At 41.7% G+C, this 144,179-nt stretch overlaps 3 protein-coding genes across 8 annotated transcripts; 2 read left to right on the top strand and 1 right to left on the bottom strand.

Moving 5' to 3' along the window:
- Nucleotides 1–12,545: 12,545 nt before the first annotated feature.
- Nucleotides 12,546–14,070, top strand: LOC147898802 (uncharacterized). The gene is made up of 5 exons (XM_087379234.1): nucleotides 12,546–12,623; nucleotides 12,709–12,844; nucleotides 12,970–13,273; nucleotides 13,593–13,753; nucleotides 13,967–14,070. Exons 1-5 carry the CDS (start codon nucleotides 12,546–12,548, stop codon nucleotides 14,068–14,070), a joined length of 783 nt encoding a protein of 260 aa, XP_087235360.1.
- A 31,256-nt stretch (nucleotides 14,071–45,326) lies between these two features.
- On the bottom strand, nucleotides 45,327–88,394 carry LOC147898801 (uncharacterized). Of its 4 annotated transcripts, none has more exons than XM_087379052.1 (6): nucleotides 88,321–88,394; nucleotides 88,007–88,209; nucleotides 79,405–79,650; nucleotides 50,594–50,708; nucleotides 50,146–50,223; nucleotides 45,327–45,803 (listed from the first exon to the last, which is right to left on the bottom strand). In XM_087379052.1, the coding sequence occupies exons 3-6, from the start codon at nucleotides 79,615–79,617 to the stop codon at nucleotides 45,694–45,696; spliced, it is 516 nt and encodes a 171-aa protein (XP_087235178.1). In that variant the 5' UTR covers nucleotides 79,618–79,650; nucleotides 88,007–88,209; nucleotides 88,321–88,394; the 3' UTR covers nucleotides 45,327–45,693. The 4 variants fall into 4 exon arrangements, with proteins under 4 accessions (XP_087235178.1, XP_087235179.1, XP_087235177.1 ...); XM_087379053.1 differs by lacking the exon at nucleotides 88,321–88,394 and adding an exon at nucleotides 87,594–87,693 and having other exon boundaries at nucleotides 88,007–88,236; XM_087379051.1 differs by lacking the exon at nucleotides 88,321–88,394 and having other exon boundaries at nucleotides 88,007–88,236.
- A 21,732-nt stretch (nucleotides 88,395–110,126) lies between these two features.
- Nucleotides 110,127–113,651, top strand: LOC147898800 (pentatricopeptide repeat-containing protein At1g11290, chloroplastic-like). 3 transcript variants are annotated; one of them, XM_087378944.1, is made up of 2 exons: nucleotides 110,127–110,645; nucleotides 110,779–113,651. In XM_087378944.1, exons 1-2 carry the CDS (start codon nucleotides 110,319–110,321, stop codon nucleotides 113,161–113,163), a joined length of 2,712 nt encoding a protein of 903 aa, XP_087235070.1. In that variant the 5' UTR covers nucleotides 110,127–110,318; the 3' UTR covers nucleotides 113,164–113,651. The 3 variants fall into 3 exon arrangements, with proteins under 3 accessions (XP_087235070.1, XP_087235072.1, XP_087235071.1); XM_087378946.1 differs by having other exon boundaries at nucleotides 110,525–110,645; nucleotides 110,753–113,651; XM_087378945.1 differs by having other exon boundaries at nucleotides 110,530–110,645; nucleotides 110,739–113,651.
- Nucleotides 113,652–144,179: the final 30,528 nt, after the last annotated feature.

Genomic DNA, 144,179 nt, shown 5'->3' with positions numbered 1-144,179 from the left:
GATGAACATGTGCCACTAGGTATTCTAAGATGTTTCTAGAGTACTTTAGCCCATCCCATGGAGGGGGGTTTGTAAGCCATCTTTTGGTGGTTCTAGTGATGCCCTATAGGCCATGGTATGTGCCTTGTAGGCATAAATATAGGAACTTGTAGCACTGTTAGTGCCTTTTAGGCCACATAGGACACTTAGTCCTATGTGACACCTAGGACACTTAGTCCTAGGTCTAGGTACAAGTACCTTGTACACTCTTTTTCTATTATCCAAGTTTGATGTGACGGCTAAGACTTGTGCGACACTTTGCTACCTGCACTCTCTCTCTCTCTCAACCAATCCTACAATAATGGCAAAAGTAGGGCCTATATATAGGCAAAGTGGGAATAATAATCAGCTATCTACAGATTAAGAAACATCCAATCTATTTTTAATGGACTAAGGAATAGCCACTTTGTTCTTTGGTTGTTGATAGATTGATCCTTACTTTATCTAGGTTGGCCAATGCTAAACTGTGGCAAGTTAGGACACATTTGACATTGCCAAGGATTTCCAAAGCAAGACTAAGAATGGAGTCCAGCCAAATTTGAAGGAGGCCTATGACTCCATTTTACAATATCAACTACCAATACCACTTTAGCTTCCATCAGCAACTTGCCAGTCTTCAATAGAACTTACTCTAATTAGTATTTAGGATTGGGAGTTAGATCATTACCTATTAACATTGAAGTAATTTATTAACCATTGAGTACTATTTTCATCCTTTTTTTATTTTTGAATTTTCTTAGTGTCAAGTTTCTTGGATTAGGCCTCGGTTTTAGTTTTCATGGTCATGTTTGTTAAAAAAACCTTATCTCTATGCAGATAGTGGAAATAGCAAATGGTTAAATTTTCACAGATGTTTTGCAATGAGAATATATAAGTATAGTATGTGCCTTGCTATATGATTTATGTGCATAAGTTACTCATTTATTGTACCTAGCATGGTGTGGTTTTTAGTCATTATAGCTAGCTCAATCACCCATGAATCCAAGACACCCCATGATATGCTCATGATTGAGCATGTACATCCATTTGGAAGACTGTACTAGACTCTTCTTTCCTCCAAAAACTTGTGTTTGAAATTGGATAGCTCTAACTAACTTTAAGAGTAGACACATCTATAGAATCTTATGTAATAATATGTATCTATGGCCACTACTACACAGGGGTCCTATTCCAATGCTTAAGGATCGACGATTAGCATGTGCGGGGCGCTAATCATCATTAATCAAAGTAGGATTCATTAAGGGTCACTATATAGTGACTTTAGGCAAATGTCGCTTTATAGCGATGTATAAAGAGCGTCGCCATATAGCGACCTTTATTAGACTTGTAAATAGTTGCTATATAGTGACACTTATTAGACTTGTGAATGGTTGCTATATAGCGACACTGAGACAGTTTCCTATAGCGACATTTTATAGAGAAAGTTTTTTCTCATACCGACCTTAAAAGATAGTTTTTCCAATGATATTTTTTTTTTCTTTTCATACATGTTTGATCCTTTGAGAGAATAAAAGTACAAGAGCATGTACATCAAGCCTTTGAAGCTCATATATTCATGTCCAAGTTTGAGATGAAAAAAATCAATGAAGAGCATTTACATCAATGGCATCATCTTGAGCCAAGTCTAACGGCCCAAATAAGTCTATCTCTAACTCTATACTGAGTTGATCTCCTATATCATCATCGTACTCTAGCATCATACGTTCATCTAAGAGTACTTGATCATCTTCTTCAATAAAGTGTGGTGATTCTTGATGATCGTCATCTTCTTCCTCAATATCATGATCTCCATCTTCCTACCATACGATGTCATTATGCGCATCTTCCTCTTGGCTCATATTGTGATTTTCATCTTCTTTGCTAGATCCATCTGGATCAATTGGATCCGGCATTGGTAGTGGCATCTCCATATCCACATCTCTATCTTCAAAAATTTGCTTACTTCGTGGTGCAACTTGGATCATGTACCACCATCTTGGATCAGAACGATCCGGATTAGAAACCACCTATATTGAAGATGGGTGCCAAATGCCATCAATTACATATACGAAATTATGCTTAAGTACATGTATCAATGGATCTTAAAAAATGAAAGCTTCGATTAATTAAATCATTAGTATGCACCTGCCACAGTGCTCGAGAAGAACAAAAGTATCACTTTCATCGGTCCAAACTTTGGTGGAGTCTATTGCAAAGAAACTGCTACTGTTTTTTCTCACTATCGCATGGGGACCATTGTAAATAGTTCTAAACCATTTTACATCAGGAATAAAAATACTAAATCATCTGAAATCAATTTCATAGATTTCGTGTATGGTTCCACATGTATGGTTCCACAATAATCCAACTGTGAGGAGAGAAGATTGGTATCCAAAGCACTTGCTCGGCTATCTTGTGTGAAGTCAGCCATGACTCCACAATCATACGTGACTCTCTTTGAATCGATGCGTTCCATGCAAAAATGTCATCCACATGACCATAATGCACTCTAGTTTTTGTACTGCAAAAGAACATCATTAAAACAATGAAGATGCATCTATTTTATAGCATATATTGCCATGAATAATTACTTAATTACATTAAGAGGTAAGAAACTTACATGCATCATACATCCAGATGATAACTCTCGTTCGCGCTTGTTTATTGTCTCTCCATCACATTCGGCTTTACATAGAGCCAGTTGTAGCCAATCAAGTGACATGTGAGTGGGGAGAAGGGTGAGATCCTGTGGATATGGTTGCGATCGCCTGTACATTACTCTGAATCTTGTCCTTGCATTTATTTTTTTTGCTTTGGCCACTTCATATCTTGAGCTCAATCCACTTTTGCATCTCCTTGCTATTGAGGATACAAAACTTATTGAATTTCTCCATTTGCTCTTCGCTCATCTTTCTTTCAATCCCTTTTTCTTGGGGAACCTCGCCAACGATGCGATCATCACCTTGTTATGCCAAGCTTCCAGCATATCAGGATCCGTGGATACAAGAAACTCTGTGATATATACTAATGACTCTTGCACAAGCTATGCCTCTGCCATGCTTGCTTCTGGCCTTTCAAAGTTTTCATAAATCACTCAAGAAAAAATATCCACCGACTATGAACGATACTTGCAATGGCCACCTCATCAACTATGTGCACAAGCAAGTGCACTTGAGTTGTCATAATGCTCGAGGAAAAGTGCTTCTCAAGCAAGCATATGAATTCAATGGATTCCACCCTAGCCTTCTCGATGCTCGATATGGAGATCTCTTTTTGAGATATCCACCTATTTCACATGCCCATGTAAGATATATTCATAATTAGTCTACAGATTATTCAGATTAAATTGAAGAAAATGCAATCAATGCGATTTGATAGTAAGCATATCTCACAATACCACTGATCTTGAATATAGCATTTCTAACATCTTCTTGTGTAAGCACCCTTTTATTATAATTGGGAGGATGAACTATCCAAGCAACAAAGAAGGCATGTCAATAATATAACATAATCATAATTACACTAACGCATCACGATTATCGATACACTAATCCTACAGCTTAGAATACCTGTAAGACCTTGTGCCAATCATGGGACTTGAGCCCACTAAGCTTATTGTCCTTTGAAAATGCTTCTTTCAAGCAATGCATGTACCTTGTGGGTGTTTGAAAAGAGGCAATGCCCGCCTTGACCGCTGCCTCCTCTCTCGTGGAGAGGATCCATGTTGCTTTCGAGAGGATAACTTTTCCCGAAGCATGCACTTGGGGCCACAAACGAGATATCCTATTTATAGCACGCAAGTCATCTCGCACTCCTCTCGAGTCTTTGGAACCAACCAAGTGTGCCCAAAGCCCCCACATTCTTGAAGTGCATGGGATCCAAGAGATGATTGATTTGTAACTGACCCCAATAAGGAAGCTCATGAAAGATTGATAGACCTGCACTTCTCTCCATAAGATCTGTAACTCCTCTATCAAAGGTGCCATGTACACGTCCATATTTTTGGCCTTGTACTTCCCTAGCACAAGTAGTGCAAGCATAAGGTGTCCCTTCTTTATTGTTAGCCATGGTGGGATATTGTAATTCACCAAGACTATGGGCCATGTTGACCAAGATGTCGAGCGTAACACGAAAGGATTCACACCGTCCATGGTGAGCCCAAGATGTAAGTTGCATGGCTCCCTTGCAAAGTCCGGACATTGATTGTCTATGCGCTTCCAAGCTGCACAATCTACGAGAATCCTCAATCTGTCATCAGTGGACCAATGAAGATGCATGCCAAGTCATCATCTCCGCTATGGATTTGCATCGAAACATGTGCTGTATTCTTGCAATGATGGAAAAGTGTCTCAAGACCTTTACTGATATCTTCTCACCCTGCAAGTCATCTCGATATCGTTGTTTCCCACACTTCAGACAACTAGCCAAATCTCCATGCTCATGACGAAAGAGAATACAGTCATTATGCAGCAAGCATGGATGGTATCATAATCCATACCCACCGTTATTAGCATCTTCTTTGCTTTATCTCGTGATGCAGGCATGGTATTTGGTATAGGCAACATCTTCTGGAGCAACCTATCACAATTCAAACATACATAGGCTTTGAATAATGATGATCCTCAAAGCAACAAAGAAGTCATGTCACTAATCCTATAGCTTAGAATACCTTTAAGACATTGAGCAAGCTTAGAATCCTACAGCTTGACATTGAGCAAACATTTACAGACTCCTGCATTCTTTGAATTAGAGTGATAGAAGTCTGTATTTGTTTGCTCAATGGTAGGCTATTGAAGCTTCATGTGGGAAAAAAGAGAAGGAAAGAGAGAGGAAAAGAGAGGAAAAGAGAGGAGAAAAAAGAGAGAAAAAGAGAGGAGAAAAAGGAGAAAAGAGAGGAGAGAAAAATAGAAAAAGAGAGGAGATAAGAAAGAAAAAGAGAGAGTGAAAAGAGAAAAAGTGGGGATAAAAGAGAAAAAAAGAGAAGGAAAGAGAGGAGAAAAGAGAGGAAAAGAGACGAAAAGAGGTGATAAGAGAGAAAAAGAGAGAAGAAAAGAGACGAAAAGAGAGGATAAAAGAGAGAATGATAAAAGAGTGTCACAATTTAAACATACATAGGCTTCAAATAATGATGATTCTCAAAACAAACAATGTCCAAATAATGAGTCAAATTAATGCGGATGTAACCTCATTAAGGCCGAGACACTTGTATCCGATCACCCATAAATTGCTTGCAGATTCAAGATTGAGAGACAAGCCCATAGTTTAGACATCCTAGCACCCTCATACAACTGTGTTGATTGCAACTCTCGCATATTGACCTCAGACTCTGACATCACGTGTACATGTGATGTAGTGCCCTTGAAAATAGAATCCATCATGTCCACCATACCCTCGTCATCTGGGAGACTATAGTCTTGCTCAAAGTGTGAAGGTATATGCGCACACTCGCCACCCCCATCCTCCTCATCTTGTCTCAAGATTTCGTATAAATATAAGATCTTGTCTCAATGTTTCATGTCATAATGGTATCCAATATTGATCATGAACTCAAATAGCATTGACTTACTGATGATCCATCACCACGTGCAACACCAACGGTGGATACTGGTTCCGGTTCCTCCCCATACATCCACAAGTGGCACATGACAATACGACGTTGATGTCGTACTTCTTGCTTGCAATGAGTGCAATGACAATACAACCTCTCCGTAAGCCGCTTTGTGCTCTCGGGCATTGGCGCATCATGTGATGAGCTTCCACTCGTCCCTTCCATCTGCACACTTCCACAACATGAGCTGCAAGGAATTCTATTAAGATCCAAAAAATAGCCACCCATGAGCTCCTTTTCTCTCTTTTGACAATAAGTGCCCTGAACCGTTGCTATATAGTGACGCTTTGCCCTGTTTCGTCGTCGCTATATAGCGACGCTTTTTGGATATAAATGTTGCTATGTAGTGACTGACTAGCGTCGCTATATAGCAACACTGGGCGCTTATACCTGAAACCCCGCATGATGCTTTCTTTCACATGTCTATTGTGGGAAAAGTAAAAATCTCTCCTCCCATCTTATATTCAATGACCTCGCTTTCCTCCTCTCTATTCCCCACTCTTCACCCCTACCCAACCCCTCTCCCAATACTTGTGCTCCCTCTCCACCCTTCTCCCTCTCTACTTGTGTGAAAGGAAGTTTTTCTAGAAAGTGAGTCTCTTTAAGCAATGTAGGTTCATTTTTTGTGAGATTCCATTTTGTGAGTGTTGAAGCATGTTTCTCCTTGTATTGCTAAGGCTATGTGCTAATTTTCATGCTTGATTTTTAGAGGTTAAGGACAAAAAACGAGATTTGGTGAAAGAAAGAAGACTCACCTCTTCTCTTTTTAGTATTTCTCTTTCTCCTTGTTTGTAGGCTTATGCTTTCTCCTTGTTTGTAGGCTTATTCTTGTCTCCTCAATCCAATCCCTTTGAGAAGTTGCTTCTCTAAACTCCTCCTTCCTCTAACTAGTTATCTGAAAAATGGTATGTTTTCTCTCTTTTGTAGGGCCAGTCCACGAAACACCTTTTCCAGGCAAGAAAGTGCTTCCTCTTTTTTCCTTTTGTTATTTTCGTTATTTGCATTGGCCTATAGCTAGCACCTTATGTAGCTGTAGTGATGGGCGTAGGAACCCTCTTTTCCCCTCTCTTTCTTTATTCCCTCTTCTTTCCCTCTTTTCCTCTTTTCTTCTCTCTTTCCCCCCCTCTTTCCCTCATATGCTCATGCATAAGCATAAGCATAATATTTCTCTCTTTTTCTCTTATGCATATCTTTTTTCTTCTCTTATGCTTATGCTCTTTTTCCCTCTTTCAATCTCTTTTTCCCTCCTTTCCTTCTCTTATGCTTATGCTCTTTTCCCCTCTTATTTTTCCCCTCTTTCAATCTCTTTTCCCCTCTTCCTTCTCTTCTTTTTCCCTCTTCTTTTTTCTCTTTTCCTTCTCTTCTTTTTCACCTCTTTCAATATCTTTTTCCCTCCTTTCCTTCTCTTCTTTTTCCCCTCTTTCAATCTCTTTTCCCCTCTTCCTTCTCTTCTTTTCCCCTCTTCTTTTTTCCCTCTTCCTTCTCTTCTTTTCCCCTCTTCTTTTTCCCCTCTTTCATGAGCATATGTTTTTTCTTCTCTTATACTTATGCTTATGCATGAGCATATGTCTCCTTCTCCTTTTCCTTCTCCTTCTCCTTCTCCTTCTCTTTCTCCTTTCCTTCTCTTCTTTTTCCCTCTCTTTTTCTCTTCTTTTCATAAGCATATGCCTATGCTTATGCTTATGCATGAGCATATGCTCATATGTTTATGCATATGCTTTCTCTCTTTTTCTCTTATGCATATGCTTTCTCTCTTTTTTCTCTTATGCATATTTGGTTCTTTTCCCCTCTTTCAATCTCTTTTCCTCTTTTCTTTCTCTTCTTTTTCCCTCTCCTTCTCTTTTGCTTCTTATGCTTTCCCTCATATGCTTTTCGCTTCTTGCCTGCTCTTGTTTTTTGTTTTTTGTTTTCGTGTTTGTTTCTACAATTGTCCAACCCCCCCAAATTAGACATGGGATCACGTCGCACGTCCGATGAGTATGAAAACCCTCGTAGGAGGAGACATCATGATCTCTATTTTCCAGAGGACTTTGATTCCACTTAGGCGACACCTCAGGGGCCTACCCCTGGCCCAACTCCTCTTGGGCGTAGCACTATGACTACCCCTCGGGAAACTCCTTTGCTAATAGCCCATGGCTTTGTCAGGAGTCCTGACCAGTTTGTTGCACAGATGAGTGATGAGGAGGCAGCAAGATTCTTCTCTCTGCTATCCCTAAGGACCTCAGTAAATCTCTCTCCTACATCAATGGCTAGACCTACTGTCCAACCATCCCCTCTAGCCCCTTTGATTGAGGGATCATCACCTGGGCATACCCATTGTAAGGGAAGGAAGAGTAGGAGGGGTCGCTTATGTTGTGCTAACTCGGGAGATGTAGACGAGTCAGCACACTCACATCCCTACAGGTCTCCACTTGGTCCTGAGACCTAGTACCAGTCAAGTCCCTTGCCGTCTCCTACTCCCACTGCTAGTCCTCGCTCCGAAAGCGCTTGCACAAACACCGCTCGCTCTGACTCTACCACTACCATGAGTCCTCCTTACTCGGTTGAGGACCTGTCCTATCAAATCATGGCTACTGGGGAGAGATAATAGAAGATAAAAAGAGCATAGTAGTGATGGCCACCATGAGGCAGTTGATGAGCCACCACTTCAGGAGTGGCATAACTACTAACTGGAGGTACCAAGATGACCAAAAGAAGCAGGTAGTCATCGATGAATTGAAAAGAAAATACCCTAACCCCCCATATTGGGAGTTCAATGAGAATTACATGCGAGAGCACATGGGTTTCGTCTTGAAGCATCGTAGGTCAACCTTGCATACTTCCATTGCAAAGGGAAAAGATAAATACACCTGGGTAGACAAAGCTGATTGGAAGTTTTTCAAGAAGCAGAACAAGGACCATTCCGAAATGTTTGAGGTCAAAGGAGGGCTACGAGGAGACGGCTGGACTCCGTAGAGGTACTTCGCACTTTGGTGCAGGCAGACGGTTGGCATTTTAGGCAACCGTGGTAAGTCTACTTCTTCTCATTTAATGTATTGTTCTATTTATTTTACTACATATTGCATGCACTTTATCTAACTCTCATAAATTGGGCCCATTTCAAGCTGCGATGGGTCGCCTTCCTACAGACACAGAGACGAGATGCGCATTTCGCATAAGAATAAAGGCATGGTTTATTGAGCAGGAGGCACTGGGAGTGACAATCAATTGGGTTGAGGTGGCCGCTTGCATGGTATAAGTCTACTCCTACTTGTAATCTCACTTTTTAAACTGTTTTATTCTTTAAGTTCCAATCTAATTTCCAATTAATATGGTTTCACTCTTAGAATTAAAGCTCGAACGTCCCATCAGTGGAGGTGAGCAGTGATGATGAGGGATTAGGCTTACACGGCTTCAACGAGGGCCAGGAATCTCAGGCACAGCTCATGAGGGCCAGGGAGTAGATGCAACTCATGAGGGCCAAGGATCAGGCTAGCAAGATAAGGACGAGGATGATGACGATGATTCAGATGAGCAACAGCAGTAGTAGTAGTAGTTTGCATATACTTTGCCATATATATGCTTTTGTATATCGGCTCATTTGAGTGATTTTGTATGAGCGATTTTGTATCACCCTTTCCACAAGGAAAATTTTGTAATAAAAAACATCCTTTTATAATTACTAAATAAAAAACATTAATGGGGCAAAACAGGGCTTGCTGTGGCCCTGTTTAGCCCCACTAATGTTTTTTTAAAGCTTCTGTTAATCATCGTTATATAGTGACATTTACTAGTGTTGCTATATAGCGACATTTACTAGCATTGCTATATAGCGACGTTTATTAGTGTCACTATATAACGACGCTTATATAGCAACCGTTCTTTTCTAATGCTTATCGCGACGTAAATAACGACCTTTACGCCCGTCAAAAAAAAACTTTTTAGTGTAAAAAAGGTCAGTATTTTCATCAGAAAAGGACCTATGCCTTGTAGTGGGCCTTTCTTCAATCTTGAATCTTTTTTGGTATTGAATAACTACTATACTTCTCATATAACTATCCTAAAAAGCTTTCTCATCCTTTTGTTTTGTTTTGGTATATTACAACACAAAGTATGGCTCATCTTCCTTATTCTCTTTAGTGATGATGAGAATTGTAAATTCATCCTTTTGATTTGTTTTAGTATATTATAACACAAAGTATGGCTCATCTTTCTTATTCTCTTCAGTGATGAGAATTATAAATTCATCCCTTGTTCTAGTCCATCATTGAAGTAATTCAAGCTTTTCCCAAATCACATTCCATTTTTTGTTCCTTTGCTATAGTCTCCATGTTGATAGAGAAGAGACAAAAAATGTTCCCATTGTTTCACAATTGCAATGTCTTCACACTTATGATCTTTTATGATGCATGTTGCTGAATCTTTATTTACCATAATTGATAATGCCCTAAAAGAGAGATTAGATGCAAGTCATCTACTACATCATGGGCATTCTATATCATATCTTGATGGCAAGTTAATTGATGTCAATAAAGATCTTGCTTAATTACAAGGCCACATGCACATCCATCATGTTCTCCCTTTCAATGGTTGGACCCACTAAAATCTCACAACATGTTTAGACTAGTCAGGGGCTTAAACCTTGAGATAAATTAGAATGCATGGGTTGATTTAATTTGAGAAGAAGCAATCTATCCACACTCATGACCCAATGTTCTTTTATAGTTTTCTATACTTAGTGATCATCTTTGGTTAACCAATCCTAGTGTAATGGAAAAGCATGCTAGACATCTCAAATATAGAAATGGTATGTGCAGTACACTTTCTTGAATTCCTTGGAGTCAATAAGCATATTGGTATCAATCATAGAATTAGGCAAATGGTTGTAAATTATATGTATGAAATTGTTATCTACTTGTTGTACTAGTGTGCACTTTGTATTTCATTTTATTCTTGAAAAAAGTAATTTTGGGCAAAATCTATCTAATAGAGATAACTCATGTGTCCTTGTGAAGATTGACAAAGCACAAGTACATATTTTGACAAGGCACATCCTAAATTGCTTGTCTTACTAGTGAGTTGTGAAATTATAAAGTACACATTTTGGCATGGATTGAACTAAGTGATCCATATGCTCCTGTAATCGAGTGCTCTTATATGATAATATCTATCTCTTGTTCTCAAATCCGTCAAAATCAACCATTTCAAATGTCTTTCATTTTACAATGACAAGGTTGTCTATGCTGAAAATTATTTAGGAAAACAAATTGCTTCCCTTTCATTCCACATTGTGGACATTTGCCATGTATTCTTTCAATACAGTGCCATATAGGTCCCCTCAGAGTCTCACTCTGAACAAATTATTTGGATGCCCTTGCAGTAAACAATGGCGATCCAAGTGGTTGATAGATATCACAATCACTTGGGAAATATGAGAACCTATCTCCATTTAACAATGCTCCAAGATGACCACATCTTAAGTCCTTAAAAGTTTGCTAGGTTAGGTTAAAGTTTATGTGCATTTTGTAGCAACATTCATGTCTTTAAGTTGCATGAAATACAAGGGCTTGCAATGATTAAATCTCTTTTTCCCAATCATTATGTTAGAGTTTTTAGCCAAAAATCTCAAGTACAGCTTTGTTTGCTCATCCTTGACCTAAAATACATCCAAAATTATAGAATCATTAATCTAACAAACCTATTGTTTCAACCATTGGGTTGGATCACCAAGTGCCAACAATAGGCAATGTTTTGGATTATGAAATATATACTTCTTTCACATATTCTATGCACCCCATTGGAAGGAAGTGTGTGGAAAAAGAAGCAATATATAATGATTAGTAATATTAGATTTATTCAAAGATCAATGCATATATATTAATGGAATATTTTCTATTACATCCATTCTAGGGTGAATCAAGCTAGGAATATCTCTAAAGATCACTATTTTAAGACCACAATGCAATCGCTCCATACTTGTGGAGTCCATTTCTTCAATCTTTTAGCTACAAACAACTAGAAAAAGTTATGGAGCATGCCCTCAAATATATACACATTGTAATTGTAGCGCAACACACTATGTAAATTGTATCAAATGTTGTTAATTGGCTATCTACTAAAATTGTGAGGAAGCTCAAGTGATGCACTTTTGCATGAACACTTGCTTTTGATACATACTTCACATATAAAGTAGCATTTGTCATGGTTTAATGATCTCATTCAAGAAGGCAATTTTACAATATTTTAGAATGTTTAGATTAGTTTAGAGAGTGAGTTTGTCAAGTTCCATTGAGAAACACATAAGTGATGAATAGCAATTTATCCATATGCACTATGTTCGTGGAACCTCATAAAAAATGGCTAGAGTCGTTATGATTTGGCCTTTAAAAAAGCCTCTTGAATAGAGTACGAATGACTAGATATCTAGTGGCCTTGAAGCATTTTACAAAACAATGACGGTACAAAAATCAAGCTTCTTGGTGATGTTAGTCTTGAAAATAGGAACAGCTCCGGATAATCGAAAGACACGTCGAGCTAATGACACCTGAAATGTACGACTAATTAAAAGTCGTCCAATTGTTAATTAACACTAGTGAAGCTCTTAATTATCCAGCACTAGTGATCTTTGACAGTTACGGCAATGGCGGAGCGCTTTTCCTTAATCATGATTCTGCTGCTGCTGCTACTTCTTTGTTATTTTCATCATCATCTTCTTCCTACGTTCGTCGGTTTACCTTCAGTTTGTAGAGAATTGGGTGCCCATCAATTCCGTCAACCCTTCCTTCTGCCCATCAACCGCCAATTAGTTACATGGCCTCATTGCTTTCCCTGCCGTTTGATCTGCAATTCATCACACAAGCCGCAGCACAACTGATGTGCTGCATCACAAAATCTTTCGCCCATCTCCGAATATAGCACAGGCTCGCACGTTGATCTTAGAATGAGATCGGCCCGCGAGTTCGCATGGCAGACTTCCAATATGGAATATGGCAGATTCTATCCCCTTAATGCAGATCAGGTACCAACATAACTTCCCTTCTTTTCATAACGGCCCCGTCGTGACTGAACTTTAGTGTCTTAATTCATGCTTGCTTGGGTTGTAGCGTGACGATCGAAGCAAAGCAGTGGGAGAAAGGGAGGGACGGTGTGAGATTTTGACGAAAACACTGATCAACTGCCGGAACCAACTTGGAGTCATGCGCCTTCGTGACGCGAGCCCTCCTTCCCACATAGAGGATGGTTAGCTCCAACCCAGGCTACCCTCAACATTTTTTCTCCGCATCTGCTCATTTTTACTGCCGGGCCTCGGCAATCTAAACGACGTGTTTTCTTTATAATCTTTGTATTTTGTCCTCTGCTTTAAGGATTCGATCCTCCCACATCTTCCTACTTCGACGCCCACCTCCAAAGGGTCAAAATGGCACATGAACATCCTCGAATCAAGAAGAACTCTATGAAGCCGTACTCAGAGCCTGAAGAGCCAAAAGTAAGCCACGATTTTGCAGGAGGAATACTTCCTATGGATCCACTAATTTCAGGTTCACCAGAAAGGCCTGGGAGGATAGACACAACAGGGATCGAAGAGGATACCAAGAAACTGGAATGGATTTTGAACCGGCTCGCAGACAAGCTTCAACCGTTGACTAATGGAGCGCTTCCAATCTTGAAGTAGTCTCTCACCACTCAGGATATATATGCTATGAATTTGAATAACATTTGCCAGCTATATAACAACCTTTGTCTTGCAGTACCAAAGTATAACATTGTCTTCCAGTAAATATTCAAGTATATGTTACCTACATTTGTATTCCAGTGTTCAAGTACAAGTACTCTGAATGTTAGGATACAAAGTTAGCCGCAACTTTGTTTGATTCAGGAAGATCTTGACTTGCGTCCGAACTGTAAATGCGGGTGATTCCAATGTATAGATTTTTGCACTGATGCTTAGATCATCTACAAACTGCCCATGTTGCGACGTTTATTCCAGGTTCACACCAACACAGCCTGATCATAATGAGTCCAAACCCAAGCGCAATCAAAGACCGAAGCTGGTTGCGCCCCAAGTTAACCAATCAAAGTCTGATTGCCCAGCAGAATATTACGAAAGACTCCCTCTGTATTGCAGATACGGTTTCTACAAGAACTACGGTATGTAGGTTGTCTCGTACGCTCTTTATCTGAACTAGACTGTTTCTCAGTAAAGAGATTTTCAGTGGACTTAGGTATTAGGGAAAATCTTCCAGCATTTTTCAATCATAAAGATCGTAACACCTAGGCAGCACAGTTCTGTCTATCAATCGCCATTTATTCCGATCATCTTAGAGATGAAAGATGTGCAAATTGTCCCTGTAACTAGCGCAGGGTACGCAGGTCAAGGAGCGAAGACAAGTTGGGGGCACAATCTACCGCTGGGCAAAAAGCCGCCTTACGGGAGAAGGACCGTGACCAGGGCCTTGGTCAAGTAAATGGAGCAGAGGCAGCAGCAGGGCTGTGTGTAATTGTTGAGCGAACTACGGCCGGCAGCAAGCAAAGGGATCACTAAGACGGAGCTGATCTCCGAGCTTTGTGTGAATCCTTATAGATTATGCATGATTGATTGATTTTGGTTGCATGGCTGAATTCGCTCGCGCTTGTATAATTCTTGGTTACCTGTGCTTAGTTCTCTCTTAATTCTTGAAATTGTGCTTAATTCTCTCTCTCACACACACACACACACACACACACACACACTTACACTTGACAAGTGGCATTAACATTAGATAATATATAACCCTACGCATTTGCAATGGTTTGATTAAACTAGCCTAGCTTTGCTCGATCAAACATATCCACATGGGATCATGCTAGTTAGTCACTTAGTTATTGTGTCATGTGTTACAAGCTTCATTCAATCTTCTCCTTCATTGTATGTATGCATATGTCTTCTCTCTTCTTTCTTTTTTTCCATGGTAAATTCATGCCTCACAAGTAGGGTTCCCTCTCTCATGGTCTTCTTTCATCATATGCCATGACAAGGCCCTCCACCTTCTTCCCTTGCACATTTTCCAATTGACGCCTACTTCTTCATTCCATACTTTGAAGAATCTTTCATACAATCAAGCTACACTAGATAGCACTACCGTGTCACCTTACTCCTAAGTCCTAAAAAAGTGTTGCTTTATCGTCTGTATAGCTTCTTGTGAATCCATGGCTTGGCATTCACGAGTTGCAAAACCAATCGTACTTGCCAAAATGAAAAAGCTTACAAATACAAGTTATCGAATTTTGTCCATTCAAGATGCTCTTGATTCATTTTGAGTTCTAGGAAATGGCAAGTATAACCTTTGTCGATCTAGGCATGACCCTTGCTGATGCCTACATGGCTTGGATGCTTGCTAACTCCAAAGCAGATTATGATCATATCATTCTTCATCGTGTTGACACCCAAATTCAATTAGTGTATAATCTACGGGCTTCCAAAGGCATTTGGGATAAAGTCGAAGTAGACATGCAATCACATCAATGCAAGCAGATGCCAAATAACTCCCATTAACATCTCATCAACTTATAACTAATAAACTTTGAGTCTGTTCCAAACTTTTTGGATCATTGGGAAGCTATGGTGCATGATAGTTAGTGCTAATATATATATCCCTCCCCTTCAACAAGTAATGATGCTAATGTATACCCTCCTAGCATCTTGGTTTGTTAGCATACAAAGTGGCGCACGGGTAATACAAATGTTTTGCATGGTCACTTCTAACTATGACATTAGTAGCTTGATACTTTGCACCCTAACATGCGCACATGCACACACATGCATGCATGCACACACATGCGTGTGTGTGTGTGCGTGCAAACACACACACACACACACACACCACGTGCACACATGCAGATGCACATATACATGCATGCATGGATGCACTCACACACAACGACCATGCACACGTTTAGATGAGCTCCAAATTGTTGAGATTGTAAATTCAATTCGCACTTTATATGCAAGTCTAGAAGTCATACTAGACTTATGTAGTCTCGAAGCCTTAACATCCTTATTTGCTCATGTGCACACATCTACATGAGCTCCAAAATTGTTGCAATTGAAAGTTAAATTTCAACTATATGTAACCTGTCACATTTTTGTGCTCGTAAGCATTGACAAGACAAAATGAGTTGAAAGCACACACACATTTCAATCAACCTGGAAGTTTCATTTCCTAGGTCCCTCAAGATTTCACTTCTCTACTCATCAAGAGCTGTTTCTTTCTCTTGTTCTACAGGTTTTGTGCTACTTGGTCTTTTGAGTCTTATTTTAATGCTCTTTCTAATTAGGGTCGGATCCTTCTGACTCCCTACTAAGATGGATAGCACATGTTCCTCATTCTATACTTCTCTTTCAGCATAGCTAAAGTAATAGCTTCCTTTGATTAGCCACACTTCTTTAGTGCATTCATGGTGTCTTGATGACTGTAATTAATTTGTATGTCTTCTTCTATATCTTCAAGAGTTTGCTCACTCCAAAACAACAAACTCCCCTGTGGTGCTTCGTGACAAGTTTAGCAAAATTAAATAAAGCTTTTTAGAAAACTACAGAATTTAGAATAACGTGTAACTCTCCTCTGATTTTTCCCCAGAATCTTACCCATTATTCTCTCATGTAGCACACCAACCTAGTTGATTTTTTCTCCTTCTCTACAATCATGTTTTGTAAGAAGTACTCTCTTCAAGAACCATATTAGCTGAATCTCCTTTATATATTTTTTGCAGTGCTTAACCATACAATACACTTTAGTGTATACCAGCCTATCAACTTCCTTGACCATTACCTCATCAAAACATCTAACCCCCACTTTTGTTGGTACTTTTGATCCAACAACAATTTAAATGCTTTTGAAATTAATTCTAGTGTGACTGGCATATTGGGCAACAAATGACCTTTGTTCTTTTGTGAGTTGAACTACTCTATGGCATGCAAATTCAATGCATACTACCATCATGGTAGCATGTGATGCTCATACAATTCAATCTTATGGTTCTAGACCATGTTTTATGGAATTTGATTATCTAAGTAATATTTGAAATCTTGAAACTGAGTAAAAGTCTTGTAAAAGTATGTGCTACCAACCTTTTCGACGAGCGCTTAATGGACTCCACAATGTTCATTTCCTCATTGTGGACCTAATCATTTTGACTTTGCAGACTCTTTCTTGACAAAAATGTGGCCTTTTGCTTCCCCATCATGATCGATGGTGCTCTGGTTTCAGATACCAACTAAATTCTTAATGATATGCTTCCTATGGAACCTTTCCCAGATAGTTCTTCGATAGCACAAAGTCAAATGATGCCTCACATTTTCAATTGATAATAGTCGAGGCTGAAATATTGCACACAGAGCTTAGAAAACATGGCAAGCAATGCTTGCAAAATGTGACGACTTCTAGGGCCATTATTGACTTGAATGCCCACATGTGTTAAATGCCAACCCTACTCGAATTTTATTCCAAAACAAATCCCAACGATTGCCAACTATGTCGGATCTCAACAAATGGCTTTAGGTAAATTCCATTTATTGGTTTATTTATTACATTTCCATGTAAATATGCAATGCAAAAAGTTTCGTGCCCCACCACTTGGACAATCTAGAACGGTTTGTCATAATCAAGCTTTATGGGGGTGTCTAAGCTAGCAGTGGAGACACTTGATTGGCTAGCATACATAAGTGGGCGTAACTTAATTGGGCCATCCAAAACCATGAATCTTGATTGGCTAGAACACAAGTCTTAACTAGCTAGCTCATGCATGGGTGGCATGTGGCAATGCTTGATGATACCCAGCATGGCGTTAAGAATTAGTAGCAACAATTTGTGAAGTCGTGGCCTCTATATACATGGAAGAGGTGGCATAACATTCTTCTCTTTACAACACAATCCACCTGTGAGGATTTTGCTTCAATGAAAGTTGACTAAGAGTCTTTATCTAGTCTATTGTAGGTTGTAAGAGCATCTTCTCTCCATGAACCTATGCGGATGTTTTTTCAATGAAGTCCAGACAAGAGTCTTTCTCTACTCTTTTGTAGGTTACTGCTCTCCATGTTATTGCTAGAGCATGACAAAGAAGACAACTCGTTAGAAGCAAGAAGCTGAAGACTGCAAACAAATATGCAAGGGATGCCAAAATAATGCACTGCCCATATGGTAGAGTCAACTTGTATATATAACCTTACGAATATAAGCCAAGAAAAGGCGAACAGTGGGCAAGCCTAGTGGACTTGCCCATTACTAACCAACTAACACCATACAAGATCTCATGGGATCTCTTCTACATCGATCCCTTCCTCAATCCCTCCCTCAATGCAGATTGTTGGGAGTTGGATTAAGCCCAATACCAGTTCGCAGGAATTCAAAACGATCCTTGGAAAAAGCCTTTGTGAACAAATTAGCTAACATGTCACCTATGGGAAAGTACTGAAGATTTAGATCTTTTTGGACTAAGTAGCATACTTAATGATATTGCATTCCACATGTTTTGCTTCGTTTGTGGTGACATCCATTTTTGCTAAGGCATATACAACCATTGTTGTCATTGTAGAGGATGGTGTGGTCGAATTTAATCCCAAGCTCTTTGGCTAATGTGGTAAGCCTAAAACCACAATATATTCTACTTCAGTGGATGAGAGCATGATGGAGCACTATTTGTTGCATGCATAAGAAATCAGACCTCAACTAGGAGGTATACATAACTATTGGTAGAGTGACGATCATCGAGATCCCCTACCCAATTTGCATTGGCAAATCTAATTATATATGGCTTTTGAGAGGAATTTGAATACCAAGGTTGGAGGCCATCCCTTTGAGATAGCATAAAATTAGCTCACCAGTGTGCCAATGACCCATGCCAAGGTTAGTCATGAATTGCACAAGGACATGGATAGTAGGGCTCATGCTGGTAGTGAGTTTTACATTCAGGTCCAGTGGTGTACTGATGGAGGAACAATCCGCCATGTTGAATGAGTTTAGCATAAACTCAATGTATCGTTGTTGATGAAGCCATATGAGCCCGTGCTTATGGTCCCAGGATACTTGAATGATGAGAAAATAGTGGAGCTCACCAAAGTTTGTCATAGCACTGAAGGTCGGGTTTGAAGAGCTCCAAACGAAAGTCATTACAAATCATTATCAATTCATCAATATAAAGAGCAACAACCAAAACAAGGTTGGTGGAGGTGCAGACGTAGAGCCTTGGGTCACTGTAGCAATGGGATAAACCATGATGAAGAAAATAACAGTCGACCTTTGTGTACCAAGAGTGTGATGCTTGATTTAATCCATATAGATCTTTATTGAGCTTACAAATGAGGCCATCAAGATGATGCAGTCCTAGAGGGGGTTGAAAGGAGATCTCCTCTTGAAGGTCACCATGTAAAAATGCAGTTTGGACATCTAGCTGGTGGATATGTGCATATTGTTGATGGTCACCCAAGTGAGTAGGGTGCATGCAATGCAAAAGATAGGAGAGAACGTGTCTAAATAGTCAACTTCTTTTTGCATGAAGCTTTTGGCAGAAAGACAAGGTTTGTATTAGGAAATTCCGCCATGGATGTCAAATTTGAGTTTGAAGATCCACTTACATCTAATGGGTTTTCACCCGAGAGCGAGGGGGGATAAGGTCCCATGTATGATTCTTTTGTATGGAAATGAGCTCTAATGCCATGGTAGCCTCCCAAAGGTGCCATTTTGGTGAGGCTTGGGCATCGCAAAGCTTGGTCAGCTCAGATGGGGGCAAAGTGGAAGGGAGGAAGGTATTATCATCAAAACTAAGAGGGGGATGTTTGAGTCAGTTGGAATGGCGAAGCAGAAGAGGCAGCTCAGATAGCAACATTGTGGGCAGGGATGTGGTTGTGTGGGATGGAGGGGTGGTAGGAGGAGGGACACATGGGTGTCAGGGAGCTCATGAACTAGAGGGTTGGGAGGGTGATTGCCTGCACTAAGGTCAACAATGCATGGTGATGCCGGAGGGGGGGGAGATCAAGCACGTGTTCTTTTTCAGAGCGGTGGGGGATGGGAACATCAGGAGATGGGGGGGTGTTGGAGGTGCTAGGGAGTGTAGGTGGTGATATGTGAACAGAAGGCAGGGTGTTAGGTAGTCACGATAGGGGTACTGAAGGGCAGAAGAGGCATCATAGTAGGGAGTGATCAAGGGGGCCGAAGGCAGAAGGGGATCTGTATCTATGAACAAGACATTATGGAAATAGTGCATCTACTACATGGAATTGTTGAATATCTTGTAGCCAATGGATATTAGGGGCATAACCCACAAAGATACCATGCCCTCCATGAGGGTCAATTTGCCAGGACGGTTGGTGGGTGCATGGACGAAGACTGGGCACCCAAAAACCCACATGTAATCGACATGTGGTGGATGGCCATGCCACATAGTATAGAGTGTCGTCATGCAAATGGAAGAGGTGGGCACATTGTTGAGAATGTAAAAAGGAGTGGCCACTATTTTAGCCTAGAGAAATGGAGGAAGAGTTGCGTGTGAGTTCCATGATGGGATGGTTCTTTTGCTCTGCAAGATTGTTTTGATTCGGGAGTGCGGGAGTCCGTGTGCATCCCTACAAAAGCATATGCCTACACATGCTTCGGGTATAGTGTCATCGGCATCTTGAACCCAAGCCATGAGGGCTATGGGAGGTTGTTGGGGACTTGAGCAAGATGAGCCCTCATCTCCTCATGAAGTTTGATACCCTCAACCCTCCTTAGACAATATTGGTCATAATGCCCATGGTCATTGCTGTAATAGCAGATGCATTCTACTTTAAGTATGACATCTTTGGTGCTATGCTCGATGTGGTGTTGGTAGTCATTTGATTTTCTCTTTGCTAGAGTGTAGCCTTTCTTGAGAGGTGTGATGAGGAGAGCATGATCTTCCATTCCACAAGCGCTAGCCTTTCGTGTTGGGCTTCTTCTTGAAGGAAGTGGTTGCTGACAAATGGGACTATCAATGTGTCTCCTTTGCCTTCTTAAGTCATGATTAAGGGGTCAAAAGAAGGAGGCATGCCAGCCAAAATCGTGAATGTGAGCTACTTCTTGGGCACGGGTGTCCTAGCTACATCAAGTTGACAGCACGCTAGAGTCTTGAGACATTCGAAATGAAGTGCAACAATGTCACCTTATTTGAGTTTCATGGAGGCTAGGAGTCATTGCAAGGTTACGATGTTGTCGACATTTGCTAGGAGTCATTGCAAGGTTAGGATGTTGTCGAAATTTGCTCCTCATACACTACCCGAAGAGTATCCCACGCTTCATGGGCAGTTGTGTAGTCTTAAACTTGGCTGGCTAGAACATCGCCTATGTTAGGTAGATTATGATCTTTGCTTGCTTCTCCTTTGCCAAGTATGTTGCATAGGTGGTTAGGCGACTTTCATTGTTGTTGGGAGTTCTTGCAGTAGGGATAATGAAAGGAGTGGATGGCTGAATGCCACCCTCTTATCTCGCCGAGGGAAGGGAAGGGAAGGGATGGGGAAGGGAAAGGAAAGGAAAAGGGAAGGAGAGGGAAAGGGAAAGGGAAAGGGAAGTGGAAGAGATGGGGAAGGGAAAGGAAAGGGGAAAGGGATGGAAAGGGAAAGTGAAGGAAAACAAAAGAAAAGGAAAAGGGAAGGAAGGGATGGGGAAGGCAAAGGGGAAGGGGAAGGGAAAGGGAAGGGGAAGGAAAGGAAAAGGGAAGGAAAGGGAAAGTGAAAGGGAAGGGAAAGGGAAAGGGATTGAAAGGCAAAGTGAAGGAAATGGAAGAGGAAAGGGAAGGAAAGAAAAACAAGAAAATCAACATACTTGGTGGAAAGGGATGGGGTGTGGTGGTTGTCCTTAGTGGTGAAGAGGTGCTTCCAAGATGTGGAGGGCCAAAAAAGCTGTAGAGGATCAAGAGAAGAATGAAAGCAACATGATTCAGGGGTTTTACTTTCCACAGCATCGATAACAACATTGATAATACCATCGATAAAAGTGTCAAAAATACATAGGAATCATTTTTTGGGGTTTAGGGTATTTAGTCACAAAATTTAAATGCAAATCCCTATTCTAGTTCTTCACAATGTTGGTAAGGTGAGAGCATGAAATGGGATGTGAAGTTTTAAAACCTATGGGCATTGTTTTAGGGTCCGTTACCATTTTAATTGAACCAGGATGTTGTCGACCAAAGATGTCAATTTTCCATGGCCATGTTTGGCATCCATTCACCAAACAAGATGAAAGTTGACAATCCTCTAACTCATGCTAGTGCAAAGGCCAAACAATTCAAAAAGCTATCATGATTCATCCATTACTAGGAAAGCCTGCATCGGCCTTTTATCTAATAAATTTATCCCCTCTGAAAGTTAGGAGTTGGTGCATGTATTAGCTCTAGACTTACTATGGTTATTCGAGTAACAAGGTACCATCAAAGAAACTATAACTGATTTAAGGTCCAATCATAGTTTCATGGTACAAGAGAGTTTATAAGTCTTACACATGCATGGCTTAATATTTGACACAGGCATATGACTACTAGTAGGATCAAACAGATAGTTATCCTTGAATACAAGAATGGCGCAAGCCATGTATTCTCACTCTGTATGCTACAAGGCATTTGGCCATGGTAAGAGACCTAACCCGGGAAGGCAGAGCATGCACCCCTTTGTCCAATGGTGTGTTTCACCTACCCACAAAATGTGACACCCATGCATGCCCAAGCACCATAGAACATGGATGCATTGGCACATGAGGGTCACGAGCGGCACCCAAGGCACCTTTGACGTTGCCTAACATGCACTCCGAGGCTGATGAGCCGAGGCTAGAAATGACCCGATCATGTTTTGATCGTATCGCCTGTGGGGGTTAAAGATCACTGTGCCTTTACCCCGGTTATGTACAATACTCAAACACATATATAAATGAATGAAAAAGAAGATTAGGGTGGTTCTGCACCCACCAAAACTTGTGTGGCTCTCTGTTTCTCTCTCTCCCTCTTCCGTTCTTGCTTCCGTTGAGAGTACTCTCAACTAGTATCAGAGCCCGGGTGATCTAGCTGAGCGTGCGTGAATGCTTGAAGCTCAGCAGCTCTGTGGGAGGAAGGAGAAGCTCTGTGGGAAGCTTTGTGGGTGACTTTACTTGCATCCGAGTCTATAGAAACCTTGGAGGAACCTTTGGAAAAGTCACTTTGGCTTTGGGAAGTGGTTTTGAGAGCCTGTTAAGTGTTTTCAAAGAAAAAGTCGTTTTTTGAGCTTTTCCCTGTTTCGTTCGATGATAGAGACTGCGTATTGACTTGTAGAGGCAATTATTGCTTGCTTTTGGTGTCCACTTCACTTAAGGAGCTTGGAAACACCTTCATTCTTGAATCTGGGATCATTTTATTGGATTTCTGACTCACTGTGTCAGTTCCTTCGTTTTTTGCCCAGGTGTTGAAACTCAAGTTTGAAGCAACCATTTGCAGATCTGACAGTTCCGGTGGACTCAGGAGGTCCTAAAACTTCTATGTTGCTCATCATTCGCACTTCGATGGAGTTTACAAACAGCTCTGTTTCCAAAAACGTTTTTCAGTCCGTGTGTTGGACCCACTGATTGAGACCACTGTTTCCAAAACCGTCTATCCCATTGCGTTTCGAACGCCTAAAGACACCTACCTGTCAGTTCTTGCACGATTCGGTGGAGGATTTTCAGAGTTATAGATCTCTGTGTATTCGATTTCGTCTCTCTATTATGCATTTTTCATTCTAAGGTTTTGAAACCTTAGATTTATGCCACATGGCAGTGGATAAGTATTGACTCCCATTTCTCACTCATCGGTTGGGATTTTGGAGTTCTGGTAGGAGAGAGATATTTGCAGATTTTCTTGCTGAGTCCGATTATGCAATCGCGCCCATGTTTTGAGGCATCTCAGGTTCTATTTTCAGTAGCGGTCATTACTATAGGACTATGATTTCTTGAGCATACCTTATGCAGATCACTCTGGTTACAGTTTGAGCAGTGTGTGCTCATTCGTGGTGTGCATTGGGTTGCAATGGATGATTTATAGGCCATTTGGATGCATTGCGGTCCTTATTGGATGTGCTGATAGGCCTAAATTACCTTGTGGGATGCTATTTTTTATGGACGCTTTGCACATGGATGCTATTTTATGCTAAGAGACAGCTTTGACACATTGCAGGTGATGCAAGTCTAATAGTGCTATGCTCTCTTGGATCAGATATTATTGATGCATATGCCAGTGGATGGTGTTTATGCTTGAGTCATTTGGCACTTATTGGCATTTTCTTTTTGGCTAGATTTTCTCATATGGATGCATAGTATATGCACATGAGTCAGATGCATCTTTTGATGCTTTAAGCTTTGAGTTTTGGTGATATTTCACTCTATTATGGCATACACATTTGGGTGCACCTGGTATTTGGTGTGATTCTCTCTTGTAGGCACTAGCATTTGGGATTTTGTTTCATTTGCATCATGGCATCCTCTTCCATGTCTGAAAAGGAGTTTTTCAACATTAAAAAGTTTGATGGGACAAACTTTTCTTTGTGGAAAGAACAGATAAGGGATGTGCTTATTCAAAAGAAGCAGATTAAACCCTTGGTAGGGATTGAAGCTAAGCCTGCAAATATGTCTGAGGATGATTGGAATGAGTTGGATGCATTAGCAAAGTCTACTATTAGACTTCATCTTGCAGAGTCAGTTTATTTCACAGTAGTAAATGAGCAGACTATGGAAGATTTGTGGAAGAAACTGTGTGCCACTTATGAAAAGGAAACTGCCTCTAATAAAGTTTACCTCATGAAGAGGTTGTTTGAGCTGCAGATGAAGGAAGGGGTCTCCATTGCTTCTCACTTGAATGAATTCAATATTATTTTCAGCCAGCTTCAGGCTTAGAAGATGAATTTTGATATGGAGACTAAGGCAATATTTCTCTTATGTTCATTGCCATCCTCATGGGATACCTTCCGTACAGCTGTTAGTAACTCTGCACCTGGTGGAATACTGAAATTTGATGATGTTGTGGGTAGCTTGTTGGCCGAGGAGATTAGACGGAAGTCTATGGATGGCAACAAGCAGGATGCATCCTTAAATGTACAAAGGGGCAGATCACAGTTTAGGGGGAAGTCCCAAGAAAGAGGGAAGTCTCGTAGCAAATCCAAGGCACGGAACATTGAGTGTTACCATTGTGGCAAGAAGGGCCATATGAAAAAGGATTGCTACAAGCTGAAAGAGAGCAAAAGGATAAGAAAAGAATGCAAATTGGGGTGCAAATCAAAAGGAAGAGAGTCCAAGGGAGGACAAAGGAAAAGTGAAGATCGAGGAGATCAATGCAATCACACATGATAGTGACAATGATGTACTCTTCATGTCTAGTTTATTTGCAGAGTTGCTTACCACTTCAGATGATGCATATTCCCAGGATTGGATTTTGGATTTTGGTGCTTCATTCCATGTTACTCCCCATAGGGAATGGTTCTCCACTTATGACAGTGGAAAGACAGGTTGTGTGCATCTTGGAAATAACTATGCATGTGACATAGTGGGAGTAGGTGACATAAAGTTTTCTTTTGCAAATGGGTCTGCATTTGTTTTGAAACATGTGAGACATGTGCCTAAGCTGACCAAGAGTCTTATTTCAGTGGGTCAGCTAGATGATGCTGGTTTTCACACCACTTTTGGCTTTCAGAGTTGGAAAATTCAGAAGGGTTCTATGCTTTTGGCTAGGGGTGCCAAGTGTGGGACTTTGTATCCCTTACGTGTATCAAGGGTATTTGATCATGTTGTTGTAATAACCGAGGAGCCAAGCACTTCTTTGTGGCATTGCAGGTTGGGGCACATGAGCCAGAATGGAATGAAACTCTTATGCCGTTTGGGTTATGTACCGCATTTGAGTTTCTCTGATTTTGAATTTTGTGAGCACTGTCTCTATGGGAAGCAGACTAAATCAGCCCATAAAAGAAGGGGAAAGAAAGAGTTTGAAAAGCTTGATTTGGTGCATTCAGACGTATGTGGTCCCATGCCTACACGGTCATTAGGCGAGGCTGAATACTATGTGACATTCATTGATGATGCAACTAGGAAAGTGTCGGCTTATGCTATATCTCAGAAGAGTGATGTGTTCCAGGTATTTCAGAAATGGCTTGCCTTGGTTGAGAATCAGTCAGGTAGAACACTTAAATGCCTACGGACTGACAATGGTGGAGAGTATCTCTCTCATGACTTTTAGCATTTCTGTGATACACGTGGGATTAAGAGGGAGCTCACATCCCCTCGTACTCCAGAGCAAAATCCAGTTGCAGAAAAGATGAACCGTACCATTCAAGAAAGGTTGCAATGCATGCTTTCCAATGCAAGTCTTTTTGGTGGTTTTTGGGCTGAGGCAATGAAGACTGCAGTACATGTGATCAATAGATCACCTAGTAAGAGTTTGGATGGTGGTATTCCTGAAGAGGCATGGAGTGGCAAGAAGCCCTCTTACTCTCATTTGTGTATATTTGGGTGTGAGGCATATGCACATGTGCCAAAAGAGCTTTGAAAGAAGCTAGATCCTAAGTCTAGGAAATGCATCTTTCTGGGTTATGGTGAAAGTGGAGAGATGGGCTATCGTCTCTGGGATCCAGAAGCAAAGAAGATCATATGCAACCATGATGTAGTGTTCAATGAGAAGAAGATGCATAAGGCACCCATGAGGGATGTGGAAATGAGGAGAATCACTTTCCAAGATGTGAATCCACCTGCATATGTTGATAGACAACAAGCTGTCCATGCAACAAATTGGCAAGAAATGGTATCACCAAGTACTCCCACAGGTATACAATTAAGGGTAGATGATGGATCATTTATTGGTGGAAATGATGAGCCAAATGTGGCTGATATGCAGGTGGGACAACAAGCTGAAATGCCCTTGAGAAGATCATCTAGAGTGTCTAGACCACCTGATAGGTTTGTTCCAGTGGTAGACTATGTGATGCTTACTGATTGCGGGGAGCCTTCTTGCTACAGAGAGGCTATGATGTGCAAAAATCAATGCAAGTGGGAGTATGCTATGCAATCAGAGATGAGTTTACTTATGAAGAATGAGACTTGGGACTTGGTTTCTTTGCCACATGGAAAGAAAGCGTTGCCATGTAAATGGGTCTACAAAATGAAGGTCACAGATGATGATGTGCCTAGGTACAAGGCCCGTTTGGTTGCTAAAGGGTTCAAGCAAGAGAAGGGTGTGGACTTTGATGAGATATTCTCTCCGGTTGTGAAGATGACCACACCTAGATGCATGCTTGGACTAGTGGCATCAGAGGATATGGAGCTTATGCAGATGGATGTCAAGACAACTTTCTTGCATGGGGATTTGCATGAGGAAATTTACATGGTGCAGCCGGAAGGCTTTGAAGAAAAGGGCAAAGAGCATTTAGTTTGCAAGCTGAAGAAGAGTCTCTATGGTCTTAAGCAAGTGCCTAGAGAAATGGTATCAGAAGTTTGATGCTTTCATTCGGTCCCAGGGTTTTAGAAGGAGTGAAATCGCTCACTGCCTCTACACTGAAAGGGCTAAGGATAATAGCCTGATAATCTTGGCACTATACGTGGATGATATGCTATTGGCTAGCAAGAATACTTATGAGCTAGATGCATTAAAGGCCAAGTTGCATGAGGCATTTGTTGATATGAAGGATTTGGGACTTGCAGGTCATATTCTTGGTATGCGCATCACGCATGATCGGAGTAGGAAACTCCTTTGGCTTTCACAAAAAGAGTATGTTACAAAAGTATTACAACGTTTCAATATGGAGGGGGGGAAGGCAGTGAGTACTCCATTGCCTCCATATGTGAAATTGAGTCATACAGATAGTCCCAAACTAGATGAGGAAAGGGCCATGATGGCCAAGGTTCCTTATGCATTAGCAGTTGGGAGTCTTATGTATGCTATGATAGCTACTAGACCAAACATTGCATTTGCAGTGGGAGTTGTTAGCCGGTATATGGCTAATCCAGGAAAGAGGCATTGGGAGGCAGTTAAGTGCATCATGAGGTACATGAAGGGTACCAAGGAGATGTGCATCTGCTTTGGTAAAGGAGACATGCGTGTACTTGGGTACATAGATTCAGACTATGCAGGGCATGTGGATAGTAGGAGATCCACTTCTGGTTATGTGTTCACCTTTGCAGGTGGTGCAGTGTGGTGGATGTCTGGCGCACAGAAGTGCATTGCTTTGTCTACCACAAAGGCTGAGTATGTTGCAGCCACAGAGGGTTGCAAGGAGGCTATATGGCTTGATCGGCTAGTGGGAGATTTGGGGATTCATACAGGTGCACCGACATTGCATAGTGATTCCATGAGTGCTATTCAGCTAGCATGGAATCCGGTCTTTCATGCAAAGACCAAACACATTGAGGTTAGGTACCATTTCATCAGGGAGGTACTTGAGGACAAGCGCATAGAGCTTGTCAAGGTTCATACAGATGATAACCCTGCAGATATGCTGACGAAGAGTCTACCTAGTCAGCGGTTTGAGTATTGTCGTGTATTATTGGGCATTGGATAGTATGCTCACTGGTTGTTCTCCCTTAAAGGCACATTGTCCTTTAAGTGGGAGGTTGTGCGGGTTAAAGGTCACTGTGCCTTTACCCCGGTTATGTACAATACTCAAACACATATATAAATGAATGAAAAAGAAGATTAGGGTGGTTTTGCACCCACCAAAACTTGTGTGGCTCTCTGTTTCTCTCTCTCCCTCTTTCGTTCTTGCTTCCGTTAAGAGCACTCTCATCGCCCGCTTCAAAATGCAACCATCTAGAGTGTCTCACAACACCCACAATCAAGTCCTCATGATGTCGGAATTGCTTGATGGTCTATGACACAAGGTTCACCACCCTTTGCAGGTATACAAGCCACAATCTCTATTCACCAATCGGAAGCACCAATGCAATCCTTGATCATGCAACACCTAAACAATGACAAGCTACTAGCGGCACCCCATCCAATATGCTATTCTCAATCCCTCATTACCTACTTGATAAGTGATAGTGCCGACTGCACCCCATCTAGCAAGAAGAGCATGCATGGAAATGGCCAAAATGTTTGGTGGTGAGAACGATTCACCCACCCATGGAGCCTTCGGTAGTCGCAAGAGGAGTTGGGGACCAAGCAAACTCCCTCACCACGCCCTCGCTTAACGGTCGGCCTTTGACCACAAGCAGGAGAATTAAGTTGCTTCTAACTCTTTATTTATCCTCTTCTCACATGCAAAAAATTTATTCATGAAGATCCCAAATTGGACTAGATATAAATTCAAGTTGTAAAAATTGGTTGTAGCTCCCCGTGGCTTCTAAACTCTTTGTCTTATATCTATACTATTATCATTTGAGGCATTATGGTCTATCAATAAATGTTGGTATATATTACACACTAGTGCAATATCTAGCTATTCCTTCATGGTAATTTATAATATCTAATGATTATTACACCTAAATTGTTTTATGCTAGTCTATTTGCTAACAATAAGAAAACTATGTTATGCATATTTAGATAAGAGTATATAGAGGTTTTGTTAAACCCACAAAGGGACTAAAATGGATCCAAATAAAGTGGCAGCTATACTAGTGTGGCTAGTTCCTAACTGTATGATGACAATGGTACGACCATTCTTAGGATCTATTCACTTAATTAGAAACATATCAAAGGATATTATGATATTATGTCACAATTGGCTAAGTTAACATCAGAAAAAGTACCTTTGTTTTGGGAAAGAATCAATAAGGAAGCTTTTATGGAGTAAATAAAGGCATTGTTGAATGGCCTGATAAGGTGCAGCTTGTGTTTCATGTTTCTCATTTAAAGCAATTTTGACAACCAAGTAACTCACTGATCGAGGGTTTGTGATGTTACATGCTCTTATAACTACCATCATGGCTACAGAAGAGCCAGTGTACTTTGAAGATGCAGTAGACAAGCTTGAATGGCAAACTGCTATGAATGAAGAAATGGATTCTTTGTATAAAAATAACACTTGGGAATTATGCAACCTTCCACCAGGAAAGAAGGCCATAGCAAACAAATGGGTATACAAAGTGAAGTACAATCCAGATGGCAATATTCATAGATACAAAGCCAGACTAGTTGCAAAAGGATTTGCACAACAAAATGGTCAAGACTATGATGAGACTTATGCTCCAGTAGCAAAGATGGATTCCATATGGTTCTTGATATCACTAGCGACACTCAGTAGATGGAATGTGTATCAGCTCGATGTCAAGAATGCATTTCTCACTGATTATCTAGACGAGGAAGTCTACATGCAACAATCAGTAGGTTATGTTGAACCGGGAAAGGAGAATAAGGTTTGCCATCTCAAGAAAAGCCTCTATGGCTTAAAACAAGCACCCAAAGTTGGTACAGTAGAATCGACAAGTATTTTGCTAATCTGGGATACATGAAGTCCAATGCAGATCATACTCTCTACTACAAAGTTCAAGGGGAAGACATTACCATTGCACTTTTGTACGTAGATGATCTGATTGTGACAGGAAGCAAGGATAGCTTCATTAAAAGACTGAAACAAGACTTATCTACAGAGTTCGACATGAAAGATCTTGGACTTATGCACTATTGTCTTGGAACTGAGTTTTGGAGAGATTCCGATAGCACATTCATGAGTCAGCTCAAGTATGTTGACAGTCTCTTGAAGAAGTTTCATATGGCAGATTGCAAGATTGCAGCCACTCCCATGGAACAAAGTTTGAAACTTACTAAAGATTTAGAAAAGCCTATAATCAATGATAGATACTACAGGCAGCTCATCGGATCTCTTATATATCTGACAATCACACGGCTAGATATTTGTTATGCAGTAAGCTCACTAGCACAGTTTATGGCAAATCCAAAACAGTCTCACTAGAATGCAGCCAAAAGATTCTTGAGATACATCAGAGGTTCAAGATAGTTTGGAATAGAATACAGAGGAAGTCATCCAAGGTTGCATGGATACTGTGATAGTGACTATGCTGGAGATCATGAGACTAGGTTGGTCAAGGTGCTATATCATGGTTGTCAAGCAAACAGCCAACTATTTCTTTGTCTTCGATTGAAGCAGAATATAGAGCATCACTACAGGTGCATGTGAGGCTATATGGCTCAGAAGACTATTGTCAGAAACAGATTACTTTGATGAGTCTAAGCCAACAACAATATACTGTGATAATCAATCAGCTCAAGCATTGGCCAAAAATCAAGTATATCACTCCAGGACAAAGCACGTTGATGTCAGAGAGCACTTCATCAGAGACATCACACTGTAGCATTGTGATAGCAAAGAAAATGTTGCAGACATCTTTACTAAACCACTCAGTAAAGAGCTATTCGAGAAACACCGACTAGCTCTTGGTTTGACACAGAGGAAGGACATTCCCATTAAAGGGGTGTGATGGAATGTAATGCTCGGTCCTTCTTCAATTCCCCAGAATCATCATCTTGAGGGAAGGCTTACTTCATGATGTTGATCTTGAGGGAAGGTGTTGCGAGTTCACGCTCAACATCATGTGATCATGTGTGCATAGCACCATCACGTGATCATATGTGCATAGCACTAACCTTATAGAGTGCTATAAAGGAAAGGGTTAGATCCCCTAGCCCTAACCCTAAATGGGTTTGTGTATATTCTATTTTTTCAACTAAATCTAGTGTACAGTTAGTCATTTGTGGTGTGCTCTCTAGCTGTGCCCTCTCTCCTTATCTCCACTCTTCTCCTCTCCCTTCTTCATATTTTGTCAAACTTGTGCTGCATGATTATCCAAATTATCTTCCATGGCACATGCCCAACTATGATTTTTTAACCTTTTTAGTTTCGGAATGGTAGTTTCAAACATTGATATTTTCTATGTTAAATAAAACATGTTTTGGTTTTCATATCTGTATCCATCATCATATGAAGAATGGAAGCCGATGGAATGCATTATAGGATTCTTGGATGTCTTGCATGGAGCAACAACCAATAGGTCTTGGAATCAGTACAATACCAATTTGAAAGAGCTTGTAGAGGTAAAAAGAAAGTGGTTAGGGAAGTTGAGCAATTGAGGGACAGGAGGCTGCAAAAGAGGGTGGAGCTCGTAGAGGTTTGGTGTCATGCATGTGAGGGAGGGGAGGCCATGGAAGAGGGTGGATCTCACAATGGTCAGAGGGAAGAGTGCAGAGTTCAAATGGAAGAATTGTGGTCGTATCATTGTTTGCATGCTTATTAATGAATGATTACTTGGTATGCCTGCAATCAATCATGAATTTGCATGCAATGTGTGTCCTCATTTTTTATAGCAATCAATCATGAATTTTCATATAGTGTACCATCATTATATATGCCTCTTGTTTTTTAAAGCGATAATGTATTTTCATGCAATATTAATCGATGTACTCTCCTACTATCCCATCGCTACAACATGGTATTTTGTTTGTTGTTCAAATCAGTACAACATGATTGGAGCTCCTTTGTGCGACTTTGAGCTCCCTTCTTGCAAATTTATGTTGATTCTGAGACATGTTGGATTTTTTAACTCAGTTTTCTCTCCTGCCATCCCATCATGCAAGCCAGGTCACTATAGTTACTCACATATTTTGAATTATCAGATCAAGTCGATAGATATCTAATCACATGCTCTACAATCTAACCCAGTAAAATCTTTGCAACCTTTGGAAGCTCCAAGGACAAAGAAATTCCCCACACATTAAATTGACATATATGATAGGTTGCATGATAGTTGAATCTATAGTTCCAACAAGGAGGTGGGCATAGCTATTTAAGAAATCATCGCCCTCCTGCTCAACCCTCTTCCATTCTCAACTCCACCCTCAATCTATTGTCATCCTCCTATTGCAGTTAACAATGTTAGCACCACTTAGGACTTAGCACCTAGAAATGTTAGCACTTAGCACTAAGTAATCGATGACCATCACGCCACTGATACATGACCTAGAGATACCAATGAGCCCCATAGGGTACCCATTCTTCAGCACTATTGATGACCACCATCACAATCTACAAGGCTAAGGGATTACCATGAGCCTATAACTGAGCTCCAGATCTCGAGGAGGGAAAATTGATCCCAAACGCTTTGGCGATCATAGTTGACAAATACATCATTCTACTTGCGACACTGCTTGCCATTTTTGGTTTAGGACTAGAAAGCAAACATGACACCTCATCTAGAGTCATGCAAGGAATGATGTCACCATCCCCTTGTCTCTCCTCATTTCTTGTATCTTTTGAGATATCTCTACAAAGACTTGGAGAGGCTCTTGTTTGACCATTGCTAAGCCTACAGGTGAGCCTGAGAGCTTGAGGGAGGAAAATCGATCCCGTACAGTTCGATGATCATAGTTGACAAATGTATCATGCTACTTGTAGTAGTGCCTACCATTTTTGGTTTAGGACTGGAAATCAAGCAGGACACTTCATCTAGAGTGGTGTAGGGAATGGTGTTATCATCTCCTTGAGTCTCCCCATTACTTATGTCTTCTGAGATATCTCTGTAAAGCCTCAAGAGGCTATTCTTTTTACTATTTATAGAGGGGTTTCAATCACTTTCATGCAACTCGTTGGGCTACGACAATCGGCGACCTTCATTGTTGCACAATTGGTGATGTTCATGGCTATGCAAGCAACTAGGACACCTCATCTAGAGTGGTGCAAGGAGTGGCATCACCATCCCCTTGTGTCTCCCCATTCCTTATATCTACTAATATATCTCTACAAAGCTTTCGAGAGGCTCTTGCTTTGACTATTGACCAAGGGGTTTCCACAACTTTCATGCAACCTATCATGGCTATGGCAATTGGTGACCTTCATGGCTATGCAATAGATGAACTTCATGATAAGGGTAGTCTCTGAAGGGAAAACTGATTCTAAAAGAAGAGTCTCAGTTTGATGCTCTGAGAATAGTCTTTCAAATTCAATCCAACCTTTTAGAAACCACAAGAATGCCATGGATGATTGCTTCAGTGAGATGAAAATTTGGAGGGATGGTTGCTTCACTCTTATGCGCTTTTTGTTTAGATCATTGCTATGCTATTAGGGCCCCTCTATTGATCCTAAAACTCTCTTATCACATTGTGATGATTGTGAGACCTATCGGGTTTTTCTTATTTTCTTTTTCATTTGGATTGGAACAATGCAATTAGGGGCCCTCCGTCGATCATGAAACTCTCTCATTGTGTTGTGATGATTCTAGGACCTATCGGGTTTTTCTTATTTGTATTTTTGTTCAACTCACTACAACATGAGTATGGCCCCTCTATTGATTCGGATTCTCTCATCACATTGTGTTGATTGGGTCTCTCTTGTTGCATTTCTCCTCTAGTCATGATGGTCCTAAAGTCCATGATTCCTTTGTTTTATGGTTGTACTTAAAAATTGATCCATTATAAATTGTTGGTATGCTGGATTCTTTAGAAGAAAATCTATTCGAATCTCTTGAGAAATTAAAATGGCATCATCATCATCTAGAGATATCGTGGATGTGTGATTGTGACTTCCCTCTTGAAAATTTTCTTTTAGCATTATCTTATCTTGAAGAGAAAGAGTAGGAGTTCTAAGCAGTCACTTCAAATGGTGTTGTGGTGTCTGGCGGTGACAAATTGGTGCACATCAATGATATGATGCAATTTGATGTTATGAGGCAAAAATCAAACAAAAATTAAATAGGACTCTTGTCTTTGTCACATAAAAAATAAAGACGACAAAAAAAATTGCCCAATCCACAACATCAAATGCCAACTTGCCAATTATTATTATGCCTTCATGTGTTACTTGCATGTTCTTTTGGACGGTGATGATGAAGGAAAAGAGACAGCAAAGGTAGCAAATGAACCCCTTGAAGTGGAAGAAAAAGTCAGAGATGGAGAAGAAATCAATCTGGTTGAAGGAAGACATCTTAGTGAGCAATTTAATATTGATGCTCTACAAAGAGACTCCCTAGTCCTTACTAATAAAAGGAGGTCACCACCACAAATGAAAGAGAGGATGCGAACCCCAAACCTCCCTCCTTTCACATTTCGTGATATGAAATATGTGATGGATATTCAAGCTCTTTTTTCTTTAGCGGAGGACTATTGCCTTGCATATATTGCTCGACGGGGTAATGTTCACAGCACATTTGGGCGAGATCATTCTTTGGTCCATTACCTTGGCAAAGTGGCAGAGCATATCATGGTCTTTCATGGCAAATTTTCTCCTCAAGGTCCTTCGGAGTTGCTGAAGTGCAAGGCATTGTCGCGCGTTATCGGATACTCCAACATTACTCAGAACGCCGACAAAGTCATTTTGGTACACCGCCTAGATGCTATCAATGCCTTTGGATCGAACATTCATGGCAGGGCATTGACATCAATGGCTATGTCTTTGGTAGTAGGAGAGGAGGATGTTAGTGCTGTTGCAGCTAGATTTATATCTAGGAGTCCACTAGGGGATTCAAAGACCCCTATTCTCGATGTACTCGAACTAGCCAAGAAGAAAGATAGCCTGTGAGGCCTTTTGTATATATAAACATATATTTAAATGGATACATGACTACATGTCTTTATTATTTGTTTTAAGTTATCACTGCTCGTCATGAATTCCATTGTATTTTGTTTAAGTCGATGATATATTTTCTCCATCATTTTAATTATGTTAATTTAATAAATTTCTAGCTAATTTAGTATCATTTTCACCAATTCTGGGTATCAAGAGTTCATTTCTATCAAATCCTGAAGGAATTTCACCATCGCACAGAAGGGAAAAGTGTCCGGCACGTCGCCAGGACCCTAGAAAGCCCAAAACCTGCCACGGCACAAATTTGGGCATTCTGGACACGTGAATTTGGGCATTCTATCCATAATGCCCAAATTCATGCCGTGGTGGGTTTTGGGCTTTCTGGGGTCCTGGCGACGTGCCGGACACTTTTCCCTTCTACATGACGGTGAAATTCCTTCAAGATTTGACATAATTCAAAACTTAACTTAAAATGATCATTTACTGCAAGCATTGAAATGGAAAATATACAACAATGTGATAGTGTGTAGAGAATGTAAATATATTTTATTTAAAAAAATTGACCCTTGGGCCTTAGATACAAGATAGTGCCTTCAAGGGCAAGGGGTGGTCTAAGTCCTAAGAGTGGGCTGCAAGAGAATCTAGGGCTTCAAACTTGGGTCACTCCATAGCCGCTTCGCTAGAGCCATGTTCTTGTTTATGACCATGACGCGCTTTCCATGGATAGCACACAAGTTGGCGTCCTCGAACAAAGCAGTGTTCACTTGCTCTGCAACCTTCTGGAGCACCCCCATAGATCCTATGCTGAAGCGCACATCATCCTTGTATCCCTGTGTGATCTCCCATACCACAAGTTAGAAGGGAGCATGCGGTATCAAGCTGTCAGTGGTCTTCTACATTTGCCTTATCTCCCTCAGGGCCTGCATTCCCGGTTTTGCTCAGTACGGCTTCCTGACTCTTAGTGGGGGCCTTATAGGTACTCGAACACCTTCCCATGGCCTCCTGTCCACCTTGAACTTCTTCTGCTGCTCCTGTCTGCATTGGTCCTCCTCTGAGTCCTCTCGCTGACGTCTAGAGCTTTGGCCTTCTTTGGGATGGGGCTTCCTCGGAGTTCGCCTTACCCTCCTCATGGGCATAGGGGCCATCTCTGCCATGTGCTGTATCTCTGGGAGAGGGAAGATGGTGCTCTTCTTGGTAGTCTGTTGACCCTCAGGAAGCCTCTCTATATCCAGGAGGTTATCGAACACATTTTGTTCGATCGGGAGAGGGATCTCATGGGGAGGGAAAGGCCAAGGGGAAGGCTAAGGGGAAGGTTGAGGGAAAGGCTGAGGGTCAGACGCTGAGGGGAAGGCTGAGGCTGAGGGGAAGGTTGAGGGTCATGTTGAGGCTGAGGCTGAGGGGATGGCTGAGGGGAAGCCTGGGGGGAAGGCTGAGGGGAAGGCTCATGCTCTTGGGGCTAGGGAGTGGGCTCACAGGACTTGGGAGGAGAAGAAGGCTCAGGAGACTAGGGAGTGGGCTCACGAGACTTGGGGGAGTTGGGGGAGGGCTCACGAGAGTCAAAGGAGGTGCCATCGGACCCAGATAGGTTCATGTGCACAGATGCCATGGAGGTGGTGGAGCTAGAGGAGGAATGGTGGAGGTGGCATCCAATGGGTCTAGCAGTGTTCTTCACTCTTGCCATTGAATAATGAGAGTTAGGGCTTTTTTTAACTTTTCATAAGGGCCCATCATGTTTTGACATCCCTTTTAATTACATTTAGGGTTTTATCGTGCCTCCTACCCCTGTCTTAACCCCCACCACCCTCGTCACCCTCCCCCCCTCTTGCCCTCCCCCTACTTGCCCCGCCCACACCTGTCGCCCTCCCCCATACCCCCCACCCTTGCTACCACTCCACCCCTCCCCTTGCCCCGCCCCATGCCCCTCCCTTCTCTCCCCCCTCCTTCACCATGTCCCCACTTTCCCCAACGTCATGTGAGTACAAAAATTGTGGTCAAAATAAGCAAGATATTAAAGAGAGTACACAAATTGTGGTCAAAATAAGCAATATATTTATTTTATATTTGTATACAATTACACCATAGCTTTTGTTGGTGGTTGGACCCATCTGCTCCCTTCTCTCACTCTAGCTTGCAACCAACGTGTGACTCCTTAACTCCGTATGGATGCTTTCCAAGCACTATGCCTTCTATTCTTTAATACAATTTGAACTACTTTTGTAAGTTTTGATGCCTTTGCCTTTTTAGACTTCAAAGTCCTTCCTAGTAGACATCTAAAAAGCCACGAACATCTCATGCAATGCATTGTTGCGAGTGACACCACCACCATGCCTTGAGTTCTTGAAGTAGGCTGCCTTGGCTCTATAGTGCGACTTCTCCATGCCTTGTGTATTCCGAATTGACAAAGGACCCCAATTTTGTACAAACCATGGTCCGTGTGCATAGAGAATATGTTGCAAACAGGATGAGAATCAAATCAGCAACAAAAACTGTTTATAAAGCAAGTGCTAAATATTACGATGGTGCCAAGATTACCATGTAATGCGTAATGTGCGACTCTCCCCATGCTTTCACCATTAATTGCATAATCTCTTTCACAACCATCCTAAACCTTTCATAATACATCTCATCGATTTGAACCTGGTGAAGCAATTTTATCAATGCATCTACCTTTGTCCATACTTGAGCTCTCAAAGTTGCTACTTGAGGATGAGAAGCCTTATTGGTTGTGCATTCACACAATGCTTTCTAGTATTCCCAACCCAAACTACTTTGAGACAATGTATGTTTGTCTTTGTCGAGATTGTGGTTCGATAGGAATCTTCTTGCCTTCCCTCTACCCATGGACACTTTTGCAGGAAGATTCTATGTTGCCCTAGACATTTTCTTATCCTCCTTAAGTTTGACATGTCCTCCATGGAATCCCATCTCTGACGACAACTTCTCAGCTTTTGCAATGCACCGTGCGGATACTTCTTGCGGAATTAAATTCCAAGCACAAACAAGATGCAAATACAACAACTTATCAAGTACGTGCAGTTCTTCGTGTAAAGTACATATGTGTACTCTCTCAAGTGGGATGGGCAAGATGGGATCCCACTTTGGATCCTTCTTGTCGCAATTTGGAGCTTGCGTTTGGCTGCAAGATAGAATGCCACTCTCCCATTGTAAGCCAACCTTTTGCTTACATTGCGAATACATGCAATAAAGGCATGTGTTCATTACATTTGCCCCTGTATCACAACCATGCAAGCACTTGAGGATTTTCAAATTACCAACAAGATGCCATTCAACTTGAAAGGTTTCATGGCCATCGACTGTCAATGTTTGCCCTTCCTCTTGTCTTCGGATGGTAGATGGGATTCATGTTTTATCTAGAACCCACTTCAATGTCTCATCGCATTCTTTCGGAGTCTCAAATGCTACAAGCCACCATATATCTTTCTCTGATTGCACTGAGAAATCTTGCTCTACTTCTTCATCCCCTTGAACAAAGGCTAAGGCTTTATTCAGAATGCAAATGCTGACTCTCTCTAACTTGTGTTCTTTTACCAATTGAGCTTCATCCATTTTGATGACAAATATGAGCTTTCCATTGCAATCTCTACAACAAAAGAGAAAAATCGTTAGGATAAACATGATATAGGAAATGAACTAAGTAAAGTGCAATGCTATAATGGATTTCCTTTTACCATCTTCTCTCATGCCATAGAATTTGACCATTGCTTGTTGCAGTTTCTCAACATCTAAGTAGACATTGTTGAAAGCATTCATCTCAAAGGTTTGCATGCCAAATTTATTTTTACTCTTCCAAGTCATTGTGCCCCTTACGCAATGGTACCCTCCAAGCATTTCTCTTGCACATTGGTTTGTTTCTCGTCGTGCACATCTCACAGACCAAGGTGTGGGTAGGGGCACTATAGAGTTCTTATACTTTCCCAAAATAGTAGACTTAAAAATTTTGAAAATAGATGTGTAAGCTTCACGACTTACACTGGCAGTATCACAAGCTGCAAGCATCTCCTTTGCATCCACAATATCCTTGAAGTCCTTCATCACCTCCTCAGCAACTTGCACATGTAGGTGCTTGTGTCTTGGGTCCCTTAGTATCCCAATGACATCACTTAACTTCAATAAACTAGCTAGAGCATATGAATAGTCAATATCATCCCCGTCCGTTCTTCCCATCACATCTTCCATGAAGTTCCTAAAGAAGAACACAATAAAAACTTAGTCACAAACAGTGTAGCACAAAAGACTGTAATCTCATTGGAATATTTAATAACCAACCTTGTAGCCCGGACTCTCCTCTTTCTAGCACCACTTGTGGGTGCATCCATGTTATGTAAGTACCTTCTTTTCCTCTCCTTCAATCCCAAAGGTGTTTCTTTCATCTTTTGCACTTGTTCTTCTGCCTTCTCTCGTTCCTTCTCTACGGCTTGTCATACTTGATTGTATATAGATCTTTCCAAGTCTTTTTTGGACTCAACTAGCTTACAGAGTGACTCTTCTAAACTATGTCGCTCCAAGTCCAATGCTTTGGCTTTATCATAAAGATCCTGGTTCTCCCTTTGAAGATCCTGCATAGAGTTATGCATTGCAACAATGGTGCTGTTTCCTAAATGTGCTAGCATCTCTGCTTGGGCTCTGCACATCTCGCTTGCTTGCATAGCCATTGACTGAGCATTGTTTAACCGATTGCAATAACCAAGCAACCCCGCATGTCCATTTCCAACAAACCGAACTAGCTCATGCATTGTATGGAAAGGAGGGCTCTTTTGGTCAGTAGGATCTAATGGATACAAGGATCCTTCTATCCAAAGGTCGAGATGCTTCTTTCCTTGCGAACGAAGACTGTGGATTTTGGAAGCTCCACTCAATCCTAGACTACGTGTGCTTGCATATTCAGCCTCCAAATCTAAGTGAACCTGGTACTTGTTGGAGACGTCCTCGAATGGTGCCATGAGTAAAGGAGTGTAGAGAAGGAGAAGGTGTGGAGATGCAGGCTTGAAGGAGCAGCACACAGCAAGAGGGAGGGCGAGGAGGAGGAGGGATGGGGGAGGGAGGACCATTAGTTGAAGAGGAGGATGGGGGCATAGACCAGTAGGTGTGGAGGGTGAGGAGGAGTAGGCGTGGAGGAGGAAGGAGGGAGGAGGGAGGAGCAGGAGGGAGGAGGAGCAGCAGTGGGGAGGAGGGAGGGGGAGGGCAGGAGGAGCAGGCATGGGGGAGGGAGGGAGGGGGAGGGTAGAAGGAGCAGGCGTGGAGGAGGGAGGGAGGGAGGGGGAGGAGGAGGAAGGGGGAGGAGGGAGTGAGGAGGGGGAGGGGAGGAGAGGGGAGGGGGAGGAGGGAGGGAGGGAGGGGGAGGAGGAGGGAGGGGGAGGAGGGAGTGAGGAGGGGGAGGGAGGGAGGAGGGGGAGGGAGGGAGGGAGGAGAGAGAAGGAGGGAGGGAATTCAAAATTCAAATTTTTGAATTTTGAATTTTTGAATTTTGAATTTTTCGGTTCCCACCTAGGAGTAAGAGTTGTGTAAGAGGTGTAAGAGGTGAGGTCACTTGTGGGCTTAACCCACCTAGGTGGGGGGGGTTAGGACTTTTTGGGACCTACCTTGGCCCTTTTATAAGGACTAATCCATTTCTTAATCCATTCCTTATGAGGCCCTTTTGAGACCCCAATTCTCCCCTAATGATTGGATGATAAAGCTGTCAAGTGCATTTTTCTAGGGTATAGTTCAGAGAGCAAGGGCTATAAGCTATATTAGCCCCGCATGGGCAAGTGTTTTGTCAATTAGGATGTTGTGTTTGATGAATCTTCCACTATGCCTTTGCTGGATTGTCAAAAAGAGCCCGTTGTTGATGCCCCTAACATATTTGACAGCTTGATGCCTTTGTTTCCATCCGATGCTCGGGATGATGCTCCATTTGAGGTAGTACCTCCTCCATCTGTTAGTCATTTGCAACCGCATGTGCAGCCAGCAATTCAGCCTGATATGCCTCTCATTGATCAGGATCATTTGCACAGGGCTCTTGACCAGGAAAGAGCTAAAATTCAGGTCCCAAAAAGGTTCCCTGTCGACTCCTTGACACATTAAAAGACAGCACAAACAAGACACTCCTCTGCAAGGTATGCTGCTTGAAAAAGGCCCTCTATGGATTGAAGCAGGCACCTCGAGCTTGGTATTTGAGGATTCATACTCATTTTCTCACACTTGGCTTTCAGAATAGCCCTACAGAGACTACCCTTTACATGCACAAGCATGGGACAAATTTGCTGATTTTAGTCCTTTATGTGGATGACATGCTTGTAACTAGGACACATGCTTAGCAAATTGTAGATTTTAAACTCGATTTGTAGCATACATTTGCTATGTCTGATCTTAGTCTTCTGCACTACTATCTTGGCATTCAATTTGCTAGCAGTGAGGGGGGCATTTTGATGTCACAATCCAAGTACATTGGACAACTTTTGCAGTGTTTTCAGTTTGAGAATTGTAAGCTAGTATCCACACCATTAGAGCCTAGTTTTCACTTCTCTTCTAAGGATGGCAGTAGTACATGTGATGTCACTCTCTATCAGCAAGCAGTTGGTTGTTTGATTTACCTATGCCATACGAGACCTGATCTACAATATGTTGTCTCACAATTGAGCAGATATATGCACAGTCCATCTATGCATCATTGGCATGCCGTGAAGCGTGTTTTCAGATATCTTAAAGGCACTCAGCATTTAGGCCTTCTTTATGGGGCTGATACTTCACTTGTCATGCATGGATTTACTAATAGTTATTGGGCTAGTTGTTCGGACACTCGTGTGTCACATAGTGGCAACTGTTTTATGCTTGGTACTTCATGTGTTTCTTGGTTCAGTAAGAAGCATAGTACAGTTGCTACTTCTAGCTTGTGAAGTTGAGTACAGAGCAACTTTTACAGCTACTACAATGGAGTGTGTTTGGCTTCGGAAGCTACTTGCAGATCTTTATGCATGTCACCGTCATCTTCACTGATAGTCAAAGTGCTTTGGCTGTTGCACAGAATCCTATCTTCCATGCTCGCACAAAGCATATTGAGGTTCACTATCACTATGTCAGAGAGCAATTATCAACAGGTGATATTGAGTTATCTTATGTTCCCATTGAAGACAACTTGGTAGATCTTTTTACGAAGGCTCTACCTCGACCTAAGTTTGGGGCTTTTTGGCAAGCTTTAATCTTAGTACCTTTTGTAACTTGATCTGTTATACTCTGTACATTCATAGGTTGCTATATCCCTACAAGACGAACATGTGCAACCATGACATTAGATATCTAGGTATCCTGAGCCATGTCCAAGATACTTCAGCCCATACCATGGAGGGGGCTTTGTAGGCCATTCTATGGGCTATCCATAGATGCCACTTATTCCTTGGTATGTGCCTTGTAGGCCTAGTTATAATCAGTTAGGATTTTTAGTACAGTTAGTTCATGTACCATCTAGGTCAGCTAGGACCAGTTAGGGAAGTTAGCCCTAGGGTTTTGTTATGCTAGCTCTCCCTTGAGCCTCCTCACTTGTACTTGCAACATTTTCAATACATCAGCTCGTTTTTTGACCTCTTGCACTCATTTCTGAGCTTCCATTGCTTTCTACACCCAACATTCTCCACTCAAGTCTCTTGCCCTATCTACACTGATTAGCAAACCATGCTGGGATAGTTGAGGATTTTGTGTCCAAAAAACCCTTCCATGTGCCGCCCATGGAAGAATAAACAGAATTTAATGCTACTTTGAAATGTCAGTAAAAGTATTATTGTTTGAGACTCGAAGTACTAAAATTATTGTTTAAAAGTGGAAGCATGGACTTATGTCCAGTGCTTGCATGTGATTTCTTCACCTGCATTCGTGAAATAAAGAAATGTATTCTCAACAAGCAGCACATACATGTGTCGGGGAGAGAGAGAGAGAGAGAGAGAGATTACATTGTGCAAATAGACAAAGAGAAACATGTGCTCGGGTTTAATAATCATCTGTTGCATCCAACTAAGGAGAGAGAGAGAGAGAGAGAGAGAGAGAGAGAGAGATTACATTGTGCAAATAGACAAGAAGAGAAACATGTGCTCACGTTTAACAATCACGAATTCATGTCTGTTGCATTCAACTAAGGTGAGAGAGAGAGAGAGAGAGAGAGAGAGACGTCATAGAGAGAAGGGCTATGCACACACACACAGAGGTGTCACAAGTGGAAATGCTACTACCATACTTGTATTTAGTAATGTTTGTACTTAGTAGCATCATACTAGTTCTACTACTACTTAGCAGTGCTATACTTGTCATGTTAGCATAGCACTGCTATCATAGCTAGTAGTATTAGCACATGTACTAAGCATTATCATACTGTGCTAGCAATTCTAGTAGTTAGAAATGTTGTACACTGCTAGCATAGGTAGTCTTATTAGACGTGTATGCTATTGCTATCTTGTACTTAGTAATGTTTGCACCTAGCAATACCATACTAGTGCTAGATTAGTAGCTAGCAATGTGAGTACCAATGTTAGCAGCACTTAAGCAATGTTACCACACAGTGCTGACATAGTAGTAACCAATATTGTCTGAGCAAGATTCTATAATGCTATTGTATAAGTGTCATGGTAATAGCTAGCAATGCCTAGTATTGGATATATGCCAATCTAGAAGTGCTATGATACATTTGTAAGGATTACACATCCTCGCCTCCTGACTCCCACCCTAAGGTCTCCACTACACCATAGGTGACTCACTAGCTAATCAAGGTTTTTATTTTGATGGCATGCTTATGTGCATTTTTCATCTTGCTATATGGTTGGATCCTAGCATTGAGGAAACATTTCTTTCTCCATTCTCCATCTTGCTCTTGATACCGAAGGCCTACAAGGCTTACTATAGATATATGCTTCATATTTCATCTTTTCCCTCACAATACATATGTAAGCATAGGAGAGAAAAATGGATAATCAATTCTTTTTTTACTTTGATGGCATGGTCATCTATATTTTTTTAGAATGTTTTTTTACTTGATAGTCACCTAGTGGAGATAATTCTTTTGCTTGTTAGTTACCCAATGGAGACATCCAATTTTCCTTGCTTCATTGTAACCAGATGGAGACAATTATAGAGAAAACAATTAAGCTTAACAATGTCAACATCATCAACAATGCTATGGAAGTGAATCTCGCCTCCATTTCTATGTTGCCCAACTCTCTCTTTTATAGCAACCCCTATGCTTTTTCAACATCGATGATGTTTTTAATGGTGTCACCTATCCATCTACGGTTAAAGAAGCATTGAATGGCAGCTTGCTCTATTTATTTTGGTGCCCATCTCTCTTTATAATGGTGGAATGATGTTTCAGCTTTCATCCCATAATTATCCTATAGGGTTTGTGTATTTCTTCAAGCTTCAAGTTGGGAGTGGAGAGCTCCTCCACAATCGTATGCTCAAAATTTATTGATTTGAATGTGTGGAGGAATCATCTTGCAAGGTTCCCACGAGACAAAATTAAAATGATAAGCTAGCAACTTGCTCAAATAGCCCAGTGCACCCTCTAACAAACAGGGAATACATGATGGAGGTTCCTTGGCCCAAAAACTTCATGATGTGAGCTTCAACATGCTCACAACCCAACCCTTGAGCCTTTTATGTTTTCAGATGTACCACTCAGCCGCAATAAAAACAAAATTTACCCGGTACCATGCAAGCTTTGCTCAACTGAACTCATGTCCATACTACTAGTTCATTTGGGGTACTCTTTTGTAGTACCTCAATCGAGCTAGCCACTTACAATAGCTTGCACGTGTGGGTGTGCCTTGACTCCCTCCAAATTCAACAAGCCCTTCGAAATGCATGATAATCGTAAATTTATATTTCGCTGGGGAAGATGATTGGTGACTCCCAACTAGTGAGTATATACTCGGTGTGGGGGTTAGGGTTTTTTGTTTGGGAGATATTACTCGTGATCACTGATTCCAAATAAAGCCAAGCATATGCACACAAAATCTCAACCGTACATACATAAAAGGGGACAAGTGGTTTGTTCCTAAATATATATAGGATGTACTGAAGTAAAACCTTACTTATTCTACACTTTGTTCTCCTACTTATTGACGCTTATCAAGCCTAGTAATGTGTTTTATCAAGCCTCTTCAAGAAAGGGAGACCAGTTGTCCGTGGCTTGGGTGGAAAAAGAAAATGTTTCGCCTTAGTATTCCCATTTTTACAAGTATTTCCATTTTTGTAAAAATTCAATACAACTCCAAATAATCTCATATTTACACTTCTCTGTGATTCATAGTTGATAGCCAAGCTAAAATGATTGTCATGTCCTTTGGCAGAATATAGGATAAAAAGGGCATACACTTGGAGTTTCCCAAACAGGCAGTCAAAGATTAGGCCCATAATTTGGTACTCCCAAAGGTGTAGAAAACGTGATCAAAACCAAATAAAACTACACATTAAGAAATTACAGTGATACTCTTGCAATAGGCATCATCTCAAATTATGGGCCTCTGACAGATCTTCAATGTGCTTTGGTCATTCCATGGCTGTCACATAATCAACCCAACCATCCAAGCTTGATAATGGATAGATTGTGCTATGGGTTTCTGGCTTCTGCCAAGGTGCCACAGTCAGCAATAGTGACAGTCTTTCTAGTTTTTCCCTCTGGTGTGCCCAATTCATTAAGGGTTTCCAGAACTTCTTTTCCTGCATGCACATACACGGATCAAACTTTCCTTACAAAACTTCTAGACTGTGTATCACAAGAAACAGAAGATTTGCTTATGATCGAACAAAAACTCCTGAGAATTCTTTCTTTGTATTTAACACTCCTATACCATTAATGTTAGTGTATTGTGGTAATACATACCATTGCTTGACATTCAAAAGAGCATCTTGTATCAAGTGCCACACCATGTGTGTTGGCTTGAATATTTGCCACACTTGAACATGATTGCCCTTGGAAAATATGTCACACTTCAACCTGACCTGTGGCAGTCAAACATGAATATTTGCCACACTTCAAAATGACCTGCCCTTGGAAAATATGTTACACTTGAACCTGGGTCACTTGCTTCAGTTCTCTCTTTCTCCCCCACCTCACCCCCCCTCTCCCCTCCCCCCGCTCTATCACTGATGGCCTTGCTCCCCTGGCTCGTCCCCCACCTAAAATTCCTGTGTGCGTGCCAAATATATTTGCATTCTGAAAAGCAAATAGCCTGTCATAGTCTGTTGGTGGGAGTTCTCAGAGCCTGCAAAGCAGCTCGCCAAATGTTACTTGCCCTTTGCATTGCTAAAAAAGTGCTTGCCTGAGCAATACATGACTTAAAATACTCTTCGTGCTACTTTGATCTTTGTATGCACCTACTAAACAGATGTAGATTTCTAGAGCCTATACCCTAGTCATACCTTTCTCCTATAAGCAAATGGTACCCTCACTTTTGATCCGTTTAGTTGAATCTGCTTACCTCAACCCACCACATGGGTATCTTTTAACCAGGTTCACCTCTTAATCAGTTACATTGAAAAGCAGAGGATCAGGTTTCATCCTCAAAACTTCCCTAAGCTTTGCCATCTCTGATTGTTTTCTGACTATCTCAAACTGATGCATGATCCCGCCTTATCTTGCCTCAGCCATGGGCCATATCCTAGACGAAATCCCAAGTACACATACATGTCCTTAGCCTAGGACTCCCCATACAATTTCGATTAGTACACCACATGCTTGCACCATTTTGACTCCCACCACATGTCGTACAGACCTGTTGCATGGCCTTTAAGATCCAGATTCTAGCGATGGCTTAATCCTTCTGCCCAGGATAAGAGTAGGAAATGGAGGCTAAACTGTTCTTGACCCAATCCATCCTTTAATACCAGCTTGTTTGCTGAACAAGGGCTCCAATAAAGCCATATCTGCTTGAGACCCATATATTCATGCAAATAGACAGCGGTGGTCACTCCACTTGAGATGTGAGACAGGACACTGGTACTTACTGGTTACCTTGGGAGGAGTGGCTCTGTCTACTTTTCAATCAAGCAGTGGTGGCAACAGAGCAACACGGCTTCTTGGATTGTGCAACATGCTCCCCTTGGGACATGTTCCCCTAGATCATAGAAGCTGAAAAACAATTCCTCGGGCAATCTCTTGGACTACAGACACCACCAGCAACAACCACTAGGGCCGCTCTTTACACCTTACATTTTGCTATCCTTCTAATGCTGTTTTGGTCCCAAAATCCATATTAAGCTTCCCATGTACATTAACACAATCGTCATCATCGATGTGGTCGTCTTCCTGAGTTCTTTTAGTGGGTGCACCAGGCATCTCCAGTTCCCCTGCTCATGGGGGGCTGTTGTACTGGAGGGGAAGTAATATGCCCATGTGTGGACCCAACCTCGTGATCCATCATGTGGTGACTCATTTGTACAACACCACCCGTCTCGATCTCAACAAAGCTGGGAGGCGGAGGACAGCACCAGCACGGATAGTCTAGGATTATTTAAGATATGTGATGGTCTAAAAGTCTGCATCCAACTGCACAGGCGATCCTCCAAACTCTGAACGATTTGATGTGGAATTAAGGGATTACTAGGAATGATGCCAGAAAGCAGGTATCATCTATAGTCAACCTGATGGAAAAGGGCAGATGCCAATGTAAATAGTCTTTTGTTGTCCATCCCCAAGACTTTTTGTAGCTACGTATGCGATGGTCTGAAAATCCGCATCCAACTGTAGATGTGATGCTGCAAACTCTACTCACAGCATTTGATGAAAAAGAAAGATCTTAGAACTAAGGATGCAAGAGACTACTATGACCTCTCATGTCCTCATCAGGGGGCTCACAAGTGGGGCAGTGACTCTTCTATTCCAATACTCCCTATCAATGACCCATTGTGGGCCCACACTATTTTCTCTTGACAACAAAGGCATCCTCAAACACAGGTCCAAACCCACACCAACCTGATTAAAGGGATTTTCCATCCACTCCCATAAAAGACTTATCCGGCACAATGCAAAGGTGTCCTTGAACTCAAACTCCTGCACCCCTAGATACCACTATGCATTGTACTCGAACAACAAGAAGAAACACAGCATCACCCACCTATGGCACTACCAATCATGTCATGAACCCACAAGAATCCTCCAGACACCCCCAAGTACAGCATTCACGTCCATCCAAAGAGTCACCATTTCATGCACTCCACAGGGCAACTGACAGGGGACCATCCAGCTGCCAACAGACACCAAGCATGTTGTATCATGGACAACCCATAACCTTCCAAAGACCGTTGGCTCCTGCAGTGTACCTCTCAAAAACCAAGCTCTTGCATGCAACTGAAATATTCTCACAATTAAAGTATAGAGAGAAAGCATACCCTGGTTCATCTCCATCGTCAACCATTGCACCAAGCCAGGTACCACCTTGAAGGACCCACCAGGTCAACATCAATATGTAATTTTGAGCTTATGCTGCAGGCAGTGTACTACCTCAAACTCCACCTCAAGTGGCCAACCTCATCTTCATTTCTCCTGTTGCAGACGGGACGTCATCCTCAGCAATACAATCTATCCCTACCTTTTCAAGAAAATTTCGATCCATGGACCATTACTCAACATCGAACACAAACTTGTCATACTCTGCTATTGTGTGTAGTTGTCTCTGGTTCCACGTAAACTGATGCTGCTCCTTATCATGATCTGCCTTCTTCTTCTTCTCGCAATTCCGCACAAAGCGTCCAAAATTATCACCCTAATAGCACTTTTTTTTTCTTCTTACTCTCACTGTCAGAAATGCCCTGAGGATGCCGCCTTCTTTGACTTATTCTGTTTAGGCTTTGCCTTGCCATTATCCTTCCGTTTACTCAAAGCGGTAAAGACCTTGACCCCAGCTGCTTCAAACAAGTTCTGCTAAGCTTCTTCTGGAGCAATAATGGCCCAAGCTCCTCAAACGTGAGTGGCTTTGATCTCTCTCCAGCTGCATGGTCATCACCAACTCGTTATAGCTGCTCTGAAGTTTGTTGACCATGACCAGAAACCACTAGTTACTCTCCACTTTCTGACCAACCGCTGCTAGCTGATCTCTCAGACCCTTCACCTTAACCAGATGGCTCTTGAAAGGTCCCCTCATTCAGCATTAGTGTGGGGAGCCCTCCCACTCTAATGGTCAAATTGGCATACATCCAGGAGGTGAAGGAGGCTTACAGGAAGCTGCAGACTTAGCTCAAGAGAGGCTGCCCACCTAGGCTGACTACCTGGGCAGTAAGGTGGAAGGATCACTGGACAGAGAGTCTACATAAGCTCAGAGAAGCACACAGGCTTAGAGATCTAGGAGTGCCATGCAGATAGTAGGGGAGCTCTGGTAAGATCAGAGGACCACGGTTTGGTGGACTCTGCATCTCTTTTATATTGCATCTGGTGTTGAGCAGAAATTTATCATTGTGGATTCTATATTTGTCTTGGATGCACTGTCTATTTACTGGCTTGCACACACATATATGGTTGTGAAGTACACACAAGTAAAGAAGGTTGATTCCATAGTTAAACACTTCTGCGTGCATTCCTAGGACGCTCTTAAGTCTTCTGCTGCCGGATACCCTCTGGCTGGATTACATTTCTAACACTGAGGCCGAGCCACAATCTGGAGGGGCCCCTGCCAGATCCTCTATGCTATAGGGCAGCTCCACAAGCAGTGCAAAATCATCTTGAGGTCCCTATCTACACACAGGCACCTCTAGAGTAGGGCACTCGGAGAGGATTACAGAAGTTTCCTTCTTTTCATGCACTAAATGCATCAGTCGTTGTCTACAGCTACAGGTCTTTGTGGCACTATAGCTGACTCCCTAGGGTACGCCAAGAGGGAGCACCCAGCCAGGGGAAAGCTGACAAAACTAGCTAGAGAGAAATGAAGCTGAGAGACAGAAAGAAAGAGAGAGGGGGGGGGGAGGGGCCTATTAAAAACTCTTTTCCATCCCATCTAGAGCAGATTACCAAATGAAAGAAAAAGCTGAGAGATGAAAACAGAAACAACCAATGTCATCGATTCAATACCTTCAATCACTTTCCCGAACACCACATGTTTGCCATCTAATTGAGAGCAATCACCGAGGGAAAGGAAAAACTGAGACCCTGCATGCAAAACAACAGTGTCAAGACTAGATAATATTTATGACAAAGAAAACTTCATATTGATTTTTCACTTAAGATGATACCATCTAATATCCCATAACAGCACTAAAAAGTCCATAACAATTGTCTTTAGAAATATTTTAATGCCATGATAGATTTTTTATTTTCTACATGCATTTTCCAAGTATCTCCATCAAATCCATGCCATTTGAATGTATAGAATTTTCCTTATCTTGGAATGCAAACAAAAAAGCAACCTTGCATCTTTTGATAGAGAAAAAATATTTTCTATAAATCGTTCGAATTACCAATTTATATATTCAAATGTCAATGATTCTTTTGTTAGGTGACAAAGAAAAACTACCATTACCATTCGTGTGTGGTCCACTATTTGCCATGGAGAGAATGCCTTTTCCTTTGTGTAAAAGCTTGAAGTTCTCATCGTCAAACTTCTTTCCATATACGGACTTACCACAGTCACCTCCCTACAGTTGCCAAAAGCTTTAATTTCAGAAGATACCTCCAAATAAATAACAAACTTGATTATTAAAAAAACATTCCTGCTTAAAGAAGTTCCTCAAATCATGTATATCAGTTAATCATTTATTTTGGAAAAGATAGATGCTATGATTTAATAAGTTTATTTTTTCTTATTCAGAGCTTTGATTTGATGTGCAAACCAACTGTTCACTACATTTGTAAGACATTGTATCATATACTCTCATAATGCAGTAATAAGTAGAGGTATTTTTTCTCCTAGCAAGAATAAAGAATAGGCCATCTTCCAACATTGGCCATTGCCACGCGGTTAAGGGCACTTTTCCCTCATAAGAGATTTTCCCCCCTAACCGTAGTTAGGATACCCAACTACAGTTAGTAGTCAATGGTTGGGTTAGTTAGGGTTTTGTCACTTTGACAAAACCCCAAGTTTTGTATGTTGTTTCTATCTCTTGCAATACAACTAACGTTGCTCTCCTTCCGGTTCACACTCTTGCTCACCTTGCTCACACCCTAGCCCGTCGTCATCTACATCAGCCCGTACGGTGACCTCTGTGCAAATCGTTCGTAAGCCATACATCCTCGTCGTCCGTACAACTGCCGCTGATTCCCGTACATCGTCCGCATAATCTTGCCTGCTTCGCCACGAAGCTGCCGTACAGTTGTCCGTACGCCAGCCGTACATTGCTCAATCAATCACCCTGCCGTACGGTACTTGCATGCAAACCTCCTTGTTGTACACCTACGTCATCCGTACACATGACATTTGGTTTCAGTCCTTGCATAGGTGAAATTTGCAACAGAGGCATTTTGCAAAATTTGGGGCTTTTGCTGGAGATTTGTAGTTTAGCCAAGATTTGGGACTTTCAGTCAATTTGCCCTCTTTCAATTGCAATCTTTTTGTAGAAATTGGGGCTTTTGGATTTGAACTTCAATTTCAGAGTGTACAAGGTGATTTGACACTTTGCATGCATTTTTGGACTTAGATTGAGTCACATTGCAGACAGTTGCCATTTTTGCAGTGTTTTTTGGCAGTTTTTGGGCATTTGCATGACATTTGGGTGCATTTTGAGCCTTTGATAGGCTGAGACAGTAAGCTTTCCTTTTCGTTTTGGACACCCATTTTCCTATAGTTGGGGCTTTTGGATTTCTTGCACGTGTTTTGCAAAGAGATCTAGCAGAGATTCAAGTGAATTTATGCTTGTGGGCTATTGCATTTTGAGCCATTGATTGGCTGTTTTTTCAGAAGTGGGCAGTTTGCATCAATATCCCAGCAGGGATTTGTGTTGTGCACCTTCATTCCTAGAAAGGAATGTTGGTATTTGTTGCATTTTCTTTGGCAATTATGGCCCAGAGCAATCCCAATGAAGTGTTTGGAGTCCTCACACAAGAGGATAAGTTGGATGGTACCAACTACTCCCTATGGAGTTTTATGGTTCGCAATATCCTAGTTTGCAAACACTTATGAGACTATGTCAATGGGGATGAGCCACGGCTAGAGAATGTGGTTGCATCTGCCACTCCTCCTTAACACGGTGGAGGAAGGGGTAGAGGACAAGCTCAAGGTGTAGGACAAGTGCTAGGTGCGGCAGCTGTTGCAGCAGTGGCTCTTACACAGGATCAGAAAAGGTGGGATTCACGTGATGCACTAGCACTCTCAGCTATCTCCCTTTCTATCAAAAGGTTTATCATTTTGCACATTCGGTCATGCAAGACCTCGAAGGCAGCTTGGGATATTTTGGAGAGTGTTTTCAGCTTGCAATGATGCTAGGGTCTCTTTCTTGAAGAGAGATTTGACTCATACTTATATGGATGAGGGTGACTCTATGTCTGAGCACCTCACTAAACTTCACGATTTGTGAGAGCGATTGTTGAATATTGATGAGATCATTCCAGATTCAGAGATGGTCACTACCACCCTGAATTATCTTTCTGAGAGAGTTGACTCATACTTATATGGATGAGGGTGACTCTATGTCTGAGCACCTCACTAAACTTCAGGATTTGTGAGAGCAATTGTTGAATATTAATGTGATCATTCCAGATTCAGAGATGGTCGCTACCACTCTGAATTATCTTCCTGAGTCTTATACTCTGAATTATCTTCCTGAGTCTTATCTTGGCTTTCACACCTCATTACATTTCAATTTTTAAATAGGCTTCACAAATAGCCTACTAAGCACAATTGTTCCTCACAATCGTCTATCCATTGAAACACGTCTTTTTTGAAGCCATTGCAAATGGCACCTATTTTACTAACAATTAGATGTAAGGTTGTTTTATAGCCTACTAACCTCAGAACCGCCTGTCCACCAATCGAATCACGCCTTTTTTGAAGCCGTTGCAAATGTTACCTATTTTACTAGCAATTAGATGCAAGGTTGCTAAAAAACCACCACGAGAATGTAAAAACTACATCACTTACACCCTTAGATCCATTTTCAAATTCTGTGAAGCTTTTAATTGGTGACAAGTGTCCTCCCCTCCCCATCATTGAGGGGGGGTGGCAACCCTCTCACTTTTCATGAGATGATAGGACTTTTGTTTCAAGAAGAACAAACCAGGAAGAACATGGCTTCACGAGCTGATGAACATGCAATGCTTTCGAAATTCAAGCCCAAAGGGAAGGGGCAGCATAAGCAGCATGCAAATCAGCCTTCACATCAGCATAAATCTGATTTTGGACAACCTTCTTACAAGGCTAAGAATGATGCAAAGAAGCACAAGAGAAAGGGTGTTTGTCATTATTGCAAGAAGCCGGGTCACTACGCTGGGGAATGCAAGAAAAGAATTGCCAAGGAAAAGAAAAAGGATTCTGGTATGGCTATCACAGATTCAACTCCTCATGCACATGATGGTGGTGATGCTTCAGCCAACTTAGTGGAAGAAGAGTATGCCTTTCTGACTTGCAGTCCTGATTTTCAAGTGGTTGCTCTAAATATTATAGCCACCTCTGAGGATGACTCTTATGCTTTTCTGACTTGCAGTTATGATCCTTCTAAGGATTCATGTGCTTTCAATGTCAATGAGACATTGAATAATTGGTACTTTGATAGTGGTGCCACCAAACATATCACTTCCAGGAAGTGTTTATTTGATTCTCTGCATCCATCACCTACTGGAAAAAGGGTACCTTGTGCCAATGATTCTTCTTATTCCCTTTGTGGCATTGGTGAGATTATATTTACAACCATAGATGGCACAAATTTCAGAATTCATGATGTGCTTTATGTACCTGGAATCAAGAAGAATTTGCTTTAAGTGTCCTCTCTCAATAAAAGAGGATTTCACCTTGTCTTTGAAGATGACAAGCGCGCAGTCGGAGATAGGGAAGATGACTATGCCTTGAGACTATCTGACACACTGTTTCGCGGTCTTTTTCAGCTTGATGTTTTTGAGAAAAGACCAGATGATGCACTTGCAGTTTCTTCTCCCATTGGTGCTATGCAGAATGCGGAGTTATGGCAGCTTGATGACACTTCAAAAACATTCTATAGTTGATGCTTTGCCTCCTCCCCCTCATGCCTGTGAAGGGTGCATACTTCGGAAGATGCACAGGTTTCCCTTTAAGAAGGATGGTGCAGTACGAGCTGTTCGTAAATTACAACTCATTCATAGTGATGTCTGTGGTCCCATGAGAACTCCTGCATTGGGTGGTTATCTCTATTATGTCACCTTTATTGATGACTACTCAAATTACACTTGGGTCTATGGTTTAAAGAAAAAATCAGATGTGTTTAAGCATTTTCGACACTTTGTTGCCAAGGTTGAGAATGAAACAGGCCTCATGGTTCAAATTCTATGCACAGATAGAGGGGGGGAGTATATGTCTCATGAATTTGAGGCTTATTTGAAAGAGAAGGGCATCACACATCAGATTGCAATGAGGCTTACCTCTCAACAAATGGCAAAGCTGAGCGGAAAAATCGAACTCTTATGGAGATGGATAGATGCATGCTTACAAGCAAAAAGCTTCTTCACCGGTTTTGGCTTGAAGGTCTCATGTATGCCAACTATGCATCATTGTCATGTCTTTGGATGTGTTGCATATGCCCTGTGCCTGTTGAGTTTCGACATAAGCTGTCCGACAAGGCAATCAAGTGCATATTTGTTGGGTATAGTGCAGAGAGCAAAGGTTAGCAGATTTTGTTAGTAGAGATGTAATCTTTTCAGAAAATTCAGAACATACACAAGCTGAATTTAATATGCCCATTTTTTCTACATTAGATGATGTTTTTGAAGGTATATTACCTCTTGCTTTGGGTTCTCTTGCTGATATGCCTTCTGAAATTCAGGATATACAGCCAGCCCCTCCAGTTCGATATGCCCCGATTCAGCCCCAGGCTGATCCCGTTCCTCCACAGGCAATGGATGATGCGGTTAGACAGGAAAGAACAGAAATTTAGGCTTCCAAATCAGTTCCTCATTGGCTACTCCAAACTCTCAAGGAGAGTAAGCTTGATGCTCCTTTGCCTGGCAGAACTCATAGTGCATCCAGACATGAAGAGGGGTCACATTTGGTGGATTCAGTTTTTATCGGTGCACTTCTAATGAAGAAGAGCCTGACTCTTTTGAGGAGGCTCAGGATAATGTGCATTGGATGAAAGGATGAGTTGCAGTCCGTTGATAAGAATTAGACTTGGAATCTTGTGGATTTTCCACTAGGGAAGAATGCCATAGGTACCAAATGGGTTTTCAATGTCAAGCGAAAGCCAGATGGGTCTATTGACAAGTACAAGGCAAGGTTGGTTGCCAAAGGTTATGCTCAGAAAAAGGGCATTGATTATGAGGAGACTTTTGCTCCTACTTCCAGGATGACTACTATCAGGTCAGTGATTGCCATGGCTGCACATTTTCATTGGCATGCATGTACATCAGTTGGATATAAAAACAGCTTTCCTTAATGGAGACTTGTTGGAAGAGGTTTATGTGAAGCAACCTCCCGATTTTGAGGTGTCAGGTGCAGCCCATAAAGTATGCAAGCTGAATAAGGCTTTTCACAAGAAGTAGTGCTAGTTATATTGCTTGAAAACGAGAGTACAAGAGGGAATAAGGCTTTGTATGGGCTAAAACAAGCTCCACGACCTTGCACCTTTGCCCAGATGGTCCAGTGTGTGCCATGTGATAGTCCAGTTAACCATTGATATCCTCGATTGCAAATGGGTGATGCCTTCCTGATCAGCAAGGGTCTCATTAATAGTCCAACTGAAAGTACCCTCTACATCAAGAAGGATGGGGGGGATATTTTGGTCATCATTCTTTATGTAGATGACATGCTGCTCACACGTTCGAATGAAAGAATAATTGCAGATTTCAAGGCTGAGTTGAGAGCCACATTTGACATGTCAAATTTGGGCATGCTTCATTTCTATTTGGGGATCTAGTTCATACAAGAGAGACGTGGCATCATTATGTCTCAATCCAAGTATGTGCGGAAGCTTTTGGATCCGTTCCGGATGCATGATTGCAAGCCCATAGCCACTCCCATGGAGCCAGGGCTGAAACGTACTATGTATGATGGAGGTGAACCGGCTGATGTCACACTTTACAGCTCATTTATCTGTGCAATACTTGGCCTGATATTTAGTTTGCATCTTCACAAGTGAGCACATAATGCACATCCCAAAGGCTATGCATTGGTAGGCTGTAAAACGCATTTTCCGTTACTTGCAAGGCACTAAGTCTTATGGCTTGATGTTTCGCAATGGGGGGTGACTTGCAGATGCATGCTTACAGTGACTCAAATTGGGCTGGAGATTATGACACAAGGCAGTCCACTAGTGGTAATTGTTTCTTTTGAGGAAGAAACAATCCACAGTGGCTACCTCCTCATGTGAAGCTGAGTACAGGGCAGCTTTCACAACAACAGTTAAGTGTGTTTGGCTGCATCATTTAGGAGCTGATCTTCATCTAGCATCGGAGGGTCCTTCTCCTATTCTCACTGATAGTCAGAGTGCTATTGTAGTTGCCAAGAATCCTATGTTTCATGCTCGCATGAAGCACATTGAGGTTCTTGATCCTACCAGGCACCAAGCATAATGGTTCTATTTCAACTCATCCATCATCCAACTCCATACATATAACTGTTATAAACTCGTATAGAGAGATCCCTATGGTTGCTCCACATAGAATCCCTCCACCAAGAACTCCACCAAAAACTATTCTACCATCTCTTCCCCATCATAGTGACTTTGTTATTTGCAGACTTCACCTCAGGGATGCTCCGACAAACTATTACGGATAGTTCAGCATTCACCAATTTGGATGTCACTCTTCTTCCTTGGACTGGTTCTCTTGCTCCCTTGTTTTGTGTTTGCATCACATACAAGATGTCCAGGCTTATCACAATGGAAGCTATTCTTCTTGTTCTTCTTGCTTTTCCTGTCATAAGAGTTTCCATCATCTTGACAAGTGTAAAGGAGGGATATTAGTCCCATATACAAAGAATCAAATATGTGGTCCTTGGATATATGAAGAAGTTGTAGCTACTCCTCAAAGTCTCGCTAGCTTTTTGGGACTTGGGGCGGGGATTTGGTACCTCGCACCAACAATAGTACACACTCCACAGGTACCAATGTTGGGTGTCCACGCAGGGCACCATGTGTCAATAGGGTAGTACTACTACCTTGCCATTCCTTTTAAGCATACCATCATCTATGGTATATATTGCATATGTATGGCCTTCCCTAGATGCCAGGTCATCTATAACCCTGAGTTTGATCACAACAGCCGTAGGCCAAAAGCTCTGAATATACTCATCCGCTTTCTCAATTTCTCTAACCTCAGTCATTAGATCCCTTTCTACTATTGTGAAACTCATATTATGCAGAGAGCATGACAACGCATCAGCAACTTTATTCGCTCTTCGGTACCAAATCTCTAATATGGAATTCTTGCATGAGTTTTTCCCACCTCCCTTGGCGGCCACTCAAATCAGGTTTGCACCATATAATACGTCTCTTGGTTTCAAAGCATGGATCATGACATATATCTTTTGCTCATGAGTTGGCCAATTCTTCTGAGGAGGTGAACTATTCTTGCTTTCACAAGCAATTGGCCTCCTGTCTTGCAATAGAACCACTCCTACCACAATGATGCTTGCATCTATCTCTAGAAGGAACGATTTCTAGGGATCAACAACCCTCAATAAAGGTCCTTGAGTTACTAATCTCTTTATTACGTCAAAGCCTTCTTCTTGATTCTTTTCCCAAACATAAGGTACCTAGTCAATGGAGAGACAAACCTTGTTTGATATTCTAGCTTAACCATGCACAGCACAATTGTCTTCTTATTTACATAGAGACTGACTTGTCTCAAAATACTGAACACTTTTCTCCAATGTTCTCTATGTTCAACAAGAGTTTGTTGTTAACCAATACATCATCGATAAACTGTACTACAAACTTTCCGATGTACGGGCGTAGTTGATCATTCATTAGCGTGACGAATGTAGCTAGAGCATTATGAAATGGCATTACTATAAAACTCGTAGTGACCTAATTTGCTTCTAAAAGCAGTCTTCAACACATCCTAAGCACGAACTATGATCTAATGGTAGCTGTATTTTAGATATCTTACTAAAAATACAACACCATGCTATGCATCCGATAGATCAGCATTGCCATCGGATATCTGCGCTTAACATAATATTGTTCAACCTTCAATAGTCAATACACAACCAAAAGGCACTGTCTTTCTTTCTCTTCTATATTATTAGTGAGGCAGAAGGCAAGAAATTGGGTTGAACCTTGAGATATTGTTCCACACGTCAGCTTCTTTTGTAAAGCTCAGCCTATGCGGTCTATTCACACGTTCTACCCCTTGGAAACCATTCAATCTTATGTTGAACATTTCTTTTCGGAGGTAACTCATCTTTGAAACAATCAAAAAACTCAATGAGAATCCAATCAGTTAATGATCCCATCTCCCATCTTGGGTAGCCGAGGAATCTATTGGTGCATCCACACACAACTCGACAGATGCACAACAAAAAAACAAAAACTCACAGAAGTCTTTCGAACATCCATAGTTGAGATCAAAGGACCCTGAGAAAGATCTTTCACCTCAAAGAATATTACATTTGTATATGTGCTTCTTTCAATCCACCTCAAGATTTTTCTTAGAGTGCCATGCCATCCCAATGTTACATCTACGTGAGCAAGCTTGGTAATTTTAAAATCCAGTCTCTCCACATAGCCTTGGATACGGAGCTCTAACTATGTGAGTCTTTGGTCCCACATCTCGGTTGGACTTCCATTTGCCATCAAAAGTATATAGGCATAGTCAATGGGGTGGTTTTCAACTTCAATTGTTTTACTAGTTTGGAATGAATAACATTGTGCGTCGACGCTAAGTAAAACAACACAACAACATTATGCTCGGCAACGTGCCCCTTCATTTTTATTAGTTCATTCCAATAAATCCAAATACCACGTTGCAGCCGGTTTTCATAGGGTATCATCAGATGCATTCTTAAGTTTTTTAAGCTTAAAAGCAAGAAGTGATGTATTCCATTCAAAACAAATTAAACCACATGACAAAGACCAAAACAATTTCTGAACACAAATAAAAAATCATGGGCGGTATGCAGGATTTTTCTCCCAACCACGCTCTATAGCATATTCTCACGATACAAATTCGTCTAACGTTACATTTCACACGGTTTTCCTTCTATACAGCCCACAATCTCCCTAGATGGGCCTAGATTGCCACATGTCCATTTTGTAAGGCCATACTTAGATATTCTTTTTTATCCCTTCTTGGGATTCCTTTAAACCATTTGCCCTAGGCACAATTCATAACTAGTAACACTTAGACCTAGGCCTTTAGAACAACCTAGTCATCCAAATCACCCTCACCAATGACCTTGACATTGAATACCTTTGACCATATACAAAGCGCAATGCAGATCATTTAAAATCATCGGTCCTCTAAAGGGTTTTAAACGTCAACTCACCCTTCCAAGGTCCTACCATCTCAACTTGAGCGTAACATTCCTTCCCTCTTCACGCATCAACGTCCTCGATGAAAAAACCTAGGAATGCTCTCCGCATTAGTATACGGATTTCCAAGTCGTCTCAAATAGAGGTAAACCATTCGGTCCAAGATTCTTGTTGGTTTGCGCCTTGCATTACCCTCATGCACTGAGGATCGCCATTGGGTAGATGCGGGTTTCATTCCATCAGCTGAGGATTGAGATAGGGAGAGCAGCACGTATACCCATAGAGCAACGGACCTATACGCTATGCACACTGGGAGTGGTTGAGATAGAGGAACACTTTTTATGCGCCTGCCCAGCCTACTACGAGATCTGGTGATGATACTACTGTCTCTATCCGGATGGGAGTGGCTTCGTCCCACTATCACGATTGATCCACTTCCATGACCAAGTCTGCATTGGGCTCTATCTGCTTGAGATGCGTCGACACAGGGAGACCCTGCTACGACAAATCGAAGAGTAGCAGGAGGTGATCACACCACACAATACAGAGGCTAACCACACATAGCGTCACGTCACAAATTTTTATGCATTTGAGTCAGCTCTAGGACACAATGGGGTGGAGGAGGAGGAGCTAGCTGCTATGCGGGTAGTCTGGATTACTGAGAGAGGATTGTAAAGGCCATCCACGACACGGAGAGCGACCAAAGCACACTAGATTGAAGTTCGTCCTATCACAACTTTCCTCAGAGGGGACCGCCCAAGATGAGGGGTCACTCTGAACATAGCTCAGCGGGTTTAGAGATCGAGGAGACCACGCCCCCATCGGACACCGCACCACGAGATAGCCAAACAAAATCAGATTTGAGACATTTACACCACTCATAACGAGCCACCACAGTGCCAAGTTTCGGTTTCTAAGTTTCCAATTCCAGTTCTCATCTTGCTTCAAATAGCAAACAACACATGATATGATATGATATGATATGTTTTGTACTTGACTTTGCTTGAGCCACTGAGTTTGCTGATTAATAATAGTTATTTGGAGCATGTTGACTTTAAAGCCTTGGTCTCTGATGCTATTCAGCCTCTCTCTCGTCAGATACGCATTGGTTTGGATTATGCCTGGCAGGCTTTTGTTGCTCGGATGCAAGCAGTTATTCGAGATTATGGCAAATCCTATATGCAAGCCACAAGGGAGACTGTAGCATATGCCAAATTTACTTGTCAAAGTTCGACTGAGCTTGCTCATCTTCGCCCTTTGTCTTCAAAGGAAAGCATGCTCTTATGTCAGGCTCAATTCTCTATTCAATCCAATGATCGTAGAAAGCTTGCTAAATGGGAAACTCGATCCAGACAACGGGCATTTTTGGATAAAGGCTGCTCTTCCAAGCAATTTTTTTAGAGTTTACACTACAAAAGATAGGCTGCCAATATCTATCGGATCCGGATGCCTGATGGTTCTTGGTCAACATCTCGTTCAGAGCTTGTTGATTTATGTGTGCACCACTTCTCCACTCATTTTGGGCATCTGGATACTCTTTCTCCTCGGGTCGTGTCTGCACGTCAGCTTCTTTTGTAGCATATTCATCCAAAACTGTCTGATGCTCAAGCTTTGGAACTTGAACATCCCTTCACTGAAAGGGAATTGTCTCTGATGCACTGAGATCCTGTGGCAAATGGAAATCTCCAGGATGGGATGGTCTCGTTGTTGAATTTTTTCTTCCATTCTAGGATCTTCTTAAATTCACCTTGCTGCAAATGGTAAATACAGCATGGCAAAATCAGCAGATGCCTGTGTCATGGAAAAAGGGTCTTCTCAAGCTGATTCCAAAAAAGCAGCTATGTGATTCACTTGGTGATTGGAGACCAATCACGCTCATGCCAATCATTTACAAGATCATTGCCAAAATGGTGGTTGATCGGATTAAAGGTTATTTACATGATGGGTTGCATCCCTCCCAATATGGCTTTGTTCCACGTTGCCATATCATAGATAACATTGCCAATGCTTATATTGGGATTGAATATGCCAAATAAACGCAGCAGGATGTTCTACTGTTGCAAGTAGCTATTGCAAAAGCCTTTGACACAGTTCATCTCGCAAACAGCAAGTTATTTACTGGCTTTACAGAGATAGCAATGCGGCTTGCATTATTTCTGGGGATATCTCTGATGAGTGGACTCTTTGTTATTCGGTTCGCCAGGGATGCCGTCTCAGTGCTTTACTGTATGCCATTGCTACTCATCCTATGCTGCAATATATTGATCATCTTGTGGCTAAAGGATCACTTCATGGCTTGGAATTGGATGCTAATCGCAACATGGTTGCTCAAGCTTATGCTGATGATTCTTTCTTTACCCCGAAGAATACACCCCATGATCTTGGTGCCTTGATGTAGGTCCTCTCTGTTTATGGTTTGGCAGCTGGTCTTCATGTTAATTTTCATAAGTCTAAGCTGCTCCCTTTGCATTCCAAAGACTGGCAGTCTATTATGGCCTGGGGATATCATTCCACCCACTCAGTTTGTTCATCATCTTGGTTACCCTTTGGGGTGGGAACTCACTCACCGACAACAAACTGATTGGGTTTTGGCTAAGCTTCGGAAAAAGCTTGAGTATTGAAAACTGGCAACCTGGCCTTTGCATGTTAGTGCAGTCCATCCTTGTGGCATATATTCAATTTTACTTGCCATTGATCATGTTCACTAAGACAGATCTTACATCTTTCATGTCTGTCTTTATGGAAATCTTCTGGCGATCCAAACATGGCAGAAAAAGTCTCACGCTGCTTTCGATGCATCACATTTGTTCTCCCAAGATGCATGGTGGATTGAACATCACGGATATTCATGTGCATATTCTTGCCCACATGGGGAAAATGTTGCTGCAATTTCAGCAAGGTGATCAGCCTTGGGCTCTTATGATTAGGACTCTAGTCACTCATATCAGTATTTCTGCATTTGGTCATTGGCAACTCGATCACTGGGATTTCTTTTTTGGCTGCACTGATGGCACTTTGCCTAGCTGCCCTTTTGTCTCCCGCTTGCTTCTTGACTGGAAGCATGTTCTTTCTCATCTGGAATGGAATGGACGGCAATCTTTGCTTGGGAATTCTTTGAGAGCTGAAAGCATTCATTGGTCGAAAGTCTTTCAGCCTCCCTTGGCTTTACAGAAACCTCGACATTCCTACTTCGTCTCATTTAAAGGCATCACCTCGGTTGCTGATGTTATAGATGATGCTGATACTGTGCTCCCCTTTTCTCTAGCTGCCACTACATATGGATTGGGCTCTCATTATCGTCCTTTGTGGTGACAAATTACTTCTATGCTTTCGCCTTTTGTTCCGATTCCTCCTTTGGAACTCCAGGACCGGCTAGAAGATTGGACTTTGACTTCTCCAAGGTCCTCTTCTCGTCCTTTGAGGCTATCTCAGATTACTGTACTTGCATTGTATAAAATCCTTTTGCCTCAACCTTGGGTTTCACATAGAGGTGATTTTGTTTGGCAAATGCATCGCCCAGCCAAGTGGTGGAGGAAAAGATTACAGCAACTTTGGGCCTATAAAGTACTGCTTCGGCAACAGCTTTTCTTTTGGCAAGTTCTTTTAGGAGTGTTTCCATCTGGACAGCTATTAGCTCATTGACACATTGCTCCTGCACTTTGCCACAGATGTTCTGCTTCTTCAAAGACTGTGCCTCACTTGTTTTGGCATTGTCTGTGCTCTCGTGAGTTTTTTGATCTGCTTCAATAGCGCCTGCGAGCGAGATTCCCATCTGTTCCGTTTGGGAAGTTCTTCTGGCTATTTGGGTTTCATCCATCCAGACAGGAGTTTCATCTTTTCTTCGTTTGGGTTCGCTACTGGGCACTATGGACTTTATGGACATATAGGAATTATAAAGTCTTTGGTGATCCTACTTTCTCTCTGTTTGGCTTTTTTAGGCGTTCTCTGCAGCAATCTTTCTTTGATTGCTTGCAGACCCGCTACATAGATCATGAGGTCTTTTTAGCATATACTGAAATTTTCAGTTGATGTAATTGTAGCACCTTATTTTGAGGTTGCTACTCATATAATATAATCAATCAAAGATTTCACCCAAAAAAAAAGTGTGTGTGTGTGTGTGTTGAGTGTGTGTGTGTGTGGTGAGTTTTTGGTGAGAGGAGGAGACCAGCTTGCAGCCAGCATCTTGCGCGCCCCTTCCTGCTCCTTTTCTTGGTTCCCACACCGGCCCTCCTGCTCCCACGCTACAGATGCTTGTCCGTACGTTTTCGCACCATCCCTTCCGTACTGTCAGAAATATTTTACTTTTTTTTTCAAGCGTCTGTACATCCGTCTTTTTTCTGGTCAGCCGTTTGTACATCCGTACATCCATCCGTACTGTCAGGGGGAAAAATGTTTGGTCAGCTGTCCATACATCCGTACTGTCAGAAATTTCATACAAATTCCGTACTATTGGAAAAATTCATACTGTCAAAAATTTTCCGTGCAGATTTCTGTACAAGTTCCATACTATCAGGGAAAAATCCGTACTGTCAGATTTTTCCGTACAGTCAGTTCTTGTCAGTCCGTGCTGTTTGTAGAAAGAGTTCTCAGTCTCTCTTCTCAGTTTCTCTCTCTATTTTCCTTTTGTCTTTCCCTTTCAACTTCTTCTTGTTACTCCTTTCTTTTTCCCATGGAAACTATCAAGACCTACATGCACAAGAAGCAGAAATAGGACTCGGGTCAGTATCACTCGATGCATGCTCCTTTTGAGGCGATGTTATGCATGAGGGCTTTGAAGACACGCGTCGGGATTGGAAGGACTCTGCTCCCACTGTTGGGCTCATGGTGGAGGTGGATGACATCGTTGATCCCATGCGTGAATACGCCAAGCATGCTTTTTTTTTCCCCCTCGGGACGCATGCCTGTTTGCAGCAGATGTGGGAAATTGGCCCACCAGGACTTTGGGTGGTTGTTTTGTTCGGAAAGTGCATTATGCTGCTCGGGGGTTTTTTGAGGTTATTGTGACAGATGAACTGCACAAACAGATGCTCCTTGAACACTCCCCTTTGTTTTATGGGCAGCAGATGGTGCATGTTTTGCCTTGGTCACCCACCAAGGATTATCAGCCTTTAATTCGCCATCGCTGTCTAATATGGGTGGAAGTGGTTGACTTACCTCTGGTGGATTATCAGGCTTTAATTCGCCATCGCTGTCCGGTATGGGTGGAAGTGGTTGACTTACCTCAGTGCTTGGCTTCTCTCTTACCCAAAATTGCAGCATCGTTGGGTAAGGTGGTGTGCCCTCGGCGGCCAAATGGGAACTCCAACCGATTTTGCATTTTGTGGTATACTGATCATCTCACTCCTGATTCCTATTCTATTACGGTGAATCAGGTGGATATCGGCAGTGCTTTTTACAAGCTCAAGTGGGGCCTATTTGTAGGTGCATGTTTTGAATGTAAGAAGTTTGGCCACATGGCTTCTCAGTGCCCTCTTGTCATGCACAAAAGGCCTTTGGAAAATATGCCTTCTTGGATGCCTACTAAAGAAATGATGGGTCAGCCTGTTTTCAAATAGAAGAGTGTCAAGCCTCTTACTCCAGCTCAGGAAAAAGGCAAGACATTTGTTGTGTCCAATGGGAAACTTTTACTACTACCTTGTCAGTTGATTATGCATTTGTGCATTTTGATCATGCACCTCTATGTTTAAGGATTTCTTTGCATGACATGCCAGATGATAGGCTTCCACACAGAAAGCTCCTCATGGTTAAAAATAGCTATTTGGATCATGATCATTTTAAGGCCATGGTGTATGATGTGTGTCAACCTCTTTCACCTCAGAGTTTTATTGATACTGATTATGCCTGGGATGCATTTGTTGCTCGTATGCAATCAGTTATTCGCGATTATGGCAAAAATTATCTCAAAAGATTGAGGGATATGGTTGCTCGGGCAAAATCTACCTGTCAAGTCTTTGACTGAACTCAATCATTTTTTGTCTTTGTCTCTTGAAGAAAGCACATCTTTATGCCAAGCTAGACATTGTTTGCAAAGTAATGATCATAGAAAAATTGCCAAATGGGAGACAAGAGCTCGTGAGCGAGCTTTCTTGGATAAAGGTTGCTCGTCGAAGGATTTTTTTAAGAGCTTACATCATAAGCGACAAGCTACCAATATTTGTCGTACTCTACTTTCTGATGGACATTGGATTTCCTCTTGAGCTCAACTTGCTGCAGCTTGTGTTCATCATTTTTCAGGCAGTTTGGACAGGCTGATCCTCTTTCTCCAGCAGTATTGGCGGCTCAGACTCAATTACTGCAGCATGTTTTCCCATTGTTTCGAATGCACAAGCTCTTGAGCTTGAATGCCCTTTCACTGAAACAGAATTGACCACTACTGTCCGATCATGTGGTAAATGGAAATCTCCGGGATGGGATGGGATGGCCTTATAGTGGAATTTTTTCTTGAATACTGGGATCTTCTCAAGCCCATTTTGCTGCGTATGATCAACCATGCCTGGGAACAACAACATATGCCAGATTCTTGGAAAAATGAGCTAGTGAAGCTCCTTCCCAAAAAGCAGATTTGTGAATCATTGGCTGATTGGAGACCCATTACTCTTATGCCTGTCATTTATAAAATCATCACCAAAATGGTGGTTGATCGTATTAAAGGATACTTGCATGATGGTTTACATCTTGCACAATATGGTTTTGTTCCTCACAGGCATAGCACTGATAATATCACAAATGCTCATGTTGGAATTGAGTATGCCAAATACACAGAGCAGGATGTTCGTTTACTGCAAGTTGATATTGCCAAGGCTTTTGATACTGTTCAATGGGACTTCATCTCTCAGACACTGCATGCTTTGGGATTTGGGCAGAAATTGCAGCATATCATATACTGGCTTTATAGTGACAGTCAAGCTGCTTGCATTCTTTCTAGGGATATCTCTGAAGCATGGACTCTTCGTTGTTCGGTGCGTCAAGGCTGTCCACTTAGTGCGCTCCTGTATGCTATAGCCACGCACCCCATGCTTCAATATATGGATCATCTCGTAGCTACGAATAAGCTACATGGTTTGGAAATTCATGACAGTAAACCATTGCTTGCTCAAGCTTATGCAGATGATTCTTTTTTCACTCCACGCAATATAGAGCAGAAGCTTTCTGAGCTAATGCAAGCTCTTTCTTTATATGGTTTAGCTGCTGGGCTTCATGTAAATTTTCAAAAATCAAAATTGTTGCCTTTGCATTCCAAGGAATGGCACTCTCTTTTATGGCCTGGAGAAATCATCCCACCAACTCAATTGGTTCGTCATCTTGGCTATCCTTTGAGTTGGACACTTTCTCCTTGTCAACAATCTGATTAGATTCTTGCAACTCTCAAGAAAAAGCTGGAGTACTGAAAATTGGCAACTTGGCCTCTGCATGTTCGTCTTCGAATTGTGCAATCTATTCTGATGGCATATATTCAATTCTACTTGCCTCTTATTATGTTCAGCAAGGCTGATCTTGCCTCTTTTATGTCTCAGGTTCTGGAAATCTTCTGGTGTTCTCGCCATGGAAAAAAAAGCTTGCGTTTGCTTCAGGTACAGCAGTTTTGTTCTCCAAAGATGCATAGAGGTCTTAATATTCTCAATATCCATCTGCACATTCTTGCCCACAAGGGGAACTCATGCTGCAATTTTTGCAAGATTCTCAACCATGGGCTACCATGATTCGTCATTTACTATTGCATGTTGAATCTCAAGCTTTTGGTCATTGGCAGCTTTCCCAATGGGAGTTTCTTTTTGGTTCTGTGATAGGCAAAATCCCTCACTGTCCTTTGGTTTCCCATTTGTTATGGATTGGAAACATATCCTTTCCCGCTTGGATTGGCATGGTAGTGATTCCTTGTAGGGCAACTCTTTCAAAGCTGAAAGTATACATTGGTCTAGAGTGTTCGCCCTTCCTTTGGCTTTGCAGGAGCCTTGACGTTCGTATTTTCTGAGTCTCAAGGGGATTTGTTTGGTTCAGGATGTTGTTGATGATGCTGGATTTCCCCTTACTTTTCCTTTGGTCGCTACCAAATTTGGTCTTGGAATGCATTATCATCCACTTTGGCATAAGATTACTTTGATGCTCCAACCATTTCAGCCGGTTCCTCCATTGCATCTACAGGATCGTCTTCAAACTAAACACTTTCTTCTGTGGGCTTGTCATGCCGTCCTCTACAGTTTGCACATATTACTGTCTCTTCTCTTTATAAAGTTCTACTTCCTCCACCATTTATCTCGCAAAAGGCAAATGAGCTTTGGCATCTTAATCGTCCTATGAAATGGTGGGGAAACGTTTGAGACAGATTTGGCATTGTAAGACTCCTCTCCGTCAGTAAGTTTTCTTGTGGAGAGTTTTGTTCGGTGTTCTTTCTCATGGACAGCTCTTGGCACGACGACATATTGCTTCCTCTATTTGTCGCAGATCTCTGGCTCCGAGAGAGACTGTGCCTCATCTCTTTTGGCATTGTCCTTCCTCTTGTGCTTCCTTGGACTTCCTTGGGCAGATTTTGAGAGCTCGATTTCCTCAGATTGCTTTTGGCAAGTTCTTCTGGCTTTTTGGTGTACATCCACCCAGACAGGAGTTTGATTTCTTTTTTGTTTGGGTTCGGTACTGGGCACTCTGGACTCTCTGGAAGGATCGCAATCATAGGGTCTTTGGTGATCCTGTTTTTTCCAATTTCTCTTTCTTCAAACACTCTTTGCAGTAATCGCTTTTTGATTGCTTGCAATCTCGTGTCTTTGATCATGATGTAAATTTGTCCTACACTGAGATTTTCTCTTGATGTATTATAGCTCTCCCTTCTGGGATAGCTTTTTTTGTAATATAATGACTCAAAGATTCCACAAAAAAGTGTGTGTGTGTGTGTGTGTTGGGACATTGTGGGGCCGTTCCAGTTCTGCCTTTTCCTAGAATGGTGTTCCAGACGTTTCGGATGTCAAAATGCCATTCCCTAGAAGCTATGTTCTATGCTCACACAAAAGTTACTTTATCTAGGATCAGCTCAATCAAAGACGATACTATTTTGAAATATTCTTTGATAAAACTGGACAAATTCTAAAAATGATCACAACGCGGTCGAACTCTGAGGAATGGGCAATACTAATATTGCAGCCACGTTCTTCGGATCCATTTCCACCCCATCAAGTGTAATCATAAGTCCCAAATACTCAAGCTTCACCATGCATAGCACGGTTTTCTTTTATTTATATAAAGACTGGCTTTCCTCAAAGTATCGAACACTTTTCTTAAGTGTCTACGATGCTTAGCAATACTTTTGTTGTAAACGAGAATATTGCCAATAAAATGTACTGCGAACTTCCCTATATATGGGCATAGACGGTCAATCAACTCTACCGATGTTGTACAAAGAAACGAGAAACTCTTCTTAAGTTTTTCGAACTTCCATCTCGGAAACTAACAGTCCTTGAGGAAAATCCTTTTCACTTTGCAGGACGTATTGCACACTATTCGTCATAAATTGATAAATGTTTTTTTTTCAATCAATGGCTAGATTCTTCTTAAAATGCCATGCCTTTCCCAGGGCTATATCTGCGTGAGCAAGCCTGGTCATTTCAAAATCTAGCTTCTCCACATAGTCCTGAATCCGAAGCTCTAACTCGGCAACCCTTTGGTCCCATACTTCAGTAGAACTTTCATCCTCCATTATGATTGTATACGCATAGTCAGATGGACTAGTTTTTAGTTCCAAACTCTTTACGAGCTTGGAGTGTTATGCTCTAGTTGAGGTAACATGACCTTGGAAGGGTCAATCAACGTTTTCCTTTAGAGGACCGGACTTATATTATATTTTATTGTGCTTTATTTATCTGGTCAAAGGAGTCAATGGCAAGGTCCTTGGTGTGGGTGATTGGCACTGACTAGGTGGTTACAACCCTAGGAGTCTAAGTGCACCAACTTATGGAAAGTGCCTAGGGGCAATTGCATTCAAAGTATCCCAAGAGAGGGATAAATGGTCCATTTAGTGTGGTCTTAGGATTGTGACATTTGGCAGCAACCATCTAGGGAATTGAGGGCTCTACAAAAGCATGTAAAAGGCAAATTGAACATAAGATCTTTTAGGCCTGCTTACCAGAGGTTGGCAAGGTGGATATACAACATGCCATCGCCCATGAGTCGGATGGTTTTTTCACATTTCATATACCTAGATGAATCCAGGAACAGTCCCAAACTCATCCTCTAAAAACACAACATAGTGCAATTTCAATCTCATTATAGTCACTCATAAGGTTGAAAACCATAAACTCCATCTCGCATAGCAGGGACTAGCTACTATGACATCCCCACTGACGTCATCAACGCCCAACAGTGGGGGTAGACCATAGTATAAAAATATGCTCACACACATACAAATCCACACACCCACACATACTTGAGCATCCATTTATACAAAGTCTTCGTACTGAGTTTCTGTCGGCACTCTGGAGGTGAAGGGCATATGGTATCAGAGCGCAAGGTAGCGCATGTGATGCATAGCTTGACAGAGGTGGCGTTGGGATGTATGCATTTTTTACGAGCCATCTGCTACCGGCTTGACAATAGCGCTCATTCGCCCTAGGCTTTCTCTATCATAGATGATTTTAAGAAAGAATTAGGCTTCACAAGGTTCTCTATTCCAAGGGGTTGCGACCTAGACCAAAGTTTTGAGAGCAGCGACCAGATCACACAGCATGTGCTTTCCATAGGGATTCTGAAAAGGATGAACTCCTTAGGGCAAGACAATGAGGTCAAATGCGCTTCTACGTCTACGGAGAACACACTGTATTTGAGCGAAATTCCATAAAGTTGTCATCATCGCTCAAGGTCTAGCACAGATAGGAGCCGCAAACGATGATGAAGGCAATTATAGTAGCGAAGACTGTGAAGGCCGGTACTTCGGAGAGAAGAAGGTTGACAGCGGGTTAAATGTTGCACGAGGTGCTTCGTGAGTACTTTGCAAGAACTACATATGACTATGCAGTGGAGGAGGAAGAATAAATGATCAACTTTTCGGAGTTATTTCTAGGACACAAGTTTGCGTCAGGGGCCTATAGTTGGCTATATCTTGGCAAGTAGAAGGAATCTACAGTTATTGAGAAAATCTTGAGACAGCCAGATGACCACGAAGAAGTGGTCAAACAGCTTAAGTTGCAGTTTATAAGTGAAGTCAGCGTACTCTCTCGAGTTTAGCACCAGAACATTGTAAAGTGAGAGATTTAGCAGAGGAACAAAAGATGTGTGTGAAATCATTGAGGAAAAAGGGGCTAGTTATTCGATGATCGGAATGGGAGCTTCCTTTCTTAGATGTGGCTACCATCAGATCTGGATTAGAGCCGAGGATGTGCATAAAACCACTTTTAGAACAGGTTTGGACATTACAAGTTTTTTGTAATGCCATTTGAACTTACCAATGCCCCAGCTACATTCGTCTTGCTTATGAACGATTTACTACGCCCGTATGTCGAAAAGTCTGTAGTACATTTTATTGATGATATCCGAAAACTGTGTTGTGCATGGTAAGACTTGAATATTTAGGGTTCATTATTACTCCTGATGAGGTGGAAATGGATCCGAAGAACAAAGAAAGTGACTGCAATGCTGACATGGTCTATTTCCTCAAAGTCTAACCGCTTTGCGACCATTCTTAGGATTTGTCTAGTTTTATTGAAGACATATCAAAGGATAGTATCGCCTTTGACTGACTTGACCTAAGATAAAGTACCTTTAATATGGGGATATAATCAACAAGAGAGTTTTAATGCTATAAAGAAAGTTGTGGTCTCTAGTCCAGTGTTAAAAATTGTTGATCCCCAGAAACCGTTTTTCCTAGAAACCAATGCAAGTGGCATTGCAAAAGAGACAGTTCTTCTCCAAGAGAAATGACCAATAGCCTTTGAAAACAAGATGCTTTCTCCCTCTTAGCAAAATTAGCCAACTCATGAATTAGAGTTGTACACTGTTATCCATGCTTTAAAAACATGAAAGCATTATATGTATGATTCAGAGTTCTACGTAGATGTAGATCATGATAGTCTAAAGCATTTTTGTAAGCAACCTGACAGAGGCCACCAAGCTAGGTGGGTGGAACTTATGCAACAGTTTAACATGACAATTCGGTACCGAGAGGGAAGGAGAAATAAAGTTGTTGATACGTTGTCGCACGTTATGCATAATATGAGTTCCACAGTATTAAAGAGTGTTCTAATGACCGAGATTAGAAAGAAAAGAAAGAAATTTTATTAGAGTCTTCGGAAGACCAATGGGTCTATGAGACTGAAAGAAAGCCTGATACAAATCACAGTAAGGGTGGAGCTACTAAACCAAGCATCATCACGTGTGCTGAATCCTAAGTCTGATCATTCATAATCAAATACATCTGGATGTAACAATGAAAAGAAAAAGATTGGAGCGGAGCGGAATCCTCCGTATGTCATGTCCCCCTGGCTGGTGCATAGCCGATGATGGGACGCTGGTGCCCGTCAAGGGGTGCCGTGCATCTCAGCCTCCTGGACGAGGCTCGACGCAAGACCAGAGCCACCTGACTCCCGTGGGACGTATCCCAGGTCTAAACAATGACGGGAGGTCCCCTAGAGTGATCTGTGTGTCCCCTCGATGTCTCGTGTGTCGTGTTGCGATCTTCGGGTCGGGGTCTCTGTCACGTCGACGGCTAGAGACTGGACGATCAATGTCACTCAATGGGAAGAACTCTGTGATCCTGCTTTGAGAGGTGTCTGATGTGGCCAAGCCTCGTCGCCTGAGTAAGTACTCTCTATATCATCCGTGAGAGCATGAGGATCTGCAAGCGCTCCACCCGTGTCCACTCTATCTCTGACATGTCAGGCCCTCAACAAGGGCTGCCATACATACCGACTGGTCGGACCAAGGAGTCGAAGAGAAGAGCCTTGGTCCGAGGGTCCTGGAAGTGGGAGTGAAAGCACTGTCTCTCTAGCCGAGCCAATGAGGCGTATCCCCTGCTCAGTCTGGCCTGCATCGCTGGTCTCATCGTGAAGATCGGGCCGGAGAAGATGACCCCCAAGTAAGTGTATGAGGATACGATCTCAACTGGTGACCCACCCAAAGTAAAAGTACACTGTTTCCGTTGCATGTTTGCTCGAGAAGTGTTAAAGATCATGACCTTGGTCTTGCCAAGGTTGACCTCCAAATCATGGGATAAACAAAAAGCTTGTTGTGCATCCAGGTGTCGCTGGAGCCCCTCCGGTGTGGACGACAAGAGTGCCACGTCATCTGCATAAAGAAGAATCCTAATGATGATCCCGGCAAGTGAGCAACCAGTCCCTCCGAACGTCCCCATGAAAGTCTCAAGCTCATCGATGTAGAGGCCAAACAGGGTCGGTGATAAGGGACAACCCTGTTTAACCCCTATGGTACTCAGGATATCTGGCCTCCTCAATGACACTCTTGAGTGTGAGTATGTGATCCATAGTCCCATGGTCTCGCCTGAAACCGGCCTGACCCTCTGCTCTGAGCCCTCTCATCTCTGCGAATAGGCTGACCGATGCATCCAATACAGTTGCATAGATCTTGGACATCACATGTCCAATCATGATAGTCCTATAGTTACTCGGGTCCATGGGATCCCCTACCTTGTGGATGGGGGTGATGGTGTTGAGTGTCCATGTGCAGGGGAAGCCAAGGCAAACAGCGTTATTGAATAGCTTTGCTAGGATCGCGGCTAACGTGTCGATCCCATATGCGATAAACTCAATGCATAGCCCCTTGTGATCCTTAGGTCGGCCATTGTGCAGTTTCAATGTCGCGTCCTTGACTCCCCCTCTGGTGAACAATGTGCAAGTGGTGGGACGAGGTGTGTGTATGAGGTCTGGAGTGGGCTGGAGTGGGACATCATATAGATGGTGTGCATACATGTGCCAGACTCTTGTGTCGGTGAGGGGTGATGGGGACCTACGCTCAAGGAATCTCCGCAAACAATCCTTAGAGTTGTTGCTATACAAGATGTGCAGCTGCTCCTCCTCATTTTGACGAAGAAAAGCCTGCTTCTTCCAACGTACGAGACGTCGGTACTTACGTACCGTGTCTGGTGTGTTCAGGAGGTGACATCTGGTTTCAAGTCGGAGCTGTCGGCGATAAGCCTTGCACTCCGCATCGTACCATTGTTGCAGGGTACAGAGAAACTTAGAAAGTGGACGGCTTTGTCCAAAGCATTTGGCCTAAGGCTTATGTGATTAAACCTAGAGCAAAGGATGACCTGACATCCCAAAAAGGCCAAACCTATGCAAGATATACCATAGCAGATGGTATGCTGAAACGAAAATGGCAATGTAATAGTACCTAGTAACTAGAATGATCTCAGGCAGAGGGTCATTCAACAGTGCCATGATAGCCCATGTGCAGGACATCCAGGTGTCGAGAAGACATATAATCTCGTGAAGCGAGATTTCTTTTGGCCAAAAATAAAAAATCATATTCATGAATATGTGACACGGTGTTTCTTGTGTCAAGTGAGTAAGGCAGAGCGGGTAAAGCCATAGAAATACCCATCAGGTAGATGGGAGAGCAATTCCATGGACTTTATAATTGGTCTGCCTACAACACAAGGTGGATATGATTCTATCCTTTGATCGTCTTACCAAGATGTCTCACTTCATTCCAACTAGGGAGCCTGTTAGTGCTCCGCAAGTAGTGGATTTGTTTATTATATATATATTTCGTCTACAGGGACTACCCAGATCCATAGAGTCAAACAGGAATGTTAAAATTATTAGTCATTTTTGGACTGTGGTATTTGAGGCACTAAGGATTGAGATGGGAATGAGTAGTAGGGACCATCCGAAAACGGATGGTCAGGCGGAGTTAGTCAACCAAACTTTAGAAGATATGCTTAGAGCATATGTTTCATTGAGGCAACATATGTGGTACCGCTATTGGAATTTGCCTACAATGATAGAAAACATTCCTCTACGGGAATGAGTCCGTTCGAGTTGAACTATGGTTATAGACCAACAAATCCAACTAAGATTGAGATATATCAGAAAGTGCCTAGTGCAGTGAACTATGTTGTTCAGACGCGGGAGATGCTAGCACTTGCGAGAGCTAACATCCACCAAGCTATGGATAGAGCTAAGGCGTATGCGAATGAAAATGGATTTAAGAAAGGAGAAAAAGTTTTTCTCAAAATTCCTTCACCCCCTAAGTCTTTGATTGCAAGAGAGTGCCAAATTATCACCCCGATATTGTGGGCTTTGGTTAATTCTCAAAAGAATAGGCAAGGTGGCCTATAAATTGGAATTACCACAAGGTTGTAAGGTGCACCCAGTGTTTCATGTTTCTCGCTTAAAGAAGTTTTTGCACCCAGGTGACTCAGTAATCAAGGGTGTTGTTTTGTTTCAGGAGATAGATAATAATGCAAGGCGCAAACCAACAAGAATCCTGGACCCAAGAACAATGCAAGTACGCAATCGGAAAAGACCCACAATGTTGGTTGCATGGCATGGTTTACCTCTATCTGAGGCTGCCTGGGAATTCATATACCAGATGTGGAGAGCATTCCTAGATTTCATCATCGAAAACGATGATGCCTAAAGAGAGAACATGACCTTGGAAGGGTCAGTCAACATTTTGCTTTAGAGGACCAGACTTATATCATATTTTATTGTGCTTTATTTATATAGTCAAAGGAGTCAATGTCAAGGTCCTTGGTGAGGGTGATTTGGCACTAACTAGGTGGTTCCAAGGCTAGGAGTCTAAGTGCACCAACTTATGGAACACGCTTGATGATGCAATAGCTATAGCCTTGAACTATGAAGATGCCAAAAGCAAGCAGGTTTGTGTAGGCAGTATGAGTACTTGAAAAAGAGTGGGTCTAAAAAGAGGTCAATTAGAAAGTCTGGTGCTGTTGAAAATGGGGAGAGGGTGAGAGACACTCAATCACAGGCTAGAGACAAGAGCTAAGGCACGAACTGATGTTGATAGATTGTGTGATCATAGCAAGTACATAGCCTCATTTATAGGCTGGGCAAGCCTTATCTTCCCACACAGACACCTCATAGATGAGGTCACACACAAGAGAATCTAGATCCTATAATCTAGGGGAGGAATCACACCTACCACATGAGGTGGCACAAGTGGCCTCAAGACTCTTCACACTCACACAACTGTAGGACACTCCTAGGACTCTAGGACCACACACACTAGGACTCCGATAGTTCCAACAAACCCCCCTTCGGAGCTAGGGTGAGAAACTATGACATCATCCAGACTGTGCATCCCAGGCAATCTCAGAGGCTAACAGCTGAGCATAATTCAGAGGTTGAACCAAGCACTCTCATGGCTTAGGTGTCAACGTGATCAGAGACTCAAATCTGAGCATGGATGCATGACCAACTCATAGGTCTAGGGAGTACACCAGCATCCTGGAACTCGGCCAGGCCTGATAAAGGAAAGACATAACAACCCCCCTGTCTCCTAACTGGGTACATGGAAATAAGTGCAGCCTTTTATAGGACAAGGCACACAAAATGACAAATTATTACATCATTTTAGGGGGACTACCCAAGGCAGAGCACCTAACACACATGACTCTAGAAAGCCCACTCTTCATCTATCACCTCATGGAGGGATAGACCAAAAGCAGCAGCAGTGCAGGCTTGTTCCTCAGGTCCAGAAGGTGTAGCTTCATCGTCTTCATCCTCGCTCTGCTCCGCAACCAGATTGGCATGTTCTTTGGCTTGTACCTTTGCCATCTTCTTGAAGCAACGATCCTCTGGTTGGCCAAGCTTCTGACAGTAATTACATTTAAGAGGTTTTCCTTTCTTCTTGGGCTTATTCTTGAGAAAGAATGCTTTGCCAGACTCAAAGGAAGATTTTGCTTTCTCTGTAAGCCTACGGTCCTCATCAATGAGATGAGCTACCATATCCTTAAAGCTCATATTGCGGCTGACTCTTAGGACAGCAAGGATCTCATTGTACTTGGAAATGTCTTCAATACTTGAGAGAAGTACAGCAACTTGATCATCATCTTCAACAATGGCTCGGATGGCAGATAATTGTTGGAGAATTGACCCAAGATTGCTCAAGTGTTCATTGAGGGTTTCAGTTTCCTTCATCTTGAGCTTGAAGAGTTTTTGTTTGAGAAAGACTTTGGAATTATTGATCTTATTTCCAAACAAATTCTCTAATTTTTCCCAAACGTCATTTGCAGTCTTATCAAAATCCACATGGTGGATAAGGTTGTCAGCTAAAGCTAGGCCAATGATAGCCATTGCTTTATCATTTTGGTTCTCCCACCAACTGATTCTAGCATCATCACTTTGGGGTTTTGGCTCCTTGCCATTGGTGATATTCCATACGCCTTCTCACATAAGAAGAAGCCGGAGTTTCGTCTGCCAAGTTGGGAAATTGCTCCCTGAGAATTTCTCGATGAACGAGGAGTTTTTTATGCTATCCATTGGTGGGAAGGTCTTAGCTGTTATTACAGCCAGTGTCTAAATCCCTTACAATGTTTACTCAAATTTTGCAAAAAAAGCCCCAAATTTTACATAGTAGAAGCTTCAATTATGCCAAAGGAAGACACAGAACAGAAAAGCCCTAAATTTTAGGGTTAGAGTTGCTGCAAAAATTAGGGTTTGCAGAAATTGGGGCTTTTCAAAATTTCCTAGAGCATAGTGTTCTAGCAATACTAGGGAAGCTTCAGATCATAAAAGCCCCAACAAATTCACCAAAAATGAGGCAAAATTCTTGAAAACCGCAATTTAGGATTTTGGGCTTAGAAATGGGCTGGAACAAGCCGCTCTTCAGGTCGTCATGGAGCAGAAATGCTGGGCTTCAAGGTCGGTCTGAATCCCCTCCAAATGTGGCGGCATTTTTGGAGCTGGTGACAGCTTGAACAGTAAGAAAAACGAGCTGGAATTAGTTCATTTCAGATGCAGGTCGTCTAGGAAAAGGGCGCATTCAGCAGCAATAACGACCATGCTTTCCTGCAGCATTTTGTCAATCTTCAGCTTCGAAAAATCAGCTTCATACGCAACAATGAATCAGCAACAAACAGTCGGCTGTTTGGTGCAGATCTGGTCAAAATGGAGTTGAAGATGGCGGTGAAGCTCTTTCTTCAAGATCTTCAACGGTGAGGCTATGACGTGCGAGTCGATGGCCACGGCCCTCACAAGGTCGTCAGTCGCCGGTACATGCGAGACACTGCCAAATCATCGCACCTATTACAAGACACGGATCTCAACGCCTTCGCAGGAGCTGTCGCAGGTCATTGGGGCAGAATGCTGCTGCTGGAGATTGCGCAGATCAGGGGCGAAAGGAGGAGAGCTGAGAGGCGGCAGCAGCAATGGGAGGAACTGAAGCGGCCAGCTGGACAGCAACGTGGATATGGCGGAAGAGTGGCCCAGCGGAGGAGAGAGGTAGCGGGTAGAGGAGTTAGCAGGAAAGAGGTAGCATCAACGTGGGTAGGATTACTGCCGCGACTTCGGCATTCTTGAGGCTGATGGCGCAACAAACAACATCAACTCGATGAACAACATAGAGCTGCTCAATCGAAGAGGAATGCCATCAAGTAGGAGCTTCAAGGTGGCTCTGATACCAACTGTTGAAAATGGGGAGAGGGTGAGAGACACTCAATCTCAAGTTCAAGAGCTGAGGCACGAATTGATGTTGATAGATTGTGTAATCATAGCAAGTACATAGCCTCATTTATAGGCTGGGCAAGCCTTATCTTCCCACACAGACACCTCATAGATGAGGTCACACACAAGAGAATCTAGATCCTATAATCTAGGGGAGGAATCACACCTACCACATGAGGTGGCACAAGTGGCCTCAAGACTCTTCACACTCACACAACTGTAGGACACTCCTAGGACTCTAGGACCACACACACTAGGACTCCGATAGTTCCAACAGGTGCCTCACATGTAAGTGGACAAGCCAAGCAGCCAAAGCCGACTGGGGATCCTTCAAAACCAAGTACCACTGTTGGAGTGAAGAGAAAAGTAACTCCAATGGCAGCCCAAGCTTGGTCGAAATCCTCTTTAACCCTGAAACAAAAAGAGAAAGTGAGGAGAGACGGCTTATGCTTTGGATGCCTTCAGCCTCATCACTGGAAAGGCTGTCCATGAAACAAGGATTGTCGGATGGCTCAGATGGTCGTCTCAGAATGCCACATGGAAATGGAGGGAAGCCGCAGAGCCGACCATTGCAGATTCAGATAGTGGGATCTTCTCAGAGGTTAGCACCTGTATTATTGTGTGTGTCTGTTGCTAAGTTAGTGAATAATGCACCTAATAACATTATATAGCTTTTAGCGATACTGAGTAGGTTGGCAGCCACATCACTCCTAGGTTCACCCCCATGTTCTCCTCATATGGAGGCTTACAGATGGGGAGGTGACCATACCATTTCCAAAAAGGCAATGGACCTTTTCTAGAACTTGAAATCGACATATTTCTGCAAGGCGACTAAATATTTGGACCTGTTTGTAGAAAATTTAAGAGCAGCATCTTCCTTAGCTATGTGTGTTTCAGATTTGTATGTTACTGACACTTCACAAATGAAGTTTAGTGGTGTTTGATTTTTTGAGACCATGGTCTCGCTAGTATTCACGTTGAATATTTCACAAAATTAATTTTTTTGTTTTTCAAGGATAAAACAAATGGTAATTCGTCAATTCAATGAATCAAAGAGCATAGAGTACCTTAAAGAGATCATTGAAGTGGGCCTAATAAGGTATAAGAAAAATTACCTGAGCAATAAACCCAGGAACAATGCGATGGATGGACGTTCCTTTATAAGAGTTCCCATACTTCCCAGTGCATAGACCGCAAAAATTTTCTGCTGTAATAGGGACAATATCTTTGCGCACCTCTATGATTAAACGGCCTATAATCCTCCCCTCCACTGCAACATCTAAATAGCACTTTGGATTCACCCGCTGACTTCCTAAAGCACATCCCATGAGTTCAGATTGAGATCCTCTTACCAAACCGACCTATCACGAAAACAGTCCGATGCAACAAAGATGTTCAGAACTTCAGTAATGCAAGACCACATACATAAAAGATGTCAAAAGCACTGCAGCTTCTACTAAAAATATATTGGAAATGTAAACAATAGCTGCATGACCAATCAATAGAAAGAGCAAAGGATACTCATCTATAAAGGGATGTTCAAGCATATTTTTTCGTGTGTACATGTATGTGTATATGAGAGAGCATACAGTAATATGTTGATATACAGCCAACATTGGGTACCAATGATATCATCGTAGCTATTCTCATTCTGCGTAATGAGGTGATCATTTTACATTCTAGGTGATATCATGAGCAAAACTGCAGTGTCTATTTTGTTTTTATAAAATATGCTTGGGTGTGCTCCATGCATATATTTATTTACTTACTTATTTATGTTTACTGTTACATTTCTATTATATATAGACATATGCATGCATGTGTGTACATGTGTATATGTACATACATATATAAATATGTGCATCCATGCGTGTACCTACATGCATGCATACAAACATACAAACATATCTATGCATTTATGTGTGCTTCAAGTGTGCGTGCTTGAGAGAGAGAGACAGAGACAGAGACTGCTTGCCACACCACTCACTAGGTTGTGAGAAGTGCAGCAGAAATAAACGGAAGAGAGAGAAAGAGAGAGAAAGCACACCTCACACTAACACACACACACTGAGACGGAGAGAAAGGAGAGAGTCACAGAAGAACTGCAAGTGATCTCTGAAGAAAACCCCGCTACAACGGGGGGGAAACCTCGGAAACAACGGGCTGCTCGAGAGCTCGGAACACACAGCTCAACAACCAAAGGAAGAGAGCACAAGGGAGTGGATGAACTGCTCCACTACCCTGCTCCACAGGTGCAAGACTGGGCTGGCTCTGCTCCTCTGCCGATCTGCTCCTCCACATGATGCTGCAAAGAGGGCTGAGGGGGGGCCTATATATACCCCCCCAGCCCCTCCCTAGTCAGGTGGGGCAGACTGGCCAACCAGCCTGCAAGGTGGCCAACCCCACAGACCAGCATGCCGACTCAAAGGGGGATGGGCCAACCCACCTCTGCCCTATAAAAGGGCCTGGTAGCAGCCCTGCAGGGGGGTGCTCAGGGCCGACCGCTCCACTACAGGTGCAAGATTGGGTTGGCTCTGCTCCTCTGCCAGGCCCTAGCCCCCCAGCCCCTCCCTAGTCGGGTAGGGCAGACTGACCGACCAGCCTGCAAGGTGGCCAACCCCACAGACCAGCATGCGGACTCAAAGGGGGGTGGGCCGACCCACCTCTGTCCTATAAAAGGGCCTGGTAGCAGCCCTGCAGGGGGCTGCTCAGGGCTGAGCCCCTAGGCGCCTCCATAGCCGACAGCCCTGCCTCCTAGGCGCCTCCATAGCCAACAGCCCTAACGGAAAGCCTCTCCTCCTGCCCCTCAACACTGATCAGGATGCAGCCCTACAGCACACATGTAGGGACCAGCATACCTTAGACTATCCTCACGAGGGAGGCGGGCACACCACAACACAGGCCCTCACTCTCTACGCTACCCTCACTCACTGGGCAGGCACACCCACAAACATTGGCCCTCTCTTACGGTCAGAACCGGGGAACTTCTCGGAATCCTATACAGGCCACGACAGTCTTCTATACAGAGACACATCAGAGTCCAGAGTGCCCTCTTCCAATAGTCAGCGGATATACATGGGAGTCTGCCTACAGAGATGAGACGAGGGGTATAGGAGGAGTTCGAGGTTCAGGTGGAGTTGCAGTCCTTTTCAGATCCACACTCCAGGGGATCATTTCAGTAGAGCAGAGAGATACACATTCCTGATTTCTTTGGATCCAGATACGACACATGGACAGCCGGGATCTGTTTGTCGCAATTTGCTAATCGAGGTGATGATGAGACATCCTCATTTGCTGCCCTTTATCAGTCCATCGTTGACTTTTCTAGCCGCGGAGAAGTCCTTCTAGTAGGGGACTTCAACGCGAGGACAAGGGCCCATCAGGTACCACTTCTTGACTTCAGAGATGATTCCACTCTACTGCCAGATGTTAACCTTGAGGAGGCAGGTATGCTATGGGTTTCGGCTAACAGGCGAGGTCCATTCTCATCTTATGGGCAGGCCCTATTAGACCTCGGTAGGATACATGATCTCATTATCTATAATGGTCTTGACAGGTGGCCCGCTTCAGGTGGTTTCACATGCTTTCCACATGGGGGGGGGCTCCGGTGTTGTTGATTACATCATGGAATCCCCTGTCTTCACATCTCACATTACTGACTTCACTGTAGCACCTCTCCCCCCAGGGGCTGATCATACATATCTTTTCTTTCGCATCTCCACCTCCCTTCGCACAGCACCTTCCACCCCACTAAGTGCTTACTCCACCTACCACGATATACGCTTTGATCAGGATCACTAACCTTCTCGCTTATATTGACTTCATACCCCTTTTAGAGGATCGTGCTGCCCTTGTCACCCGCTCACCACACGAGGCTACCATTCACGCTTTTTCCCACACCACCCACTCCACCTGCCCACCACCCCCTGGAACCGTACCCTGTAATAGTTGGTACGATGATGAGTGTAAGGCCTTACGCCATCAACTTAGATTTGAAACCAAAAACAGTCTTCCAAGCGCACCACATACGTTACATGAATACCGTAGACTAGTACGGAGGAAGAAACTAGACTTCGTTCGTCGAAACGAGGAGAAGCTACTAAACATTTTGTTTAGTAACAACTCTAAGGACTTTTGGCGGAGATTTCTAGAAGAACGGTCCCCTCCGCCACTCACTGATACCTAGATCTGGTTTGATTATGCACGCACACTTTATGACATTCCAAATCAGCCAGTCCCTAACCTCTCACACATGCCTTGTCCCACATCCTGCACCCTCTTCACTAGAGGAGGGGTAAAGGATGCTATAATGAAACTTCATAATGGCCGAGCGAAGGATCATGAGGGGCTATGCACTGAGTTCATTGCATATGGGATTAACCTCCTAGCTCCGATCTTAGCAAAGCTTTTTAATGAAGCGGTTTGTTTGGGATTTCCACACACTTGGACCATTAACACTATCTCACCCATCCACAAGGCAGGGGATCCCATGAGCCCAGAGAACTACAGGACCATTATGATTGGACATGTCATGTCCAAGATTTATGCATCAATACTCGACTCCGAGGTTAGCAGACTTGCAGAGTGTCGAGGACTTAGAGCAGCAAGACAGGCTGGATTCCGGCATGATCATGGAACCATGGACCACATTCTCACGCTCAGATGTATCATCGAGGAGGCGAGGTCACGAAAGCAGAGGGTTTATTGTTGCTTTGTGGATTTCCACAAGGCATTTGACACGGTCCCAAGAGTTTCTGGCAAAGTTCGAGCAAGATCCGAGTGGACAGACGAGATCATGAGTACCATCGGGATCAAACAAGGGTGTCCTTTGTCGCCTACCTTGTTTGGCCTCTACATTGACGAGCTTGAGACAGTGATGCAGACACAGGGGAGTGTAGGTTGCTCTCTTGCGGACACGCTGATCCAAATTTTGCTCTATGCAAATGACGTGGCCCTCTTGTCTTCCTCAACAGAGGGGCTTCAGAGACACCTAGACACACTACAGTCCTTTTGTGAGTCTCATGATTTGAAGGTCAACCTGGGTAAAATCAAGGTCATGATCTTCAATACATCTCGAGCCATCATGCGTTAGGAGCAGTTCACATTTGCCGGATCATCTATTGAGATAGTTTCATCATACACTTATCTTGGGGTTATCTTCTCCGGACCGAGCTTCACTATGAGACCCACGATGCACGCATGCTTGAGTAGAGGGTATGCCTCATTGGCCAAACTAGAGAGACATGCTTCCGCTTGCACTTTCAGGATCCACGCACTAAGGGGTTATTAGGCCTCATGTTGCTGTAGCTCTAGTCTCCTCAAGCCTCTTCCATGAGCCTTCTCTCCCTCTTGTAGATATTCTCTTATGTAGAGCCAAATCATCAATTGCATTTCTAAAATTCTAATTGTATTTTTCTAGATATATCTCCATGCAACCACCGCGGTGTAAAGCATGTAGAGAAGCATAGTGCAACTGACATGAGCAGACATCTAAAATGAATCTAAAACAGAAGGATTAGCCTTACCTTCTACCTACTCACAATTTCATTGAATAGATATTACTTGTACTTAGGAGTAGACTATTTAGCTGTCAGAATTGGATACGTAAGTGGGGGATTAACTGACTCAGATTATGTAAACACCAATAATAGCTCCTTTTTTATTATTGCGTTTAGCTAACTGATTACCATGCTCATCTTCCTTGGACCCTTCCTCCTCCTTTTTCTTCTAAGCAACGTTTTTCTTGTGCCAGATCTGAGTGTTTGTGAGTTTATTCTTGTGCACACTTGGTTAATGAAGTTGGATCTACATCAGTGACTCCCTTGGTTCAAGATTCTTCAGTTTGTTCTCCATCCTTCCACTTTGTGAGAGGTCTAGCAAGGTATCAAGCCCAACGAGGTACAAGCTTAGATTCTACAACAATCAGGCAGGTCACCCAGAAGTTTTCCAGCGCTGTGCCAAGGTTCACAGCATTTGAAGCAAGTTTGTTAGCATTTTCATCAGCAGAAAGATCATGGCTGCCAGGGCAACGTGGACCACATTTGTGAACTTGAGAGACTCCAACATCAGGTTATCCAGGTGTGGTGTGGCTCCTAAGATGCAAAATATCTTCATTTGGAAGCCAGGGTCTTCCTTGAATCTTCTGAGAGCTTCTATTCTCAGGTAGTGCAACTCCAAGAGCGCTTATGTCAGAAAATTCCAACTCTGGTATAATGCCATCACCTAGTCCTGAGAAACACGCATATGTCATCAGATTTGGACAAGCATTGAGGAGTTAAAGAGCCAAATGATTGCAATTACACTTTCGACAGTCAAACTAAGAATCCTCTGGCACAAGGTCTTCTACAGATTTCAATAGTATTTCTTCAAGACAATCCTTTCATTTGTTGCAACTATTTTCTGTAGTGTTGCAAAGGAGATATATAGCTCCCCATTGCACCAACAAAGATCACAGCGAGCGGTAGAGAAATGATGGACTCTTATTGTTGTTACCCAAACTTGATTTTGTAAATTCTTTTCATTTGACATGTCTCTAGACATTCAACCAACGTTTTTTAATTTCTTTTTGCAATTAGATTTTATGGAAATGTTTCTACACACACGTCTTCTTCTTACATGATTTGGAAAACTTCATGAATTTTGTACACATGCTCCTCTCGTCTATCTAATTTGTGTTTGGACAAGGACCCCTATTTTTCCTTCCATGCCAACAAGGTTGACACATGACTTTACCAAAACACATGATGTATCCCATACACCATCAAGTACCTATGCAACTTCTTCAAACTTTGAAAATTAATATGCCCAAGTCTGTTGTGCCTAGGTCAAGATTTCTCTATCTTGCCTATTTGCTTTCAACCATGACCTGAGATTCTTCGAATCCATTAAAGACTTTTGATAAAGTAGACCCAATAGTATCTGTTATATCCATCAATAAAAGTCAAGTAGCATAATACTCCATTAACAGTTTTTGACTATGCATAATCCCATAATTGGAGTATATCAAGTCAAAAGCACCTTTTACTCTACTTGTGTCTCTTCCAAAGCTAGTTCTAGGTTGTTTAACAAAGCAACGTGCTTCACATATGGAATTGAGAGGGATGATGAGGCAGACACTAGTGCAAATGCTACCCGACCAAATGAGCAACTGGAGAATTCCCCAAATGTATAGCTAGATAGAGACATGGATTACCTAAACAATTCTTGTCTGGCTGGCACACACATCAGCCTCCAGCCTTGTTTGTAAAGGTTTTTCTCCTACTAGCTTTATCAGTCTCACAGTAAAACGATTTGCGTACTATCAGGCTCTTGTCTCACTTTATGTGCTAGCTATCCAACCACTCGAATATCTGATGACCATATGCAAAAGAGAATTATGAAATTCAGTGGAGTTAGCAGAGTGTACCTTAAAAAGGGGTCTTCAAGCTTCAGTACATCTACTGGAGAAGAAATGTCATCATGAGTCCAATGAGGATGGCTTTCAGATTTCAGATGATCATGGATTTAGGACATGAGGTCACTCAGATGAGAACCCAATTTCATTATAAACTGAAAAGCTCGTCCAAGTCTTCAGGCCCGTTTTTGTTGGAGCACAGGGTAGGAGCAAAGGAAAGGCTACCTTTGATGAGAGCAAGGCAACCAGCAAGAGTGACTGTGGACATGATTGGAAAATTTTACTGCAAGCTCTCCCAAAGCAAGTCTTGCACACCACATTGGAGAGCCATCTGCAATCAATAGGCTTAAGGAGCCTATTTCAGCAAGCCTAATCTGTCTCAGGCTTCTGTGTCATTTGGTTGCAAAAGAAGCCATTCTCAAGCCGGTCTGATCCTCACATTAGGAGTTTTCTCCAAATCCATGGCCTAGGTGCAAGAAGGCTTTAGACATTCCATTGCTACCTGGTTGGAGTTCAAAGTTCAAATCCACAATTGTCTCTTCTCTTATCTCTTATTAGTATACATGTCAGTACTATGAATTAACCCTACAGGATTGGTTATAAATTACATTTTGCAGTTCTAGAGGCTATCTCTATTTGTGAAAGGCATTGACACTTAAAGGGTGTTCAACTTTATCTTAAGTTTTACATATACCTAGATGAGTCCAGGAACATGCCCAAACTCATCCTCTAAAAACACAACAGTGTGCAGTTTCAATCTCATGATAGTCACTCATAAGGTTGAAAACCATAAACTCCATGACGCATAGCAGGGACTAGCTACTATGACATCCCCACTGATGTCATCAGCGCCCAACAGTGAGTGTAGACCATAGTATAAACATATGTTCTCACACATACAAATCCACACACGGTACACCCACACATACTTGAGCATCCATTTATACAAAGTCTTTGTACCGAGTTTCTGTCGGCACTCCGGAGGTGAAGGGCAGACTCAGCCATGACGAAGGCTAGCACTAAAGGAAAAGGCTAATCAAAAGGTAGTCCAAAATCTCTTCATTCAAGTTACAACTGCTTGTGAAGACTAAATGATTTCATTTTAGTCTCTCCTAGACGAGCATTTAAATCTAGCTGATAGGGCAACGCACCACTTAAGATAGAAAGAATTATTGCAAAACCAGCAGGCCACAACATGGACGAAAACAACACAAGGTGAAATTTGCATGTCCGCTAATACAGCAGAAGCATATACCAAGATGAGTCCAGGAACATGCCCAAACTCATCCTCTAAAAACACAACATAGTGCAGTTTCAATCTCATGATAATTTTACTGCTGATATTGCATCTTGTACATTCCAAGTTCATTGTCCTATCAGTCTACAACGTTGCCTCCGAGTCATCACCCCCACTAGTCGAGTCTCTCTTAATAATGTACCTTCTTTCCATTGTCCTGTCGGTCTACAACGTTGCCTCCAAGTCATCACCCCCACTAGTCGAGTCTTGCACGATATCTCTTAATAATGTACCTTCTTCAGATTCTCTATAATACAATTCTATCTTTCCTGGCATCAATGGTATTCACTGTGCATTGTACAGTACTGTTTTTGCTTCCACTATTCAGTCATTTCATGCCTGTTTTAAAGCACGATCCCCAGTACGACCTCCCTTTCCAATTCCGAAAAAATGGTTCACTTAAACATTGCTAAAATGTACTTAACAGTAAATCCCTTTAAAACAAAGACACGACTTGGGCTGCCATGAACAGTCAATCACCCCTATGCTCATAATCATTCAAGCTTTCTCGTGACCATGCCACGAGGCTGTACGTTCAGTGTATGTTACTTACAGCCATCTCTTCAATTGAAAAAGCAATCTGATCTAGAATGCCAATCTGTCGTTTTGCTCACCCCGATTTGCCTTGTGTATCAGGTCCATTAATATACACCGGCAAACAAAGTTGTAAGATACACTTGGCATTCTAGCTCGTTGAGATCGCCCCTGCAGTAGCTGCAGGATTGCTAAGTGTAAGCCAGCCTCAACACGAGTACGTGGTCTCAACACGAGTAAGATACACTTGGCATTCTAGCTCGTTGAGATCGCCCCTGCAGTAGCTGCAGGATTGCTAAGTGTAAGCCAGCCTCAACACGCATTGTTATTCGTATGTTATGCATACACCAGATCTTGACACAGGATGAAAACGATGCCATACAACTACCAAAATATAAAGGCAGTAACTCCTTCGCTCTGCCGATCGACCAAAAGGAGTAAGTAATATTTAGTTAAGGAAATTCTAAATTCAGGGCTCTAGCTTAGTCGATACCTCGAGTTTACTTGTCGATGTTGGTCAAAAGTGGCACTTCCTTAGACTTTAAAGCCGACCCAAGAAACTCCTTTGCAAAGAATAGTTTTACGATGCATCAAATGCGTATGTCAAGAGGTGCGAACACTCTGAAGATTTTGTAAGAATTGGGCATGTCGGGGTGAGCTTTAAGAACAGCTACAGCTGGATTCCGTCTGCAAAGACTGTTGAGTACACAACTGGCAGTGAACAAGCAGAGCTTGTATGACGTGGAAACGAAGTATTTTTTATTTTTTATTTTTATTTTTGTTGATTGATGTGAGAATGGAACTAACCGATTTTTACTTTTTCCCATCCTCCCTTAGGTTACTAAGGGTACGTTCATACTGGGCAGCAGCAAAGGACCAAGGATTCCCGTTGGGCTTAATGGTGTTCACGAGCATTTATTGCATGAATCTCGACCGTCTAGTTATTCGCCGATGAAGAACCCTCCCTTCCACTCGACAATTCCATGGCCCAATAATTTTGTGCAACATCAATGAACATCCCTTTTGCAAGTCCAGCATTTGCCTTGTCTAAACGTAGCCTAAGGTTGGGTACACACCACCCTCCCCCTCCCCATCTGCTTGAGGGATGGGCAGGGGTGCTTTGGTACAGACAGAACGAATGGGTGAGCAAGTTTACTAATGCGTATTGGTTGAACTTATGCTCGTGGGGTCCATGGTTCTAGACTTGGGCAGGGGATGGACGGAGGACTTTGGCAGCCCAAGATTTTTTCCACCCTGCTTTTGCAAATCTAATGATATTTTATTACATGGCATCCACCTCCTCCTACACCCCTACTATCCAACTTTGGTCAACCGGGGTGTACCCATCCTAAAGTTACATTAAAGTTGACAAACCATCTTAGTTTCAAGTATCTCCTCCTCCTCAACCGGGGTGTACCCATCCTAAAGTTACATTAAAGTTGACAAACCATCTCAGTTTCTAGTATCTCCTCCTACTCAACACAAAGATTACTTGAAGTTAACATGAATCATGGTGTCATGTTCTTTTCCTTAAAATAGATCCTGGTTCATGTTTTGAAGGCAATGGTTCAATAAGAGTTCTCCACGTACTAGGTTGTTATCATCACTTGAAATATGGGACTTACTGTACATCATTCTAATAGAGCTAGTTTGTGAGCAATCTTGAATCCTCCTATGTAGTAGGAATTATCCCAATGACCTAGGAGATTAAGGCTCATTTTAAGGATTTTTGAGATACAAGGTGTGGATTTGCATAGCTTGTTACTCTATCCTAACTTTTCATGCTATCTTTAGTTATCTTGAGCATTTGATCCACATCTTAAAGAAAATTTTTAGCTTCCTAAAATGTCCCTAATTTTAACCCTCGCTCTAATAGGAGCTCTAGTTTGAAATATGTACATTACCATAAATGACTAAAAAATATTGCAATATGTTCAATTTCACTATATGAAGATTTTATTATGGGTAGATACATTTTCCCATTATCTTGTTGTTTAATTGCACATGCTAATAGCATATCCTCTAACACATGCATATCCATTCGCCTTATCACCTAGTGGTGAAGTGCATATCTATTTGCATGGGATAGTTCTATCTTCCATTAAAGAATGACAATAGCTTTTGAAAGGACTAATGTATACCCCATCTCCACACATGAGAACAAATTAATGTGAATTTTATATTCAAAAGTAAACAATTGTTAGCCATTCGTTAAAACTCTTCCTTTCAGGTTCATTTAGAAGAAAGAAGATACTTCCCTTCCATTTTAGTTGATCTGCCACTATCAAAACAACTTTCCCCTCCCCCCCCAAAGAAAAGACTTCTATTAAAAGTATGAAAGAAACTCCTAGAGTGAAGATCAATAGAAAAGTACATCATGCAAGCATGAGCAAACAAAACCCAAATGGGGCAAAATGACAATCCTGTAAGAGAGAGAGAAAATCCAAGGTTGAGGTTGAATGTGCCACCTCAACTCTATAGGGGACTCTGAGAAAAATGGTGAGATGTTTTACTCTCTAAAGAAAATAGTCCTTCTAGTAGAGGCTACTCATGAAGACCCTTCCATATTCCCCCAAATGGCCATAAGGTGTGTATTGTATCTATCCAAATATTGGCCAAATGTATGTGCATGATGGACCTCGGAACCATCTTAAGCCTTTGTGCATTTGGATCTCCAAATATGCCATGTTGCTATGCTTGCCAAAATCTCCCAAGAAGTATCTATAGAGGCATGTGTAGGTCTATATAGATAGCCAATAAGTCATCCAGTGAATATGACAACCAAATGTCATCGAGCCAAAAGAGCCCAAGAAGATTCATGACTCTCATAAAACACTTCAGGAATAGACAAAGAGAGCCAAGCTACTGAACCCTATGTCATACAGAAAGGAGAATGTATAAAGGTGCTCAATAATCTAGTGATCCCTGTCCATATGGTCCTTGCTTGAAACGACCCCATAAGCTATGCTAAATGGACTCTTCAATAGAAAGGCAACAAATACATGTGGAATCTACCTCAAATTTGAAGCTCCACTAGTTCATCTGCAATCCCTTCATAATGGAAAGCCAAAAGAAAAGAGTGATTTTGTTATTCCTGAGGGATTCCTAAGAGTCTCTTCCAGAAAGACTTTTGCAAATTAGTAGAAATCTAAAAATTTAGCCAATGAGGAGCTCTAATAACCTTCAAACTCTAAGGCTAACCTAAAACTTTTTGGCATCACTTACCATGTATCAAAAGAAAGGGAGGCTTTCTATTGGTGCCTCGCATCAATCCATTCTTGCTCCCCGAGATCCCATTGGAAGTATTGTATGGGGACATCTCCATAGAGCCAAATCCTCCCATGAACCCAAGGAGATGTGATCTGGAATAGGGTCTGGATACCATCCTAGATCTAAGAAAAATTGCTCCACATGATCTACAACCTTGCCAAGCTGAAATGGAAAATGCATAAAAATGCCTTTTGTTAGCTGCACAACTTGTCATAGAATGGACATCAAAGAGAAGACCAAGGCATCCCTCTCTGATCCTCGTTGTTGTAAACCTAAAGTGGGTTCCTTGATCTCATTAAAGCAATACATTTTGGTACGTTATGATTTGTACTTGGTAATATCTTGATCTTAAATCAATAATTTTAGTAGAATATTTAGTGCCCCTTGAAATTGATTAAAGAGCTCAACAATGCAATGCATAGGATATTTATTCTTTATTGTGATTGTATTCAAAGATCAATAATCTATTTATAAGTGCATAGTACCATCTATTTTCATTACCAACAAAACTAGTGAAGACCATGAAGATCCACTTTATTGGATTTGACCTTTTCAAGATGTTCAACTAGCTATCTTTCTACACATGCTATTTTTTTGAATAAGTCTATAAGGGGGTAGATCAAAGAAATATATATATTGTATGATTACTTCTCTCTAAAGCATCGATGTCCACCTCAACAACGTGTGTGATGGTATCCCAAACCTTTTTATCACTAGCATTACATATTTGTGGGCACTTGGACTCTTAGGCAACTTCAATTTCTTAACTAAATAGTTTAAGAAATTATGTGTCGCACAATCATTGGCCATTATTCTTACACTTTACCCCTTAATATTTTTGTGCATCCTCATAAGATTATGAGCATCACAAGTGCGCTGCCACATTGGTGCATAAGCAACACATATGGGTACTATCCTCGTGATAAGCAACACACATGGGTGTTATCCTTGTGATAAGACTCTGCCTTGTGATTAGCAATACATATGGGTGCTATCCTTGTGATAAGCCTCTACCTCTTTATACTTTTCAATGTCTTTAAGAAGGAAAACCTATAGGCATGTGTTGCTTTTTGTTGAGGTTTACTTGGGATTGAGCTCTCATCTTTTGACCTTTTGGGCAGTTGATCTTTGCTTAGGAAATTAATACAAAGGTTTTCTTGCGTACTTTTTCTTGACCAAGGCTATTACTTGAGTGGGTGCCTTTCTATGCTCATCACCAATGACCTTACCATCATCGGGTCATGCAAATGTGGCCTAGTAACACATGTCATATATTGATACCTTTCATTTCTATATGGTATCAAATTCGTATTTGGCCTTACATAGAGGACAAGCAAAGCAATCCTTGCCAACGAGGATAGAGTGAAGACTACCAAGTGTGAATAAGAGCCAAAATTGAGCTGGAAAATGAGCCACATGAGAAAAATAAATCCAAGCGATGACGTACCTCAAAGCTCTATGACAAGTACGATTCAAACCTAAAAATTTAATTGTAGATCATTTGACAACTCTGAGGCTTGTAATGAAAAGCGTGAGGGTTGCTATGCTGTAAATGGTTCCACTGAATGTGGGACACTCCAGTGTTGGAAGGTGCAGATCATGCCATGTGTCCACTGGGAGGTGTGCTGGGTGTGGGATACCCACTCCCCGCCCCATAGCATGCACATGTCCTCCTCACACTCCAAAAAGTCCTAGGAAGGATGTGAGTAGGAGGATTCACTTAGGCTTTAGGGCTAAACTGTTTTACGTACACCCTCGCAAATGCCGCAGTGACCTCCATATTAGTAGGGCGTTGTTTTTGGTACAAACTAAGGAGAGTGCAAATATAATACAAAGTTGGATGCATCAAGATATGGTTAAGAGGAGCTCCTAATCAGGACATCCGAGCTTCATTATTATCACCCTATGGAGGTTGCAAATATAATGCAAAGTTGGATGCATCGAGATAAGGTTAGGAGGACCTCCTAAGGACATCCGAGCTTGATTCTTGTCACCATAGTACATGGGTTATCTTCTTATCCACTTCTTTGAGCTAACACAAGGTGCCATAGAGTTAATTAACACTATGCAAACGAATTCACATAAGTGGGTATCTTCTTGCGAATAGCTGACATAGACCAAATCAACAAGGTTTGATATGGCCTTAATTTAAATATATGGTGGCATGTTTGAAGATTTAGGCGGATGATGTATGACACCACATGTGAGCTCGCTTAGCCCAAGGTGCAATAGTAAAAGGGAGACCCTCCAAGGGAACCACTCAAAGGTCCTTTTTAGTGATCCTTCACATTGGGAAGTTGATGAGACAAATCGGGTGGAGGCAAAGTATTTTCCTCCATAAATTCATTCAAAATTGCTTTTGCACTTAAAATTGTGCTGCTTGTTTTGGACTTCCCCATGTTTCCATGAATGCTAAAATTCAATTTCTCTTATAATAACTTGATATGCACAATTGAAGATCCTCTTTCCATTCAAAAGAGGATTGACCTGTTTTTGGTGTGCTTCTGGCATGCATATTACTGTTGCGTTAGCAAGTATGAACATTGCTTGATGTCATCTCTATGGCTTTTGAATGCCCTCATGTTAAGGCTGACCAGGTACTCCCTTGTGATTGCCTTCTCGGAGAGCGTAGTGTCCTCTTATTTTGACCTACGTTTTGTCTGGAGGCGTTTGATTTCTTTCATGACTCGTGTGTTTACTTTTATATTCTCTTATTGTATAGATACAATTTTTTTGGGTCCCATACTCTTCACAGCACTATGTAAACTAGCCCACGTGTTCTAATGCTCTTTGGGTCGAAAGCCAAGCTATTCATTATCAACCCTTCGGAGTGATGCATTGTCCTTGCAAATGCTGCCTGTAGTGGGAACTACCTCCTAGTTATGCTATTTAGTTGGTTGTTTCCTATTTGGAACTCCTATGTTATTTGCACTATAGGTGTCCATGCTGACAGTGGTTGGTTCAATTGATTATCTCTATACATCGCACGTGCCTTTGCTCCTGCTTTTTATCGAAAAGTTTAATCCAAGCTGTTGGTGGCTTGCCTAACTCATCATACCCCTTGAAAACCCCTTCTGCTCCATTCACTATCCCGTCCTAAAAAACGTGTGCTTGTGTTTTATTCCGGCATGCGCATGTCTGTTGCCATGAAAGTGTTAATCCCCACCATACATACCTCATCGATCACAAGTAGCTCAACGTTTTGATATAGTGAAGTAAGTGTTTGGAGCTTCTCAAAGGCTAGTGTTGTGTAATTGCTTGCAAGTAGTGGTGCCAGTAAAAGTGCCCTTGGCAAGTCAGTGTCTGATGTTTCTTTGTGCGAATATAGTCAAAGGAGCGCCTGCACAAGAAGCATTACAGCAAATGTTTTCTCGGACCCTGCGTTGCCTGATAGTTTGTTTATTGGTACATTTCATAGTAAGCCTTGTTTTGTAGCAGGTTGATTGGTTGTGTTGCAGGTGAGTATGTGTTCTACTTTTGTCGAGGATGTGCATGTCCTGGTTGAGGTTGTCACTATCATGGACTATGGTGGACATGCTAGATGACGTGGTGCTACTGCTTCTCGTGGAACCTGCACCAAAGTGTTGGAATTTTTCAATTTGTTAAACATTCCCTTGTTTTCCTTAATTGTTTCAAGGCACGCAACATGCATGTCATGCCAAGTTAGATGTATGATGTGTAGCGCATGCTCTCTCTCATAAAATGGCAAGTATAGAAGGCATTTCTCCCTATAGTGATCCTCTGGTTTTAGGCTTTTGCTGTAGTTGTTGAAATGTATGATTTTGTTGCGCTTTTGGCGTCTCTCTTGCCCTTTCTTCAAATTGTATTCGCTCGCGAACTGTGCCAGGCTCAAGTCGTTCAAGGTGCTTGACCTCTTTATGTACTTACTGATGATGTCATCAAAGAACACATCCATGCTCTCAGCCTTGCATCTTTCCAGCTATGCCTGTCTCTTCAGGAGGAGCGTACGTTTTCCTGCTTCACTCGTGTTTATGTAGATGAACTTCCTTGTGGCGCTTATTAGTGGTAAAAATGGGCATATATAGATGGTTTGTTGCGAGCTAATATGTTGCGTGTTGAGGATCACATTTCCAACCTTTTGTATGCGCTCGTTTTCCTGGGCTTTGTTTTCAATGCTTAGCCTGATAGCTTCCTTCACCGCATTGTTTATTTCCTTGTTAATCTTTGTTATGTCGGATATGCAGTAAGATGCTGCACCGTGTGGGTTCATCATGAATTGTATATCAGTGTTTGCCTCCCACAATGTTGATATTGTCGGATTGAAGTTGTGTTTATTTGTCTTTCGGATGCCTTTGCAAGAACGACGTCGGCTCAAAAATGCTGCTTCATAGAGCTAGGATGTAGTCGTCGTCTCCCAATCATAGCTCCATCAAGAATTCCTCAAAGTTGAGTGCCTTTGTGTCAGGCCCGTTTTCTAGCAATGCATAAACCCTCTTCATCTCCATCTTGTGTTGTTGCCATAGTGTATCGCTTTGGAGTGATAGCAACACGTGTGTTTCCTTGAGAGGCAGGCGGGGGAAACCAAATCGACATTTTTTGTTTGATTTTGTGCATGTCTTCCTATGCCTATGTGTCTAAATATCTTTCATATGCAACGGCAACTACTGTGATGCATTTGTAGAAATGTGGTTGTCCACAAATTGTACGATGAGCGTAGCATTGTTTCCGTCAAACGTTGGTGCACTGTGAGTCCATATTAGGACGTGGTCGTGCTAGCTCCCTCTGTTTTGGAACTCGGTGACAAAAAAGAAATCATCCATGCCCCCCAGCATGTTGTCGTCTTGGCGTAGCAAAGTCTTCATGGCCTGAAATTTATGTGCATAGTATTGTGCTGTCGTGATTGGGTCCGGGACCTCTGACCAAGTCTTGGCCATTGATTTGTTCACTTGTCCCTCCTTCGTTGTGGTCTTTTTGGGAAAGATTTTCAAGGCATACCACCAACGCGCCCACCTTTTCTCTACAATTGAGAAAGTCACGAAGCAAGTTGGTGGGCCCAATTGCCTTAGCATCGCAAACACGTTTTGCTTTAGGTGCCGCTTGTAGTTAGACGATGTCCGGAGGCATATAAAATCTCGATAGCCAATGCTTGATTGCAACAACTACTCTATGTTTGTGTCCACCAGCGTTGCCTGTGCTTTCAAAGAATTTCCTTGGAGTTAGCCCTTTCGCATTCTAACCCAGCTTGAGGAAACTATATGCTGGATGAGGACTTTCATGGTCTTGAAGAAGAGGTGCTCAATCCACATTGCAAATTTCCTGTCCTTATGACATAGCTCCCACCTAATTATGTCATGGTATGTTCTTGGAGTTGTTGTCCTGTAATCTCTTTTTTGCCCATAGAAGAGTGTCAAAAATCCCATTTCCTCACAGTGTATGTCGTGTAGAATGCCTAGTGGCGAAAAGCCTTCCGAGGGAGCTACGTGTATGGCTTTGTCCTCGTAGTCCACCACTTGTTGGCGGTGTGTAAATCCCATGCACCGATGTGTCTGTCCCCTCAGCGTGTGACCCCTCTTCATTCTCTTGGTCATTGTCATGCACCCCAACACTTCCACTCTCGCTTTGTAGTTTTTCGATATGCCGTATCCATGAAGTGTTTACCTTGACTTTGCTCTCTTTATACAATGGGGTGCCTAGCAATTCAAGCAGTGCGTGGTGACGTTTGATGGAACTAGGCCACATGCGTAGTTGTGTTTATACTGCATTCGCCTCTTTATCACAACCATGACAGTTGTGCTGTCGTCGATGAACCGAGGAAGCACCCTTTGGGCCCGCTCAACATCGGCAAATACATTTACCATGTTTCCATGTAGCCCTAGCTGGCCTTTGTAAGGCAACTGCCTTATTTGGGCAAAAGGTATCCAGATGGAGATGAGGCGTTCTTCGACCTCAATTAAAGTAGTTGTGACCTTGGTTTTGGTGGGAAGTCTGGTTGTGAGGTAGGTAAATTTGGGAGTTGCATTGTTCTTGATTTGGCTATGCAAAGGGAGCACAGGAAAGCCTCCTCGGCAAGCATGCGCTGCTCCCAGAGGTAGTTAGTGTTCAAGAATTCTTTATGGGCATCGTTTGCATGTTTCAACTTCTTCTAGAATGTGAGGCAACCGTAGCTATCGCACTCAAAACCTGGGCTGCCTTTGATCGTCTCCAGGTATCTTGCTTGCTCTTTTGTTTCTTTCTTCCCCGAGCCCTCTTCTTGGTGTTGTCAAAGCGTTGGGCCACTGACCTTGTTTGGCCAATAGTGTGTTCCTGTGTTTTTTGAGTCTCAGCCACTGGCTTGCTGGCCATGCTTGACCATGTTCTATAAATTTTGTTGCATACACCCTTGTGGTTGTAGTTCTCGTTTCCAACTTGCTCTTTAAAAACATCAACAATTTTCTTTGCTGTGAGCCCTTCATGTGTCTGCATCAATTGAAGCAGTAGTGCCTCATGCTCTGCAATCCATGTTTTGTAGGCACGTTTTTTCCTGAGGGGCAAGAGCGGGAGAATACTCATTGGTGGTGTTGTTGTGTCTAGTAGCACCGAGTGTATTGTTTGGGTGTTATCTGGCCCAATATTGACTCGCTCAAGGGTTTCACCACTATCTTGTACAAACACTGCGAAGGTGCAAGAAAGGCTTTCCTATCTATAGGTCTGTCAACCACTCGATAACCGAATTGCAAAATGATGTACCCTTGACAACACCCACGCAGCACATGCCACATAAAAAATAGGGTTGTAGCAATGCATCAAAGTTTTGTGGTAGCAAAGTTTGCATGCAAAGACCAATGTTGTTGTTGGTAGGTTTTGAGCAGTGAAGTCATCATTGGTTCGAACATTGTATAGTGCCAGGGTTGCCTCGATGTCCATCCTCCCTATAGGTTTAGAGAATCACGTTTTTTTTGTTGGGTTGGGGAGGTGTTATGTTTGCAAATTACAAGCAACGAATAAACAAAATATAGTTGACATAGGATGAGAAATAAGATTTACACCATGTGTGAATCGTTTCTTTTATCACGATGGGCATGCACAATGGGAATTCTTGAATGCAGTGCGAGATTTACAATGGGTTTTTTCATTGCCAAGGGGAGGTGGGAGTCCACCCCGACGGTTATTTGAAAACTTGGACAAACTTGGAGTGTGTGGAGTAGAGGTAGAAACTATTTACAATGGCATGGGTTGGGCCTTTTAAGCCAGGCGCTCATGAATGGGCGAACTTGGGCTGCAACAAACAAAACTGGAACCTACTTACAATGGGATAGGCTCGGGCTTCTGTGTCAAGCACCCAATGTGAAGTCTATCACAAAACCGGCATTGTTCATGGTGAATTCACCAGAAGGCTTCTTATCGAATAGCATGCTCTTGGTCACCACAACGATGCTACGGCTGTGAAACTCTATGAAAGGGCAATTGAGCTTCAACACCTCATCGACATGGTTTCCATGGAGTTGTATGGCCACCTGTGACCCATCACGATCAACGACACATCCTTTCAGGGAGGGAACATGCAAGATTATTTAGGTGCAATCGCATGAAATATAGCAAAATGGGTGTGCAGGGTCCCTGTTGACGTGAGGCCCACCGCAAGCCTTGCACTAGAATTCGACTAGTGGTCTATTAAGGCCGACAAAGTGTAGGACTCCTATGACCTAAACAACAAAGGGAAAAGTAGTTAGCAAGGTGAGTCACTACAAACACCGAATTCAAAATCCGAACGTCATCTTTTTCCCGTAGCTCAGCTGAGACACTTGGTGCATAAAAGTTTCCAAGGACGTGTGGAGATTTCCCTCAGGGACAGCGGCTAGAATAGTAGGTAAAAAATGGCCAAAGTGTGTCATGCGTGCATGAACAATATATTCTTCGCAATGTACATCACGACACCCTCGTCAATGAACTCTTGCACAAGCCGTGTGAGCGTATGTCTCCTTTTCGCAATGAACATTAGCCGTAGCGATTCAAATCACATGTAAGAAACTCTCTTTTTAATGACAATCGTTGCTTGCTTGAATGCAAAGGCTTACTCGTACCGTGGCACATTTGGTCCGTCAGCCAATAATGATTTGGTTTGAGGGGGGTCCATCTAGGTCCACTTTGACGTTGCCAAAAGCTAGGGTCACCATCAGTGTCACAAAGAGGCCTTGGTTATCTCTACTTGGCTAGGTGCGTACGTCCTTATAGGCTTCTCGGGTATGAACGATATAATCCCTTCGAAGGGCTCTCCTTTGATGATGGCGGTTGTTGCGTCAACATGCAGTGACAAAAAAGAAGTCCTTCCTTCACCCTGCGGACGCTTGGCGATGGCGGGTCCCTCAATCATGAAGAAGCCATCTACTTACAAAACATCTTTTAGCTGAAGGACGTACGCGTGCGAACATGAAGGGTGATGGTTTTATAGCATTCCGCATCGGTCAAGTCCACACGCATGAAGATTGGGTAGGAAACGTCTCGTGCTTTGAAGGTCCCATACTTCGACAACACCTTGCCTTCAAAGGCGGTTCGAACCGGTAAGGCATATACTCCGAAAGGAAAGTAATCAGTAGAGTTGGAAGATTGGTTGAGTTTTGCGGAGTGAGGACGTGTAGCGGCACAATCGGGCCAAGATGGCATGCCTCATTGTTTGCATCGGTTGTGACATGCGGGTCCTGCTTGTTTATGATGGCCTTGTGTAGATTTGTGGAGCTTGTTGAGAAACGGTCAAAACGTGTAAAGTATTCTTACATAGGGCTGTGCAAGTTTGAGGTGAATGTCTTACATAGGGCTTTGCAAGTTTGAGGTGAATGCTTTACAGTGTGCAGATGGCCACGTGGTGGTGGGTGATGTTACCATGCGCTCATTGCCTTAGCGAGAAATTCCATAACACGTGTTTTTTTTTTCTATTTATCAAATTTATTTGCCAAAATCTATCAGTAGAAATAAAGCCTTTTGATTGTGGCTTGTTCTGAAACACAAAAGACAATTTCAGTTTTTGCATGGTTTGCGATGCCGCAAACATTAACTTAGGTACTTAAATCTTTAGGCTTCGACTGTTGAGCTTGCATAGCTCGTTGTGTCTTTCGAAACCGTGTTGTCCTCCTCAAAGAGTGTCTAGCTCGATCCTGCAGCGCATCCTCAGAAGACAACCTTGCCTGCGAACTTCTTTCTTGACTGAACGGAGAAACTAGCAAGACTTAGACCTCGAGGGACAGGCATGGCATAAACAAAGCGAGTGAGTGCATAGGTTGTTCACCTTCTGCGTAGGCCTATTCGGTAGCAATGTGGAATGCTGTCTTCAGCATTTTTTGTTGCTCTTCTTGATAATCGAATGTTTCAAAAGGCTCGCGTCCTTGGTGAATTCTTTCGCGCCCATGAAAACGATAGGTATGCCGAGGGTAGGCGAGGGTCTGGGTGCTGTGGTTTTCAACAAACAACCACCGGATATTGATACAAACCCTTGGCTCGCAAAGCGCCCGGACGTTTGATTCGGTGACCACTACTGTGGAAGATGAAATTGGTTCGCCACAAATTAGGAAAAGCAAAAAAGCAAGCGTAGGGACGTTGAGAATGGCGACAAGAGATGGTAACAACGGAGGTGACCTTCGTTATTGGCTGGCCGCGCCGCCACTAATTCCTCGGTCGCCTTCTGCTTTCCATGCGAAGAAGAAATGGGCTTCTCAATGTTGTAAGAGTTCTGGGCGAGGTCTGCAGAGGGAAACTGATGATCGACAATTGGCAGCAAAGTACGTGTGGGATTTTAAACGAGTTACACAAATATGCCAAAACAAGCTAAAGCAATGAACTTTGGCAAACGCAATCGAAACGGCGAACTTGTTGCAGAGGAGCCAATCGAACAATCGACAAAGGATGTTAAAGGATTGGTGTGAGCAGGAGGAATCAAACGAACAATCAAATCTAGGCTTAGCAGAACGCAACGACGCACTTGAGCTGCTGCTAGACCGACTTACGGAAGAGCATGCCATCGAGGAAATGGGGAAAATTGACGGTGCTGACCGATTGGAAAGCCATGACAGAGGCACAACTCTGCAACAGGAGGCTGTGGAATCGATGGGTCTCCTTGAAGGAGATGGTAAACATTTTGTTCTGGGCGAGCTTGCGGAAACGAAATACGAAGATGTAGAAAGGGGGAGATTGACTCAACATCAGCAGGAGGAGTTCGACGGAATCAGTCGAGCCAGCAGGCGGATTAGTTGATGGAGGAGGAAAGCAGATACTAGATGAAACAGCAGAAGGAGAGGAAGCAGCTGAGAGTTGTATGTTTTGGGAGAGCACATCAATCGAATTTAGCATGGAAGAGCAACGCCAAACGAAAACGTGATTAAAAAGGAGGTTATGCGTGTATCTTCACGTTGGCGATGGGAGGTGGATTCGTCTGCGCATCTCGGGTGGAGCTCCGCGATACTTAGATTGAATGAAGGAATTGCAAACAAATTAAAAAATCAGAATAAAAGGACGGAAATTAGACAGACGAAATGGAAAGACGGGCGACACAGTTACCCTTCTCAAATTCACCGCTGCTGGTGTCCACCATCAAATGCTCAGATCCTGGATGTGCATTATTGAAGCTACCCATGGGAACATCGAAACATTTTTGCAAAGACAGTGTAGCAAGAGTGCATCGAGACATGCAATACAGGCTCTTTTATAATGCAACACCAGGATAGGAAGAAACCGTGTGGGCGTGGGCGCGGGCGCGGGGCAAAATAGAAGTTAACAAAGCTGCTGCCATCCTTGTGGTATGCATCGGAAAAATTCAACGCTAATGCCCACACGATAGTGGAGCGATACTTCTGGGCATGGCAAAGTACACGTTCTGCCAAATATTAAGGGATTCAAAGATCTTCATATCAGTTCGACAGTATATTCATAACAGGTTGTAGAGACTTTGTCATAATCTGGACGCCACTGCATTACCTCAGAACAATGCAAAACGATTAGCAGCGCAAATTATTTCCATGACAGCCGCATTAACTGCAAATACTATCTGCTACAAGAAAATCTACGTACTTTGCGTCACTCTGATCCACTGCTACTATAAGGTCTTTAATATGCACTTCTTTCTCCCTTGCTTGCCAAAAGACCAAACCATGAATTTCAGTTGTTGTTGCACCATGCAAGACGTACACTCTTTGGTCAAGCTTCTCACAATTTGCATCAGACTCTCACAAAACTTTGAGACCTCATAGACACTTAGAGAAACACCGATTGAATAAGATCTCTTGGACCACGCTCAAACGGATCCTCACAAGAATTCGCTTCTCAACCGACACTTGTTTTGATGAATATCCGTCATGCGACATTCCGATAAATCATCACGACCCACTCTCATACCACTATTGGCTTTTAGGCTTGCAAATTACACGCGACCAGACTTGCACTATATCAAGGAAAGTACATAAGAAGATAGATAATCTCATAAAGTAACATTGCGCATGAAATATTTAATCAGAGAATAGGTCCTTTATTTGACTCTTATGGACTTCTGCTCACCTTGACGAGGTTAGTTGCAGAAAAGTACAAAGACAGATGCTCTATACGACTCTTTATAAGAATCCACTACCACTACTGAGCAATTGCTCTACCAACAAGAGCTACAATACAAGACTCATGACTCTCATCGAGTCAGATGGACAAGAAGAAAGAGCTCGAGGCTGTGATCCAGCACATCGATCCTAAACCGCCTTGAGTGGAAGTTGTTACATACTTTCATCTCCTCAGAAGTGGACCATTGCTGCACAGATTAGAGAACACTCCTCTCAGAATATTCACAATAGAACCCCGAAATCCAGTGATCTCCCTTTTGATTTTGATCCAGAAGTGCCAACACAAAGATAAATTATAATGACAAGCAAATCAGCATAATAATTGAGCAGGACAATGATGGCAGTGAAGTCACAGACAATGACACACATAAACTAAAGCAACTCTGTAATCTTTGGAAATGTAACGTTGAGATATAAATTGTGACGTTTAACTTATACAATGTCAAACCGAATTTCCGTAGTAGGGTTCCCAGACATCCGAGGCACAATCTTACACAATCTTGAGCATTTTGTTTATAGCCTCAGCTATAACTAAACGCTATTTCTATTTCTGGGAGGGCATTCGGGGGCGTGCAAGCTTTGCTCGTAGTCCGCATGTTTTGGAAGACATCGATAAAGGGTTTAGCAGTTCGATTTCTATAGCGCAGAAGCGACTCCAACCGTTGCAATCTCAAATTTTGATAGAACTTACCTATGAAATCGGTTGTTTGTCAATCAACTTCGCCCATGTCTTGATCCTAGTCGGAGGCTTTTCGAGCCTATAGACCACTTGAAGGTGTGGAGGTTGTCTTCAACAATGCATTCAGGGGGGGGACGTCAAAAGTTGCTGTCTGTTTCAAGAACAATGGCTGAACTCGCTCCGTCTAGCAAGGAGCTCTTATCCCTAAGACATACACGAAAACCGGCTCCCCTTGTGCACGAGATGAGTTGTTCCCCCATCAGATTCCAGAATGAATGACTGGATGTAGCCCATAGTTCTACAGGAAGATCGAGAAGCTTTCAAATTCTTACGTAGGCGAGTGGTGCTGCAGCACTCCCATCTTTTATAGGCTCTCCGACGGGAATTATGACAATAGTAGTCTCGATTGCTTCGTGAGACAAATTGTTGTAAGATGTGATTGTCACAGACTAGTGATCCTGAGGGTCGATATGACAGAGGACCATTCGCATTCTCCATGCACTAGGGAAAGATGTTGCTTGTGCATTCTACTCAAGGTGCAAAGGTAGCTACACAATGGATTGCTTTCGACCAAGCATGCATCGAGAGGATGTAGAAGTTGCAGGTAGCCTTTATAAGGCAACGAATGAGAACAAACCAGAAGTGACAACGACAACGCCAATGACAAGGTTCATGAGCTCTAACAATGGCGCTCCTCAAGACTACATGCTTAAGACACTACATTTGCATCGAAATGAAGAGCATGCAAGAGGAGTTGAATAGGAAAGGGGGATCGAAGTCAAGCTTGGATGATGAGGAAGCCTCTTGGAAGCTCCGTCAAAGGCAGAACTTGAAAACGAATGCATGCATGACGTAGCAAGATAACAAAGGGTGGCACATGCAAGGAAGCTGGGGGAATATAAGAATGGCCAATGAGGTGGGCGCACGTGCGCATCAGACAAAGAGTTGCAAGCCTGTGGGGTGGCAGTGACCCATTGAATAAAAGAAAAGGAAAATTTATATCACACAAAAAATAGTTTTTGCTTCTAGAGCGAGGGCTTTACTATAACCTGCCCCTATGGCGACAGGCCAAAAAGTGTTGAAAAACAATTCCTTAAAGAAACATCCCTCATAATCACTCTCAATGTAATAATATATATATATATATATATATATATATAATTATTTATTAAACACATTTATATCAATATGACAAGAGTTTTCTAGTGTTTTAATAGCATAAATAACAAGATATTTATGGATATGTTTCTAAAGAAGTTTAAATTACTATAAATAAATATTAACTTGGGCTTATATATCACTCTCATAAAATAAATGTCTTATTTAATACTATATATGCAATATTTTGCATAAAATAACCCCCTAGATGTGCTCAAAAGGGTTTTTAAAATCAATTTGAGTGGTTGAATAACTATATTTGGACATTGGATGTGAAAGTTATGCCACTTTTAAAAGTGTTGTCCATGGTAGTTTCATAGTTTCGCTAGCGAAACTACCTTGGAAGACCTACCTCAAAGGGGTTTTGCTGGCAAAACTACCTTGATGGCTTGCTTCAATGAGGTTTTTTGCAAAAACCCTTTCATGAAGCTAGGTTTAGAGAGGGTTTTCAATGTCAACCCCTATTAAGTAAAAGTTGTAAGACATATCATAACGGATTTTTCATAGAGAAGTCTAGTCTACATGTGGGTTTCTGCAAAAGCCATCCCATTATGTTACTCACCATTCCCAAAGATTAATGTAAAGATTTGTGTATAAAATAGGCATTGCTATAATACTTGCATATTTCTAAGTGAAACTATGTTTTGTTTTGATCTATTTTTGCCATATTTTTTACATAGTTGGAAGCTGTTTTTTTTCCTTTGCTCGGATGCTTTGAAGATTTTGCTCGAAAAATGCTCATCTCCATCCTTTTGCAGTAAATGTGCTCAAACTGTCGTGATAATACAAACTATTGCATTCACATTTGACTGAAGCCACTTGCTCCACTCAATTCTCCTTTCCATTGCAACAGAGAGTTCCTATTAGTGATACTTTCTTATATAGCCATCCATATTCTTCACCAACTTCCAATTCCTCGCATATTGAATCCTTGTGGGTTTTGCCTTTGATCATGCTTTTGCCTCAGTACTAATGTTAGTTATGACATGATTAGACTACATTGGAGGGTCAAGCCCCCACTTTTTAATGGGACCTAACCCAATTTCCACAAACTAAGTCTCGACAAAACTACCCTACTAACCATAGGAACCATACATATAACATACATTCATAGGGATTAATTACCAATATGGAGACATTTCAAACCCTACCAAATTTCATAATATGTGAGGCTCGAGGGAGGGGGGTCTTTTGGATGAGGGGGGCTATCTCCTTTCAAATTAATGTAACTTTTTCATGTGTTACCCAAATTTCAAGGTGTAAAGATAGATTTGAAGCTCTTTACGTGTAGAACATGACTATGTTAATTTGAATGATTTCTACTCATGGCACATTGTTAAATTCATTTCATGCTCCAAATTTTGATAGGTTTTCTTACTAAAGGGAGTTGGTGCCCCAAGGGGAATATATTTAGACCGTTAAAGGTCCAAGCTAGCACGCTTTTGAATTCCATAAGCAAAGCTACATATTCAGCCATTTCTATGATGTCAATTGTACCCCCAAGCTCACTAAATTTGGTTCTTCCTCAATTTTTAGATTTATTTCTTACACACTGGCATAGAATTAGAATATCCCTCTTTTAAAGAATCGTGCATTAGGGATTCTTGAACATACACTTGTCATTATATTAGCTTAATTGCCTCTGTGCTCTATTAAGAAAGGAGGATAACCCTTCATGCTTCCTTCCACCTCCTTGCCCTTCTCTAATTTGTCCCTTGAAAATCCTAATAGGCTCTATCTCTATGGCCATAATACTATTCTGCTTGTTTTGCAATGGCATAAATGAATGTGCCTTGTCGCAATATTACTCTCCATCTAGAATCGATTAGTTTGCTATTGTCAAGCTACATGAAACATTTGAAATTGGGTTGATTCCCAATTTTCATCCGATTATGTAGTGGTATCCAAAATTTAGGTCTTTTGCAAGTGCACATAGTTTCTCAGTTCCATAGGCAACCCACTCAAAAACCACCTTACTAGATATTTTTGCAAGGGCAAACTCGATCTCTCATAAATGATTTGATCTTTTGGATATATTCCCTAAGAGATTCATTAACCCTCGTGGCTATACTTGGCTACTCCCCTAATACCATAGGATTCTAATCCTATTCAATTGATGCAATGGGCTCTAATTCCACCACATGGACCCTTGCCGCCATTGATAAGTACTTGATCTATGACGTAAAATTCAAATCTTTACTCTTCGTGGGTACTATGACAATTGTCTTATGTGCATCCATACAAAACTTGGTTTCACCATTGTTTTTAGGTATTGTCACTACAAAAAAACCCTTTAAGGTATAGGTCTAGATTGGTGAGATTTACAGGTCAATCCTCATTTATCTTGGAATTTGATTGGTGAGATCTTCCTTTTATTTCTACATTGCATTAGTCTTCTTGACCATCCATGGAAGACTTTTGTATCGCCACAACTCTCTCTGACTTTGTAGAACCCCAATAGGTTCAAGCTTGATTAGGTTAACTCCTTTAACGTATTAGGAAGGAAATCTCTTAAAAGTTCTATTTTTAACTATTCCCATGATTTCAAAGGGCCCACCTCATGGCATGCATACCATATATGACGTTGTATTCAAGGTCGCTAGAAAAATGTTCAATTTGTACACATTATTTCCTTGATCAAGAGCATTGCTATCACCACTGCAAACGTCAACCTACATAGGGTAGGATCTCTCTTCATTTCCCTCTTGGATAATATGGACTCAATATGGACTCTTGATTTGCTTTACCTTTCTTACCTTATAGGATCTTTTTGTCTTACAACAATTAACCTTCATGAGGACCTGCTTGATGACATTCATAGAAATAGGACATGTTCTGATAATATTTCCTAGTAAATTTCTGCAATGGTAATAGCCTTAATGGAGTTTTGATGCTCCTTTCTTTCTCTTATGATTTGATATAGGAGTCCCATGACCTTCACATATAAACATAATTTTTGATACTCTGACACAAATAACCCTAAAATTGTGCGATGCTAGCTCTACCATGTTAATAATAGAGTCTTGGTCTAAGGCCTTGTTCTATCAACCTTATTATCCCTAGGCCTCCTTGGAATACTTGGATGGTTATTCTCAACTTCATGGATAACATCCTCATATCTTTCAGTTTTCCAACAACCAAGTTCATCCATCGAACAAGGTATTGAGGGCCTTTGAGGTTGTTGATCATGACTTGACTAGCTAGCAAATTCATCAAAATTGATATCTATGATAGGTAATCAAATACAAAGAGGAAATTCGATACGCTGGTTGAAAAATATGTACATGAAGATAATATTATACCCGTGGGGCATAGGTACATTGTCAATCTTGCCTTGACCAAATGAAAACAAGGAATATAGATTAGCATAGCATAGTCTCTTGCCTAGTTTGGAAGTAGGTATGATTTTATTAGTAGTCTTGATGACACACTCCTTGGAGCAAAAATATAATTCCCATATTGCCTAAATACCAACTTTGACCCTTGCACCTTTTATCCACTCACTAATTTGACAATTGCACTTATCAACCCTTCCTTGGGGGTGAATGATTAAACTAACAAACCTCTCTTTCTCACTTCTGTCTGTTGTAATTTTGAACTCAAAAGAACCCTTTTAAAAACTCCTCCTATTCAAAGTATGTTCTTTTTTTAAACAACCAGCCAACCTTCTTGATATCTTCCATATCTCTAGTCTATATGTCTTTGGTTGCTACATTGTATCTCTATTGTATGTCCCATCTCTTCAATGTTCAAGCTCCTCTATTGTCGTTTCTTAGCTCTAATCTTTGTATGTTAGTAATGGACATGTGCTTTCTCCTTTTGATGCTCAGTTCAAAATTAGGATTTTTACTCATATTTTTTTATTGCGTGCTACTACAGCATGATATTGATTGAATGATTGTTTGATCAAATAATATGAACGAATGCTAGAAATTTTGCAATATACTACACATATTTAGAGAGGGAAAGGGATAGAAAGCTATAAGATGTTCGCATGCATAGTTGCATATATAGGTGAACTTCATCTATGAGTGTGTGCGCATGCGCATGCGCATGCGCATGTGTGTTAGATTAGACAAGAAACCTAAAAGAAGGTTCGAGAATATATGCACAACACAAAACATGACAAGATTATCAAGAAAGTTGATTGTTATAAAGAATCATGTAGACAAATCATTGAGTAAAAGTGCCATGATTTTATTGGATTAAACTCTCTAAGGATAAAACCTATACAATACTTCAACCAACAATGCTCATACCTGCCACAATCTAATAAGAATAAGTTACAACATGACATTACTCTTCCTCTAGTTGGAAAGACATACTTCACAACATAGATGGACTTGTTATGGATGTCCAAAGCAATGTGCCAAGCATTAATATCAAAGGAGACACACCATGGGTTAGAATTATCCATTTATAGGGGCATCGCATTGGATCTATAGAAGTATTTGAGACTAGAGAATCCATAATTAGTAAGAAGCATAGATTGATAAAAAAAGACACAAAGAGTCCAAAGAGTCTAGGGGAGTAATCCAAGAGCTAGTGATAGTCTAAGAGTCTAAGGGTGGCATGTGGTAGCATTTCCTAAGCTCTTCTCCTCTAAGTTGCCATGTGGCAAAATTTTGTGTTTTTTTTGGGTCCATGGTTAGATGTGCCCCTTCTCAGATTTTTGTTAGTTAGTGTATTTCCCTCACATATTTTTGTCCCTTGATGTCTTGCTTAAAACTTGTTTATGGTAATAAAATTGCAAAATACCAAGGCTAGAAAAGCTAGAGCCTTGGGGCGGGGTCACTATGTAAAAATCCATAAAGCACGTGCAAGCAAGCATACATTTTAAATACCCCTATATCTAAAATTTTGCATAATTGTTTATCCCTCTTTCGTAAGTATACATGTTTAAAATTGAAATTTAAAGGCCCTTCCTTACATGTACATATTGTGGTTATATTAGATAACTATGTTTTTAACCCTCTCCTGTTCGTAAATGGCCTGTAAGTCCTCAAACTTTGAAATCCCTTCCATGAACCAACCTACTATCTTACATGTTTACACAGTGACCGTCTCAGGAACTAGAGAGCGTGGTCAACTTGTGTAAGATTCTTTTGTTGATTTAAATAGGCTGACATATTTGTGCATGCTATTTTACAATTCTGGCTTTCGAGGAGAGCTTAGAATGATTTCTATCAGTTTGAAAAGTATAAGATTGAGCATCTACATGAGCTGGTGAAGAGCTATGAACCCGACTTTGTTGTCACCCATGACTTGTTGATGTGTATATCATGGCTGGTGACGATGACAATCTTGTATACCCTCGTTATGAGCTCTTGTGAGTGTAGTCTTATTCATATATTCAATTCCCAAAAGGTGCAAATCTTTGGACTTCACCAAGGCAATAATAAAACACTACCCTTGACACTTGCAAGGAGGATCGGGTCCTAATGGACTTTGCGCTGTGTCTCATGTTCTTTTTTTAAAATTAGGAAAATATAATTAAATGGTTGGATCCAAGTTCCATTTTAAGGTACTAGTTATGTGCTCCATAACAAAAATGGAACTTTGAAGAATAGCGAGTGAGCAATGAATCAATTAATAAAGACATACCATGTGTGTCTCTCAGGGTTAAGTAGAGGCTATCCATGGATGCGAAAATCGTCCTTAAATTTTCTTTTGGACGGAGCCTCATAAGTCGAAGCCAGTGCTTTTGTGCATACATGCACCCTTGTTAACAGTACGGTTGTTGGAGCCTTAATCTCCACCATGCCTGCTTGCCCCCCATTTAATACCCATCCGACATGTGTGCCGCCAGTCAATACACGCCTGTTGTCGACACTAGTTCCTCTTCAACACTTTCCATATGACTACCGACCTGTGGTTAGGAAGGAAGTGTGAGAGTTTGCCGTGGTTAGGAAGGAGAGTCAGAGTTACCTCCCCGTAGGTGTGGTTGAATGCTTTGAAAAAAGAAGAAGGTGAAAACAGAGCGTATGGTGGGTTGTGACGGAATTTGCTGGAGGAGGGAGAGATGGCGTCAAAGAGCCCACGGGATCGGGAGAAGGTTTTGGACAAACCGAACGCGACATCATTGAAAGGCGGCACGGAACTGTTTGGAGGAGAAGTGATTACATTACCGTAAAGCAAGACGGCTCCTTTCTTTACGCCACGGAACCATGGATTGTCGTGCTCCTGCCTTCCCCTGTCCTTTGTTCCTCCGCCCAGTTTCCCCCCCACACTGCCCTTGCGGCCTCCTTACAACACGGCATAGGCTTTCCCCTTCGACACAAATTATGTCGATAAATCGCGATACGCCCTTCGCTATCGAGGAACTCGAGCTGCTTGGGAAACAGCCCACTTGGAATGATCCTATTGTGACGATGTTCCAGCACCAGGATGGTCTTCGATTCTGTATAGACGAGGCAAGTCCTGAAGCACTTTCTGAAGATAAAGCGGAGAATCCGATAAAGAGGACTCTTCCAGAACCGTGGAGGATTGAGAAGGTAAGAGATAATGGAATGTGTACGCTGCTTGTGATGTTTTGTCATCCTCATTAGCCTCCTTTTTCATAATTCTGAAAATATATCTTGGCCAAGGTGGTCTTGCCAAGGAGCCTGAATAGGGGGGTGTGACCAGGGGACGTTGGAGCATCTGGATGATCTTTACCGTCAGGGTACGCCGGCTGAGCCTGAGACCTATGCACCTCTCTTACGAGGTTGCGGAACTGAGGGAGCTATTTCGACAGGCAAGCTGGTGCATGATCACATTATCAAAAGTGGGCACCAAGGAGACCTCTTCTTGGGAAACTTGCTCATCCAGATGTACGGAAAATGTGGGGCATTGAGGGATGCTCGTTCTGTGTTTGACCAGATGCACCAGCGAAATGTGTTTTCATGGAATCTCATGATTGCAGCATATACCAATCGGGGTCATGGCAAGACAGCTCTCATACTTTTTCGTCAAATGTGGGAGACAGGTCAGAAACCAAATAAAGTAACTTTTATTAGTGTCCTCAGCGCATGTACCGATGAGACAGCTTTGAGAGAAGGTAGGTTTATCCATTCATGCGTTGTTGATACTGGGTTTGAGTCAGATATAATCGTTTGCACCGCTCTTGTAAATCTGTACGGCAGGTGCAAGAGCCTGGGTGATGCAGAGAGGGTATTCAATACTATGCAGGAACGGGATGTGGTTTCATGGAATGCAATGATTGGAATACATGTCCAGAAGAGGCATGATAATTATGCTCTTCAACTTTGTCAGCAGATGCAAAAGGAAGGGATGTTGCCAGACCAGGTCACCTTTCTCATTGCTTTGGATGCATGTGCTGGCTTAACTGCTCTCGCTGAAGGTAGATTGTTCCATGCCTACATTATGGATGCAGGATTTGATTCATATGTTGTTGTTGGTAATTCAATTGTAAATATGTATAGCAAATGTGGGAGCCTGGTGGATGCTCAAATGGCGTTTGACAGGATGAACACACGCACCCTAGTTTCTTGGAATGCCATGATTGCAGCTTATACCCAACATGGATATTGTAAGGAGGCCTTTGAGCTCTACCATCAGATGGCCAGAGAAGGCATTGTACCAGACGAGTTCACTTTCAGCACCATCCTTTGCGCATGCTCCAGTGTGGCAGCTTTAGTTGATGGTAGAAGAGTCCATACTAAGATTATAGATAGAGGATTTCTTTCAGATAATGTGGTTGTGACTGCCCTTATTGACATGTATAACAAATGTGGATGCTTGGACAATGCAAGGACAGTGTTTGCCTCAATGTATTTACGAAATGAATATTCATGGACTGCCATGATTGGAGCTTGTACACAGCATGGGCATGGCGAGGAGGCTCTCCAACTGTTTCGACAGATGCAATTACATGGTATGAAACCAGATGAGATTACTTTTGCCAGTGCTCTTGGAGCATGCGCAAACCTGTCAGCACTAAAAGAGGGGAAGGCGATACATGAGAGTCTACGGAGTGGTGGATTTGAGTCAGATATTGTTGTGGGAGCTGCCCTCGTCAATATGTATGGCAAGTGTGGTAGCTTGCAGGATGCACAGACTGTATTTGACAAGATGCTGCAGCGGGATGTGGTATCATGGAATGCCTTGGTGACAGCATATGCCCAGCATGGCCTTGCTAAGAAGGCCTTCGAAGTCCTTTTAAAAATGCAGACAGAAGGTGTGAAGTCGAATGAGATCACCTTTGTAAGTATTCTTTCAGCATGTAGCCATGCAGGCCTTTTGGATAAGGGTTGCCACTATTTTGAGCGCATGCAAGATCTTCATGGCATCACACCAACTGTGGAGCACTATGGGTGCATGATTGACCTTTATGGAAGAGCTGGACGGCTGAAAGAGGCAGAGGATGTTATAAAACAAATTCCATTCCATCCTGATGCCTTGGTGTGGGAGACCTTGCTTAGTGCCTGCAGGATTTACGGTGATGTGGAGCGAGGTAAACGTGCAGCAGAACAGGTCATTCAGCTAGATGCACAAAATGATTCGCCATATATACTGCTTTCAAATATCTATGCCGCAGAAGGCAGGTGGGATGATGTGGCAAAAGTGAGAAAAGCAATGTCAGACATGGGTGTGAAAAAGAAACCAGGGTTTAGCTCTATTGAAGTAAATAACAGAGTTCACAAATTTGTTGTACGAGATGGGTTGCATCCACAAACAGAAGAGATCTATAGTGAGTTAGAGAGGCTGAGTAGTGAGATGAAAGAAGCAGGTTATGTACCTGATACTAAATTAGTGCTGCATGATGTGGAGGAAGAACTAAAGGAACACTTGCTTTGGTACCACAGTGAGAAATTGGCTGTTACTTTCGGACTCATTAGTACAACTCCAGGAACCCCTCTCCGTGTCATCAAGAACCTTCGTGTGTGCCGTGACTGCCATTCTGCCTTCAAGGTGATCTCTAAGATTGTTGGACGTGAAATCTTTTTGAGGGATGCTAATCGATTTCATCAGTTCTTGCATGGTTTGTGTTCATGCGGAGATTACTGGTGACTGAATCCTAAACTGCCAAGATATCACCTTACCAATATCACCTTACCAATAAGCACAGCTAAGCTCACGGTAGACGGTGAGTGTAAGTGTCTGTTATGAAAGTCATCTTGCCTTCAGCACAGCGACGTTGGAGTTCTCTTGGAGACATTGGTTACTACTCTGAGAGACTAAAATGAAAGCGTTTAGTCTTCACAAGCAGTTGTAGCTTGAATGCAAAGATTTTGGACTGATTTTTGATTGGCCTTCTCCTTTAGTGCTAGCCTTTGTCATGGCTGAGTCTGCCCATCACCTCCGGAGTGCCGACAGAAACTCAGTACGAAGACTTGTACTGAGGGGATGAGAGAGCCAGTTCTTGTCAACAACTCATTGGTCTTACAGAGTGGCATAGATGGAAATGCATGCAGAGTTTGTTCCACTTACAGGTCGTGAGCACTGCTATTAACTTACCAAAGACCTTGCAGTCTCGCCCTACCGGACAGTGAACACCAATTGAGTGGTTTACCTAACATTGCCATTTCCATTTATTGTTTTCATCTCCATTGCTACCTGCTCTTCAGTAATCACACTGTCGATTCCGTAAGTAATGTTGTCTTGAATGCTGGAATTGAATAATACTGGCTCTTGGCTTACCATGCCCATCTGCTTCCTCAAACCACTTCAACTGTAGGGACTTGATATCATTTCCATCCAAAAGTAGGTGTCCTGTATTTGGATCGTAAAACCTCTCTAGTAGGGATATGAGTGTAGATTTTCCACAGCCACTCAAGAGGGCAATGCTTTAAGTGTGGTGAGAAATGGACTCTTGAGCATAGGGAGATATGCAAAATCCGGAATGCTAAGATAGACAAACTTTAGCATGATCATTGAGATCTTTGATGATGATGTGGAGTTGGTGGATGCTTCCGAGAGCCTTGATGTGACTGATGAGGAGATAGATGGAGCACATGAGTTGGGACAAACTCCAAGTGCTGGAGTCGAGAGTGGTTCTGAGTTTGCCTTTGATGTAGGTGGTACGACTCAACTTGTAGGGTCACACAAAAGGTTCAACCCAACAAGCTTATTCCATGTCTAATGCCTAGAATCTCTTGACATACAAAGGGTTAAGCCCAACAAGGTTAGTTTTCCATGTCACATGTAAGGAGTGGCTAGTTTTCCTTGGATCTAGGCGGGACTAAGTCATCTCGGAGGCTACACCCATGACACACAAAGGGTTCAGCCCGGCTAGGTTAATAACGCCATACTCTTTTGTTCAGCATTGTGCTGCTATGCCATTCCATGCTTAAAATGATGCTGATTAAAATGCCCTTGTAATTAAGAAAGAGTAATATTGGGATGTTGAGTAGATACTTTATTCAATATGTTTAGATGCATTGATTGGTGTAAGGAATGCCAAGACACTCGGATTGAAAGGTGATATCAAGGGTAGGATTGCTCATATGCTTGTGGACAACGGGAGGGCACATAGTTTCATCAACACCAAGACTTTGTAAAAGGTGGGGCTTGTTGCCACAGAGATAGATCATAGGTTGAGATTTGACATTGCTAATGGACAACATATGATTAGTAGACTATGTTGCCAAGATGCGAGGATCCGCAGGCTCTCTCATGATTATGATTTTGCAAGTGATCTCTTTGCATTGGACATGGGTCTTATTGAAATTGTTTTGGGATGTGATTGGATCAAATCCTTGAGGTAGTTTAGCATTGACTTGAATGCCATGACTCTCCGCTTTGCGAGGATCCGGCTCTCTCATGATTATGATTTTGCAAGTGATCTATTTGCATTGGACATGGGTCTTATTGAAATTGTTTTGGGATGTGATTGGATCACATCCTTGAGGTAGTTTAGCATTGACTTGAATGCCATGACTCTCGGCTTTGCACATAAGGGAAAAACAATGGTATTGCAAGGTTTGATAGCCCGGAAAATAAACATCATTTCAACAAGGCAGTTGGACCAAGAGCTCAAGATAGAAAGTGCCATTTATGCATTGAATCTGTCAATGACTCATAGTAGCTATTGATGTGTTGTACAATGGAGCACATGAGACATTGGGATGTCTAACCAATGTCTTTAAAACACTAGAGCTAGGAGTGCCTTTGTAGTGCAAATCAATGAATATTACTTTCAAGAAACACGTTATTGATTAAGATTAAAATCGACATTGATAATCTGTAGCTGCAAGACGCTCTTAGTGCAAAAGAAATCTAGTTAGCATGCCAATGGAATTGATTGTTAGCATTCCAATTAACATAGTACACATCTTTGTAATGTACATGTATGAGCATCCACTATTCTTCTTAAGTCCCTTCAAACCTCTTGCAATGGTTTAGGGCTCATATATAGGAAATATATACATACTCTTACTATGGTACCTATACTCTTTATGTGAACACCTATACTATCTATGTAATACACTCTGCTATTATGTTTTGTCTTCATGAAGAATTTCAAAAAACAAGGGTTTTGCCCACTTGGATTAGCATAGTGTGAGGAGGAGATGGAGGACATTAGGGGAGAATTGGGGTCTCAAAAGGGCCTCATAAGGAATGGATTAATCTAAGACCAAGTGAACCCACTATGGTAACCCATGGGCTAAGGGTCCCCTAGCATTTACTCACATGGGTACCTTTATTTTGAAATTGATCAACCTTGGCCTTTGGATGGAGGTAAATGGTGGATGGATCAAAGGCCTAGGATGCTCAAATTGGTGGGAGGCACCTTTGGTGGGCTCCAAACTAGCAAAGGTTGACAAACTAGAGGTGTAATAAAGAGAGAGAGGTTGTCATTTGTTGTGGACCATTAGATCTTGGATAGATGTAATGGTGGAGATCAAAGGATCAAACGAAGGGCCTAGATTTAGGCGGATTTTGAAGGGTGGAGACGGAGGCACTTGAGATCAATAAGAGAGATTCAGACGCAAAACGGACGGTGCAGATTTGAGCGCCTTTTGCTTGCATGTCCACCCTTGGATCTCCTTGAGATCAATGGCCCAAAATCCAGCGCCTTTTCCTTGCATCTCCACCCTTGGATCTATTTGCAGATGGATGATTTAAAATGGAGCCCCTTTCTCTTTTGATCTCATCCAGTAGATCCTTGCCATTTTCAAGGGCTTAGATTTGATCCCTCTAGCCTTTGACGGTATCCATTGGATCTAAAATGGCTTGGAGGGTTCTACCACAAATTTGAATGTATCCCTTGGATTGTAGATGAGATCAATGGCTGGGAGTGATCTAAACCATGGGAGAGAGGTCTCCCCACCGATAAATGCTCAACATGTCCTTTTGTACACCTCAATGTACCATTGCCCCACATACAGGAGCATTCTCATTAGTACACCTCAAATCCCTCTCTAATCTCTTGAAATTAGGAAACACTGATTGGAGGCCCTTTTGAGATCCCAAACCTCCCCTAACGACCGCGTGAAGAAGACAGTGGAAGCTTGAGGGGCGGAGATGAGTTGGAGTTGGAGATGGAGAGGCTTGTGGAAGGAGGATAGAGAGAGTTGTAGATGGAGGTGAAGTGAGTAGTGGGAGTGGGTGAGGGAGAAGTGGGAGGGAGGAAAGGAAGTGCAGTCATGACAGAGAAAGGAGGGGAGCTGCAAAAGGTGGTGGAAGGAGATGTAAAAGAAGCTGTAGAAGAAGCGAGGGGCATTGTATTTGGTGGCTGCGTGGAGAGGGAGGGGGATTTCAAAATCAAAATTGGAATCACCGTTTTGGCTTTGTCCTGTGCACGATATATTGGAGGGGAGGGGGAGGGGGGGGGGGGGGGGCGTTGCTAATTTCATGGAGCCGCGGTCTATCTATGGGGACGACGATGCCTTCCCAACAGTGCCCCTATCACCGTTAGGCGGTGTATGGGGACGGCCTCTAAATTGTATCAATCCTTGCCTACTTCGTGGCATAGCTTCCGCAGTACATTAATGACTAACAAAAGTTTGACATGCGAACAAGCTGTCGACGCCTTGTATCAAGAGGAAATGATGCGCGTTGATCTTGGTTTGCAGTCTTCCGCTACTACTGACCATGCCTGTCGCCCTTGTTTCCCTTGCTCCTTCCCAACACTCCTGGATCCGGACCAAGAACTTATTTCACAAGCGCCCGTTCGATCTTCTACAGCTCACATAACTTTCCGTCAGAAAGCTAAGTGCAGGTACTGTCAAATCCAGGGTCATTTAGACTCACGAGTGCAAATGTCGATGCAAATTGGCTGATCTAGCGAGGCAACTTAAAGAGCTTAAATATGGTTCTCCTGATTTTTCCTCCGACAACCCCGCATGCATCACGTTCGCATCACCCTGACCTCCAGCATTTGCTCTTCATTTGGTTGATAATCTCATCTTTGACTCTGGTGCTAACCAGCACATGATAGTACCATCGTGACTAGTTCGTGTTTTTCAAGGCATGTCCTTCTCTGCGGACTGTTCATATGGCGAACAATTCGGAGCTTCCCGTTGGCGACACTCAATTTCATCTCCCCACAGGAGACCTCTTCCGCCTTTCTGGTGTTCTCTACGTTCCTGCTCTCTAGAGGGATCTCATCTCTATTGCCCATCTTATAGATATGGGCATGATCATTGGATTCCACTCTCATGAATGCATTATCCGCCATGAACATGATCCGGCCATTCTTGCTCATGGTGTGCGTCGTCATTCTCTTTATTTTCTCTTTGATCCAGTTTAGATTAAGGACACAACTACCCACGTCAATTTTCCTACCTTGAAGCATGCTCGTGTGCATGGTTTGGTTCGTGGCTTACACCTTAATTCACATCCACGTCTTGCCAACACATGTGAGCTCTGTATCTTTGGCAAGCATAGTCGATGTTCTTTCTCTGGTCATGCTCCCCATGCTTCTGATGTGCTTACTCTCACCCACACTGACATTTGTGGTTCCATGCCTGCTCTCTCCAAGGGTGGTAATCGCTATTATATTCCTTTCATCGATGATGCTAGCCGTTGATGCTAGATAGAGGTTAACTTTCTCAAACATAAGTCTCAAGCTTTCCAATCTTTCAGGCTTATAAGCACATGGCTGAGCTTCAAACTGGTCACAAACTCAAGGTTTTGCGCTCTGACAATGGTGGTGAATATCAGGTGAATACCTTAGTGTTGAATCTCAAGAATATTATCGGTGTGAAGGCATTCTTCGTGAATTAACAATGCCTTATACTCCCCAGCTTAATGGTGTCATTGAACGCAAAAATCGTACTAGAAATATTGTTGCCCACACCATGCTTGCCCTCAGTCATCTGGATTCTAGCTTTTGGGCAAAGGCTATTCATACTACATTTTTCATCCAGAATCGTCTCCCCACTACTACCGTGGACTCTTGTACTCCCTATCAACGCTGGATTGGTGGCCGCATTCCCGATGTCTCTTTCTTTTGCGTCTTTGGTTTCATGCCTATGCCAAAGTTTGAATATCTCATTGCTCTAAGATTGATCTGCGTAGCACCAAATCCATTCTTGTCGGCTACCTTTCTGATCGCATTGGGCATAAACTTTGGGATCGTGGTGCTCATCGTATGCTTCTTAATACTGATGTTATTTTCTCTGAAACTGTCTTTTTGAGTACTTCTTGTCCCTCTAGTTGATTTTCTTGATGATGATCAACTTATTAAGCGTCTTCTTCCCTCCATTGATTCCTCTTCTGATCTTCGCCTTGTTCTCCTTGAACCCGAGCCTCTTCCCGTCAATCCTCCTCAACATCCACCATCCACTGCTCCCTCCTCTCCTACTTTGACTCCTCCTCACCCTTCATCACCTCATGGCCCTTTGTCACCTCTTGGTCCTTCCTCCTTTACTTGCTTCCCCTAGGGTCAACATTTGCTTGGATGTAGCCAATTGCAGAATTATTTTTGGGGCCATTTTGGGGCGGCAATGCGATGCACTTCTGGGTGAATATTTGAATTTTGCGCAGACCCGCACTCTTGCCAAAAAAATTTCCCACGTCGTGAACGCGCATTGGCGTAATAATGAAACACAATCTTATCATGGTCAATAGCGCAAAGCTCGACACATGCATTTACTCATGAGCACAGAGATTGTTGCTCTACTACATCACACAGCCTTTGCCTTGCCATGTTCGCTTACGCAGCTTCGCCATCTGTCACTGTGCAACACAATCTTTTGCTCCGCTGACCACCGTGCTGGTTCGAGCACAACCACGTTGGCCTGACAATAGCACAAAACTTTTGCCTTGCCACCTGTCATTATGCAGCTTCGCCATCTATCACTGCGCAACACAATCTTTTGCTACCCTGACCATCATGCTAGTTCAAGCTATGATGTTGGCATGGAGAGACCACCACGTTGGCATGAAGACCACCGTGGCATGTCAATCTCTAACGGGACCTCTCAAGGTCCATATCTGCAACCACTGCACTAGATGTTGGAGCTATTTTAGTTCTAAACCAAGAAAAATAGTGTTATTTTACAGATATTTTAGTCGTATTACTCCTTGTGCAACAATTTCTCAACCACTACACATGTTCTTGGAGCTATTTTAGTTCCAAACTAAGAAAAATGTATACATTTACAATTTAGTATAGTTTCCTCGTAACCACCGCACTGGTTATTGGAGTTGTCATAGTTCTAAAGCACTGCACTGGTTATTGAAACCATTTTCACTACAGTAAGAACAGTTTTTTCAACAATTTCTTGTGCAAGGATCCCTATGGTTGTAGTAAAATGTAAACAAGGGCAGAAATATGCCATTTGTTCTTCATTAGAGCCACTTTCACTACTAAAGTAATAGCCAACAATAGTTTTGGCGATAATGGTACTACATTGAAATTGAAACAAAAGAAATTACATTAAGAAATTACATCCGATAGTTTCCGTGATAATAGTATTACATCGAAATTGAAACAAAATAAATTACATCCGAAGCAAACATTTAACAAAACAGATTACATACAAAGATGCTAGCAATTTATTTTTGTGACACTTCTTTAAGCACTTGTCAACACCACCACTGTGGTAGGACTAGGTATCACTTTCCAGCTTTTGGCACCAGTCCTGCCACAGGGCAAGCATGGTGTGGGCAACATTATTTCCAGTATGAATTTTGTGTTCAGTGACACCATTAAGCTGGGGAGTATAAGGCATTGCTAATTCATGAAGAATGCCTTCACATCGATAATATTCTTGAGATTTAGCACTAAGGTATTCACCCAGTATTCACCACCATTGTCAGAGCGCAAAACCTTGAGTTTGTGACCAGTTTGAAGCTCAGCATGTGCTTATAAGCCTGAAAGATTGGAAAGCTTGAGACTTACGTTTAAGAAAGTTAACCTCTGTCTAGGGGTGGCCAACACAAAAGAAAAATTTAGGGCAACCAACCTGGAAAATATCGTCGATCGATTTGAATTCCAGTGGTACAAGGAAACCGAGGTCCTAAGATTCATGCAACAAAATGAAGCAACTATTGAGATGGGATGAGGGCCCAAGGATGAGACAAAACTTAGAATATTCCCAATAGCTTTAACCAAGAACCCTTCATAGCTTATATCCAAATAAGAATTCACATCTTCACCTAAAAATAATCATCTAATTGATAGTGTAACGAAGACCGTAGCCAAATCAAGGCTTTATAATCTTAAGATCATGTAAGTAATTCCTTTATTTTAATCATCCATGTAATCCTCTTACATAAGACATTATAGTTACAAATACAACTCTTGAGACAGTAGCTTTCTCAAAGTTTGGGTAGGAGACAATGACAAAAAGCCACCTCTTTTCTTATCAATGAAAACCAAAAAAGAAATGAAACCAAAAACCCTTCTTTTATTCCAATCTAAAAAAGACAAATCAATGCATTAGCTTAGAAGATTTCTCAAAGCTCTCTTATTTTGCAGGTCTATGCAAAGCAAGAAGATGATGTTGATGAGCTAGAGCTTCAATCGAGCTTCTTCCTAACTCACACAATACTTGCTTCTCACAATCAGCCCCATCAATTCCAAATCTTGGATAATGGCGCTATTTGGTAGTCCCTAGACTGCGCATGGCGCATTCTAGAGTAGTAGAGTTGTGATTTTTGGAGTAGGTTTCATGGAATTGCTTCAGGTGGCTAGAGCACTGATTTCCAAGTACTTGGGAAACATGGCTTGCGTTTCCCTTTCAGCTTCTTGATTGTTCTCCTTCCTTTCATCATAGCTACTAGTCCCGAGATCGTTGCAGGTATTGCCCCTCTCTTTGTTTCACTAATCTCAATCCAATCCCAATGAAATGGAACTCGTGTATACTAGTTTGTTTCAATTGGTCTAAACGTTAAACATCCTAATTAGATGAAGCTCACGCTGATCACTGGCAAGGCTCCATATTTGAAACTAGTGTTGTCCAGGCAAGGACCTTTAACTCTTTCGGCACTAAAGTAGAGCTGGTAGCCATAGCAATGACTGCTCTTACGATTGCCATCCTTGCAACCGGACTGAATGTTTCTTCATAATCAATGCCATATGTCTGTGCATACCCCTTGACAACTAATCTTGCCTTGTATCTGTTCACAGAACCATCTACATTGTGCTTGACCTTATAAACCCACTTATAGCCAATTGCATTCTTGTCTTTAGGCAAAGGCACCAATTCCCATGTAGCATTTGCTTCCAAGGCATCCATTTCTTCATCCATGGCTTTCTCCCATTTTTCTTTTCCCATGGCTTCCTCAAAAGAAGTGGGTTCTGGTTCCTGTATCACTTTGACCATATAGGCATAGTGAATGGCTGTAAATCCATCATATTTCAGCCGATCCACAGGATATCTAGCTCTGGTAGACCTGTGCAAAATAGGCTCACTTCCAGGTGCTCTCAAAACATCCTTGGTCTTCCTTACTCTAGGTGTAACAACAGAAGGAATACCCAACTCATCATCAATGCTGTGTTCTGAGCCACTGGATTCACCGTCCACATAAGAGTGACCTGCATTCACATCAAACATGGGCTGATCTACCTTCTCTTTTCCTTTCGTGATTCCTGCGTACCACTATTTACATTGCTTTGAGGAGATTCTCCTAATCTCAATCTCCCTGTCCATGGCGAAGTATGTGAACCACTACTAGAGGACACTACAGGTCCACTAATATTTTGTGATTGCTGCTGTGAATTCTGTGCAGCATTACCATTTTGTGCATCTACATCAATCATCACATTTATTGGTTTATACCAGCTGCTCATCTCATCAAAAACAACATCTCTGCTCACTGTAAACTTACGAGTAGAAGGGTTATAGCATCTATACCCTTTCTGCTACAGAGAATAACCTAATAATACAAATTTCATCACCACCTCATTTTTAGTTTTGCTACTTTCCACTTTTGTGTGGCTTGTCGAGATCAAAGCTTCACAAAGTTGCATCTATGCTATTCCTGCTAATAGTAGACTATTTTTCTTCTCCACCCATTTGTTACAGGTTGCGAATCAGGCATCCGACACCGACATAATCCTCTTTGGGTACTCTAAAACCTTTGATGTATCTAGGGAAGTATTGCTTACATTCTTTGAATAATATGCGTTGTCAAACCTCCTCCAGGCACAAGCAAACGATGCAGAGATTGTAGAGGGACCCACAAAAAATCTCTAGGCACAACCCTTGTCAAATTTTATACGGTTTTGTGATAATGAAGAGGATTGGGGATCCATTCTCCGAGCTTCATCACAAGCCTCTTATTGCCCGAGGAGACTGCTGATGGAGCTCTGTGTGAGCGGCAAATATTGATTGTACATCTTGCAATGGAGCTTTGTGTGACCAAGCTACGGCTGCCAAGGCATTGGAGGCACGAGCAAGGTAAAAGAGCTTGACAATGTATGTTGTATAAAAACTAGTGTTGACCTGCTTATTGGACCGTATAGAGGTACTACCAAAAGAGATGAGTTATACTGAAGCGGTTACCTTGCTTGACATCCCACATTGAGACCATTGTTTAAGCTTTTCTAGTTTGTCATGAGTACGGAGGGACGAATCGACTTGGCACTCAGTTGCTTGGTGTTCATTCCTTCGTTGTTAGAGGATGGGCTAAATCTCCAGACTACAATCATCAATTATCGCAAGCCATTCCCCGCTTGCATTCCAACAAACTATCAACGATGTTACTACACTTGAGGCTATTTTGAGGTCCCGTAAAGCAACGCATGAGCTATGCTTGAGGCTATTTTGAGGTCCCATAAAGCAACGCATGGTTCGTTCTACTTTTTAATTTCTCTATCTACATAGAAATGATGTGCCATATATGGTCAACGAAATAAAAAGCTTCGACTCTTACTTCTAATCGTTCAGCACGTACTATCAAATATTGAGTCTTGCAGCCTCCCTCTCCTCTTCTTGCTGCCTCCCTGATCTCCTCTGATGGAGGTCATTTCTACTGCCCATGTAGATGGTGAGGACCCACGGATTGCTGTGATCTAGTACACCTATGTCTTGCTGCTGCCTATGGGTAGGATTGCCACTTGTGATCCCGTACACCTACGGTTAGAGATCCGCAATGACCTGAGTGTTACTGCATTGAGATGGAAAAGCAATGATAGACCACCCGTGTGATTCCCGAGATACTCTCTGTGCAAGAATGGGGACTAAAGGGGAAGTACTTAGTACGGTAAGGCGGTGATTGAACGAGGGCATTGAGGAGCTCCTCAAGAGCCGAGCGGTGAGGAGTTTGGGAGGGAGAGTTTTGGGGTAAAATTGCCCGCAATGTTAGCCACCTACTAACCACAATATTAGCCACCCACTAACCAAGCCGCATCAAAACTCATGACCAATAATCAAACCTCAAACCCACCCCGATCAAAAACCAATGATGTAAACCGAGATTGTTGCAAGAGAACCTAATGCAGGAAACATCATGCCACTCGTAGCTTTTAAAGCCCAGCCTTTGTGAAGTCATTGCAACTTTGGAATACATCTTTCATTTGAATGCATCTTTTTTACGTGGTTGAGCTACAAGACCTCAAAGAAGATTGACAATCATGATAGGTACAAGACTTGCTCCTGAAGGTTGGATGATATCGGACTTTTGTATGCAAAGATGATATTGCAAAGTTGCACATGTATAGTCGAGACTATGGCCATAAGGAGAAGTTAGGAAAATATAGAAGTTATATGAAGTTGGTATGGGGGAAAAGCTACACAACCCAGGCTATGGTCATAAGGAGAAGTTAGAAGCATAGAAAATATGTGAAGTTGGGATGGGGAAATAAAGTTGTTGGCCATTCCACTGATAACTATGTGATGAATCTTCAAGCCTTCAAGGATGAAAGAGCATTGAACTAGTGGTTACATGTACATCGAGAGAACTTAAGCATAAGGAACACCCATGTGAAAGTTCCCTTTAGAAAAGCTTCAAATCTTATCATACATTGTGCAAACATTTATAAGTCAAAATGATGATCATGAAAGACTGCTTTATAGAAATATAAAATTATATGAATTACAAAATTTAGGCTACTTACCTAATTAGGACTCTACAAATCCAATTCAAGGAAAATAAAAAACATCCGTGGTTCACTTTATCAGAAAGGAAGGATATATTAATGCTGTAAGTCATTATGAGTGGGACAACCAAAATAAAGAAATAAGTGGATAATATGAATGTATGAATGGCCTCATTTAGAGATTCTTGTAGAAAATGAGACTTAAGAAAGGATCCCAAAGGAACATTAGACACACATAGACCATACATTAGATAACTTTGTACATATATAACAATGTTCTTCAAGAAATGTGCAAAGGACGCCCATATCCTTATATCCCACCATTGGTTTTAAAATCAGTACAAAGACTCAAGATAATTGGATGTCCTTTGTCCTGCTAAGAAGGTAGAATGGTCCAATCTAAAAGTGGATCTTAAGTATATTGTCAAGGAAAAATACACATTTGACAAGGACATCCATATGGTGGGCGGGCACTACGATGTGCACTGGACTTAAGATAATTTGTTTTGATGCCCTTGAAAGTCTTAGGTTCATTGGATGTTGGATTGCCACCGAGAGGGTAGAACGACCATACTCACATGATATAGGTCCATATGGGAAGCAAAAATATGTGCGTACCCTTTGTTGGGTCATTTTCAACAATGAATAGCGAGTGAAGGTACATTGGCTGTCAGCCCCTTCATCCTCTGCCCCAGCCCTCTCCTTTCTCCAACCTTCTATCCCCTTCTATCCCATCCACCTCTCTTTCAGTTCATCTCTCTCTTCACTCCAACAAAAGTGCCCCACAACGTCCTACTCTACCCCTAGATTGCATTATCGAAACCGCTCCTATCTTGGAAGCTGCTACAAGGTCTACCTTGCCCATTACTACTTACTCATTTTGTCCATGCAACCAAAATTTGCAAGAGTCTTCAAACAAGTTCTTTTAATGTCCTTGCAAAGTGTAAAATGCATCAGATTCCAGATGTGCCACCGGGGAGCAACAATGCCCATATTTGCATGTATGATGTGGATTTTATGTATGTGAAGGAAAAATGCGCAACGGACACCGACATCCATATATCTCACCGTCGGATCAGCACCAAACTTTGCAAGGGTCTTAAAACAAGTTGTTTTAATGTCTTTCAAAAGTGTAAGGTGCAGTGGTATGTCGGATGTGACACTGGGGAACCAGAATGCCCGTATTTGCATGTGGATGCTATGTATGTGAAGGAAAAATGCACAATGGACATCCGCATCCATATATCTCGCCATCGGATCAGCACCAAACTTTGCAAGGGTCTTAAAAAAAGTTGTTTTAATGTCCTTGAAAAGTGTAAGTTGCATCGGATGTCGGATGTGACACATGGGAACAAGAATGCCCATACTTGCATGTGGATGCTACGCGATATGAAGGAAAAATGGGCAACGGACACCGACATCTGTATATCCCACCATAGGATTAGCACCAAACTTGGAAAGGGTCTTAAAACAAGTTGTTTAAATGTCCTTGAAAAGTGTAAGGTGCATCGAAAGCTGGATGTGACACCGGGGAGTAAGAATGCCCATATTTGCATGTAGATGCTATGTATGTGAAGGAAAATGCATAACGTACATCCGCATCCGTATATCCCACTGTCGGATCAGCACCAAACTTTGCAAGGGTCTTAAAAAAATTGGTTTCAATGTCCTTGCAAAGTATCAGGTGGATCGGGAACAGTAGCTATGAAGAAAGGGAGGAGAACAATCAAGAAGCTCAAAGGACAACGCAAGCCATGTTTCCCAAGTACTTGGAAATCAGCGCTCCAGCCACCTGAAGCAATTCCATGAAACATACTCCAAAAATCACACCTCTACAAGTCCAAAATGCACCATGTCCAGTCTAGGGACTACCAGATAGCGCCATTATCCAAGATTTGGAATTGATGGGGCTGATTGTGAGAAGCAAGTACTATGTGAGTTAGGAAGAAGCTCGATTGAAGCTCTAGCTCATCAGCGTCATCTTCTTGCTTTGTGTAGACCTGTAAAATAAGAGAGCTTTGAGAAATCTTCTTGGCTAATGCATTGATTTGTCTTTTCTGGATTGGAATAAAAGAAGGGTTTTTGGTTTCATTTCTCTTTTGGTTTTCATTGATAAGAAAAGAGGTAGCTTTTTTTCATTGTCTCCTACCCAAACTTTGAGAAAAGCTACTATCTCAAGAGTTGTATTTGTAACTATAATGTCTTGTGTAAGAGGATTATATGGATAATTAAAATAAAGGAATTACTAACATGATCTTAAGATTATAAAGCCTTGATTTGTTGGCTATGGTCTTCATTACACTATCATTTAGAAGATTATTTTTAGGTGAAAATGTGAATTCTTATTTGGATATAAGCTATGAAGGTTTCTTGGTTAAAGCTATTGGGAATATTCTAAGTTTTGTCTCATCCTTTGGCCCTCATCCCATCTCAATAGTTGCTTCATTTTGTTGCATGAATCTTAGGGCCTCGGTTTCCTTGTACCACGTACATGAGCTTGAAATTCAAATCGATCGACGGTATTTTCCAAGTTGGTTGCTCTGAAATTTTCTTTTGTGTTGGCTGCCACTAGACAGAGGTTAACTTTCTCAAACGTAAGTCTCAAGCTTTCCAATCTTTTAGGCTTATAAGCACATGGCTGAGCTTCAATCTGGTCACAAACTCAAGGTTTTGCACTCTGACAATGGTGGTGAATACCGGGTGAATACCTTCATGCTGAATCTCAAGAATATTGTCGATGTGAAGGCGTTCTTCGTGAATTAACAATGCCTTATACTCCCCAGCTTAATGGTGTCACTGAACACAAAAATCGTATTGGAAATAATGGGCCCACACCATGCTTGCCCTCAGTAGCCTGGATTCCATCTTTTGGGCAGAGGCTATTCATACTACATTTTTGATCCAGAATCATCTCCGTGACTACTGCCGTAGACTCTTGTATTGCCTATCAACACTGGATTGATGTCTCTTCTTTTGCGTCTCTTCTTTTGCGTCTTTGGTTTCTTGAATATCTCATTGGTTTCTTGATAGACTCTTGTATTGCCTATCAACACTGGATTGATGTCTCTTCTTTTGCGTCTCTTCTTTTGCGTCTTTGGTTTCTTGAATATCTCATTGCTCTAAGCTTGATCTATGTAGCACCGCCACCTTTTTTATCACATTGGGCATAAACTTTGGGATCCTGCTGCTCATCGCATGCTTCTTAGTACTGATGTTATTTTCTCTGAAACTAACTGTCTTTCCGAGTACTTCTTGTCCCTCCAATTGATTTTCTTGATGATGATCAACTTACTAAGCATCTTCTTCCCTCCATTGATTCCTCTTCTGATCTTGGCCTTGTTCCCCTTGAACCCGTGCCTCTTCCCGTCAATCCTCCTTAGCATCCACCATCCACTGCTCCCTCCTCTCCTACTTTGACTCCTCCTCGCCCTTCATCACCTCATGAACCTTTGTCACCTCTTGACTCTCCTGCCTCTTCGTCAACTCCTGGTCCTTCCTTGTTTCCTTACTTCCCCTAATAATTCCTTGTTTGACCCTCCTCCAACGGATGCTGACTTCCTTGATGTATATCGTGACCATTTGTCCCTCCACCTCCTCGTCGTATCTTACCTGCTCGTTCGCGCAAACCCTCTGCCAAAGTGATGGACAATGCCAGTTATATTATGCTGCTGAATGTCCATGCTTTCAAACTCAAGCCTTTGCTATTGTCACTTCTAACCCTAATCCTATCTCATATTGTGATGCCCTTGCTCCTCCCAATGGATCCAAGCTATGGATGAAGATTACGCCTCCCTCCTCAAAAACTCCATGTGGACTTTCACTCCCTTACCCACAACCATTTCCTTGTAAATGGGTCTTCAAGAAAAAATTCCATGCTGATGGCTCCCTGTCCAAGTATAAAGCTCGCTCCTATGCGGAATGCGCATCTTGCCTCTTTGTCTGTGGGAAGGTGACCCATCGTAGCTTGCTATGGGCCCAATTTATGAGAGTTCGATAAAGTGCATGCAATATGTAATAAAACAAATAGATCGATAAATTAAATGAGAAGAAGTAGACTTACCACCCATGCCTCGAATGCGAAGTACCTACTATGTACATCCATCTCCTCGTAGCCCTCCTCTAACTCTCAAACTTTTCAGTATGGTCCTTGTACTCCTTCCTCAAAAACTACCAGTCATCTTTGTCTTCCCAGCTAGGTTTAGCCTTTACAAGGTTGACCTACGACGCTTCAAGATAGAACACATGCGCTCTCGCATGTAATTGTCATTAAACTTATAATTTGGGGGGTTAGGGTATTGTCTTTTCAATTTATCAATGACTATCTTCTTCTTTTTGCCATCCTGGTACCTCCAGTCAGTAGCTATGCCACTCTTGAAGTAGTGGCTCATCAACTGTCTCATGGTGGCTAGCACTTCTAAGCCATTTTTATTTTCTATTATCTCTTCAGTCCTAGTGATTTGATAGTACAGGCCCTCGGGTGGGAAAGGAGGAGTCATGGGAGTGGCAAAGCTAGAGCGAGGGGTGTTATTGCGAGCGCTTATGCAGCGAGGAGTAGTAGAGGGAGTGGGAGAGGGCAAGGGACCTGACTAGTACTAGGTCTCATGACTCACAGGTCACCGGACTTATTATTTTGAGACATTTTCTCTTGTTGTCAAACCCACTACTGTTCATGTTCTTCTTGCGTTTGCCACTCAATATGATCTCGAGATCCATCAGACGGACATCAAAACTGCTTTCTTGCATGGAGACATCCACAAGGTAATTTATATGCTTCAACCGCCAAGGTTTATTGATTCCACTCATCCCAATATGGTTTGTCATCTTTAGAAATCGATATATGGCCTTTAGCAGGCTTCCCGCTCATGGTTTGAGAAGAGTGACACCCATCTTCATTCTCTTGGCTTTGTTACCTCTACTGCTGACTCACAAGGAACTTTGAGACGTTCTCTGTATAGGAAAAGAAGAGAATTCTCTATATCATTTACTAGTTTGAAATGAACATAACTAGTAAGAGTGCAAACTAGAGAAAATGGAACACTTCCTAGTTACCTTATCTAGGGAATCAATCAAAAAATTCCCTATGCAAGTCAATGCAGGGAATCATTAGAGAATTTCACCATATAGGAAAATTTTCCTAGATAGTGAAATTCATTAGTAATTCCCTACATAGTCTAACTAGGAAATGTTCCATTTTCCCTAGTTTGCACACTTCCTAGTTATAGTTTAGTAAATGATATAGAGAATCCTCTTTTTCTTTGTAAGACAAACTAGGAAATGCCCCATTTTTCATAGTTTGCAAACTTCTTGGTTATGAACTAGTAAACAATATTGAGAATCTTCTATTTCCCTATATAGGGAGAACCTGAAATAAGTAAATTTGTCTAAGTTATATCATTTAAGAAATGAAGCACTCATGTTTCACATTTTTATATGTAGCAATTTGAACTTTTAAAGTACCTAGAGCAATAAGCAATTGTTACTATAATTACCTTAACTCACATTATCTACACTAAGATTCAACAAAACCATCAAAAAGATTATGGAGTTCTCTTTAATATTTCTACAAATAATAAGAAGGTAAAAAGTCCATTCGTTATTACAATATTCAAAAGAAAAAGCAAAAAACTTCTACTATAAGAAATATAAGACAACCAAAGAGACCTAAAAGAGCTCTACATAACATCTTTGAAGACTTATTTGAATCAAGCTAAATGTCATATCAAAATCTCTATATCTTCTAAACTAAGCACATCAGATTTTTCCATGAATATAACTTTTTGACTTTCAATAAGCCAATGCACAATGTCCCTTATCATAATGTTACTGACTGGTTTCTTGATGTCTGTAGAGTACTGTTTGAAGCTACTCTCCATCTTTTTAAGCTTCACATATGTACTTTTTAAGGAAAAGTACATATCATGAATTGTGTGGACTCCCATGTATTTTAAAAGTATCGTCTCCATATTTTCCTCTGAAATGTCATCCACCTGAGGGCATAATAACAAAACAAGTGACAATATATTAACAAATTCGAAGCAAATGATTTAAATAATCAAGCCTAATGTAAAAGGCTATTACATACTCTTTTATACTCGCTTGAAATCGTAGTCACCTCCATGTCTGTACCTTGAATATCTTTTAAGTTCTAATTCAAATAAAAAATTGAGATTAAAATCAAGGTATAAAGACTTCAAATCATAGAAAATAAATTCTAAATATAAGAATACCTTGCATCTCTTTCCTTGGGATTTATCACTTCTTTGCACGGTCTTCTGTTCTAAGTGATCTCTCATTTTTTCACTCACCTATGAATGATAAACAACAAGTAGTGTTGATGCCATTGGAAAGAATTATGTAAAGAATACAAGCATACAAAGTACTTGCTTTACTTTTAAAGGGTATTGCATAAATGAAAACTTTTACCTTTCTCTTTCGTTCACTTTTTCTAGACATTTCATTCGTAGAATCAATCACATTTGATATTGGATCCTAAAAATATGACAAAATTAAATTAAAACTTGTCTAAAAAGAAGATGCTAATCACAATTGAATCAAAGAAAATAGCTTCAATCATAAGCATATCTAAAAGATAAAGGCAATTCATACCTTATCTTCATTTGTAGTGATGTCACCATGAAGCATCTTAGAAAATGTCATCTCATTCATATCAGCATTCCCTTCACCATAAGAATCCTGATATAAAATATTCAAGATAGATGAATTGTGAATAACTGAATGGTTAATAATACTTTTTCAAAATAGAAGACAACTCATGATTGAAACTTACACACCTGATCAGAGTGATAATACTCAAATCCTTTGAATCTCTTCGCCATGAATGAAATCGAAGCTAAGCACAATATGTACACTAGCTAGCTATAGGGGAACCATTCAAGGAGCTAGCTGCCTGCAGGTCGCGAACAGCTAAACAGTCTTAGAGGTTTGGCGCGGTCATGGTACGGTGTATTGCAGCTACTCCAATCGACATACCAGATATATATTGAGAGCTGCTCTCGTTACTGCACACGAGCACCAATGCAAATATTGTGCAGTTTTGCAGATGTATGAGAACTAATTAGAAGAAGCGATCGAGCTGATCAGTACGACATCGACTCAATGAGACACCACGATTAGGGAAGCTGGTATATTATAGGCCAGGGCATGCCGCGTGCAGGGAGAGTACAAAGCAGGGTTGAGGGCATAGAAAGCATAGGCAAGTACACCATTGAGGAGCCGTTTGAAGGTAGACCGCAAGCAGAGGAGACATTTGGGGGGGATTTTTTTCATTTTGGTGCCTTCCCCCTTTAACCCTTCCCCTTCAACCCAAGTACCATCAAACAAACCCTTCCCATGCTCTTTACCCTTTTAACCCTTCCCCTTCAACCCAAGTACCATTAAACAAACCTTTTGAAGGTCATACTCAATGGTATACCGGATCATTAGAAGGACACCTAACATCTCTAAATATATTAGACATTTCAATGCTACAATTAAGCGAAATTCCAAAAGCTCCCTTTATTTAATCTTGGGCGTATCATATCTGTTGATGACGTCCATATTAATAAGAAAAAAGTACAAGCCATTAGAAAGTACGTGATTCTAAATGGCATGCCATGCGAAGTGGTGTTTGGGATTTGCCGATGAAAAGTTCTTCAAAGATATGCCAATTTAGTAACTTTCAAAATGGGGTGAAAAGCAAGAAAGGCACATGCCATGTGAAGTGGTGTTTGGGATTTGCCGATGAAAAGTTCATCAAAGATAAATGGCTATCACTCAAATGTGCACACCGATTATATGATGCTAGATGCATTGTATACATGGACCAACATTCATTAAATATACATGGACCGACTCCCTCTCCATAATATTTCTATCCAAAAACCTATTGATATATATACTTACCAAAGCCAATACAAACATTGATCACATCATTCAAAACAACTCCTAGTATAGACAATCCTAGAGCATTTCAAAAGCTTGCCAAATGTTGGCATTAATGCTAATTTCAATGTTACTATTTAATGCAAGTATCCTTCCCAGAAGTTAGCGGAAGACCTTGGGATTCAATTCCATTAGATTAGGAGTTATGAGCAAACATTTTAGAGGGGTTAGAAACCCATTTCAATGAAATGCCTAAAACCATTTCAGTTTCACCAAGTGAAACCTCTGTTTCAGGCCCTTAAAGGTTGACATGGGGGGAGATACTTTGAATTGAGAAAGGCTGTTTCGTTATTAAGCAGTGAAAACATTTATAGTTTCTCAATAGAGTGAGTTATGTTCTAACTTCTTGATATAAGGTGTGTACCTTACTCTAAGAAGAAGTTGAAACTTGGATATGCATGGCTTAAACTTTATCACGTCAGGATGGACAAATCTTTTTACAAACCACCTAAAATCACATTGAACATTGAGAGACCATGCTTCATCACATTGAACATTGAGAGACCATGCTTCATTAAATAGGCATAAAGCATAAAGCAGGCATTCCCATAAGCATATAGACATATGAAAGCATTTACTCAAATTTGATATTCTCTCCTTTCAAAGTTATTTTATTTTATGAAGATTACCACCAACAAATGGTGAACAATGCATTTAGATGATAAAGTCAACAAACAAACAGAAAACCAAAACAACATACAAAGTAGCAATAGCTTTTATTGTATCATAGCTTCTTTACATGCATCCACCTTAGTGGGATCATTTGATAAGTTCATCCAAGACTTACCTTCATGTCACCGATACATACACCCAAGATTTCCCTTGCATAGACCTACGCTAAATGTCGAATCATTTGATAAGTTCATGTATCCCTTCCATGCATGCATCCACCATAGTGGGATCATTTAATAAGTTCATGGATCCCTTCCTTGCATGCATCCACCATAGTGTGATCATTTAATAAGTTCATGCCAACTTATCTTCATTTCACAGATGCATACACCCCGACTTCCCTTGCATAGACCCACCAAAATGTGGGATCATTCGATAAGTTCATGTATCGCAACTTTCATGCATTCACCATAGTATGATCATAAGCTCTTTTGATAAGTTCATGCACCCACCATAGTAGAATCATTTGTTGAGTTTCATGTATTCCTTCCTTGCATGCATACACCCATCAAAATAGGGGATCATTCATTTATCATCTTGTCGTGCACTTGCCCGAGTTGCTATAGCCCTACAAGAGCATGAACAATGGGTTCAACTAATCGATGGCACATATCCTCATCATGTGGTCCGTCAGAGCAATCGTCATCTTCTGACACATCCCCAGCTATAATAAGCATATTGTGCAAAAATGCAACATGTCACTATACTCCTTGTGACCAACTTGGGCTTCGGGTTTAGGAAGTTCTTGTTGAGGTATTGCCATGTCACCGATCCAAACACCTAGATTTCACTTGCATAGACCCATAACAATGTGGGATCATTTGATAAGTTCATGTATCCCTTCCATGCATGCATCCACCATAGTGGGATCATTTGATAAGTTCACCAATTGCCCCTTCATTGCATGCATCCACCATGATGGGATCATTTGATAAGCTCTTTTGATAAGTTGATGCATCCACAATAGTGGAATCATTTGTCAAGTTGCATGTATTCCTTGTTCTTTGTCTTGATATCTTTCCATGTCTCATTGACAGACACACAAAACCACCAATCCTTCCATTTAAACAGTTCATTCAATGAGTTCTATTTAATTTGTTTCATTGGATAACATATTGTGTAACTTATGCAACATGCCACTATACTCCTTACGACCAACTTGGGCGTCAGATTTAGGAAGTTCTACTGCCATTGGCCTTTCAATTGATCAATTGCACACTACCCAAGGTAGATAGATAGAACTTGAACTTGTGTTGTAGGTCTCTGCTAAAAATCAGACTATCTAGCAACATGCCTCATGCAATAGCCAAGCAAAGGAAGGAGTTCTTAAAAATTCGGATGTCGATGTTAGAGCCAAGCCACCATGCAAGAACATCCAAATACCTCATCTCACTAACCATAATGGACTACAAGCACATAGAGAACCGCTCATTATGATCATACCAATCTGGACCTATCTCTCCACTAGGATACTCAATGTGTATATGCGTGACATCCACTCCAATACAATAACTTGGAAAACCCAGTTGCTATTGGAACCCTTGCATATCTTGAGCCCGAGCATCTAAAGCCATTGGCCTGCAATGACGTGGAGAGATGTGAAAGAAGTGCAGTGACAAACTTATGGGTGCACTTGGTAATGGTGGACTTGACCAACCTGAAGTGCTAACTTAGCTCCACCATTTGGTAATGACTAGCAAGACATAGCAATCCCACATCCACTTGCTTCTTTATGGATATCACTTCTAGATGCAACAGGGGAAGGGATGTCACCTTGCGGTAGGTCGTCATACAACAGAGCGCACAAATCCTGGAACAAAGAAATGGGCAAATGGAAATCTCATGGAACCTGGCCTCGTCTCCACGTGTAAATTGAATATAGTGGTTCTACAATTTCCAAGCTCCATGGCTTGATGTAGAAATCAGAGATAGTTTGCAAAGGCTCGTGCTTTATGATGAGGTCCATTAGCGGCAACTTCATGTGGTCATGGATGAAAGAGAGCAACAGAGGAATGGGGAAGGAGAGCTCACAGGTGGGTGTCGACGATGAGCTGCAGATTTTTTGGAAGAGGCTGCACACTCTATATTGCTCAAGGATGCCATGGCAGTGGCTCCTTTTTTGAAGGTCAACAAGTATGGCCAATACTAGAGTGGCCACACCCGCTGATTTGGAAGTTTGCAGCATATGGAGTAGACGTCTATTGGAATAGAGGCCATACTCTATTCTGTGCCATAGCATGGGTCTATTGTTGCATGTCCTTGCAATGAATGCCCTTCCACTAGTGTGAGACATCTGCATGGCCCTCCTATTCCTAACAAAATTACTATGGTGTAAAGTATGTGTGGCTACATGTACTCCAAGCACAACAAACTATCCGCCAATCCAGCTCATCCGCCAAAACCTGGTTCATCAAACTAGCCAGTAGGCATGAGTATGCTCTTAGGAATGCATCATATCACATACATGTGCATGGTCGTAGTAACATTCTTCATGAATCATAGAAACAACGAAGGACTACATGCCAAAACTGGGCCATTTGGAAAAAATATCACGTCCCTCCATCTTAGCCACAAAGAGAGACTTACAAATTTTGGTCCCAATCACATCGTGCATGTTGCCATTAACAATATTATATTTACTTCAATCTAGAATATAGGGCCTACTTGCCAAAATTGGGTGGTTCAATCCTTTCAAAATATTGTTACATCAGTATGTGGCTTCAATACTTGCACATGACTCTAGATATCTCATTCATAGAGAGAAGCTTGTAAATTTTGGCATAAATACTTATTTCTACTTGGTGATAGTAATATCCTTATATCTTAGGTTGACCTCAAGTAAGTCATCTTTTATTACGTCCATGTATTTTGGCTCCATTTAATGTGCACTAAAGCAATCAACCTAAATTTGGAAATCCCTCAATGATGTTTTCCAATAAGAAAGCCATCTTTTATATTTGTGTTATCTTTTATATGTAAAATTTAATATTGACATTAAAAAAAAGCTTTTATGTATAAGAAATGTGTGTTTGGTTATTTATTGAGTGGCCATTTGTTTTCCTAGATTGACAAGAAGCTTTTCCTATATAGTAAATGTGATGGAACTTGCTAATAGCCCTTTAATTTCTTGATGAAAGAACTTTCCCTATGTAAGGAATGGAATTAAACATGCTATCTTCTAATTTCCTAGGTGACCACCTGTTTTCCTAGATAGGGGTATAAGTTTTTATCTAGAGAATTAGATTTCCTAGGTACGACACTTCCTAAATGACCACCTCTTTTCCTAGATAGAGGTTGCATTTTATATAGAGAATGAGATTGCCTAGATAGAGAATTAGATTTCCTAGTTACCACACTCGTCTAATTTCCTAGATGACCACCTCTTTTCCTAGATAGAGGTTGCATTTTATGTAGAGAATGAGATTGCCTAGATAGACATACCAAAATGCATACTTCTATCTAGGAAATTTCTCAATTTTACCTAGTTTGAGAGGTTTTCCCTATATGGGAAAGAGTTACAAGTCCCTTGTGACTCTAATTTATACATTCTTTCCACCTCCACTTTCCTTGTTGTCCTTACACTTTACGTTGATGATATTCTTCCTTTTGCTAATTCTCTTCCTGTTTTGCATAATGTTAAAACTCAACTTCATTCCCATTTTGATATGGTCGATCTTGGTGAACTTGATTACTGCCTCGGTATGGAAATTGTCCATAATCGTCATGCTGGCACTCTTCATCTGTTTCAACGTTAATTTGTCCATGATCTTCTCTCTAAGTATCATATGCTTTCTTCTAATCCTATCGCTATACCTCTTGACCCTAGTGCTCTTCCTCTTCTTTACTCGTCCTCTACTTCTTCATCTACCCCTTCCTCTACTTCTTCTCCAAATTTTCCCTATCGAAGTCTCATTGGCAGTCTCCTTTATACAATGGTTTGTTGCCTTCTCCGATATCTTCACGGTACATCTTCTCATGGGATTCTCTTAATTCGACGTCAGGATCCCTCCTTTTTTTGCCTCCAGGCTTACATCGATGCTAATTGGGGCACTGATAAGACTACCGATCGCTCCATTACTGGTTGCTGATTTCTCATCAATGGCACGGCTGTCAGTTGGTTCAGCAAATCACAGAAGGAAGTCGCTCTTTCTTCTACTGAAGCAAAATTTATTGCTGCCTCGACTGCTTCATTATATCCGGGATCTTGTAAAAGATGGCACACTGCACGCTCAAAGATTTAACCTCTAGTGATGTGCTTGCTGATGTGCTCACTAAACCTCTTCCTCATCCCTGTTTTGAGCTTCTCCGCTCTCTACTTGGCATCTCTCCCTCCTCTGCCTGATCTCCCGGGTCATGCTTGAGGGGGGGATGTTACGTCAATCACGCCCCGGTGTTACAGGATCCATAGGTAGGCTTGGTTGCTATAGTCACTCACAGTTAGGTAGGTTATGCGCACTGATCTAGTTGGTTGATTGCCAACCCAGTTTCCACGATCTATATGATCGTTGTACATATGAACATTCATTCATACAATTGAGATGCGCATTCAGAGTCTTTTGTTTCTTCGTGCATTCATTAGTAAGTTCAAAGAATGGCATGCAATGGTCGAGAAAGAAACGGGGAGGAAGGTGAAGAAGTTGAGATCAGACAGAGGTGGTGAGTTTACATCAAGTAATTCGAAAGTTACTGCAAAAGTCACAGGATCAAGAGGCAGAAACCCCCGCCACATACATCACAGCAAAATGGAGTAGGAGAGCGCAAGATGTGCATCATCTGCAAAATGGGCAGGAGTATGATGAAAGGGAAAGATTTGCCAAAGACTTTCTCGACTGAAGCATGTAACACGGTAGTTTACATTCTGAATCGTAGCTACACGAAGGCTGTGAATAGGATGACTCCACTGCAGGCCTTTTCTAGTAAGAAACCTTCAGCTGCACATTTTAGAGTTTTTGGATGTGACTGTTTTGTGCATGTCCCTGATGCTAACAGGACCAAATGGGAACTGAAGAGCCGAAAGTGTATTTTCTTGGGCTATAGTGAAGAGGCAAAGGGGTACCGTCTCTATAATCTTATTACCAAGAAGATAATAGTAAGTCGTGATGTGGTCTTCTTAGAACAGCCGCATCAATTGGAGGAGGATGCTTCCTTCCCAAACAACCAGGACCAGGATATCCATTCAGTACAACCACCAACAGTAGACCCAACTCCCCCAATGGTGCTTGGGAGGATTCAAGATAAAGAAGAGGAAGAAGAGCCTACAAAACCGCAATGGCAACGGCCATTCTCGAAGTGGGTAAAGCAGCTTTTGGATGGCAGAGAACCTCTAGCCATTGAGGCGGAACCATCTAAACACCACCGGTCCAAGAGATTAGAGGAGCAAAGAAGGGCGCATGAACAATTGGTCAACTAGGCTTTGATGATAGAGGTGATCCGTGCTGAAGAATCCAAGTGTCTTGAAGAGGCACAAGGTGATGATAGGTGGATGGAGGCTATGCAGTCAGAGTATGGCTCCATAATGAAGAACAACACTTGGGACCTTGTGGATTGACCACCAAAATGCAAGGTAATCGGCACCAAGTGGGGGTAAGCCCACAATGGGCCATAAAGTTGGCCGCCATAGCCTGAAATGATCCACCACTTCAATTCCACTAGAAGTTGACGTATCGCCCATGTTCACACCTTGCACTTCCCCAATAATCCTCTCTCCATTATTTTCCACAGTGTTGTCTACATTTGTTGCTGACCAAATGCACAAAAGACTGTCAGGAGGAATGTGTACTCAGTCAACTGGCTTTGGCATTTGCAACTTGGATTTTTTGCCTTTTTCTCCACGACCCAATTCAAACGATTCACGATAGCTTGTCCTTTTCCATTGAAGGCTGAGCGTTCGCTACTGCATGCTGCTATATTGGAAGGTTCCATAGTGTTATATTGGAAGGTTCCATAAGGTTATATTCGAAGGCAGAGATGCAAGGATGATGTCGACTAGCTCCCTTATGAATATCATTGAGCTATACACCGGCACCCATGCAAGTGTGTCCATGTGAACGAGAAAGGCTTACTGAATGTCACGTGATCATATACATCCACCAAGTAGCTTATTTTATGGATGGTAATGTTATGTTAAACGGAGTCCAAAATACTGTGATTTATGCAATATGAGAGCCTTTGCTTCAATTCGACCTAAGTTGTTGAACAAGGAGCGTGAACTGGAAAGATCTCTAGCTTCTTTATCTCTCTCACTTTGGAAAGAGCATGGAGAGCATCCACAAGTTTCATAACCCTACATACATATATAAGCCTGTAGTCCTTATACCATTTATTATTTTCTAGTTCTGAGTGGTTTATGGGGAAATTATGTAACATTAAAGCACTTGACCCCACCGTTGGTAGTATACTATAGGGAAATATATAGTAGAGATTATATAAAATTTGTGCTTTTACTCCTCTTGAAGTAAGGAAAGAGGCCATTCATAAAAAAAGATATGTTGAAAGTGTTGTAACTTTTTTCCAATAGGGATGTTAAATGAAAAATGCTTACTAGTACCCAATTATGTCAAGACAAAGTGGACAATAAGTTTTTTTATTTTATTTTACTTCATTAACTTATGGTGGATAGGAGGTTGTATATGTGTGTAGAATAGACAAGAAATATAATTATATACGATATACCTTTTAAGAGCATTTTGCAACTTCTAACCGGGTTGTTCCATTTACTAGCACACAGATATATATTCTAGAACTTATTTATATGGAGGATCCTTTTGTGGATGTCTGATGGCATTTTATTCCATATATATGGTAGTCATTCCCTACTTACTGTTTTTTGAGTAGAGACAACATATACTTTTTGGCCCTACTCACTGTTAGATGAGTGAGACAAATCTTGGTAGATGACTAGTTATGATTATATATCATGAGTAAAGCCTACTATGGATATATGAAGAATGAGAGGAGTCCCTAATAATTGTCGATCCTTTTAACTCCAACATAGACTTTTTACCAAAAGAATGTAAATAAAAAAAGTATATATCACTAATGCATAATGCTTTTATAATTACTTTTTTATATTTGAGATTGATGGATTTTTATTTTAGGTACTATGGATCTCACAAGCTTCTTCCTTGAAATACACTTCAATGGAGCTATCTTTTTATGGCCTGTCGGCATTGAAGCCTAGCTTCCACAGCATTGATGAATTGTTTTAGCTTTCATTATGTTGTGATGGCGCTAGGTGAGTTGGCATACCTCTCCATCGGATTTGCATAGTTGATTCTTTGGCATGATTTGATGGATTGGAGGAAAGGATATTGGGAACTCTGAGGATCACTCTATGACAGATTATCTCCAGCTATTATATTACAAGAAAGACCTATTCGCTAGACCCTTGTATTTTTTACAATTTCTTAATATGAGAAGGATTATTAAGTTGACTTCTACCTTTGTACTTTTTGGGAAGGAGCTTAGTAATAATGGATGATTCCCATTTGTGAATTCAACAATTTGTCAAAAGGAGTTGAATAGGAATGGATTGCTCCCACTTGTGATTTGGAAATGGGTAGTAGCACGCAGGTGCATCTGGTTCACTTGAACATTTTTTTGGAAATGAAATTTGTCTCATAGTGAAGTAGGACATATTGTTTGCTAGGATGAACATAGACACACACATGTACGTTCGCACATTTGTGTCTGCGTGCATATGCATATATATACATACATACACATCTCTCTCTCTCTCTCTCTCTACATGTGTGTGTGAGTGTGTACGCACATGTGTGTGTGAGTGTGTACGCACATGTGTGTGTATTTAGTTATATTTATATTTATATTTATTTATTCATTCATTCATTTACTTTTAATTTTTTTTTAAAACTAATTTATTCAAATGAGGGCATGATTTGAACATTTCTATGTGACTTTATATATAAGAAGGGGGCCTTACAAATCTAGGCTTGCCTTCATGATACTTTCTAGATCAAGTACTTAGAGATTGTTTGGTCCATATGTGGAGCTGTCACTTCATCGTATGTGATATTCTTGCATTCTTTTTTCTTGTGAGAAAGGCATCTTTTCATTTTGTGTGATAGTCTTGCATTCTTGTTTCTTGTGCGACAGTGTTGCATTCTTGTTTCTTATGAGAAAGGTATTATTCTTGATTTTCTATGGTGGCAATTTGTGTAAATCTTCTCAATGAAACTAGTAAAAATTTAGTAAGTTATGGTTCCATCTCCTTCAAGAGGAAGTTTAAAGTATAAATCACTATTTCCACTAGGACCTATGGTAGACCATGTTTGGAGAAGAAATTGAGCCATTGACTCAAAGGACAAGGAAAGTTTGTGGAAAGAAGGGGCGAACACAAACAAATTGTCATATTATTTATTCAATCCCAACAAGATTGTTTTCATTAATTTTGGACTCGTCCCCCCGGCTCCCCCCACCCTAAAAAAAGAAAGAGGTAGGTCCAAAATAAAATCAAGATCAAACAATTGATTTGCATAAAATTTTCACAAAAATAGAGGATTTTTGCATATCAAATTCTAAGAGGAGTTGTGAAAACAATACCATAAATTCTCAAGAGGGATGGTGAGACTATTTCATGCATCCAAGGTGATAAACTTTGCAATTTTCCTTATTTACTAGGTTCTTTCAGAGAGCAAAATTCTCTAGCATATAAGGGTGTTTAAGACACCATAGTGTGTTTCCATCTAATGGATGATTTAAATGTTGGAAAGCCCACTACATAACATATGCTCAATAGGTTTTATTGAACTTTCAATTCTCTTGAACATTTAATAAATTTTGAGCTCTAAGATTCCTCTTCCAAACAATAAATGGTTCCAAATAACACTTAATATTTAAATCTCCTTACTCATTCAATGCCTCATTCAATCCATGTAAATCTCAAAGCTTGGTCCTTTTCTCCCAAAGATTATGTTATTTGGTGTTCCAAAACACCACAATACAAAAGAAATCTTCACAATTCACAAATAGTTTTTTAGAAAGCATCCCAATTGATAGTCTCTATTTCAAAAGCCATTCTCCTTTTTACTTCTTCTACATTTAACTCATCTAAACACCACTATCACTTTAGGTTCTCATGGTAAGATATCAGTGTTCATAAATCTCTCTATTGCTCCACTTCATCCTCAAGATAGCATTGGTAATAGAAATGGTGCTAAAGAGAGTCTAAAGGTCATACTTGTTCTCCCTCAAGTTGTTTTGCTCTTCCTTTGAAACAAATATTGGTAATAGAAATGGTGCTCAAGAGAGTCTATAGGCCATCCACACTTAAGATTTTTTGTTCCACCCTTGAATTTTCCATTTTTTGGATCATTCCCTTCCATTGCAAAAATTTGGACTAAAAAAGGGGCCCTTTAGAGAATTACTAAAATATTAGAGGCTTGGATAAGGGAATATGGTATCCATGAAGGAGGTTATGCCATATGGACTTCTCTGTAACAAAGGCTCCCCAAATCTAGGAGAAATTTCAAAATTTTTTTAAAATACCCCAAAAAATGTCATTGGTGGTTCACAATAAAAAATTATCTTTCGCAAGCCTTCCCTGACCATGTCAGGCCTCCTTATTTTCCTCCCAAGGCAAACTATCCCCTAGCTAGAACTATGCTCATGTTTTCCATTTGGTTCAACCATTTGGCCCAAACTTTGACTTCCTAACCAGCTCTCCTCCTATTCTCTCTCTTCCAAAACGTTTCAAACATTCATTCCTGCCACTTTCTAGCAGCTGACCAATTTTAAAATATCTTCTTTCCACTCTTGCTTAGTTATTCTCTCTCCTCTTTGCTCAGTCTTTCTTCCACATTCAAAAATCTCTTAAAGAAACTTATGTCCAAGCTCTATTCTTCCCTCTTCTCTTCCATTCAATCTCTATTTATTTCACTCTCTCTTAGAAACCAAAGTTGCAACCTAAATCTACTTGGAAGGAGAGAAAAACGGGTGTTCTCTCATTTTCGGTTCTTTCCTCACCTTTTTGGAGTATAGAGAGTCACCTCCTGAAGTTGCAACCTAAATCTACTTGGAAGGAGTGAGAAAAGTGGGTGTTCTATAATTTTTGGCTCTTTCTCTACCTTTTTGGAGTATACAGAGTCAACTGCAGAAGAGGAACACATACTTTCCAGGTACTGAAGTGATTTTGCCTTGAAAGTTTTGTTTGTATTAAGGAGATATGTTTTTGTATCACACTTTGTTTATATGTTTGTTACAAGAGACAGGAAAGAGGGAGAGATTGAGGTAGATGATATGTAAAACTACAAGATGATTTTTGACATTTTTTTCTTCACTGGTATAGGAGGGATAGATAGAGGAAGGGAGAGAGAGAGAGAGAGAGAGAGAGAGAGAGAGAGAGAGAGAGAGATTATTTCGAACTGGTATGTTGTTTTCTATTTGAGGGGATGAGTCAGGGAGAGAGAGACATAAAATAGTCATTTTTTTCTTCATTAGTATAGGAAAGATATATATATATATATATATATATAGAGAGAGAGAGAGAGAGAGAGAGAAAGAGAGATTATATTTGAAACTACTATGTTTTTTTATCTGTTTGAGGGGATGAGTGAGGGAGAGAGATAGAAAATAGTCACTTTTTTATTTGCTAGTATAGGAGGGGTAGATAGAGGAAGGGAAAAGAGAGAGAGAGAGAGAGATTATATTTCAAACTGCTATGTTTTCTTCTGTTGAGGGGATGATTGAGGGAGAGAGACAGAGATTGTATTTCAAACTGCTAGGTTTTATAAGGATTTGAAAAAGAAGGAAGAAAAAGAGATCCTAATCAAAGTGTTTTAGGAGGGAGAGAGAGTGTGATATGACATTGATAATGTTTTCTTTGTTTATGGAGAAATAGAGCAGGAAGAGAGCATATCGTAAACTAAGTATTTCAAAAAAATTTAATGTTTGTTTGTGTGAGGGGTACCTTGGAAGACAGACAAAGAGAGAGAAGTATACTATGTTTTTTGTAATAATA

The sequence above is a fragment of the Dipteris shenzhenensis genome, chromosome 9, assembly GCF_047967505.1.
Source record: "Dipteris shenzhenensis isolate YYH24624 ecotype China chromosome 9, Dip_SZ_1.0, whole genome shotgun sequence".
NCBI classification, from domain to species: Eukaryota; Viridiplantae; Streptophyta; class Polypodiopsida; order Gleicheniales; family Dipteridaceae; genus Dipteris; species Dipteris shenzhenensis.
Note: the sequence above shows the minus strand (reverse complement) of the source record. Positions and strands in the feature narration are given on the sequence as shown.

Bases quoted from the DNA above. Each gene is read 5' to 3' on its own strand.
- LOC147898802 (XM_087379234.1), top strand. From the start codon at position 12,546: ATGAGATCGGCCCGCGAGTTCGCATGGCAGACTTCCAATATGGAATAT. The intron at 12,624-12,708 runs GTACCAACATAA...CTTGGGTTGTAG, and splicing joins ATCCCCTTAATGCAGATCAG to CGTGACGATCGAAGCAAAGC. The intron at 12,845-12,969 runs GTTAGCTCCAAC...CTCTGCTTTAAG, and splicing joins TCCTTCCCACATAGAGGATG to GATTCGATCCTCCCACATCT.
- LOC147898801 (XM_087379050.1), bottom strand. The intron at 50,709-79,404 runs GTAATTTTTCTT...TGGCAACTGTAG, and splicing joins TTCCTGGGTTTATTGCTCAG to GGAGGTGACTGTGGTAAGTC. The intron at 50,224-50,593 runs GTAATGGTAGTT...TTTTGCATGCAG, and splicing joins TAGTGGACCACACACGAATG to GGTCTCAGTTTTTCCTTTCC.
- LOC147898800 (XM_087378944.1), top strand. From the start codon at position 110,319: ATGGATTGTCGTGCTCCTGCCTTCCCCTGTCCTTTGTTCCTCCGCCCA. The intron at 110,646-110,778 runs GTAAGAGATAAT...GGGTGTGACCAG, and splicing joins AACCGTGGAGGATTGAGAAG to GGGACGTTGGAGCATCTGGA.